The sequence below is a fragment of the Chiroxiphia lanceolata genome, chromosome 25, assembly GCF_009829145.1.
Source record: "Chiroxiphia lanceolata isolate bChiLan1 chromosome 25, bChiLan1.pri, whole genome shotgun sequence".
In the NCBI taxonomy this organism is placed as follows: domain Eukaryota; kingdom Metazoa; phylum Chordata; class Aves; order Passeriformes; family Pipridae; genus Chiroxiphia; species Chiroxiphia lanceolata.
Genome location: NC_045661.1, coordinates 6,502,211 through 6,619,572, shown reverse-complemented (window position 1 = coordinate 6,619,572; position 117,362 = coordinate 6,502,211). Strand labels below are relative to the sequence as shown.

The following is a 117,362-nucleotide window of genomic DNA, read 5'->3' as shown; positions in this document are numbered from 1 at the left end:
CCCGTGGCCCTGGAGCAGCACAAACACCACTTGAAGCGTCTGAGCGCCGGCAAAAACAACCTCGCAGCCGCGATCCCCCGGGAAGGGCCCCTCCGGGACGGGGACAAGGGACACGGGACACGGGACATGGGACATTTCCGCATTGCTCGGAGCAACGCCGGCGGTGACATTCCCACAGCTGGCTCCTTCCTCGGGAGACGCGGGGACTCGAGTCCCCAGCCACGAGCTCGGAGCGTGGGCACGGGAACCTCCTGCTGCCTTCCCAGCCCCTGCTCCCGTGGGCTGGGGGAGACCGGGGGGCAGGACCCGGGGTGGGGCTCATCCACCCCCGGTTTGGGGCTCCTCCAGCCCCTCAGGACGCATTTGTGCCTCCGGGGGTGACTCGGTGCAGCGATGCCACAGCGGTGCCCACCTGGCCCTGGGACTCGGAGGGGATGGAGAAGTGGGGACCCCCCCTGTGGAGGTCGGGCGGCTGCGGGTTTTTTGGGGCGCTGAGAGCCCCCAGATGCTCTCCTGGCTCTGGGGGGAGCAGAGCAGGGGTGAGGGGGGACGGAGGCAGCGCCCTGATGGGAAAGGCTGGGAGAGGGATGGGCTGGGGAAGCACCGGGCTGAGGGGCAGAGACTCCCGACAGGTGTTGTGGGGTCCCAGATTTCCCCTTCTCACCCCCAGGATCAGCCCTTTCCCATGGAAAAACCCTGGACGAAGCAAGGACTGCCATCCCTGTCTCCTCCATCCGGGTGAGCAGGGAAGGAGCGTCCCCGCCGTGCCCCCTTCCCTGTGTTTTCCTGTGGGGCTGAAGGAGGGTGAGTCCACAGCTCACACTTCCCAAAACACCACGAGGAGGCAGGAGCTGGGATGTTGTACCTCCACTGATTCTCTTGGATTAAAAGGGAGTTGGGAACCAGGGAACTGGGAAAGAAAAGTCCAGGAACATCCCAGGTGCGCTCCAGTGTCCCCTCCAAGGGACCAGGGACCTACCCAGCCTGGGGGGCAACTGGAGCTCCCAGTTTCACCTCCCTAAATAAAAGATCTTGGAAAATCAGAGAATTCCAGGGGTTCAGCTTCCCCCTCTCCCAGACATTTCACTCCCCAAAAGCTGTGAAATCCATGGGGCCAGAGGGGCCAGATGGGACACAGGCAAGAGCAGCCTGTGAGGGACAGAGGAGAAAAAGAGTAAATAGAAATACTCTTAACAATAATATATTTGTCCTGCAGGAGGAATAGGGAGGAGAACCCCTCAAATCACACTCCTGCCCCTCTCAATGGGGTGTAAAGCCGGGCTGAGCCCCAAAACAAATTCCAGGGCGAGTGTGACTCTAAGAGCTGAGGCCAAACATTCCTTCTCCGGGACAATTTCGACTCCAGATGAGCACGAAAAACGCAAAGGAAAGCGTTTCCCCCCACTTCCCCAGAGCCTCCCCTCCCCGGATTGGGATGTTTTGGCTCAAAAGATGAGCGAGGGAACCGGAACTGGGGCAGGGGCCGCAGGAAGCCAAGCCCCGGGAGCTATTTTGGGCCGCCGGGCAGGAAAAGCACCTGCTGGGGTCGTTACGCCGCGGGAAAAAAACAAACCCCGGCATGTTCTCCCTTGGGGGGGATCGGAAATAAAGAACCGGACTCATCCCTGCTGGAGAACTGGAGTCCGGGGGGACACCCCGCGGGCTTCCAGGCGCTGCTCCCGCTCTCCGCCCTCCGGGAAGGGCCGGGGCCGCACCCCGGGCCCTGCGGAGGGAGCTAGAGGGGGGTCCTTCCCCCCCCCCCCCGAAAAAGAAAAGGGGGTTCGAAGGGGTCTGAGGTGATTTCTGGGCTCTGACTCGCGCTGTGCATCCCGAAACCCGGGCTCGGCCGTGGATAACCGGGCTGCTGGTGCCCTCTCCCGTCCAGCCGCGGAGGCGGAGGGTTTCTGCATCCCTCCTGGATCACTCCTGGATCCCTCCTGGATCACTCCCGGATCCCTCCTGCCTCCCTCCTGATCCCTCCTGTATCTCTCCTGCCATCCGTCTTGTATTCTTCCTGCCACCTCTGCTGCCATCCCTCCTGCATTCCTTCTGTATCCCTTCTGCCTCCCTCTTGCCTCCCTCCTGTGCCCCTCTGCCATCCCTCCTGTATCCCTCCTGTATCCCTCCTGCATCCCTCCCGTGTCCCTGTGCCATCCCTCCTGCCCAGAGCAGGGCATCCCGACCCTCTCTGGTCCCGTGGGCCCCTGGGGTGACCCGGTCAAGGAAGGGAGGGTTTAGCCTTGGTCACAACCTCATGGCTCCAAAAATTTGCCTTTCCAGGCATTTTTTCCTCGCAGGGAGCCAGGGATTGCACCTGCTCAGTGGCTGAGATGGGCTGGAAGGAGGTCGGGACCCCCCAAAACAGGCCGTGGGGAGCACCCCAAAAACACCTCCCCCGTTTCTGTTCCCTACATCAAAACCCATCAGCCTTCCTCAGCCCTCCCAGCCCAAACCTCACCCAAATTCACCAAGACTCACCCAAAATTGCACCAAACCTCACCCAGAAATCCACCAGACCTCATCCAAATTCACCAAACCTCACCCAGCTTTCACCAAACCTCACCTAAAATTGCACCAATCCTCACCTAAATTCACCAAACCTCACTCAAAATTCACCAACCATCACCCCAAAATGCCCCAATCTTCGCCTGAATTCACCAATCCTCACCTAAATTCACCAAACCTCCCCCGGGGGGAGCAGCTGGGAGCGCGAGTGGGAGTCGGGGGGGTTCTGAGACTCGACCGCCCTTCGGGGGGCTGAACAAACCGGGAAGGGGAGAAATGCAGCCGGGGGGAGGGGCGCGGAGCCCTGAGGGAGTTCCCGAAGGGAATTTGTAGGGTGAGGCCCCTCCGGAAGGACCGGAGCCCCTCCCTGGGGCGCGGCTCGTGTGGCATCGCCGCTGGGACGGCCGGGGAGGGGCGGCTGCCCCTTCTCCCCTCGGGAATCCCGCCCTGAAGCCACAAAATCCCCACAACCCCCCGTGCCCTGCTCACCGGGTCACCCCCTGTGTGTGAGGGGGTCACCCCTCCCTGTGCCAGCACTGGCTGTCACTTGGGGTGGGGGCGGAAAATCGGGGCAGTCACCGGTTTGTGCCCTCAAAGTCCCCGAGCAGCAGCAGCAGCCCCCGGTCAGAGCGTGGGGGGTGGAACGTGCCCCCCGTGGGGACAGGATGATGGTCACCCTCGGTGGGGACAGGATGATGGTCACCCTCCCGGGGACAGGGTGATGGTCATCCCCGGTGGGGACAGGGTGATGGTCACCGCCCCGGGGACAGCGTGATGGTCACCCCCCCTAAGGAAAAGCTGATGGTCACCCACCCAGAGATCCGGGCTGGCAGCCCCCCCCAGCCCCCTCCCCGCGCTGTCCCAGCCGTCCCATCCCAGGGCTGTGTCCCCTGCCGAGGGGACACTGCTGTCCCCAGGTCCCGTCCCCGGGCGCTGTGCCATCCCCCTGCCAGGACAGCTGTCCCTCGGGGGGGTCAAATGGCCGCCACATGTCGCCGCTGAATCCCTCACATTCATGGAGCTTCCTCCCAACACCCACCTGTCCCCCAGCTCCCTCCAGCCCAGACTCCCCAACCCCGCCGAAAACGGCCCCTTGTTGACAAAGCCGAGTCCTCCCTCTCCCTGTGACACGCGCGGGGACAGCCCGGCCGGTGCCACCGCGCGGGGGGGGCGAGGGGAAGTCAGGGATGCCCCTGGCATGGGGCGACTGCAGAAGGGAAATCCTCTGGGGGGTCCTTTAGTGGGGTCCTGCGGGGGGGATCCCTCCTCCAGCTGCAGTTCGGGGCTGGGAAGGGGAAGGGAAGGGAAAGTGGAAAGGGGAAAGGGGAAAGGGGAAAGGGGAAAGGGGAAGGGAAAGGGAAAGGGAAAGGGAAAGGGAAAGGGAAAGGGAAAGGGAAAGGGAAAGGGAAAGGGAAAGGGAAAGGGAAAGGGAAAAGGAAAGGGAAAGGGAAAGGGAAAGGGAAAGGGAAAGGGAAAGGGAAAGGGAAAGGGAAAGGGAAAGGGAAAGGGAAAGGGAAAGGGAAAGGGAAAGGGAAAGGGTCATGTCCAGGCCATGGAGTCGTGGAGGGAGGGAGGCCATGGCAGGGCAGAAACACAGGAGATTTGGTGCTGGAAGAGGGGCAAGGAGAGAGGTCAGGGCACCCAGTATGGTCCCTGAACTGGGACAGACTGGTGTGTCAGGGCACCCAGCAGGGTCCTTGGACTGGGAGCCAGCTGGGGCACCTGGTTTGGTCTCCAAACTGGGATCCTGGCAACTGGTGGGGTCGGGGCACCACAGGAGAGTTCCTGGAATGGAACAGGAGGGAGGGTCGGGGCACACAGGGGGGAGTCAGCAGAGCACCCACTAAAACCCCCGGACTGGGTCCAGTGGGTTGCTGTGCTGGGACACCCAGGATTGTCCCCAGACTGGGATCCAGTGGGCCTGGGGGCTGCTCAGGCCCCCAGTTGATCTCTCTGTTGATCTCTCACCCCCCTCCCAGGTCAAACAGTTGAAAACCAAAATAAAACTGTTCTCCAGCCAGATTTTACGGCTCCATCGTGATCCCTGATGGGAAAAGTGAGTCCCAGAGGCTGGACCCGGCTGGGAGGGGGGTGGGGACCGAGCGTGCTGAGCCCCGCGGGGACACGGAGCTGCAGGAGCAGGAGCAGCCCCATCCCACCCCCCTCCCAGCCCACCAGCGACCCAAACTGGGCGAGTTAGCATGTCCGGGCGAGGAAGGGGCTGTTGGCCGGTCCTGCCACCACTGACAGACAGCAGGACACCGTCCCCCATCACAGGACATCACTCCTCATCTCTCCCCACGGGCGGGACCCCAACCAACCCGGAATTCCCAAGGGGATGAAACGAGGCTGGGGCTGAAGGGGGAGGCTCTGCCCTGGCCCCGGCCCGGCCGAGCAGCTGTCGCCGTCCCAAATCTCGGGCGAGCAGGCACGTCGGAAATCCCGGGTGTCGGAGGAGGGCTCTGCTCCGCATTCCTCGGCCGGGAGCGGGGACGAGGCCAAGCATCTCCCGCCGCCTGCAGCTGCTCCCAAATATGTTACGACTTGTCACGGCGGCAGGAAGGGATGTCGGGTGAGCCTGGAAAGCCAGAGGGGACACGGGACGAGGGGGTGCCCTGCCCAGTGGGGGTGGAGGATGGGTCCGACTGGAAGTGTCATTTTGGTAGGACCCCTTTCCTGCGCTGAAATCCCGGTGGGATGATCCCTGGCCAGCCCCAACCTTTCTCCCCATCGGTGCCCGCACCCTGCGGGTGTAGATGCTGCTTTGGGCACCCGATTTGCTTCACCAGCCCCTAAAGGCGGCTCTTTCTGCCCTTTCCATGGAAGGAGCTCAGCCAGATCCATCCCCACCTCCAGGGCAGGGACTGCTCCGTGCAGGGATGTGCTCCCGGGCACGGAACAGGGAGAACACACTGAGCACTGGCAGGGACATCCACCGGGCTACAGCACCTTCACGTGCATCCCCAAACCCGGCAAATCCGCACCATCAGCGGTGCTGGGAGAGCAGAACAAAGGGAGCGGTCCCGGGGTGCCTCTGGGTGACTCTGCTCCCGGACCCGGCCTGGCTCGGGAAGCTGCCCCGAAGGAGCCAGGACAAACCCTCCCGGCCGGGATTTTCTCAATGGACGGGTATTTTTGGCAGGGCCCGGCGGCCGCGTCGGGGTGAGCCGTCCCCGGGAGGCCTCCGGAGCCGGGGGGGAAGGTCACCCCGTGACGGATCGCAGCACGTTCTGCCCGGGGCTCGCACAGCGTCGCCTTTGTGCTGCCTCGCAGCCGCCGCCATCGATCACGGGCTAACCTGACAGCCGGCAGCGCTGCCCTAATCCCCCGCCCGCTCCCGCGCACCCGGGCACCGCCGGCAGCTGCCCTGGGCACCCCAAACACCGGGAAAGGCCGCCTTGTCCCCCCAGCAGGAGCCTTTGGGGTGCCCAGGGTGGTGTGGGCCGCGATGGGAGACCCCCCAGCAGCCCAGAAGTCCCTTGGTGGTGGCTCCTTGCCCGGCGATTATCCCTGATTTGATACCAACCGGGATGATCCTGCCGGACCCACAGACCCCGCTGTGTCCCCGCCATACCCAGGCTCGGGGTCATCCTTGGCACAGAGGGGCTGATGGAGCTGCTGGGCTGCAGCTGGGCAGGCACAGTGTTATCCCAGCACAGAGTTATCCCAGAACAGGGTTATCCCAGCACAGTGTTATCCCAGCACAGTGTTATCCCAGCACAGTGTTATCCCAGCACATGGTTATCCCAGCACATGGTTATCCCAGCACAGGGTTATCCCAGCTCCCACAGCGTGGGATGAGACCCCCAGGAGGAGCTGGAGCAAGTTCAGGTGCTGGGGCTGCCACCCCAGCGCGATCCCTGTTCCCCCAGTGCCCATCACACGCTCACTCTGGGTGTCCTGTTGCCCTTGAGCTGTCCCCTGCCTCCTCTGCCTGCTCAGCTGTAGGGACATTGGTGGCCTTTGGGGGCTGGTTTGACCCACAGCTCCTGGCCAGGGACTGGTGACATCCAGCCCCTGTCCCCTGGTGCTGCCCCTGTTTATGAAGTGCCAAATGCTTGGCCTTCCCTTGTCTGGGTCCAACACACCCTGTTATGTCACCCCCGTGTCCCTCAGGCTCCAAAGATGTCCCTGCAGTTCAAAAAGCCCATTTATGAGGTGGGGTCGGGGTGGTCCTGCAGGCTCCCCTCACCCAGGGGCTTACCAGGGTCGTGCCCACCAGTAAGTGCCACCAATAAAGGTCCCCATGAACGAGTTAAGTTGCCTCACATGACAATGACGAGCTGATGTGAAGGTCTTGGGCCCAGGTTATCCCCTCTTAACATTTTCACACCTTCCATGGGCTCCTCTGCTCACTCTCAGGGATGAATCCTGACTCTTCCCAACCATTTCAGTGCTTTTCCCTCAGGCAGGGCCCAAGCTGATGCTCCGATTTCTTTCCTTCTGGAGGATTTTGGGGTTTGATTGACCCCGAGGAGCCCAGAGGCTGTGCCAAGGGTGAACCTTGAGGCTGTGGGTCCTGCTTTCCTTGGTGCAGACTTTCACAGATGTTAAAGCCACAGGGACAGCAAAACTCCAGGGCTGGGACCCCAGGAGAGCTGGAATCAGGGTGAGGGAGTGTCGTAAACCTCCTAGACCCAAAAAAGTCACTTCAGAGGGAGAAAAGTATCGTGGTGGGTTCCAAAAAGTCCAGAAGTCAACCCAAAGTGAGCAAGGGTGCTGGTGGCAGGCACAGGGAATGTGCTGTGGCACAGCCTCTCCAGGGAGGGGGGATTTGGGGAAGGAAAATCCCGGCAGGGTTGGCCCTGCACTTTGCTGACATTCTTTCCACTGACCGATCCCTCAGCTGGAATCTGGCCTGGAGCAGGAATAGGAGGAGATGGGAGACGGTTTCTGACGTTCCTGATGGAAAAAAAAAATCCCCTCTGAATTAAAGATAAAGCTGGAGATGTGGTCAAGTGGTTGGAATTGGCTGGGAAGGGTTGGGGGTGGGTTGAAATCCCACCCACGCTGCCACTGCCACCGGTTGTGCCTCAGTTTCCCCATCGGGAATGTGGGAGCAATGTGTCTTTTCTGGGAAAGGGCTGTGTCAGGAGGGCATTGTGGCTTTGGTTATCCACAGGGACAGAGGCTGGGGCAGGAGAGCAGGCAGGATGGAGGAGGTCCAGCCCAGCCAGGCTCTGCTGGAGACACGTGGGAGAAGGTGTCCTTTGACTTTGGTTCATGGGAGAAACCACAAGTGTGGATTTGGTGACAAAAATGGGATGAAGGGACTCAGCCGGGTACCTTCAGGGAGCCCATGGTGGAGGAAAGGTTGGGCCTGGCACCTCCTGCCTGCTCCTGCCTGCCCCATTCCTGCAGGACAGGCAGCAGGGACAGCAGCTGGCACAGGGACAGCCCTGGGGATTGGGCTGGACCCCAGGGTGCTCCCTGTGCTGGGATATCCCTCTCGGGGCTGGATTCCTGCTCTTCCCCATGGCTGCAGCAGCAGTGGGGTCAGGGCTACGTGCACCAGCGGGATGGGGCCACGGGGAACATGGGGCAGAGCGGGATCGGGAGGTGGGAATGTGGAGCAGTGGGAATACTGTGCCAGTGTCAGATGTGACCGCAGGGAAAGCACAGACCCAGGGTGCCCTGGGGTTGAGGGGCACACGGAGGGATGAGGGGGATGAAGGGGTGAAGGTGCCCGGCCCCCGTGGGCTCCCCCAGTCCGACCATAACTGAAGGGACCAGATGGGGCAGGAATTCCAGGGGGGAGCTGGCATTCCTTGCAGCCGCCGGCCCCGCTGGCACCCGGGGCTCACACAAAGCCTTCATTCAGGGGGTGGCCGAGTTGCCCCCCCGCCATGCCAGCCCCCCCGCAGCCCCCCCAGCGCCGGGCACTGTAATCCCCGTGGGGAGAGCACATGAAATCAGATGGACAAGTTTTGATGTGAGGCAGCAGCTTAGGCCGGGCTCAGGTTTCCTTTAGGTTTTCTATATTTATCTCCGTGATTTAATGCCAGCGCCGGGGTTTAAATGGCACCGAGCAGTTGGCGTGGGGAGAGGGAACAGCCGTCCCCGAGCCGCACACACGTCCCGGAGACCCCCGAGCGCCCATGGAGCTCTTTGAGACCAACCCTTACTTCTTCCCAGAGCAGAGGTTCTACGACGGGGAGAATTTCCTGGGCTCCCGCTATGAGCCGGCGGCATTCCCCGAGCGCGCCGAGGCCTCCCTGTGCCCCGAGGGCAGGGCGGCTCTGGAGGAGAAGGACTCGGTGGGCGAGCACTGCCCCGGGCAGTGCCTGCCCTGGGCCTGCAAGGTGTGCAAGAGGAAGACGGTGTCCATGGACCGGCGCAGAGCGGCCACGCTGCGGGAGAAGCGGCGGCTCAAGAAGGTGAACGAGGCGTTCGAGGCGCTGAAGCGCAGCACCCTCCTGAACCCCAACCAGCGGCTGCCCAAGGTGGAGATCCTGCGCAGCGCCATCCAGTACATCGAGCGGCTGCAGAGCCTGCTCAGCTCCCTCAACCAGCAGGAGCGGGAGCAGCGAGAGCTGCGCTTCCACCCCCAGCCCGCGGTGAGCGGCACCCGGGGCCGGGGGGGTCACACAGGGGGCGATGCCCAACGGGGTGGGAAGGGAGGGGGGGATGCCCGGGGGGATGCCCCATTGATGGGGTGGTGCTCTATAGGGGTACTGCCCAATGGGGTGATGGTCTATGGGGTGATGGTCTATAGGGGTACTGCCCAATGGCAGTGATGCCTCATCAGCTTTTGTTGGATAAGGTGATACCCTGTGGGGTGATGGTCTATAGGGGTACTGCCTAATGGGAGTGATGATCTGTGGGGTGATGATCTATGGGGTGATGGTCTATAGTGGCACTGCTCAGTGGGGGTGATGATCTATGGGGTGATGCCCTGTGGGGTGATGGTCTATAAGGGTGTTGCCCAGTGGGGGTGATGCCTCATGGGGTTTTGCTGGATGAAGTGATGCCCCACGGGGTGGTGATGGATGGGGGTGATGATCTATGGGGGTACTTCCCAATGGGGTGATGCCTCATGGGGCTTTGCTGGATGGGGGTGATGCCTCATGGATGGGGGTGATGCTCTGTGTGGGTACTGCCCTGTGGGGGTGATGCCCTATGGGATGATGCCCCATGGGGTGATGCTCTATGAGAGTGATGCTCTATGGGGGATATAGGTTGTACCCTATGGGGGTGACACTGTGGGGGTGACAATGCTCTGTGGGGTGATGCTCTATGCGGGATCTACCCAAAGGGGGTGATGCCTGATGGGGGTGATACTGTTTGGGGGTGACACTCTACATGGGTGATGCCATATGGGATTGATACTCTATGGGGACAATGCCCTTGGGAAGTTATGCCCTGTGGGGATTACACTATGGGGGTGACAATGCTCTGGAGGTGATGCCCTATGGGGGTGGCTCTCTCTGGGGAGTAGTGCTCTGTGGGATGATGCTCTATGGGGTGACGTCATTTAGGGGTGACCCTCTATGGGGGTGATGCCTGATGTGGGGGATGCCATTCAGGGTGACAGTGCTCTGTGGGGGTGATGCCATTCGGGGTGACACTGTGTGGGGGTGATGCTGTAGGGGAATGATGCTCTATGGGGACATTGCTCTATGGGGCTGATGTTCTGTGGGGGTGACTCTCTGTGAGGATGATGCCTTATGGGGACGATGCCCTGTGGGGGTGACACTGTGGGGTTGATGCTCTATGGGATGGTGCTTTATGGGGGTGATGCCATTTCAGGGTGACACTGCTATAGGGGAGTGATGCTCTGTGGGGACATTTGCTCTATGGGGGTGATGTTCTATGGGGATGACCCTCTGTGAGGGTTATGCTCTATGGGGACAATGCCCTGTGAGGGTGATGCCATAGGGGAGTGATTCTCTATGGGGACACTGCTCTGTGGGGACATTGCTCTGTGGGGTTGTTCTCTGTGGGGTTGTTCTCTATAGGAACAATGCCCTATGGGGGCAATACCATAGGGGAGTGATTCTCTCTGGGGGCATTGCTCTGGGGGGACACTGCTCTCTATGGGGTTGTTCTCTATGGGATTGTTCTCTATGGGCTTGTTCTCTATAGGGACAATGCCCTCTGGGGTGATACCATAGGGGACTGATTGTCTATGGGGACATTGCTCTGTGGGGACATTGCTCTATGGGGTTGTTCTCTATGGGGTTATTCTCTATAGGGACAATGCCCTATGGGGGCAATGCCATAGGGGAGTGATTCTCTATGGGGTTGTTCTCTATAGGGACAATGCCCTATGGGGTGATGCCATAGGGGACTGATTGTCTATGGGGACATTGCTCTATGGGGTTGTTCTCTGTGAGGTTGTTCTCTATAGGGACAATGGGGCCACTGCTTTGTGAGTGACACGTGCCTGGGCCTGGGAGGAATCACACAGGCAAAAATGAAACGAGTAACACTAAAGTAAACTAAATCAAACTAAATTAAAATAGCACAGAGTGAAATAGTTAAATCCATAACATGAAAAATAAATATAGAAATAAAAATTAAGTAAAAACATAAACCGCAAAAATTGAAGCATAAAATGTAAATAAAATAAAATAACGCTTTGAGGGATATTTTCAGCTGCCCTCTGGTTCCTGGGGGAGGGCTGGGTGTGCACTCTGAGCCTTTGGAAATGGGAAGGTATGGAGGGCTATAGGCACAGATGACACAGGTAGAGATCAGAGATACAGATCTGTAGACAGATGATATAAATACATGTATATGATATATATAGGTGACATAAATATTGGTATAGATTACATAGATATATAACAGATACATATAAATGTTATGGATATATATGGATATATAGAGAGATAAATATAGAGATAAATTATGTATAGATATAGATAATTTGTATATAGATAATGTAGATATGGATATAAGTGTCATAGATAAAATAGAGATATATAGATGTATATGTAGATACAGACAGATACAGAGATGGATGATACAGAGACAGAGGGACTTTATAAGACAGGGATTCCCAGAGATTCACCTGCTTCAGACTCAGGGATTTAAGGGCCAAAGCAGCAGGAACCAGTAACCCAACATTTAATGCTGAATAAAGGACTGGAAAAGCTTTTAGGTCCCATCCTCTTCCACATTCTCAGGACTTCTCAGTATCCACTTGGATGCCAGAATCCAATTTCCACTTCCCAAGGTCCACTTGGGTTTGGGGGGGTTTGGTGGCTGTCCCTGCAAAGGTGTCCAAAACTGTGTCACTTCTGTCCTGAGCTGCCCCTTCTCCCAGAGGATGCAAAACCCAATATTTTTTTTGGGAAAAAATCATATATGTAAGAATTTTCTGCTTGAGTGGGAAATAAAGGCAAGTGCTAATTAATTGTCCTGTGCTGCCATGAGCTCGTGGACCCCAAGTGCCATTTCTGGGGCTGCTACAAAGAGCTGGGCCCTTGGGGTTGCTCCCAGAAGTCCCATTTTGGGTTTTACCCGAGCTGGCATCCACTCCTGGATAAAGACACACTTCAAAACAAGTTCATTCTGAGCTCCCATTTCTCAGGCTGTCAGCTCTTTTCTGGGAAACAACCACCAAGTCCCAAGCCCACAAATCAAACTGCCAAAAGCTCTTTTCCAGGGACCCCCGTGGGGTGGCCCGAGGACGTCCCTTTTTGTGGGCCTGACAAGGCAATTTTCAGCAAAAAGCTGTTTTGCCCAAGGCCATTTGTGCATCTCCAGTCCTTTCTCTGGGTAAAGAGGCACCTTTTGACCCGCAGTGAGCAGGTGGCCCCGTTTCTCTGTGCCCAGGGCCCAAAAAGGAGGTTTTCCAGCCCCGATGGATCCCGGGGGTCACGAGCACTGTTGGCTCCTCCGGCTGCTCTGCAGGTGTGGAGGGATGTTCTCACCTCCACAGGGGTGTGTTGTTGAGCTGGCTGGGCAGCCTGGGGTGGTTTTGGGGTGGCTGCTGGGGCTGGAGGAGGTGACACCCATGGTTGGCATCTCAACCCCTCGCAGGCGACCAGCGAGTGCGGATCCGGCCGCTCGTCCTGCAGCCCCGAGTGGAGCACCCAGCTGGAGTTTGGCACCAACCCTGCAGGTAAAGAAGGTCCTCCTCACCTGGCTGTGCCACCCCACAGCCTCCCTGGGCTCTGGAGGGAGTGGGGACAGTGGGGGACACCCCAACACAACACTGAGCCAACCCCCCCCAGACAGAGGAGCAAAGGAGGGAAGGAGCCTTACCCTTCTCTCCCACCCCACTGCTGCAGAAGGGGGAGCTCAGAAATCCTCCAGCACCTCCTTGGCTCAATTCTCAGCAAATTCAGGCTTCTCCAATCCCTGATTTCACTGAGACACCAAATTCTGGGAGCCAAGAAGCTGCACTGCAGCAGCCCGGGGTCCTGGTGGCTTCACCCCCAGCAAGGCTCATCCCTGGGCATCCCTCGATCCCTCCCTTAAAGAGCTGGGGAAACAGAGGGGAATGAGGATCCTCAGAGTCTCCTCCATCCCAGAAAGGGCGGGCGGGGGGGAAAGGGAGAGGGATGAAGACAATCATAGATGGATCCCTCCCAAAAAAAGGGCTGGGGAAAAGGATGAGAGTGAGCAGAGGCAGCTCCATCCCAGAAAGGGCTGTGGTGCTGAGCATCCCTGAGGATCTCGGAGCATTCCTGAGGATCTCGGAGCATTCCTGGGGATCTCGGAGCATTCCCAAGGATCTCGGAGCATTCCCAAGGATCTCGGAGCATTCCTGGGGATCTCAGAGCCTTGCTGAGGATCTCTGAATGTTGCTGAGGATCTCAGAGCATTCCTCGGGATCTCTGAGCACTGCTGAGGATCTCTGAGTGTTGCTGAGGGTCTGTGACTGTTGCTGAGGATCTCTGAGCATCTCTGCCCCAGGCTCCCCTTCCCTCCCCACTCCCCTTCTGCAGCTGCTGATCATTTTTCCATGATTACAGTTATTTCCACACACACCTTCCCCCCCCTCCCCGCCAACCAAATCCACCTGTTATTTTCCCCAGAAGGTAGAAACTTAAATCTGGTTTTCCAGCAGAGGATAAAACCTAAAAACTGTCCAAAAATGTCACCCCTTGTTGCTATCTCATCCTTCCCCAGGGTGGGAGCTGGGAGCAGGTCCCACTCCGGCCACGGGAGGGACCACAAGGTCATAGAATTGTGGAACAGAAGCAGCAAATTCAGGTCGGAGAAGACCTTTAGGATCATCAACCTGCACCACCACTAAACCCCGTCCCCCGCGGAGCCGGGAGCTGTCCCCCAGCTCGGGGTGCCTGTCCCCAGCGGTGTCACCCCCCCCGTTGCTCCCACAGATCCCCTCCTGGCCGAGGAGGCGGCGGAGGAGCGCGATCTGCCCTCGCTGTCCTCGCTCGTGGAGAGCATCGCCGGGGACGGCGCGGCCGCGACCTTCCGGGAGGAGCGGGGCCAGAACTGAGCCGGCACGGACTCCCGGGGCCGGGAGAGAGGCGCTGGAAGGGGCCGGCCGCCGGGAATCACAGTCACCCCTCCGGCAGCGCTGGAACCGCTCGCCTCCTCCCCGCTCCCCTCGGAACGCTCCCGCCCGATCCGGCCGGGAACGAGACCGGGGAGAGGTGGGATGTTGGCAGTGCCCAGTCCTCGGCGTCGGGCTCTGCTCTGCTCCCCAGTTTGGGGGTTTTGGGGGCCAATGTGTGTGCTGGGTTCGCTTTGCTGGTGTTTTTTCCCAGATGCTCCTTGACCAAGGGCTCTCTCCGACCCGGAGCCTGCCCTGCCTTTTCTACTCAGCGCTGTGTGCAGTTGCCATTTAGGGGTTTGGTTTTTTTAATTATTATTTTTGCTAACTTATTTGGAATTTTTTTTTTTAATAAAGGCATTCTTGTTTGGACTGCTTGGGGTTTTCCTTTAGTGCTGTTCCCCTTTGTGCAGGCTGCCCCAATTCCCAGGTTGGAGTTTTTCCATATCAGAAAATCCAGCTGGACCTTGGTGCAGTCACTCAGGTGGGAACTGGTTGTGCCACTTTTAAATCAGTGGTTTGAGACCCCCAGCAACTGGGGCTCAGCCCTGTACCCCAAGGCTCCTGAGGGGGCTAAAGATTCATGGTATTTTTAATTTGGCCTCTAGAAAGAAGGCTCGAGCCCAGTACTGTTTTAAAATCCTGTTTATTGGAACACACATACATCCTTTCCTGACCCGATCCAGGGTTTGGAGTCCATGCAGTACCAATAATAAGACAAAAGAAATAGGGCATCGATATAAAGGGCTCACTGACTCTTCAAATTAAAAAAATATTTAATACTGTATTAGGCAAATAATACACCGAAAAGACGCCGTGACTGTAGAGCCTCTCAGATATTGCACTTCCAGACAGCACATGATAAGTATAAGGTCATTCCAGCCATCAATAAATATCACATCAGAAATAGGGGCCACACAAGGCAAACGTGGCATGAGGAGACGAAGAGATCCTACCCTACAGGGGGGAGAAATGGGAAGAGTTAAGAGTCTCCTGGATTGATCCCCGCCTGTAGCCTGGAGGCAGGAGGGGAGAGCATCTCCTCTGCACCCGGAGGGGAATGGGTGAGCACGTCTCCGGGGGGGGCTCTGGGTGCTCCCGTGCGTCCCCCCGGGCCCCCAAGGAGGGTCCCCCTCTCCCGTGGGTGCCGGCACCGTCCCGGCACGGAGCCAGAGTGGGCAGTGCCAGCCCTTCCCACGCAGCCCTGTCAGGCAGGCACGGCCCCCCCGCTCCGGGGGCACCCCACAGCACCAAAATGAGCACCTGGGCAGTCACCGCCCTCCTCACCCCCCACGGCCCCACCCCACACAGAGCACCGGCCCTGGCACTGCCCCCGGGGCAGCCCCTGCCCGGCACGAGCCTGAGTCTGCCTTGGCTCCGAGTCCTGTGGGCAGCAGCATCCCCACGCCCGGGGCTCGGGCGGGTCGGCCCAGGGGGATTGGCACCATGACCCGGGCGGGAGAAAGGGTCCCAAAGGTCACAGCCCGCTCTTTGGGGCGTCTCTGTGGCCCCACGGGGTGGCCCCGCGCTGGGATGGCCCCTGGAGCACATCCCCAGCCCAAGCAGCGAGGGCAGGGGCGGGTGGGCAGGCTGGGGGTGGGAGCCACGGGGGGAGCGGCAGGTTCACAAACAGGAGGGACAGGTCCTGGTCGGTCCAGAGCAGTGAAACTGCAGCTTCTGGAGGGTCGGGCCGAGGGACAGGCACGGGCTGGGCTCTTGTCCTGAAAGGCAGCCAGCACGGGGCCACTCAAGAGCAGGGATGTGCTGAGGAACAGAGCGGGAGAGGCCCTGTGAGAGGGGTGGCTCGACCCCAACAAACCCAGTGGGAGCGGGCAATGATCCTCCTGGCACAGGAGAACCACGAACCCACGGGTACAGTGGGATCCCAGGAGCCTCTCAAAGTGCTTGACCACCCTTCCCTCACCTCCCACCTAGAATTGCACCCTGGGGGTACCCAGCAGAGTCGGACAAGCCAGGGATGGACAGAGCGCCCGGGGTTGGGATGCAGAGAATCCCTCCCACACCCCCTTGGGGTCCCGAGAGCCTCAGGCAGCAGCTCCCCCACCACTGAGCTCTCCACAGTCCCCCATGGCCAGGTAGACCTTGGAGCAGGCAGCCAGCCTGCCTGGCTGGGGCTGGGCCTCCTGCTCTGCTCTGTGCCCACCCAGCTGCGAGGCCTCGCTCCCCTCACACTCACCCGGGCCAAGGCTCCCATCTCGCTGACCCTCAGCACGAGTACGTCCGCACTGTGGAGGTCTCCAGCCTCGGTGACCCAGAGGCACCAACTGGGAGGGAGCCAAAGAGCAAAGCAATGGGTGACTGCTCCAGCCAGCCCTCAGCTCCCCCAAAAATCGCCCTGTTCACTCAGCAGTCTGTGCCCTGCAGCCACATGTCGAGGGCCAAAGGAAGGGGAGTGTTCGGCCAGCCCTGGTGCTCCCAAAGCTCCAGGGTATTTGGGAAGTGACCTCTTGCCATCCCTATTTCTGGGCAGCTCCCCGTATCTGGGTGGGATTCTGTCCCAGGCTTCACTGCCCTCAGCCAGGTGGGAATTGCAGCTTCCAGGGATGGAGTGGGAAAGGTTGAAGAGAAGTTTGACCCAAACTGCTGGATGGGAAACTGTGACATTTGAGGCAACCTGGAGGCAGGAGGAGAGCTGAGCCTGGGGTTTAGAGCTGGGAGGTGAAGGCACAACTGTCCAGTTTTCATTCCCCCCTGCATCTCCAAGCCTGCTGACACCAGCTCTGCTCCACTAGGGATGTGACACGTGGTTTGGGACAGGGGGACGAGGGTGCCTGGCCCAAGGGACAGAGGCTGGAGCTCCTGCCTCCCTACAGCTCTGGAAGGGACCAGGATACATGGAAGGAAGGAGCTGTGTGGCGGTGGAGCAGAGCCTGGGACATGTGTGCTCAGGAACAACACCCAACTCCAGCAGCAGAGCAGCCAGAGGGTCCCTGCAGGCCCTGCCAGCCTCGGGCAAATGGAGTTGGTTTATCCAGGCCCTTTGGGGAGGGTTCCAAAGGGCAGGAGGGACAAGGCTGGGCTGCTGCATCCTGACAGTCTCAGGGCTACTCCACCAGGCTCAGGCCTGGACGCCAAACCCAGGGTGACACGGCCCCATTTCACCCCCCAGTCCAGCCCCTCCCTTGTCCATGTGGTTTGAAACCAAGAAATAACACAGGAATGAAAGAACCTCCTGGAAAAACCATTTACAGCAGCCAGGGGCTCAGAGATCACCTGGACTGAGCATCTTGGGGGAGCAGGAAGCCTTTCTCCTCTCCCGCTGCCTTTCCCTTTCCCTTTTCCTTCTCCCTATTGTCTTGTCTCTTCTCCTGTCCTTTCCTTCTCCCTTTCCCTTTCCTTTTCCTTTTCCCTTTCCCTTTCTCCTTTCCCTCTCCCTTGTCTTGTCTCTTCTCCTGTCCTTTCCTTCTCCCTTTCCCTTCCCTTTCCCTTTCCCTTTCCCTTTCCCTTTCCCTTTCCCTTTCCCTTTCCCTTTCCCTTTCCCTTTCCCTTTCCCTTTCCCTTTCCCTTTCCTTTTCCCTTTCCCTTTCCCTTTCTCCTTTCCCTCTCCCTTGTCTTGTCTCTTCTCCTGTCCTTTCCTTCTCCCTTTCCCTTTCCCTTTCCCTTTCCCTTTCCCTTTCCCTTTCCCTTTCCCTTTCCCTTTCCCTTTCCCTTTCCCTTTCCCTTTCCCTTTCCCTTTCCCTTTCCCTTTCCCTTTCCCTTTCCTTTTCCCTTTCTCCTTTCCCTCTCCCTTGTCTTGTCTCTTCTCCTGTCCTTTCCTTCTCCCTTTCCCTTTCCTTTTCCCTTTCCCTTTCCCCTTTCCCTCCCCTTCCCCACCCCTCCCCATTCCCCCCGTTCCCCACAAGCCCCTGGGGACTCAGAGCACCCTGTGGGGTTGTCGCACCTTCCGGGGGCATTTTCTTGGGTGGGGCAGCGGGGGGTGGCAGTGGCACGAGGCTGGTGACGCGGAAGCCGGCGGGGAGGGTCTCTGCGGAGCCGCTCAGCAGGTTGATGCTGTGCACGTCCCGCGGGCGGAAGCGCTTCCGCCACGACGGCGTCCGGCGGAACGTCTTGTCATCGCCCTGAGGGACAGCAGAGCACACCGTGGGCACGGGACCTCGACCCCACGGGGGTGTGCCCGGCCTGGGTGACTCCCGACCCGTAGAACAATCATGGAATATCCCGAGCTGGAAGGACCCACAGGGACCATCGAATCCAACCCTTCAGTGAACGACCCGAACCCACGAGCTCGGTGTTGTGGGCACCACGCTCAACCCACCCAGCTAATCCCAGCTGTGGATGTTGGTCTCAATGCCTGTGTCCAACTCCCTTGGGATGGAGGAACTTCCCAACCCCAGGACACTGATCCTGCAGCTGGTGAAGCTTTGGGGGTGAAGGACTCAACGGGCAGAACTCCACGGACACCACGCCCCAACCAGCTGAGCTCAGCCCAGGGTCACGTGTGGTCAAGCTGTGGGCCAAGGGCAAGGAGACTTCCCCGGGGTCCCAGGGATTTATCCCAAGGCTTTGTCCTTTCCAGCTTGCCTGTCCCTTCTCCCCAGTCTGCCTGCAAAGGTGCCTTGGAGACATCAACACACAGGTCCCACTAAAGACCCCAGGGGATGGTGGGGTCATGGAGGAGACGCTCCAGCCCTCGGAGCATCCCTGTGGCCTCCTCTGGACTCTCTCCAGCAGCTCCCCCTCCTCCTGCTGCTGTTCCCAGGGTTGGAGGCAGCTCTGCAGGGGGGTCTCACCCGAGGGGGCAGAGGGGCAGATCCCCCCTTCCCTGCTGCCCACGATCCCTGTGGGACCAGCCCAGGGCAGGGGGGGTTTGGGGTCCCAGCACATGTGGCCAGGGCATGTTGAGCTTCTCATCCCTCCACAGCCCCAGGTCCTTCCCCCAAGAACACGAGACAAGGGGCAGGTTTGGCACTCACATCATCCAGCCTCCGGTCCGTGCCCAGGGCCAGCAGGTTGTTGAACTCCCTCTCCAGCACCTGCCGAGCCTGAAAGGAACCAAAAAATGAGCATTGCCCATCAAGGGGAATGTGTTTCCAGCCAAAAATCCCAGCCCAGGAGAGCCTGAGAGTGACAGAAAAAGCCCAAGGATGCCAGAAAAGCCCTTGTGCCAGCAGAGAGCTCTGCTCTGAAGGGCAGAGTGGAGTTGGTGGGACTGGGGGGGTCACCCTACAGCCGTGTCCCGCACTGGCCACCCTCCACCAAAACCCCCAAGGATGCTGATCCTACCTGTGTGTTCTGGGTGGGGATTTGCAACACCAGGGCCAGGCTGTTGTGGTCAAAGTTCTCGTCCAGGGCCAGCAGGGCCCCGTGCACCCCGCTCTCCACCAGGTTGTTGGCGTACTCGCGCAGCCCGATGGACTGGATCCAGTGGATCACCTGGTCATTGGTCCACACCAGCACATCTGCAAAGGAGCCAGGGCACGTCTCAGGGCCACCCCAGACTGTGCTCTCATGGTTGTGAGGGGACCTGAGGGTGTCCTGAGGGCTTTTCCCTGTGCCCCAGGCTGACCCTGGGACTCTCCTTCCCGAGCCGGCAGCGCCGGGAGCTTGAGTGCCAGGAGCAGCTCACTTCAACTTCCCAAACCAAAGGCTGGAATAACAGGCAGAAAACAACTGTGCAAATTAATCCTAAGAACCCCCAGCTTCTGGTGTAATTAGGGGCATTATCAGTAACGAGATGTAATCCAAGCAGCAGCCAGATGTGCAGGGAACCTCAGGACAGCCGGGAAGGGGAGGCCGAGCGAGCTGGGGGCATGTGTTGAGCATCTGGAATGGGCAGGAGGAGATCTGATGCTCAGGTTGGGTCTTTGCTGCCCTCACACCCTTCCCCCCTCCTTGTGCCTGATTGGGGTCAGCTGTGCTGGGGACATGCTGAAGGGAGTTCTCCCCTGGAGAACTCAGAAATAATGGGTTAAAAACAGGAGATAGGAGAGGGACCGTGGCTGGAGATCTCCCGGAAGGTTTCCCTCCTCCTTTTCCTGGACAGGGTGTGCAGGTGCTGACCTTTGATTTCGTGCTGGGTCTCCTCTCGCCTCCTCTCGAGCTCCTTGCGGTCGTAGTTGAGCCTCTTGAGGCACATGATGCCGTACTGGAGGCTGGTGCTGCAGGGACACGAGGTGTCACCCCCTCCCCGGGGGCTCAGGGCCACCACAAGGACCCAAGTAGGGCCCCCCCCTCTCCGCCTGCCCTCGGATGGCTTGGGACAGGCACAACCCGGAGCTGGAACATGGGGAATGTCCCTCCCTTCCACGGCAATTCCCCACTCCATCGGTTCCACCCTGTCCCAGCTGCCTGGGAGCCCCTGGATCCAAACAATGACAGTGCTGGGTGGGGGAGAGGGAGGAGAGAACCAGCCTGGGGGGCTGCTCCAGGCTCCAGGGGCAGGGGGGGACATGGCAGGGCCATGGACATGTCCCTGTGGGGCACGGGGGGTGGGGGAACCCCAGGACAGGGTGTTGGAGCAGTGGTTGGGATGTGGAGGCCCATGAACACATCCCTGTGGGTCAGGGGGGTTTGGGACCCCCAGGACAGGGCTGGGTGTGGGAGCAGTGGCTGGGATGGCATGAGCCAGAGGGGCTTCAGGTGGGATGAGCCCCAATTCCTGCCCCTGGTTTGCTCCACAGCCAGGAGAAGGCTCAGTCCCTCTGCAGTTGTGCAGCAGGGAGTGTGAGGAAGGAGAGCAACTCCCATCAGAGCCGTCCTAACCCAGGAGGGTGAGTCCAGCCCAGAGGAGCCACCCAGGGCTGGCCAAGGCAGGGGAGGATCCCTCAGATCCCCCCTGCTCTGTTCTATGGGCACCCCAGGGCCCTCCCAGAGCGGAGCACCCACCGGTGGAAGCTGTCCACCATCTTCAGGTGCACCCTGAGGTCCTTCTTGGTGAGGTGGTCGAGCATCCGGGCGTCCACCAGACACTCCATGAAGTAGCTGCGGTACTGGGGGAGCCCCAGGCTGGGCAGCCACTCGTTCCCAATCCACTCGTGGTTCATGTCCCCATAGGCCAGGGTCTGTGGAGAAGCAAATGGAGAAGCCTGGGAGAACCCTGGGTCTGGTGGAGCTGGAAAATCCCAGGAGAAGGGAGGTGGCTCAGCTCAGGTCACTGTCCCGAGGCCCAACCTCAGGCCAGAGGGGTTTAACCCAGAGGGAACAGTCCTGTGGGCCATGGCTTGTGTCTGCTGATGTCCCATGAGGAGACACGGCAGCAGCCCAAGGAATAGTTGGACTTTTGTGAGCAGCTGCTTCTGGAAAATCCACATTCATTGAAAGCTGAACCAACTGAGAAATAGGTTCCAGTGCATTCCCAACTGATGTTTAGGAACCTCTGTTTTAAGAATCTTTATTTCATGGCTTTAAAACAACAAAAAAAAAGGTCAGTTTTGGGCAGAACCCCCCCCCATTCACTTTCATTGCAAACTGGTTCTGGGTCCAAAAATGAAATAAAATCCACCAGAATAACAGCAAAAATTTGAGAGGGACAAAACCAAAAAGGATGGATCCCAGCTGGGCTCTTTCCTCCCACCTTTTTGGGTCATTAAAATGGTCTATATGGACTTGGGGGCTACAAAACAGATGAAAAGTAAATGTAAAATAGGTGAAAAGTAAATGTAAAATAGGTGAAAAGAAAAGCTGCTCCCAGTGGGGGGTTCTTAACAGAGGGTCCGGATCTTACAGAGCAAGTCCCAGGAAAAGTCACTGCCAGGAGCAGAAGAGGACCCTGCAAGGTCCCAGGAGCACACCCTGCCCCTGAAAGGTGGCTCTGGAGCAGCCCCAGAGTGCAGGTTCAGGCTCTGACAGGCACTGAGGGAACATCAGAGCCCCACATTCCCCCCCAGGAATGTCCAGCTCCCCCTCCCACCACCACCCCATGCACCGCCCCAGGAGGGGTGACACGGGGACCTCACCTGTGCCCAGCTGCCCTCCTCTGTGTCCTAGGGGTGACACATGCAGCATGTCAACAGAAAGGACAGGACAGGTCAGTGCCTGGGCCCACGCCAGGATCTGCCCCGTGCTGAGCGGGGACCCCCCGGCACAGCGGCACCAGGAGGGGACAGGGGTGGCTCCAGGGGCCACCTCGGCCTTGTCACCAACTCCACCAGGCCCGGGTGTCACCCCCTCTCTAACCAGGGAAGGAGGACACAGGAGGAGGTTTGGGCTGGAGGCAGCACCGACCCCGGGGCTCCTGTGCCTTCCCTGGGAAATTGGGGAGTTCTCGTGTCCCCCCAGGTGAGATGGATGCAGAGAGAAACTTCAGCTTCAGTTCCTGGGTCACCACCCCCCAGAGGGGCTGCCCAACCCAACTGAATGATTTTGTAGCTTTCTTATCAAGCTGGGCTGGTTTTCCACACAAAACCTGCCAGGGGAGTGTCACCTCCCTGTCACACCTCAGAGCCCTCCCACCCAAAAAGCATCTGCCAGTCACAGGTCTGTGCTGTTCAAACAGCAGAAAAAAGCTTCAATAAAATGCCAAAATCACAGAATCCCAGAGTGGTTTGGGTTGGAAGGACCTCAAAGCCCATCTCGTTCCACACCCTGTCCTGGGAGGGACAACTTCCACCAGACCAGGTTGCTCCAACCCAGGGAGCAACAAACAACATTCACACAACAAATCCAAAATGCTGCCCCTGTTCTGAGCCACGGGGTCATTAAGTTGCAGACAGGGGAGCGTGGCTATGTCTCTAAAGGAGCCAGAGCTTTTGGGGACGTGGCCACATCCTTTTGGGGGACCCCGAGCCGTCAGCCAGCAGCAGGGACAGGCAGCAGGGACAATATTTGGTTGTGCTGAGGTCACCGGGGCGTGAGGCAGCGGCTTCTCTGGGTGCAGAACTCAATCTCAATGCAGGCACTCAATCTCATGTGTGTGTCTTGAGATCTCTCTTGCTTTTTGCCTTTAAGTCCCAGCTGACAGACAGGATGCCCCACAAACCCACGGGGGCTCGACAAACGAAAATGCGTCTGATGGTTTTTAAGCCAGTTCTAGAAATTGTTGGGATATCAAAGGTTCAAAGGTGGTTTCTAAGCAGGTGCAGGGTGCTGGCCAAGAGCTGGCACACGAGAGGCAGCAGAGATCCCTTTCCCTCCTGGGGTTTGGGGCATGAACACACGCCCAGAGCTCGGTGAGCTCGGGGCTGCTCAGCCTCACCGTCTTGGTGGAGGTTGCCATGTTCTCCATCTCCTCGTGGGTGACCCAGACGTTTCCAGAGGACTGCAGGGAAAACAGCAGAGGGGTCAGAGGGGACCACCACAGAGCTGTGGCCTCAGGATTCACAACTGTCATCAAATCGTGGAATTACAGAATTATTAACGTTGGGAGAGACCTTTAATATCACTGAGTCCCAACCATCAGCCCAGCACCATCACCACGTTCATATGTCTTCAGGTGACACATCTGCTTGCTTTTTGAATGCTTCCAGGGGTGGGGACTCCAAACTTCCCTGGGCAGCACCTTCTCATGCCTGAGCATCCTTTCTGGGAAGCAATTTTCCCCAATATCCAAGTTAAACCTCCCCCTGGCACAACTTGAGGCCATTCCCTCTCCTCCTGTCCCTTGTTCCCTGGGAGCAGAGCCCGACCCCCCCAGGCTCCCCCCTCCTGTCAGGGAGTTGCAGAGCCAGAAGGTCCCCCCTGAGTCTCCTTTTCTCCAGGATGAGCTCCCCCAGCTCCCTGAGTTCTCCTGCTGCTCCAGCCCCTTCCCCAGCTCCGTTTCCTTCCCTGGACATGCTCCAGCCCCTCTGTGTCTTTCTTGTCAGGAGGGGCCCAGAGCTGCCCCCAGGATTCCAGGGGTGGTCTCAGCAGGGCCAGCACAGGGGACATCACTAGTCCTGTTGGTCACACCATTGCTGGCACAGCCCTGGTGCCACTGTGGCCTTCTTGGCCACCCGGGCTCGTGTCCAGCCCCTGCCACCAGCACCACCAACGGCACTGCAAACAGAAGCCCTTCATCTCTCTTTCATCTCCCTTCCTCTCCCTCTGCATGTTGGGGGGATGCTCCTGGAGCCCCTGGGCCTGTCCCTGGCAGCCGTGACCCGACAGAGCCATCTGAGGGGGCACAGCAGCCCAGGTCCTCTCCTCCTGCCAGCTGCTGTTCCACAGACGTGTCCTGGCATCACTGGGGCACCGCCAACCCCTCGAGGGGTTTGGGACCAGCACGAGACACGACCCCTCCATCCCACCTGGGGTCTGCAGCTGCTCCGGCTGCCCCAGGAACTTCACGTGGTCCCAGGAAAAGGCTCGTGTTGAAATGACTGAAAAACCTGCGTGTGTGACCCCTAAATGGTGAAGGTTTGGACTGGGGCTGTTTGAACAGGGTTTTATCCCTCCAGGGCACCCAGTCCCTGAGCTCTGCTCCTCGCAGGAGGGCTCAGCTCCTGCTGACAACCCAAGTGAGGAGAGGAGCATCGGGGCAGGAAAGGGCTTCCCACTGGACAGCCAGAAATGATCTTTGTGCCAGAGATTGGGCTGATGGTCCAGGAGGGAACATCTCCCCCTCTGTGGCCACGCTTGCCTGGAACTCCAGGACTGTGGATGGACACCGTGGTTCCCAGGGGAAGGAGGGGCAGGGGATGCTGTGGGGGTCTAGGAGGGTCTATGAGGGGCAGGGGGTGTTGTGGGGCCTGTGGGGGTCTGTGAGGGCAGGGGGTCACTCACCGTGCGGGAGGTGGGCGGTGCCGAGGGGCTGGTCAGGGACACCATCTCCTGGATGGCGAGGCGGAGCTTGAGGCGGTGCAGGGCGTTGCTGATGCCGATCTCCCGCTGGATCTCGGTGTCCGACAGCGCCGACATGATCGCCCCGCTCTTCACGTTGGCGCGACACGCGGCCACGTACCAGGCTGGCATCCCCACCCAGAGCTGCCGGGACAGGTCACAGTGGTGACTGCCCACTGAGCCACCCCACTGCACACTGAGCCACCTCACTGCCCACTGAGCCACCCCACTGCCTGGTTGATCCACCCCACTGCCCACTTAGCCACCCCACTGTCCACTGAGCCACCCCATTGCCCACTGACCCCCCCACTGCCCACTGAGCCAACCCACTGCCTGGCTGAGCTACCCCACTGCCCAATGCCCCACCCCATTGTACGCTGCCCCACCTCACTGCCCACTGAGCCATCCCACTGCCCAGCTGAGCCAACCTACTGCCCACTGAGCCACCCCATTGCCTGGCTGAGCTACCCCACTGCCCAGTGACCCATCCTACTGCCCAGTGACCCATCCTACTGCCCACTGACCCACCCCATTGCCCACTGATCCCCCCACTGCCCCCTGAGCCACCCCAGTTGAAGCTCAATATCAAGTTGATGTCCCACATGGGCTCTTTATGGTTGGACCTTGTGCAGGTGGCCCGTGGGCAGCCCTGTGTGTGCTGGACACAGCTCAGCCTTCCATGGGATCATGGAATCACTCAGGTTGGAAAAGGCCTCTGAGATCACCAAGTCCCACTGTTCCCCCAGCACTGCTGTGTCACCACTAACCCACGGCCCCAAGTGCCACATCCGTGGGTTTTTTGAGCACTTTCAGGGGTGGGGACTCCATCACTGCCCCGGGCAGCCCCTGCCAATGCCTGACCACCCTTTCCAGGAGGGAATTTTCCCCAACATCCAACCTGACCCTCCCCTGGCACAGCTTGAGGCCGTTCCCTCTCCTCCTGTCCCTTGTTCCCTGGGAGCAGAGCCCGACCCCCCCCAGCTCCCCCCTCCTGTCAGGGGGTTGCAGAGCCAGAAGGTCCCCCCTGAGCCTCCTTTTCTCAGGTTGAGCCCCCCCCAGCTCCCTGAGTTCTCCTGCTGCTCCAGACCCTTCCCAGCTCCCTCAGCTGCTCCTCACCAGACCTGGGCTCTAACCCACAGCTCTGCAGACCCTGTGAGGGATCTGGGGGATCTCCTCTGCTCCCCCAGGATTTGCAGCCACCAGTGCCTGGACCAAGCCTGGTGAGACTGGGGGTGCTGGGGGAGCGATCCCAGCCCAGTGGTGACAGTGTGGGGACAATGACAGGCTCTGCCTCACCTCCAGCCAGGACACGACAGTGGGGCCATCCCAGTGAGCAAAGGGCAACCCTTTCCTCCGGGCCTCTTCCAGGAGCTCATGCCTGGGAGGAAAAGAAGCAGAGGAGCGATTTACTGGGGGTTTTGGGGGGAAAGGAGCAGCTCCTGAAAGGGAACAGACCACGGACAGCGAGAACCAGCTGGAGGCAAAGCAATGAAGGAGGTAACAGGACTCGAGGGAGGGCAAAGATGAGAGGACTTCCCAGCAACTCCCAGATCCACACTAAGGCTTCCCAGCCATCCTTTTCCTGCCAGGGTAGGGAAGGAAGTTCACTCACTTCTTCCGCAGGCGCCGATCCTTCTCGGCCTGAGCTCCCAGCTTGCCCAGGCCCAGGGGGTCCTGGATGCTCCCCTCCGCATCAGTCAGCACCACTGCGGGGGGAACGAAGACACCCCCAGGTCAGTGTGACGTCCCAGGGTCAGTGTGACATCCCCCAGGGCCAGTGTGGGCACTGCCACTGTCCCCACAGTCACAGCACAGGAGGGACAGTCTCCACGTCCAACCCACCACAAGGCTCCCCTGCCTCCCTGGGAAGTCCGAGGGAATTCCCACCTGCCATCCCTCCCATTTCAAAATGCTCAGCGTGGGAGCAAGGGAGGATTTGGGAGTGGAAAAGCAGCTCCTATCAAAGGGCTCTGCCAACCCCACGAGGTCCCTTGGGGAGGGGAGCAGGTTTGGGGACATCACAGATACAGGGATGGAGGGTCACCACCCACCCCCCAGCTCTGGCAGAGCACCAGAGGTGACACCAATGCTCCAGCCAGGGGGGAGAAGGCACCAGGCTCCAACCCCCCAACATTCCCAAAGCAGCAGGGGTGTCCCTGCCCCTCCACCCATCCTCCAGGAGCACCCCAAGGCCAGGCAGGCCAGGAGGGTGCAGGGCCTGGCCCCATATGCAGGGATGGGGCTGTCACAGACCCTGCCCCGTGGCCCCTTCTCTGCTCAGCTGGATCAAGCGACCCTTCTCCTTTTTCCCAAACAAGCGTCCGATGGAGGATTTGATCCCCTTCCTCTTGGAGCCCTTGTGCAGGGAGTCCTGGCTGCTGCTGGGGTTGCTGGCCTGATCCTCCAGTGAGCTGGGGACAGAGGAGGGAGAGGAACAGCAAAGTCTGGAGGTTATTCCCGAGCAGGGCACAAACCCCAGCCCGGCTCACAATCCCACCCGTACCCTGTGTCCGTCCCCAAACCAAGGGAGCAGGCGCTGGGGTGACCTCCCAGGGGTGCCCCACTTACCCCTTCCCGTCCTCCTGGCTCAGAGCAGGGTGGCCCAGCTTCTCCAGCCTCAACGCCCTGGGCGAGGAAGGTGGGGACGTCTCGCACTTGATGGTGGTTTTGTCCTCCCGGCTCTCGTCCCGAGCTGCGGGCGACTGAACAAGTGGAGAGGCCATGAGGGGGGGCAGCCAGAGCCCAGCTCCATCCTTGCCCTGCTGCCTGCCTCTCTCTTGCTCCATGGAGGCATGGCCAAAAGAGCCAACAGAGACCTGAGGCTTCGCCACGCTCCGGGATTGGCCTGAATTAAGAGCCCTGGCAATGGTTCCAGAGGCCCAAGAGCTCTGGCAATGATTCCAGCATGGGGAGGACGTGGCCATGCGGCCGAGATCCTGGGAATAGGGAGGTGAGAGGATGCAGCCCCATGGTCCAGGTCAGGGTGTGGAGACAGAAGCTGCTGGCCCTGAGCAGAGGGCTCTGAGGAGCACAGATGGGAACATCCCAAATGCCAGAGGGGACACAATGTTTGAGGACCCAGTGGCTTTCCGAACCTCCCCACGTCCTGCCAGACCCCCCAGGCTGCCGGCGGGAACGTGTCCAAGCATCTTTGGGGATCCCCATGATCCTCCTGCCAAATCCCTGGGGTCCCCCAGCTCCATCCCGCGCCTGCTGCCCCCTGACCCGGCGTGGGCAGAGCCAGGAGCAGGCTGGAAAAAGGGCTTGGACAAAAACCAACGGGATGGGAGCCACTCACTAGCAGTTTCCTCCGGTGCTTCCTCAAGTCGCTGGGCTGATTGCAAGGGGGAAAGCGAGAGAGACACAGAAAGGGGGGCAGTTAATGGAGAACCCCCCCAGCAGAGCAGGCCCGGGGCCAGGCGTGCCAGGCTAGAGACACAACCACGGGCACCCCCGCTCCACCCCCCCCCAACAGCCCTGAGGGTGCCAGGGCATCACTCCCACCCCAGACAGTCACACCCCCCCGCCCAGCCCCCGGGAGCCCCCCGGGCCCTCACCAGCGTCATGATGCCCATGCGGTCCAGGTCCTGCGCCGCGCTGCGCGAGCTCAGCTTGGGCGTGGAGCGGCCACTCAGCGGGGGGGACGAGCTGGCCAGGGACAGGGCGGTCAGGGAGGTGGGGATGGAGGCCCTCTTGCAGAGCTGGGTGAGGTTGAGGCCCTCCATGCTGCCGCTCGTGACGCGCGTCTCCAGCTCCTCCGCACGCAGCTCGGTGGATTCCTTCTCCTCCTGGATCATCCTGAGGGAACGGGAGGGGGCTCAGGGGGTCATCTCACCCCTTCTGGCCACAGGACATCCCTTCCCCGGGGGAAATGCACCCTGGTGCTGTGATTCAAGCCCCCCCAGTCTCCAGGAATGGCAGCGAGATCCACCGGGATTCGCAGAAACCAGAGGTGACACACACCGTGGCTTCTTTTAATGCTCATGGGGGGCTTTTTTTAAAATAACGACCCTGTGATCAAACAGTGGTGCAGCTGAGGGACAAGGAGCCACGGGTAGGAAGGACCAAGTCCTGTGGCTGGATGTTCTGGAGCCATTTCCCTGGCTGAAGATGCACCAAAACCTCAATTTTAGGGCATCAGAGACTCCTCCCACCTTCTGGCAGCTCGTTGACTCCCCCCCAAGAGCCACTCCAGCATAAGGCAGGGGTGGGGTTTGGCCATGGTCACTACCTGATCTCCTCATTGATGGCATCCAGCTGCTCCTGGAGCATCATGGCCAAGGTCTGGGCATCCGAGTGCCCCCCAGGGGAGAGCACGTCCATGGAGCTGAAGAGCGTCTCGTGGTCGTCCTCGTCCACGTCCGAGATGTCGGGGTCGCTGTCGAAGCTGTGGGGCCCCGTGGCCAGGACAGTGCCTGCCTGGGCCTGCTCCCAGTCCTGGGGGGGACAAGGGCCACTGGTCCTACACAGCACCCCTGAAAAGCCAGACTGGAGCCCTCTCCACACAGGAGTTACAGCTCAGTGTGACCCCAGGGGAAACCCTTCTGAACCAGTCACAGGGACCGGTTTATCGCCCTGTGGATAACCAAACCTGTGTGTGCTACACCCTCTGTGCCATTGCTGAGGGACTGGTAACAAAGGGATAACCAAACCTGTGTGTGCTACACCCTCAGTGCCATTGCTGAGGGACTGGTAACAAAGGGATTGTTTGCAGCAGCTGCCCAGGGCACACCTGACACCTCAGGCTCTCAGAACCCTGCAGGCAGGGCAGCATTTCTTTGTCTTCACACCAATGGCTCAGCCCTGGGAACTCCCCTCCAGGGAGGCATCAGCACCTTCACCCCCAGCCCGAGGGGTCGTCTCTGCTCATGGGCCACCTTGGACTGGCACAAGGGGCAGTTGCAGCCACCCAGAGCATCGAAGGTTCCAAAAACATCCCAGGGCTCACAGAGTTCAATCCCCCCTCGGGACAGTCCTGCCCTGGGGGAGGCACTGGGCATCCCCACCTCAACCTGAGCACAGACACTCTGCGGGTCTGGGCGCTGCTGGCACCACTGGTGGATCCAGAGGAGGACCAGAAGCTCAACAGAACTGTGACCACCATCCTGACCAACAGCTTTCCTTTCCTTTTCCTTTGCCCCCGGGGGGGACACGTGGAGCTCAGCACAGGGGCCCACGAACACTGCTCTGTTCTTGCCCCAGGGTGCTGGGTTATACATCTGTCTTTGGGGGTTAAAACCAGTTTTCTCCGTATCATTGCACTTATTGCAATCATTTTAGTGAGTTGTAACTCTGACTTGGGATCTCTCTCAAGTTGGGTTTGATTCTCTCACTGGTTTCCTTTTAAACCAGCACTCCCTCCTTACCCCACCCACGCACCAGGCAGAGGGAACTGCCCCACATCCCCAAATCAGGACGAACGAGAGCAGGATGCCAGGCAGGAGCAGATCCCAGCCACCCCCCCCCCCCCCCCCCCGCCCCAGCCGGGTTACCTTGGCTGGCTCCTCCCTCCTGGCAGCGAACCGACCCTTCTGTGCCCGGGGCAGCCCCGGGGCGGCTCCGAAGGACTCGGCGGGTGCGTGGACCAGCGGGAAGCGCAGGTCTGTGGCACTGCCCATGTGGGACCTGGGGACAGAGAGCCCTGTGGTGGGCACTGCTCCGCTGTGCCAGGGTGCCCAGGCTGCCCCCCCGGTAGCCCAGGGACAGAGCAGGAGGATGAGGCCACTCCGGGATGCCCATCCCAGCACTGTTGGAAAGGAGGAAAAACCCGGTTCTGGGAAAAGTGTCCCATTCCCACTCCATTGGCCCCGGAGATGTGCTCAGAGACTCACAGAGTCATAAAACATCCTGAGCTGGAAGGGCCCCCCAAGGATCATCAATCCAACCCCTGGCCCTGCACAGCACCCCAACAATCCCACCCTGCCCCTGAGAGCATTGTGCAAACATTCCTGGAGCTCTGGCAGCCTTGGGGCTGTGCCCACTGCCCTGGGGAGCCTGGGCAGTGCCCAACCAGCCTCTGGGGGAAGAACCTTTTCCTGAGATCCAACCTGACCCTGCCCTGGCACAGCTCCAGCCATTCCCTGGGTGCTGTCCCTGCTCACCCAGAGCAGAGATCGGAGCTGCCCCTTGGGAGGAAGCTGCAGATCCCGATGATTCTCCCCTCAGGAGACTCCATCTTTCCCACAGGCTGTAGGAAGCTGTGCCCTGGGCCCTCCCAGGCTGCTCCCTCCCCATCCTGTGCACCCCAGGGGGGAATCCAGCCAGTTGTCCCCAAAACCCCCCAGTGCAGGGGGGGCTGAACAGGCTCCTCCTGCCTTTCCCCCTCCAGAACAGCTCAAACCTCCCAACACCCACAGCACAACCTGTGTCTTCCCCATCCCCACGTGCACCACAGGGGCCAGCCAGGGAGCTGCTCTCCTTTCTCTGTTTCCTTCAACATTTTCATGAAAAAACACCCCGATGGTGGAACAAGTGACAGGACAGGGGGAAACGGCCTCAAGTCGCACCAGGGGAGGTTCAGGTTGGTATCAGGAAAATCTTCACTGACAGAGTGGTCAAGCACTGGTACAGGCTGCCAGGGCAGTGGTGGAGTTGCCACCCCTGGAAGTGTTCAAAAAACGAGTGGACATGGCACTTGGAGAGAGGATTTAGTGGGAATGAGACTTGAACAAAGGTTGGACTTGACTTTGGAGGCCTTTTCCAAACTTAATGATTCCATAACTGTGAATAAAATGCCACTTGAAGCACCTTCCAGGTGTGAGGACACGAGCACTGTCTGGGATCTCTCAGCAGGAACCAGCTGGAACTTCTTTCTCCTCCTCCTCCTCCTCCTCTGTGCTGGGGAGCAGCTCCTGTGCCAGGCAGAGCACGGTAGTGGCTGCTGGACACAAGGACATTTCCTGCCACTCCTGGCACTCCATCCATGTCTCCACATTTCCTGGCTGCTCCTCCTTGCCCTGAGCACCCACCCAGAGGCCCGGGGCCATTCCTCCCTGCACACACTCCCACAGGAGCCACGAGCTTTATTGAATTTAAGCTGCATTTCAGGTGACAAAAGCAGGTGTCCGAGGTAGGTCGTGTTTGCCCACCACGGTGGGCCCGGTTTGCAGGGCAGACCCAGGGGCTGGGCTCCCCAGTGAGCCCAGACAAAACCACCCCCAGGAGCAGCTGGGCTGTGCCAGCCTGGGCTGTGCAAGCAAAGGCACAGCCCGAGTTCCAGGGGGGATTTGAACTGCTGACAAAGCTGCTCCCCAGCTAAGACCAGACAAAGGCACCTCAGGCAAAAGCTGACATTTCAGCTGGGGGATTACTCTGCAGCTCCAGATTTCTGTTGATTTTTCCTCCAAGAAATATTAAAAAAGCCCCATCCTGCTCTCACAGACCCAAAGGGGTCCCGCACGTGCTCCAGACTCTCCTCCAGCACTCAGCCACCCTTGATCCTCACAGGCTCTTCCTCACTCTCCCCTTTTCTTCTCTCCATGACAGACCTGAGGCCTCCAGACCTTGCACTCTCTGCTGGCAGGTTTGAGGTTGGTCACAGTGGCTCCTTCCCAGCTTTTCCAGCCTTCCTGAGAGGGGAATTTTGCTCCCATTGACCCCTCAGTGTCTTGAACCCACATTGAGAGTGCTCAGGAGAGGGCGTCTGTCCCAGGCGGCTGCAGCAGCACCCTGGGGTGCACGTTGAGCTGTCACCTCCTTTTCCACCCCCTGTTTTCCTGCTGGGCATCCCAGTCAGTGCTGGAGGCTGAGACTCCACGGACTCACCTCTGCTCCAGCAGCTCTGGGCTGGGACGTCCCCATCTCCCAGAGACTTTAAATGAAAGGGTGTGGGAGGACCATGGTAGAAAGGAGGGGGAAAAATGGAGTTCATTCTGTTTGACCTGCAACACCTCAAAACTGATTCCTTTCTCCCCCTTCACACCACAGGGGGAAAGGCCTTTGGTGAACACCCAGCTTTCGTGGAAAATTAACCCCCAAGCCCTTTGTGCAGAAAAAGAAACAAATCCCAGTGGTTTTTCACCCTTAGAAGAGCAAATTTTGGGCCATTCACTGGGCTGGGCTGATCTAAACAGTCTGTGTTTAGATCCAGGGCAGATCCATGGAGGGACAGCACTGCAGGGCTGGAGCTGAGCCTGCCCTGAGAGCCACCAGCAATGCCTGATGCCAACAACACCTTGGGGTCCCCTAAAGCAAGACGCCCCCAGAGCTGGGGTGCAGGGGCTTGGCTCTTACCTGGAGTGAACACTCTCCATGAAGGTCCCACTCCTGGTCTTGAGCTGATCCACCTCCAGCCTGAGCTTGTCGATCTCGTCAGACAGTCGCCGCTGTTCGGGGCGAGATGGGACAGGCAGGAGTTGGGTTTGGCTCTGAGGAGCTGCCAGGACTGAGGGAACCCACATCCCGGGCCATTGCCAGGGATATATTCCCTTCAAAAATCCCCACCCCAGGTTTAAAGCATCTTGGACAGTAAAGAAACAGCTCATGCAGGCACAGAGGAGGAGGATACTGGGGAGGGGTCACAGGACAGACAGACAGACAGACAGACAGATGTGTGTGTGCTCAAGCCATGCTGGTTTGGGAGATGAAGGAGAATTGGTCCCAGTTGGATGCTCTGGTTTTCTCCACAGTGCACTTTGTCCCTTGGCAAAGGACCAGCAGGGAGGGAGGACCCACCAGCCAAACTTGCTGCTGGTCCTGCCCCTCCTGCTGCCAGCCCCATTCCCAGGGGGAAGCTGTGCCTGCACTGGGAGATGGGAGAGGGGAGGCTGCAGGCAGGGAAGGAGAGAGGGGAGAGGGGGTTCTCCTGCACAGCAGGATCCAGTCAGGGGGGCAAACAGGCTGAGCCAGGGCGGGTGACATCCCGACAGTGTCACACGAGTCCTTGGAGCATCTAGGACAGCGAGGCCTTGGCCAAGGAGGAGAGCAGACCCCCAGCCCCCCCAGCCATGCACGAGACATGAGGCACATCCCAAAAGCTTCCCGTTGCTGCCAAAAGCTGCAACAACCCTCCAGGGTTCCAGCACGGGCCAAGGGGGGTTCATGCAGGTCATACTCAGATGCTTTAGCTCAGAGTGTGAGACCTCCAGAGCTCCTGCAGGCTGGGCGTGGAGCTGATCCCCCCTAAGTCTGAGAAAGCCTCGAGGGGAAGGGGGTGTTGCTGCCTGATCCCTCCTCTATCCATGGGCAAAGCCCCCCAGGCCTTGGGGATGGACGAGTGTGACAGAAACAGGGAGACAGGACCAAACATGCCCGGCAGGGACCCGCCCCGGGGGTCTCCAGGGACGTGAGTGGCAGCTTCCATCCAGCCACTGCCATGGGTTAGTTTGTGCCCTCCTGCTGCTGGGCATTCCAGGATCCCAGCTCCTCCAAAACTAGGGCACTTCGGGAGGAGCCACCACCCCTATCCTGGGGTTTGGAGTGAGGAAGGGCAGCCACTGGGGCAGGCTCCCTGCAGCCTCATTTACCTTGTCGTGCTGGTGTTCCTCTATCTGCTTTTGGGTGTTTTCCAGCTCTTGTAACAATGTGTTCTTTTTAAAAAAAAACAAACAAAACACCAAAGAAAATAAAAAGGAATAAAAAGAGGAAAGAAAAAGAGAGACCGTTTAGGAAACGGCCCAGGAATGGTCAGAGTGGGATCTCCGTGGGGTGGGCACTGGGCACAGGGGTGGCAAAGGCTCCCTGAGCTGCAGAAACACCCACCTGCCCCTGGACAGGTCCCCTCTGCAGATCCTGCCCCTCAGGCAGGGTGGCCATGGACCATCTCCTGCCCCAAACCCGGGCAGGGAGGGCAAACAGGGATGAGGGGTTGGATGGGCAGGGCTCAAGGGTTAGAACTGTGTGTGAGAGGAACTCAACTCCTCCTGGGGCAGCTGGATCGAGGGAAAAAGTGTCCAAGCCAGGGGAGAGAGCAGGTGTGTTCACAGAACCACAGAACTGTTGGGAAAAGGTTGGAAAAGCCCTCTGGGATCCGAGTCCAACCATTCCTGCAGCGCTGCCCTGTTCAGCCCCAAACCCTGTCCCCAGGTGCCACATCCCTGCGTTTGCTGATCCCTCCCAGGGATGGTGACCCCATCCCTGCCCTGGGCAGCCTGTGCCAACGCTATAAAACTTCCTGTGAATTGGGTTTTTTTATCCTAATATCTCTTCTAAACCTCCCCTCTGGAGTTTGCAGCTGGCTGCCCTAGTGCTCTTTTTGGGGGGGAGGAAAGCTGGAAGTCAAACAGGATCGCTTTTTTTCCATGAAATACCTGGAGAAGCTCTCTGGGTGGCATCAGGCTGGGGAGCAGGTGCCACCACTCTGGTCCCTGTGACTTGCTGGGGTGGGGTTTGGGCTCATCCCTGTGGTCCTGCTCTTTATCCAGAGCCCCTGGACACACTGCTGAAGGACTGGACACACTGGCAGAGCCACACGTGGGTGGGACAGGAGGGGACAGCAGCAGGGACACAGAGCCAGGCCTGGGGGTATCGGGGGGGATGGAGCCCTGATTGCCCTGGCTGGCTTAGGGGAGTCTGGGCCCTGCAGGAACCCAAAGGGAGCAGAGTTACCAAGGCCTGACCTCCCACTGGCACTGGGAGGTGAATCCCTGCCCGGAGCCAGCTGATCTCCAGCTGACTGAACTCACACTGGGGCAACAGCAGCTCCAGCTGCTTTGCTCCAAGGAAAACCCCATTCCCCAGAGTGGGATGGGAGCTGGGAGACTGCTCAGGGGCACTGCTCTGGCTTGGAGAGGACACATCAGCCCGGGTTTGGGGGACAGGAGGGTTTGAAGGGGTGGGCAGTGGGACAGGATGAATGCTGCATTTTTTTCCTGCAAAATGCAGTTGGGATTTGCTCCAACAGCCGGGCATGGGTGGCACTGAGGCCGTGCCACCAGAGTCCCAGGGGATGGAGGGAATGGAGCAGGACAAGTCCTGCTGCTGAGGGAGGTGGAGGGCAGTGGAAAGTGGGTCTCACCAGGCTGGGGTGAGCCGTGGAGCAGCTCCCTGTGCTCCCACAGGGCCGGAGTCCTGCATGTGCTCATTTCTCCATCCCTGCACAGGCACTTCCAACCCTGTGCCGTGGGCAGGCAAAGCTCCACACCAGAGGGGCTGCAGACCCCCCTCACAGCCTCCCAGAGGCCCTCCTGCCCCCCAGGCAGTACCTTCTCCTCCAGGGCTGCCATCCTCTCCTTGAGGTGCAGCTGCAGCCGCTCGTTGGACTCGCTCAGCAGCCGGTCCACGGTGTCCGAGAGCCGCTTGTTGTGCTCCTCATTCATCTTCTCCCTCTGCCGGGCCTGGGGCAGCAAGCGGTGACCAGAGGGGCTGATCCTCCTGCCCTGAGGGCCTCAGTGCCCCCCTGCCATCCCCTGCCTGCTGTGGGGTCAGAGCTGCCCCACCAGGCCCAGCTTTTGGGGACAAATCCACCCCTTCCAGCCCTGTTGTGGTTTTCTGACACTCAGCCAGGGATGAACGGGAGAGAGGACAGAAGTCAAGGAGATCGTGCCTGCCTGACCCCCAAGAAAGACCCAGCTGTGTATCTGCCAGGAACAGCCACACTGGGGCATATCCCAAACCCCAAGGGATGCTGAACTTCTGGATTTGCAAACGTCTCTCCTGGGACAACACCAGCAGGGGCTTCGCCAGGGACACATCCATAATGCCCAAGAAAAGGGCATCCCAGCTCCTGCAGGGACAGCCCAGGCACTGGCACAGCAGCCCAGCCTCCCTGCCCTTTGGATCCTGCTGATACTGCTCCTGAGGTGGAGCCTCTCCTTCCCCCTGTGTTTGGGGTCCCAGCCTGCCCCAGGGGGAGCTGCTGGGAGAGGAGTGGGTGTGGAATGTCGGCAGAAAGACCTGGATGCCTGGGAGAGGGGGAAACCACAGCAGAGTGTCATGAGCTCCTGTGTTGCTCCAGTTTGAGAGGTCCTGGATGGGAAAGGCTCACCCAGACTGCTCTCCCCACCCTGCTCTGGAGGCACAGGGTGTGCCCGGGTGTCCGGGCACCAAGGGAAGGGCAGCCAAGGCTGGATCAGGACTGCAGGGGCAGCACTTACCCTGGCCAGCTCCTGGTTCTTCTCCTCCAGCTGGGTCTCCAGCTGCCGGAGATGCTCCTCGATGCTCCCGTGCCTCTCTTCTGCCTGGGAAAAGCAGAGCAGCCCTCTCGGATGATGCTCTCCAGAACCACGAGGGCCCTCCCACATCCCTCCATCCATCCATGCATCCACATCCTTCCTGGGATGCAGCACCTTTCTCCAACTCACTGGGAGCCCAAACCAGCTCTGCCAGCACGGTGACAGGAGCTGGAGGTGCCCTGAGAGGGACTGAGCACCATTCCAGCACCCAGGAAGGGCAGGGATGGCCATGTCCACCCCCCTCCAGGCCTGCACCCTCCCACACCCAGCCTGGTCCTTCCTCTTCCTCCTCTTCCCAGAGTGGTCCCAGTGGTCTCAGCAGGGCCATCTCTGAGCAAACCCCACACGTGGAGGGTTTCAAAGCGGTGCCTTGTCCCTGCAGCCCCAGGGCCGGCAGGGGACAGAGGAGCCCCAGCTGGGAATGAGTACGGGGTGCCCTGGGCTGCCAGGGCTCCATCCCTGCAGGTTCTTGCCCTCCCCCCTGTCTGTGCCCCGCGGTGCCCCCTCCCCTTGCCTTGGTGAGGGCGGCGATGCGCTGGGCCAGCTCCGCCTCCACCTCGGGCAGCGTCTCCGCCTTGCGCATCGTCTGCTGCAGCTTCTGCTCCGCCAGCTCCAGCAGCTCCTGCAGGTGCCGGGCCTTCTCCTCGCACTGGGGGACAGCCAGGGTGAGTGCCTGCCCACCTGAGCCACCCCCAGGGCCCCAGGGTGACGGGGAGCCCACGGGCACGGCCCCGGTACCTGGCGGTGCAGCGACTCCTTGTTGGCCAGCTCGTTCTCCAGCTTGTCGTTGAGGTCGTGGATGGAGGTGGCCTCTCTCTGGGCTGCCAGGTAGCGCTTCTCCAGCGTGGTGATCCTTTCCTCCATGTCCTCTTTCTGTGCCAGGGCCTGGGGAATGTCACATCCTGATTTGTGACCACCAGTATGGGAATAACTGGGCCACCCAGTGAGCCTGGGACACTCCGAGCCCAAGAACACGGGGAAAAGCCTGCCTTGGACAGGGGTGAGGGGCAGGAGAGTGGGACAGAGATAAAGGGGGAGTCAAGCAATCCCAGGAAAACCTTCTAGCAGGGACACAGCTCACTGCCCCAGGTCTGCCTGTCACCTCAGGGAAGTCCTGCTGGTGGACCTGGGGACAGTGTCCCAGAGGCCACGGGCTCTTTCGGGGGATGCCCCACAGGCAGCAGGACTTCCAGGGCCTTCCCAGCCTGGATGCTGCTGATCCCAGGCCTGGCAGAGTGGGAGGCAGTGGCTCACCTCTCGCAGGTCCCTCTGGTACTTGCTGCTCATCTCCTCGGATTTGATGAGGTCCTTCCTGGCAGTGCCCAGGTCCTCCTCCAGCTCGGCCACGCTGGCAGCCAGAGCAGAGATGCGCTCCTTGGCCTGCACCACCTCGAAGTTCTGCTTCTCCAGGAGCTCCTGCAGCTCCACCACCCGCCCGGCCTCGTCCTCCGGGTGCACGGAGCCGTTGGAGAGTCGCTGCAGGGCGGCACAGAGGGAGGGGGATGCCAGGCTGCCCCACAGCTCCCGGGCTCTGGCACTGCCTGCAGCCACACAACGGGGCAGTGTGGTCCTGCAGGGACCTGGGGGAGGGGTGGGAGTGGAGACACAGGGCTCTGGGACCCCCTGGGAACAGCCTCCTCTGGCCAGGGATGGGGCTTCCACAGGCACGGTGGAACAGGGATGGTTGAGGGCTTCCCAGGGCAGCTGGTGGAAGGTGTCCCTGCCCACGGCAGGGGGTTGGAAAGGGATGGTCTTCAAGGTCCCCTCCCACCCAAACCATTCTGGGATTCTGTGGGTTCTGGGAAGCAGAGCCCCTGGGAGCATCCTGACACCACTCTGGAATGGGCTGGATCCAGCAGGAAGGGCATTTCCCAGGGGGTCGGACCCAAGGGAGAGGGAAAATGGGTTCTCAGCACCCCCCTGGTGCCGTAACAGGGGGGGTTGGAGGAACTATGTCCTCCCTGAGTATGGTCAGAGCAGGGGTTCCTGGGGTCTCACCTTCCAGGGAAGCTTTGGGGCTGGTTCCTTGGGCTCATCCCGCTCTCCTGCCGGGGCCTCCCGCACAGCTCCTTGCTGGAGAGCTGCCACCTGCCCGGGAACAGGGATCAACCCATGGATCTGGGCAGCAGAGACGGGGCACTGGTGGGGTCACACCTCCAGTCCTGGGGGCAGCTCTGGGCCCCTCACAATAAGAGAGACATGGAGGGGCTGGAGCGTGTCCAGGGAAGGGAATGGAGCTGGGAAGGGGTTGGAGCAGCAGGAGCTGCTCGGGGAGCTGGGGGGGCTCAGCCTGGAGAAAAGGAGGCTCAGGGAGACCTTCTGGCTCTGCAACCCCCTGACAGGAGGGGGGAGCTGGGGGGGGGGGGGGTCGGGCTCTGCTCCCAGGGAACAAGGGACAGGAGGAGAGAGAATGGCCCCAAGCTGTGCCAGGGGAGAGTCAGGTTGGATATTGGGGAAAATTTCTTCCTGGAAAAGGTGGTCAGGCCCTGGCACAGCTGCCCAGGGCAGTGGTGGAGTCCCCACCCCTGGAAGTGTCCAAAAAACACATGGAAGTGGCACTTCCTGACATGGTTCTGTGTCATGGGGGTGTTTGGTCAAAGGTTGGACTCGATGGCCTTGGAGGTCTTCTCCAACCTTAACGATTCCATGATTCCAAAAGAGAGGGAAGCAGAGGGGCTGTGAAGGTGAGCACTGAGGAATGTTTTCCTGGGGAGTCCTCAGGGATCTGAGCCCTGTATCCCAGGGCTCCCAGCTCATTTTATGGGTTGGCAGCCAGACAGATTTGAAACCTGGTCTGACAGGAGCAGGGGACAAACACTGCCATCATGTCCTGCTCTGGGGGGAGAGGATGGGGAATGGTCCCTCGAGGTGAGGGACCTGGGAGCCTGAGGAAGCACCACCAGACTTATCCTGAGAACTGGAAAGAGGAGAAGAACTTGGCCAAGCTGAGAGATGGCTCTTCCCTTTGGGCAGCAGTGGCCAGGCACAAACTTCAGGAAGGAAAACAGGGTTAATGCCTCTCCAAGAACAGCCCATCCCTGGAAGTGTTCACAGCCAGGCTGGATGAGGTTTGGAGCAACCTGGGACAGTGGAAGGTGTCCCTGCCCACAGCAGGGGGTGGAATGAGATGGGCTTTAAGGTCCTTCCCACCCAAACCCTTCTGGGATTCCAGGATGAAAAGGATTGGAGGTTGGGGACAGCAAGGTCCCCATTCCAGGGCTTCAGCAAGGAAAAAGGTGGGGAATGCAAGGTGAGGGGCTTGGAGAAGCAAGGTTTGGGTCTCTGCTGAAGCAGGGAGATCCCAAGTCACCCTCAGTCCCCTGAAACACTTCAGACTCGGGTTGGTTTGTGTCAGTGAAATGAACTCCAAACAGCAAAAAGAACAGGGGGAACCTCGCCTGGGAGACAAAGGCTCCCAGAACCTTTGCAATGTTCCCTCAAACACAGACAATCCTTCATGGAAGCAGTGAGTTCAGCCCCCAGAAAGGCCCAAACACCATCTCTCTGATCTGCACAACAAACTGAGGGTGGTGTTTGAGCAACTTCAACCACAAATGTCCCGGGGAGCAGCTCCAGTGCCCCGGGAAGGGCCCGGGGTGGGTGCCCAGGTGCCCCTCACCTGCCGATGGGCGTCCACCAGCTGCTCCTCCAGGGTGGCCACTCGCTCCAGGGCTGCTCTCAGGCGTTCCCGGACCTGCAGGGGTGGGAAACAACAGGAGAGGCTGTTACTGATCCATGAGGAGGGTGCCCAGGATCCAGGTCAGCTCCCAGCCCTGCCAGGCTCGGGGGAAATCCCGGGCTCAGTATCATCCAGCCCATTCCGTGGTGGGGGAGGAAGGGAGAGCCTGGGCCAGCTCTGGGAGATCCGTGGCCAGGATGGCCTGGAGACATCCCCTGGCAGAGGGAGGAGATGCTTGAGGCAAAGGAACCAGGAGGAACAAGAGCCACAGTGCAGAGGCTGACCCAGAGTGCTCAGTCCAGCCCCCAGGAGGGGCTCAGGGGAGCTCCCCGTCCCCAACAGCCCCAAACCCCCTTGGCAGCCCCCCCCAGCTCCCAGGGGCATCTTTGGGGTATCCAAGGCCTTCCTCCTGAAGGGCTCCACGTGAAACAAGGACTCGAGGCTCCAGGTCTACAGCACTCAGCTGCCCTTAGCACGAGTATAAATTTGTAAAATGTAACCACAAGTTTGGTTTGAATAAATACCAGATTGTAACTGCTTGTAAACAGAAACCTCCCCCAGTGACCAGGTAAGAGAAGAGCTCAAGAGAGGCCAGTAAGGATCTGCCCTCCCAACAAAATGAGGTGTAAGCTCAAGAAAAGAGCTTCAGCAAACAGTAATTGATATTTTAACACAAGAGTAGTCACCTATTGATCTTAAAATATATGTGTAATTATAATGACTATTTAATAGTAAGTATAAAACTTTGCAAGTTGTCGTGTACTGACTCTGTAGGGATGCACTTTTAAAATAAAACCCTTTTAAGCTGTTTGTGCACTAACTCTGTATGAATGCATCTTTAAAATAAAACTTTGTAAGTTGTTTGGTCAAGGGTATAAATACCCTGCGAAAACTGTCACTCAGTGGACGCATACACGGAATTCTGACCTTCCTTTCCTCTTTCTCTTTCTCCCTTTCTTCTCTCTTTCTTTACCCTTTTAATCTGTTTTCTTCTTTTAATCTTTCCTTTCCCTTGTGGGCAACTTAAAACCCATGAACTGTGTTTTGCTAAAGCTGGTGTATCGATCCTGTGGAACGGGTCTTTGCGCTGGGTGTCTTAGCAAAACATTTTTCCTTGGTTGTATTTTAACTCCTGTAAAACCTTTTGCCAAAACACCTTCTTTTCCTCACTAAATTAAAAGAACTTCTCTTAGAGGAGAGCGTGTGACTCTTCCTCTGGACACGAATTCGAGGCTTTTAAAAAGTCTTAAATAAAACGTAAGCGCTCTGGGCAGAGCTTACAGCTCAGACTCCGGAGTGTAACATGGAGTGTAACACTGCCTCACCTTCTCATCCAACGCCTTGTGATGCTCAAAGAGCGACTTGAGAGCCTTGAGCACCTCGACCTCGCTGGAGACGCCGGACGGGGACTGGGCCTGGCGTTTGACCACGGTCATGCGGAGGGAGCGCTCGTGCCGGGACACCAGGCACTCCAGGTGCTCCAGCAGGAGCTGCGGGGGGCAGAGCGAGGGGGGGTCACCGCCGGGCCGGGGGGGTGTCCCACATCCCCGGGACAGCGACGGCCCCGCCCTTACCCGGGTGTTGTTGCGCTCGGCCTTCAGCTCCGAGATCTCCTCCTCGCGCTCCAGGAGCTGCTCCCGGCAGGCGCTGAGCTCCCGTGTCAGCGTCGCAAACTCCTGCGGGAACGGGGCCGTCAGGGGGCACAGGGATGGGCATGGGGGCAGAGGGGTGGGGATGGGGACACAGGGATGGGCATGGGGGCAGCCTTCCAGCCGTGAGGGGGCACAGGGATGGGGGCAGAGGGGTGGGGATGGAGCCAGAGTTCCAGCCCCGCTGCTGGGACCTCCGGCACGGGGCACTTCCCACCCAAACCCGACCAGGGAGAGGGCAGTGTCAGGAAGTCGGTGGGGAAGCACATCCCAGGCCACGTTCCCGGCCTCTCCAAGTGCTTCGCATGAGGAAAAACACAGCATCCTGATATTTACCCGTTTGGTTTGATGTCCAGTGACAGGAGATGCTGCTCTGCAGCTCCAGAGGTGCTTGATGGAATTTAGAGCTTCCCAGCCAAGGCCACCAGCAAGTTCATATTCCCACTGTCCCCTCGATGCAGAGCACCCACTCTGGAGCCTCCCAGGAGGCCCAACCTCCCCACAAAGCCAGCCAGGATGAATCCCCTGGCTGTCAGCCAGCCAGGATGAATCCCCTGGCCATCAGCCAGCCTCAATCCCCTGGCCCTCAGCCACCCTCTGCCATGGCCTCAGGACCTGGAATCATCCAAAAAACCTCCTTCCAAAGGAAAGAGCAAGACCTGCCCCAGTCCAGCGTGTGGAGCCACACTGAGCTTCCTACGGGGCAGCCCCGGGCCCCAAATCCCAGAGGAGAGGGATGGGACACAGCAGGAAACGTGCCAGGTGTCACCGGTTCTTGCTCCTGTCACTGGGAGGTGACAGCCAGGAAGAGCCATGCCCAGGGCACTGCCAAAGGAGAGCTGCCCAGCCAGCACATCCCTGGGGATGGGCTCCTGGGAAACACCAATCCCACTCATGGCTGTGTCAGAAGGGAAAGGAAACTCCCCCTGAAGTTCCTGGGATGTGGGAGGGTTGGTTTTCCCTTAAAAACTGAACCCCCAGCAGCTGGGTGAGCTCAGGAGCACCTCCCACTGCTCCAGGAGCACCTCCCACTGCTCCCAGGTGCTCCTTCAGTCCTAGAGCAGTGCCAGGACCAGGAGACGTTTCGCAGCTGGGGTTTTTCAGGGTGAAAAATGCAAATGTGGGAACGAGTTGTGAATTTACACCACTTTCACAGTGCTGCTGAGAAGAATTTTAAAAGGCAAAGGGTTTCAGAAGAAGCTGAGAAGGATTTGATGGAGCATTAACAAACCAAATTTCCACTGGGGGCTGAGAGCGGTTTTACAGCATGAGATTCTCTATCACTTCAATTTTCAGGTTAAACAAATAAAACCCCTTCAAACCGAAGCAAAACGTTGGTTTAGGCTGAACCAAATGCTCTGTTCAGCTCCAAGTGAGACCTCCTGCAGCAGCTGAAGCTCCAAGAAATCCAGAGCTTTTTCATCCCGGAGGTTTTCCCTCTCCCTTCCCACCCCAACCCTCCCCTGCTGGAGGGGTTTTTGCAGCCTGGGGCTGCTGGGGGTGGTGGTGGCACTGGGGAAGCTGCAGCCCCACAGGGGGACAGGACCCGAGCAGGTCCCAGTGTGGGGAAGGGAAGAGTCCTTGTCCCTGTAAACAGCTGCTCTCCTGCCCCTCACCTGCCCCAGGGGCTGCCCCCTCACATCCTCACCCCGGCATCACTCCAGGGCCCGAGTTCCTCGGCTCCTTCTCAGACCCACTCCTGCCCCATCCCTTCCCCAGGGACCCCTCCAGCCCCGGGGCCATCACTGTCCCCATCCCTTCCACAGAGACCACTCCAGCCCTGGACTCATCCCTTTCTCCATCCTGCCCCAAGGATCACTCCAGTCCTGGGATCACCCAAGTCCTGGGCTCATCCCTGTTCCCAACCCTTCCCCAGGGACCACTCCAGACTTGCTGTCACCCCTGTCCTGGGATCACTCCAGTCTCGGCATCATCCCTGTCCTCATCTCTTCCCCAGAGACCCCTCCAGCCCTGGGCTCACCCCTGTCCCCATCAGTTCTCCCCCAAACTTGTCACAACACCCCAAACCCCCATCACCTGGGCCATGCCCAGGCCCCCTCCCACACTCACTCCCAGCCCATCCCACAGTCCCCCCCGTGCAGTGACTCCACTACAGACCCAGCTGCCCCAGGAACTTGCAGTGCCAGCCCAGCCCTTCCTAGAGCCCAGTTCTCCCAGATGAGGGGATCCTGGCCCGGTGGGATCCCAGCTCTCCCAGCTCGGTGGGATCCCAGCTCTCCCAGTCAGGGGGATCCCAGCCCTGCCCAGCCCAGCCTCACCCCCCGTGTGTGTTCCGTGGGTTATGCAATCGCTGCAAGCAGCTCCTGAGCATCCCTGCGGATTAAATCCGGGCTAGGAATGCCGGCGAGCAGGAAGCAGCAGCGTGAGGGGCCCGTGCATCGCCGGGCTGCTTCAGATTCAGGGATGTGTCACTCCCCCGGCCCCTCAGCGTGCCCAGACACGGGTAGCGAGGCTTAAGGAGCTCGGGAAGAGCATCCTGGCAGCCGTGGTGGCCCTGGGAATGTTGTTCAGCGAGAAGGAAAACACTGCGGGCTCTTCCAGCACCGGGGCAGGAGCCCCGCGGATTCAAAGCCCCCGGATCCGCTCTGCCTCGTGGCCGGCAGGGAAAACAGAGACTGTGGCCATGGATACTCTTCCCACTGGAGTGAACGAGGCAGCGCGGGACGGATGGGAGGCAGTGGGGGAAGGGGACCGGGATCTCCGGGACCCAGCTCTCCTCGCCCCCCGCTGGGGTGGGTAGGCTGCACAGATTGTGCCCACAATCAGCATTTCATCCCGAAAGAGGAGATTAAAAGGGAGAAAATCCTCCGGAGAGAGACGGGCAGCCCCCCCTGTGGCCGGCCTGGCAATACCCGGTCAGCGGGTCAGACACGGAGTGGCTCCGCTCCCATCCCATCCCCTCGGGCCGCTCCTCCCCGAGCCCTCCATCCCGCCGGGAACGGCCGCCTGCATCCCGCGCTCTGCGCCCCGGCACCCCACGGCAAATAAAGGAGCCGGCGACGAGCGTCGTCCCCCGGGGAAAGGCCGCAAAAAGGAACGTTTACACCAAAAATAGCAACGGCCCCGAGGCGAGCCAGGCCAGCAGGGAGGGTGAGCCGAGTACACGGGGCCTTGTTTGGATGCCTTGGGAAGGAAAAATAGGGATAAATCACTCCAGCACCCGCGTGTAGCCACCTCCCCCAGCCCGGGCTGTGCCAGATGCCGGCACTGCCACCTCACTCCGGGCCACCGGGCCAGTTTGGGGACCGTGAGCAGCTGTCCCCAGCTCCTGGCAGCAGTGTCACACTGTGGAGAGCAGCCTGCACCCCCATCCATGGCGTGCCAGTGTCCTACATCCCAGCAAAGTGTGGATAAAGAAGATCCAGATGATTTCCCTCAGCCCTGACCACAGCCAGGAGCCTCCCAGGCCTGCCCCTGGCTCAGATCAGCTCTTGGACTAAGCAGGGACACCTATAACCAGATTAGAAAGTGAAGGAGAGGTGCCTGATCTTCGGGCAGAGGAGGGATGATGAGACACAGCCCTGGGAGCCCTCGGGAGCCCGCTGGGAAACCTGGCGGCCCAGGAAGCAGCTAATTGGGATTAAAACCAAAGCACCCTCAGCACAAAGGGCTGGGCTTGGCCCCAAGGCCCAGGGGGAGGGGGAGCAGGGTGGAGACCTCAGAGCAGGGAGGGAGACACAGAGGGATGTTGTGGATGGGGCTGGGATCTCCAGTGAGCACCAGGAATGTTGGGGGGGTTGGGGTTGCACCAGTGGGGAAGGCACAGGGAAGAGCTGGAAGGCAGCCAGGAACCAACCCCATGGAGATGGCTGGGAAAGGAAGGAGGGGTTTGAGAAGCTCAGGAGGACAAGAGAAATGCAAAAGCCCCCCAGCCTAGGGCCACCTCCTGTCTCTCCCACCGCTGTGGGCAGCACAGCCAGGGATGCACCACCACAAGAGGAACTCTCCCGGAATTTGTGGCAGGAGCATGGCTGCTGCTGCTCCAACACACCCAGCCCGGGGACACACCGGCTCCAGCTGCAGGATTAATGGCATTTTAAAGCCCCTAATTGGAGTGATTGCTCCTGAGGGGCCCTGGTGTGGATGTGTGGGAAGGGTGTGCCAGGAATCCAGTGCTGCTGACTCGGCACAACGCAGGGATGGAGCCCCAGCCATGGCCTGTCCCAGCTGGGGGCTGGCACCCCCATGGCCCCTGTGCCCCAGGAGGGGTGCAGGGTGATGAGAAAGCCCCAAACCAGAGCCCAGAGGACGAACACAACTCCAGGATGTGTAGCAGGGGACTACAGAGATTAAATCCCACCGGGTAAATCCAGGGCTCCCACCATCACCCACCCCCAGCACTGAGCACGTCCTGCACCTCTTGGCTACAGCTCTGGGGCTCTGAGGGACCATCCCTGGGGAACTGGTGTCCTCCCTTCTCAGCACATGGTCAGGAGGAGTATTTCCACCCTCATGGAGCAAGCAGGAATCCTACACCTCAGGGGGCTGGTATTGTGGGAGCATGACCGGCTCCAACGATCCAACACAGCTGCCAGACCCCTCCATATCTCCCCAAAATCTAGAGACACTTTAAGGGGCTTACCCCATGGGTGTTTTCCCCCTGCCCAGTGCTGCTGAGGTTCCTGGTTTTGTGCTGTTCTTCACAAGTTAACCCTAAATATCTTTTTAAGTTAAAGGGAAGCATTTGGGGTGGTTGTTTGGTGCCAGGACCCTCCCCAGCTCCTAAGGGACCTCTGTGGAGCTCAGGGAGTCTTATGGAATCTGTCCAAAAAGGTCAGTTCTCAGCTCCCCGGGCAGCTCTGGATAGATGAACTGTGGGAAGTTTCCATGGCCATCAGGACCCTCAGCACAGCAGCCCTGTGGAATTTGGGAGCCTCTTCTCCCCCTGACACCGCTGGGGACAGGGGCTCCTGCCAAACCCCCCAGACACCCCAGGGCAGGGAGGAGTCCCATCCCACACGGGACCCCGCCCTGGGAACACACCTGGATACACCTGCATGTCACATCCCTGGGTGCCACCCACACCCAGGAGCTGGGTGGCCAGGCAGAAGGGAGCTGGCACCCCTGCCAGGGCTCTGGAGGGGCTGCTGAGAGCACCCAGACCCCACTCAGGGCTCAGTCGGTGGCCACACACTCCCTGAAAACCAGGGAGGGCGGCGGGATTGGAGCCGGGAGCTTCCAGGGTGATTAAGGCACGTTCAGCACTCCCACATGAATAAATAAACCATGTAAGAAGCATTAAGGCAGCTTAGGCTCCCCGGGAAATCGCCCTGGAGTTCTGCCTTTTGGGGGCTGAGGGATCCCCCATGGGCTGGGGGTGGGGATGACTTTGGCTACGTGGCTCAGGAAAGGGGGAATGGGAGCCACAGGCAGGAGCATCCCTGGAGCATCCCTGGAGCATCCCCTGCCTGCCCACGGACAGACACATCCCTGCCTGCCCCTGGATGAGCAAATCCCTGCCTGTCCCATGGATAGACACATCCCTGCCTGCCCCCGGATGAGCACATCCCTGCCTGTCCCATGGATGAGCAAATCCCTGCCTGCCCATGGACAGACACATCCCTGCCTGTTCCATGGATGAGCAAATCCCTGCCTGCCCATGGACAGACACATCCCTGCCTGTCCCATGGATGAGCAAATCCCTGCCTGCCCATGGACAGACACATCCCTGCCTGTCCCATGGATGAGCAAATCCCTGCCTGTCCCATGGATGAGCACATCCCTGCCTGCCCATGGACAGACACATCCCTGTCTGCCTCTGGACGAGCACATCCCTGCCTGTCCATGGACAAACACATCCCTGCCTGCCTCTGGATGAGCACATCCCTGCCTGCCCCATGGATGAGCAAATCCCTGCCTGCCCATGGACAGACACATCCCTGTCTGCCCCATGGATGAGCAAATCCCTGCCTGCCCATGGACAGACAAATCCCTGCCTGCCCCTGGATGAGCACACCCTGCCTGCCCCAAGCATGGATCTGCCCCAGACACCCATTCCCTGCCCATCCCTTTGGATTCCGTGCCGACACAGCAGACTCCAGCTGCCCCTCTTCCCTGAGAGGATGCCGAGTGCCACATCCCGAGCCTCCCTCCCTGGCAGCCTCCCGGGCAGTGCATCCTGTGAGCAGCTCCAATCCGGCTCTTTGTGGCTGCCAGCCCCGTGGGAGGCCACCGATAAACCCGGGTGCCCAACCCTGACCCCAAAAGAAGGTTTCTCCCAGCAATCCCGCTTGGATCCCCTCTCAGCGGGGTCTGACACGTCGCAGGAAGCTCCCGGGCAAAAGGGCTCACAAAGGAGGAAGAGGATGGGGCAGACCCAGGGAATGGCCCCACACGGTGCCCGGGGGAAGGGACCCGCCGTGCCCCCCTTACCTGGTACATGCTGGGTTTAATCCCATTGGGCGGGTGGGCGCCTTTGGCTTTGCTTCCCAAGTCCATGGTGAGCCCTCATGTCCCGCGGGGGCAGGCCCGGGGCCGGGGGGCACAGGGGGCACCGGGGACCCCCCGCCCGCGCGGGGACAGGCAGGGCGGCGGCAGGCAGCGGCAGCCGGGGGGAATTCCCCATGGAATGCCCCCCTGGTCACATCCCGGGGCGGGGGGAGCGGGACGTGGCCCCGATGGAGCGGGGGGCACCCAGTGGGGCCGCGGGTGCGGCGCTGCCAGCGGGTCCCTGTGCCCTGACCCAGTTTGCTCCGTGCACACCCCACCCGTGCCAAGGCTCCGAGGGCCCGCTCCCGGAGCGGGAGAGGAGGATAAATCCGCATCCCTTAATCCCGGGCGGCTGTGGCGGGGCGGGCAGTGGTAGCGTCAGGGTGACCTGGCGTGCTCCCTCTGGAATGCTGCCACAGGAGCAGGGAGCAGTGGGGACCGACCCCCACCGGCACACGGGGGTGGTGCTGGATGCACCCAGCACTTGGGAATGTCGTGGTGCTGGCCCTGGATGCACCCGGCACTCGGGAATGTCGCAGCACATCGCTGAGGACAGGGAGCAGCTCGTCCCCAGGAGCCTCCGGGAAGCACCGCTGGGATTTTTGCAGAGCCAGGACCAGCCCAGCTCCATGCTTGGAGACGTGCTTTGCCTTCCTCCCCAGCTGCTTTTCCCCATCCAGAGAGGAGCAGGGATGCAGAGAGCTGGGCAGCCACCAGCTCCAGCTCCGTCCTGCTTGTGCCACCAGCTTTGATCCATGAGGAATTTCCCATCTCCCCAGGGTGCCCAAACTCCGGTGCCCAGGCAAGGAGGATCCCAGCTCTCAGCACTGGCACAGTCAGGATGGGTATAAACATTGGAAAGGTCCTGCCTCCCCTGGCTGTTGGGCTCCTCACCACATCACACCCACAGTGGAGCAGTGCAAAAGCCCCCCCAGAATCCCTGTTCCCCCAAATCTGGGCCCTGGGACACTGTGCCCTGTCCCACAGGGCCCCATAGGGACAGTGGGCAGCTCGGATCCCCCCTACACAGCCCTGTGATGCTGATCCACCTCACCCTCTCCTGACGTGAGCATTTTTGTGGAGGCTGAGCCCAAGTCCAGGTCTCTGGAGCACCTGGAGGGGGTCCTGCAGGTGAGGAACCAGGAGCAGAGCAACCCCAGACAGCTCAGGAGAGCCAAGGCGAGCCCTGACTCCTCACACTCTGGGTTGTTGCTGAGCATTCCCCGTGCCCTGGGTTGTTGCTGAGCATTCCCCATGCCCTGGGTTGTTGCTGAGCATTCCCTGTGCCCTGGGTTGTTGCTGAGCACAGCCCCCTGGCAGCTTGGCTGCCTCTCTGCTCCCTGGGCTCCCTGTAGTGTCCCATTCCCACCCTGCTCCCAGCTCTGCCTCCAGGGTCCCCTCTCAGGACCTCGAGGCAAAGGAGTCCCAGTGGGTGATGGGGCTGAAGGGAAGGGGCCTTCCTGGCGTGGGAGAGGCCGAGGTGGGGCTGCCCTCCAGCAGTGGGGAAGGTGAGGGGTTAATGTCCCCACCTGGGGACTCAGTGCCCCCTCAGGACCTCCTGCCATTCCAGGGAGTTGGCTGGAGGCAGCAGGCCGGATCCATTCCCTGGAATGTGCCACCTGCTCCCCAGGAGCTGCTTCCCAAGGGACTGTCCCCTGGGGCGAGCACAGGCTCTGGGGCTGCAGAGGACACCCTGGGCTGTCTCAGAAAGGTTTTCTCCCTTCTCCAAGGCCATTCCCCTGTGCACAGGGGGGATTGAACTCCCATACCTGCCCACTTGGACTCACAGCGAGGGCCCCAAAGGAAGGAGGTGTCTGAGCTGGCTGTGGCTCAGGAGAACCTCCAGGTTTTCCCACCGACACGAGGTGCAACAAATCCGCTCAGAGCAGCTCCAGGCGCCCAAAGGTACAAGTTAAACCCCACATCCCGCAGCCCGAGGCCTCAGCGGAGGCTCCTGCCCGTCCCAGGGCCGGCTCCTTACCTGCGGGAGGGCGGAGTTGAGCTGCCTCTGGAGCTGGTCCCGCTCCCGGAGTGTCTCCTGCAGGCGGCTCTGGGTCACCGACAGCGTCTCGCGCGTCTCCCGCAACGTGTCCAGCAGCTTGTCCCTCTCGTCCAGCATGTTCACCATCAGCTGCTCGAAGTCGGCGTCGGCTTCCGAGCCCTGGGGGGGCCCCAGGGGGTCCCCCTCGCTGATGGTGGGCATCACCTCGCACATCATGGCGGGGGGGCCGGTGGTGCCTGGGGGGATGGGCGCTGGGGGCCGGGGGGTTCGGGGCCCTGCTCACATCACCACGGGCCCCCACGGGCCGGGGGAGCCGGGGCAGGAGGGGGTAGTGGGGTGCTGGAGGTGGGGGTATCCCCCATCCCTTCGCCCGGGGGCTAGGCGGGGGTTGGCATCGCCCCGGCCGGGATGGGGGGATGGCCTCGGCACCAACGAGGTCCTCGGGGTCTCAGATCCCCCCGCTCGTCACTGCGGGGTCCTGGGTCACCTCTGGGCTGCCTCCTGGAGGGGCTGCAGCATCAGGGGCTGCTCAGAGGGGGGCGGGCAAAGTGACCCTTGAGGACTCGTCCCAGTGGGGAGCCTGAGCCAGCAGCAGCACAGGGAGGGTCCGAGGGGTCTTGGGGCTGCCCGGGCATGTCTGGGGACGATGGGCTGCTCTCCCTAAGGCCGGGCCAGGTGTCACTGCCCTCGTGGGAACGTGTCTCCGTTGGGCATCACAGCTCCTCAAACACCTACAGGAGAAGGGACAGAGATCAGACCCCTCCTGCTGCCCCCAAAATCCCTGGGGGGCACCTGCCCAGCCCCCTTTGCCCTCCCATCAAACCCTCAAGGTTCAGGACCCACAGCAATGGGGCTGTGCTGGGTTGTGTCTCCCTGCACCCACCACACTGCACCCAGGATGGTACCGAGCTGCAGGGAACAGCACCCCCAGCACCCAAAAATCCTGTAACCACCTCTGGCATCCACATATCCTGGGCCAGTACCCTGTTCCCTCCCTGGAGCCCCCGGGCTGCCCAGGGACCCCACGGCCCGAGTGTTCTCCAGCCCCAGGGAATTCACATTCACAGAAAATCAGGCTTAAACCTGAGTCTGGCCCAAACCTGGCAAGGAAACACGGCTACAGATGAGTTGAATGATTGGATTAATGTTCCCCCCCTCCGTGTCCCCCTCCCTTGGCAGCAGCAGGACAGATGTGCTGGGCCCAGCTGCTCAGGAACAACTGAACTCCAGCACAGCCTCCCTGCTCAAACCGTTCCCAGGGCACGGAGGTATCCCCGAATTCCTGCCCAGCACCATTCCCTGGCTGGTGCCAGGGAGGAGAGGCTGGAGGGAAGAGGCAGAGCCACCAACCTAGGCCTGTGCACGGCTGGGCCTGTGGGCTCAGCACTTCTGCAGCCCAAAACCATCACAGACAAGGTGTCAGGTGGGGATTTCTCCTGACACGGAGGCTTCAGCCCCTAGAAGTGAGGGTCCATGTGCCACTGCCACCCCCAGCCCCCCTGGGGACCTGCCCACCCCTCATCACCATCTGTGCCAGGGGACAAACCACGGGCAGGGCAGCAAAATACGATGTGGAAAGTGCAGGGTGAGGGTTGTTGCAGGGTGAGGGTTGTTACAGGGTGAGGGTTGTTGCAGGGTGAGGGTTGCTGCAGGGTGAGGGTTGCTGCAGGGTGAGGGTTGCTGCAGGGTGAGGGTTGCTGCAGGGTGAGGGTTGTTGCAGGGTGAAGGTTGCTGGTCTAACGCTGCTTTTGTGGAAGTGCCCTCTGAAGTTCTCAAAACTTTACAGCAGATGTAACACTCAAGGACAGGGATGAATGTTCTGAGGCTGTGGATGCACCTCAGGCTGTGGCTGCCCCATCCCTGGAAGTGTCCCAGGCCAGGCTGGAGCAATCTGGGCTAGTGGGAGGTGGCCCTGCCCGTGGCAGGGGTGGGGTGGGTGGGATGAGCTTTGAGGTTCCTTCCTCCCCTAGGCATTCTAGGATTTGATAGTTCTGTGAACATCCCTATTTCACTTCCCTTTCAAACCAACACACACACATGGACATAAAGGCCCTGCACACAGCCCTGGGCTGGGTCAGCCTGTCCTGGCCTTTGGACTGGGATCAAAGCTCGTGTGTCCAACAGCTCCTGGCACAGCAGGGCACTGCCCCCCATCAAAGGTGCCTTTGTGCCCACCCAGGCCAAGGGAACTGGAGCTCTGCTCCTGGGCTGACATTGGCTCATCAGCAGATGGAGAGTTTGACACAAAAAACCCCTCTAAAAATAGAGGAGCTCTGGCAGAAGCAGCAGTCCCTTGGTGTGCACCCAGCGTGCTGCCCTGACAGCTCTGGGACACCAGGGAGGGGGGACAGGGCTGTCCTGCAGGTGGGTGTCCTCATCTCCCTTTATAGACTTGATCCTTGAGTGGGATAAAACTGTCCTGGAGCTCTGAGGGTTGTTTCTGCTCCTTCCTGGCTGCTGGGACACGGATGACCAGGAGAACTGAGCACCAAGGGCATCCCATCCTCGCAACATCCCACAAAAACAGGGGCTGGCAGAGGAAAAGCACAGAGGGAGGGACCATTCCAGCCCCTGCTGTCCTTGGGTTGGGTTGGACATGAGCCTCAGCCCTGGAATTAAGCAGGTAAACTGCTCCCCAGCTCTCTTGGCCCAGATTAGCAGGGATAACCCCCCTCACACACGTGGCACAGCAGCAGCTCTCCTGGAGGGCAGATGTCCCGGGCTCCAGGGAGACCTGGGGCCGAGCAAAGCAGGAATCAGCCTCTCCCCAGGGCTCAGCCCTCTTAGTTTGGGGGCAAAACCCAAATGGGGTGACTTTTCTGCCCCATTTCACCACTGTGCCTGTGCCTGTGGGGTGAGTGTGGAGAAAGAACACCCAGGCTGGGGAGAGCAGACAGTGCCCAGGCACAGCATGAACGGCCAAACCAGCCAGGAACTGAGAGAATCAGCAGGTGAATTAAGAGACAATAATCAAGGCAGGAAGGAAAAGCCCTGCAAGCACTCAGGGAGGGGGAAATTCTGCGGGGAATGACCAAGCCACAAATCTGACCAGAGCAATGATGGGATGGAAATGAATCCCAGCTGCAAGGGAGAGACTCCCTCCCCATGAGGAGACCCTGCAGGTGCCAGTCCCAGGGGGCTGTGGTGGCTCCCCCACATCCCACGGGGGTGATCCAAGGGGCTGGACCCACGTGGTGCAGGAGGAGGGACAGGTTTACATCCAAGACCAGTTTTCTTTTTGCTCCCCCCACAGTGGAGCTCGGGCACTTTGGGGGTGGCTTTGGGGGTTTTTTATCCTGTGTTTCACATAGGGATGCCCCGTTATCCTTGCTGTGCTTGGGGAGGGAGACACTTCAGCCTGGAGAGGGTGAGCACAGGATAGTGGGGACCTGATCCAGGATGGACTCATCCCATCCCCCAGCTCCCCAAAAGCCTCTGTGCTCTGTTCTCCTGAGGATGCTCAGCAAAGGTGAGAAATAGCACAAAACTGCCCAATTAGTGTCCAGTCTGTGGCAAAATTAGCGACCCAAAGCTCCTCCGTGCCCAGGGTTTTTGGGGTGCCTTCCCTGGAGGGGGGTCACATTCCCCCCCTGACTTTGTGGATTTGGAAGTGATTATTCCTGGATTCAACCACTGCAGCTTTCACTGCAAAAACCACAAATCCCAGGAGCAGCTCAGACACCAGGAAGGTTCATCTCCAGAGTCAGGGCAGCTGCAAAGGTTTTATTCTTCAATTCTTTGCAGCTCTTCCTTTTTCACCGAACGAGGCTTAAAAATTCCAGGAGATATTCCATTTATTCCTTAATGTGTTCTGGCTTTTTTGTTAGTTAGGTTTTATACAAAATAGGAGTTTAAATTCTGGCATTCTTAGGTGAAAGGATGAGAGGAAAATGACCTTAAGATGAACTGGGAGAGGTTCAGATTAGATATTAAAGAAAAGAAAATGTTCCCTGAAAGAGTGGTCAGGCATTGGAGTGAGTTCCCAGGGAGGTGGCGGAGTCCCCACCAGTCCATTCCCAGTCTCTGGAGGTGTTCCAGAGGCATCTGGATGTGCCCTGGGGATGTGGTTTAAGGGGGATTATGGTGATGCTGGGTTGATGCTGGAGGTCTCTTCCAGGCTGGATGAGTCTGGGATTCTGGGATTTGTTGTGGAAGCCAAGCCCAGGCTGGGGCTGATCCCTGCTGCCTTCCAGCCTTTGGGAGTGGGAATTGTGTTCAGTGAGCACAGGGATGTGCACACAGGGGCACAGACACAGCAACATCCATGCACAGGGAGCTCCTGCCTGGGGTCCCTGCCCTCCAAACGAGCATTCCCTGCTCTCTGTACCCCCTAAACCTCGGGATTTTCTCCCTTCTCCAAAAGCAGCAGCGAATCCCCCATTCCCAGGAGCCTTCTCCCGCGGGTGGGTGACACCAGATGCTGTCCCTGCACAGCTCAACAGTGCTCAGGCAGAGCTGCAGGTCCAACCAGTCCCTTTTGAGGACCTTGAGGGACATCAGGGTGGGTGACAGCCCAAACACACCCCAGCAGGGCAGAGCTGGAGCAGCCCAGGGCGTCAGAGGGCTCAGAGCTCATCACCACCACCAGCAAAACCTCTCAGCTGCCTCTGGTAAAACCACCTAAAAATGCTGCTGCCTGGGCTTAGAGGCCTTAAGTGATGGGATAATCACGGGGTAGAGGCGTGAGGACGCAAGGAGACAGCTGGTGAGCTGAGAAAACAGACACAGCCCGAGCCCTTGGCTGGGTATTTTTAGCCCCGCGGGGCTGCCAGGCACAGACTTGCTGAGAGCGGGTTTCTTGCCAGCGAAAACGTGCTTGTTCACCAGCCCTGCCCCCCTCCGCCCCGAAAATGATGCTTTTCCTCCACTTTTTGGGCAGGAAAGCAGCGGTCACACGTGGAGAGGCTGGTTCCCAACACAGGGGATGGAGAGCACAGGGGAGGGGGTTTGTCCTCGAGCCGATGGTTTGCTGGGCACAGACCTGCCAGGAATCACAGGGGAGGGGTTTCTGCCCTCGAGCTGCTCGGCACAGACCTGCCGGAATCAGGCTGTCCGTGGGATGCTGGGTGCCAGGGAGCACCCTGGCTTTCCCTTCCCAACGAGGGCGAGAAGCACACCCAGCACTCACCCACCCCCCAGGGAGGACAGAGCCAGTGTTTTCCCTCTGAACAACTTCACCCTCAGCTCAGCCCCGACAGGAGAAAGACAAAACCCCCATGGCTCTGTCGGCAGGATCATCGCCCCAGCAGGCAGCTGGCAAAGAGGGTTTCAGGTACACCTTGGAGGCAGAGGGATTGATCAGCCCCCAAAAAGTCACTTTGATCTTTTCCACTCCTGGAAAATCCCCATCAGCTACCCAACCAGCTCCTGGAAGAGCAGCACAGTTAGGGAGGCAGAGGCCACTCCAGCATCCCTTGCTTCCACATTCCCCTGCACCCAACCAGCCCCAGACAGGGTCCAGCACCCACACTGAGCCCTTCCCAGCACCCACACCAACCCCTTCCCAGCACCCACACTGACCCTTCCCAGCACCCACACTGAGCCCTTCCCAGCACCCACACTGACCCCTTCCCAGCACCCACACTGACCCTTCCCAGCACCCACACTGACCCCTTCCCAGCACCCACACTGACCCCTTCCCAGCACCCACACTGACCCTTTCCCAGCACCCACACTGAGCCCTTCCCAGCACCCACACTGACCCTTCCCAGCACCCACACTGACCCCTTCCCAGCACCCACACTGACCCTTCCCAGCACCCACACTGAGCCCTTCCCAGCACCCACACTGAGCCCTTCCCAGCACCCACACTGACCCTTCCCAGCACCCACACTGAGCCCTTCCCAGCACCCACACTGACCCCTTCCCAGCACCCACACTGAGCCCTTTCCAGCACCCACACTGAGCCCTTCCCAGCACCCACACTGACCCTTCCCAGCACCCACACTGACCCTTCCCAGCACCCACACTGACCCCTTCCCAGCCAGATCCAGGAGGGAGAAGGTAGGTGATGCCCTTCTGCTGTTGGTTTTTCCTTGTAGGACTCCTTCCTGCACCTCTCCCCTGTGACACTGCATTAGAGGGGATCAGGGATGGGCTGCAGAAGTGTCACATCCTGATATTCCCAGTGAGCTCATCCCAACCCCTGCTCCTGCAGGCAGAGCCATGTCCCAGCATAACTCCTCCCCACGATCACTGAAGCCAGACACTACTTTGGAGCACCGTATTGAGACCTTGATCCCCCCAGTGTGCCCAGGGAAGGTCAGTCCTGCCCCACGGAGCAGTTCCACAGCTCGTGGGTGGCACAGCAGGAACATCCCCAGCTCCTGCACCCACCCACAGAGCCCACGCCCCATTTCACCCTCAGTGGGAGACGACACAATCAGAGGCTGGGAACAGGGCTGTTGTTCCTGCACACGAGACAAGAGGATGCTGAAGGGCCCTGGCTCCACAGTGGGAATTGCTGGTTTAAGTGCAGGATGGAGAAATGGAAATGGTCCCCCCCAGCAAGTCTTGGAGATGCTTTTGCCAAGTGCTCATGTGGGTCACGGCCTGGGATTTCATCTCCCAAGGCATTTCTGCACCACTGAGACCTCAGGAAAGGAGCTGCTCGTACCACAGTGTCCAAATGTCTGCACTGGGGGCACTCCATGTGTGCCAGGAGCTCCTGGGATCACCCTCCACAGCCCCAGGGGCCCTCTCCATCCTTCCTCTGCTCCCTCCATCCCTATGCTCTGGCACACACACCTATCCATGCACTCCACAGGTTTCTCACAGCTCCACAAGCCTGGCCCTGAGTAGGATGAAGCCTCCTGGCTCCTCCATCCCGGGTGATTGACCGAGGGGAAAAAGCTGCTTTTCAAGAAAAAACCCAATATGCAGATACAGCTTTTCTCCCCAAGTCCCCACATCTATCCCTGGGGATACACTGTGGCCTCTGGGGTCCTCCAGTGCCCTGAGAAGGACAAGGAAGATCCAATATTCCATGGGGCCCATCTGGTGACGGTGCTCCCACGTTCCCCACCGGCAGGGAGGGCACAGATGGCACCTGGCTGCTGCCAGGGGCAGCCCGTGGCCAGGACACCCAGGGATAATAAGGGAAATGAGGCATTCTGGCAAGAAAGAAGGTGCCAGTTTTCAGCAGCAAAGGATGAGATTCCCACAGCAAAGGGGGAGAGGGATCCGCTGAGGGATCCGCGCTGGGGACCCAGGAGAAGGTGCAGCGGTTCCTCCTCCCCCATCCAGGTCTGGGAAGCCTCCTGGGAGGTCCCCACACCCACAGCAACGTGTCCTTTGGCCCCAAGGGATCAACTTGTCCCTTGCTGGAGATGCCACTGTGGCAAAGGAGGATATTTGGGCAGCACCTGCAGGGTCTGGACCCGTCCCAGAGGAGTCGGGAAGCCGTGGGTGCCCCTAAAGCAGGGACACAGAGGACACTGCAAGGAATAGAAGGCAGCTACTCCCCCTTTCTTCCCTCCAAGGACACACTTCTGCCCCAAAGGTTTGCTCCAACCCCAAAAAGCAGTTCCCATCTCAGCCTTTGCTCCCTCCAAGCTGCTGAACCAGAGGAGAAACCGTGAGGAAAAATGTCCAGCTCCGGCTGTTTCTGTGCAGGGAGAAGTGAGCGTTGGTATTGCACTGATATTTATACTTCCCAGTGGGAGGGGAGGCATTACATACCACTTCCAGAGGGTATTTTCAGACAGCCACCTGCTCCTTGCCATTGTGCAGGAGCACAATTGTTCTGCACCAAAACGCTCCTCAGACGAAGAGCAGAAACCTCTGCAGGGTCCTCCCGCCCGGGGGGTCAGTGCAGGGGTGGGGACACCCTGACAGGGGCTGGCACCTCAAATCAGCCACATGTGACAGTTCACAGGACTGTGTCACCCTTGAAGGGTGTTGTAGGGGCCGTGTTGTGGGTCCTGCCTCAGTTTCCCTGTTCCCCAAATGGGCCCCGTGTCCCCCCCTGACCCCGGAGAGAGGAGTGATCCCAGTTTATTGCCAGGAGGAACTGTCAGGGTAAAGCCACACCAACACACAAACCTCCTGCCTTTGCACTCTGGGGGAGATGACAGACAGGAACGAGCCTTGGAAGGGCTCCAAAGGGATGATCCCTCTGACAAGTGGGATCCCAAAGCCTGGCCAAGGGATTCAGCGAGTCCGGGCTCACCCTCAGGCTGCAGCTCCGGGATTGCAACAGCCAAAAACACGGCTGGGAGGAGGGAGGATGGGTCTGAGGGTGCTGCTAAACTCATGGGGATCCCTGGAGCCCACGTGGGAGCAGGTAAAGCCCAGGAATACGGAATATGGTCATGGGAATATGGAACACTGTCACCATCACAAGCTGGATTTCACCCTGGGGGACACCTGCCCCAGCTGGCAGAAGGGGTTCCCCCAAACCACTGGAAACACAAACCAAATCCCCCAAATCCCCCACAACCCCACTGGTAGCACCACTGTAACAGTGGGACTGTGGCAGTGCTGGAGGAATCCTGATTCCACCATCGGGAGAGAGGTGAGACAGCCCTGTGTGCCCTGAGCCTGGAAGGGAGGAGGGGGATGCACCTGATGCACACACTGAGCTCATCCCTCCGCACCCAGACCCACCCACAGGGACAAGGAGGGGAATTAAGGGCAGCCAACCCAACCCAAAAGAGTCACAACACTGGGTACAACCATCTCCTCTCCAGGAGCTGCTCTGCTCCCCAGCCCTGGGGGGCACGAGGCCCGTTCAGCCTTCTGTTCCCATAACTCTGCAACCAAACCTCACATTCTCTGCTCTCTTAGGCCAAAGTCACAGAATCCCAGAACCACGGTGGGGTTGGAAGGGACCCCTGGAGATCACCCAGTCCAACCTGGAGAGCTAAATCAATCAAAGATTAAGTAGAGGTTTAAGTTATCTTCAACTAAAAATTGATGTTGATGTCTTGTAGCAATAAAATACGAAACTATTTCAAAGATTGTTTAAGTAAAAGAAGTCTAGGTTACCTTTAACTAAAGATTAATGTTGTAAGAATAAAATGATTGACTGTCAAGGAGGAGCTTGAGATGTTAAAGGGACTAAAAGCTCACGAAATCCTTGTTTCAGTGGAGTGTTTCTGGAGCAGGTGACACAGGAACTCATCCAGGTGGGTTTGGGATGTCTCCAGAGAGGGAGACTCCACACCCTCCCTGGGCAACTGTTCCAGGGCTCTGCTCTCCCTCCATGGAAAGCAGTTCTTCCCCACACTGGGAGTCTTTGACTTCTGCTTCATTCCAGGTTGTTTTGAACCAGCAGCAGAAGGAAAGGCAACTGCAACCTTCTCTTCCAGGAGCAGCACATGGAGGTGAACCAGCCCCTGGATGAATCTGCTAAGGAAGGGGAGCTCTGGGAACCCAGAGAAGGGGCTGGTTTGCAGCCCAAGGGGGATGCAGACACTTCTGGGAGGGAACAAGGCTCAGGGAAACAGGCTCCAACCACGGGGAGAAAACCCTGTGCTGGTCACAGACGTGGAATCGCTGCAGAACCCCCTCCCCTCTGGGACAGGGAGGTTTGTGCCTCATCTCCCTCACGAGCAGAGCACAACTCCAACCCCTGCCGAGGCTCCGAGGGGTGCCTGGTGATTTTCCATGATTTCACTGCAGGTTTTGCCACAGGTACATCCCCCCATTCCCCCCCCCCCGCCCCCGTGACACTTGTGATGAGGAGTTCTCTCATCTGGGAGCCTGTCAGGCCCAGAGCCGGGGCCTCCTCCTCGCTGCCAAAGCAGCCCCTGCCCTGCTTTAGTCACACACTGGGAGCACTCGCTGGTGCTAATTTATTCAGTGATGGGGAAAGAGTCATCAGCTCGAAGGGGGATGAGGAAATCTGTGCCATGGGTGCCCCTGAGCCCTGAGGAATGGTGCAGAGGTGCCTCCTCACTCTCCCCCCAAACCCTGGTACCCACACACAGCTCATTCCCAGCCCAGGGGACACGGGAGGTGCTGGTTGTGAAGCCCCCCTGTGCAAACACTGTGTACATCCCACCCTGAGCAGCTCCCATGTGAAGCTTCCCTCTGCAAACAACGTGTGCATCCCACCCTGAGCAGCTCCCACGCCTTGGCTGCCCCAGATCCGGGGTTCCCGCCGCATCCCCCATCCCACCGGAATCCCTTCCACATCCCAAGCACAGCCCTCCCTGCCATGAGCCTGTGCAGTAACAATCACTCCCACAGAGCTCCTGCACATCCACCCACTCCCCAGGATAAATTCTGGCCACCGACCCCAGGAAGGGTGGAAAGGGGAAGTGGCTCAGGGAGCTCCCCCCGGGGCTGGAGGGAAATCCTGCTCCCTGCCCCTCTCAGGCAGGTTGTCAATGTTTTCCCACCACAGAATCCCAGAATGGTTTTGGAAGGGACCTTAAAGCTCATCTCATTCCATCCCCCTGCCACAGGCAGGGACACCTTCCACCAGCCCAGTTTGCTCCAGGCCTTGGCCAACCACCCTTCCCCAGACCCCAGATGATGAGTGGTGATGAGGAAGAGCCCAGAGAGATAATTTGGAGTCAGAGAAGAGGCAGACTGGGCTTTCAGTGTGAAATTTGGGAAGTGTCAGAGGGTATCCAGAGCCTCAGTGCTGCTGGCTCCAGGCTGGACCATGGCAGGCTCAGGAACATGTCCCTGCACCACACTCAGGGGGGTCTCACAGCCAACACAACCTGAGAGGGGACAGCAACGGTCCTGGAGCACAACCACCACCCAGGGGAGGCCCCCAGAGCTCAGCAGGTCACCATCAACCACCAAGGCAGCGAGATCTGTGCTCCAACCTCCCTTCTGCTCCCTATCCCACGTGCTCCCCACCCAGGGCTCCCCAGATCCACTGGGACATCACTTCCCTCCACTCTCCCAAAACACAGGTTTTAGTCCCTCCAGTTCCAGAAGAGTGGTGACATCATGGCTTGCGCATTGGGTGACCCCAACCAGAGGCAGCTTAGACAATTTTGGTAACTCAAGAGAGGGGGGGTTCCCCTTGTGTTCATCCCTCCTGCTCCCCCTTCCCTGTGCTGAGGAACCTCAGGAAGTTCCTCAGTCCCTCTGCTGATGGTGCAGCCGATTCCTGAAGAGCCTCCCCCCACCTGCAGATGTGCTGTGGTGGGGAGTGGGATCCCAGGGAGATTCTCTGCTCCCAGGATGACCAGGCCAGACCCAGACCCAGCACAGCCCTGCAACACTGTGGTAGTTTGGTCTGGGCCTTCCTTGGTGACCAGTTTGTAACCAAGGAAGGGTCCAGATTTACCCAGTATTCCCTACGATTTTTACGTAAGCCAGACTATAAGAAGAAAGGAGGAGAGGCCTTCGCTCTCTGTCCTTCCGGCGGCTTGGAGGTGCAGGTTCCCTGCTGTTGAGTCTGCCGTGCTGGGGAGTGAGGCCTGGTAAGGCCTTGTCGACCTTGGGAGGTGGAGGTTGCCGGTGATGGTTCCAGCATGACTTTCCGTTGTCCCAAGGAGAGTAGTAAGATAGTTCTTTTGCTAATTTCTTTTAGTTGCTAGATATTGCGCTACTAATCGATATATATATATATATATATTTTATTTTGGTTTTGTTCCTTTTCCCTTCCCCCTTCCCTTTCCCTTGTGAAATTGTATATATATTTCAATTGTATATAACTGTAATATAAGTATAAATATATTTATATATATTGTTTTAGCTGTCTCTCTCTCGTTTCGGTTTTCTTGGTTGTTTTGTTTTTTCCCTCTTCTCCCTGAAGTTTGGGGGGGGGGGTGCTTCTTGTGGTAAGGTTTGGAGACTTGGCAGGGAGCCAGCTTCAAACCATATCAAACACCCACAGGGAAAAGCCCCAGGACACCCCCTGAGCACCTGCACTGGGATACGTGGGGGGACAGGATCCCAGAGCTGGGGTCATTCAGCTCCAGGCAGGACAAGGATCACGGGGTTCATTCCCTGCTGGTCAAAACCTGTTCTTCCTTCCAGGCATCCTCATGCCAGGAATAACCACAGGCCTCCTTCCCCACAGGGCTTGGAAGGGGTGGCTGAAACTGGCAGAGGAGCACAGGAGGCAGGACTGGTCCCAGTAAGGAGCAGGAGGAGATGGGGACACCCCCAATCCAGGCTGGAATTACCCTGCTGCTGTTCCCACGAGGGCAGTGCCAGTGTCAGCTCCCGACATCTCATCACCACAAGTGACAGGGACAACTGGGGACAGGGACATTACAGGGTGGCTGGGGGCAAGGCAGGGACACTGCAGCTTTGCTCTGTGTCACCCACAGAGAGTGAGTTCAAGGCTTCAACCCACACCCTTCGTGTGCAAAACCAGCCCTGGGACAGAGCCCCCCAAGACAGAGGCCCCCAAGACAGAGCCCCCCGGGACAGAGCCCCCCAGGACAGAGGCCCCCAAGACAGAGCCCCCCGGGACAGAGCCCCCCGGGCACACCCCGGGACAGAGCCCCTCGGGTACTCCCGGCTCCAGGTACTCCCAGCTCTGTCCCGAGTGCTGGAGGAGCTGGACAGCTCCTCGGGAAGGGCTGCAGGAAGGACTCATCCTATAGCTGCCCTGCATTTTAAGCCTCGTTTCTTGCCAGGAGCACTTTTTGGTGGAGGCTCTGCCCCTGCACAGCCCCGGAGGTCGTGCCAGCCTTTGGTCCTGGAGATGCTGTGCTTTGAGAACTGAGGGGAGAAGGAAGGATCCGAGTTGTTTCTCTTTAGGAGAATGGTGGAATTAGCTCAGGCCTTACCAGGCACCAGAGGAACCACAGAAAGCACCTCAACAATAGCCTGCCATGGCAAAAGCTCCATCTGGAGCTCCCTCCTCCTACATAGAGTTCACAAGGAAGATGTAAAGGTAAGTGAGTGCAGTTCCCTCCAGAGACCCCAAGTACTGCAGAAGCTCAGGAAGGATAAATCAAGCTTTTTGTGAATAAAAAAGCTGTGTTAGACCCAGCAGGGAGCTCTGAGGGCTTCACCCAGCTCCATCAGCCCCTCCTTCCCCACTCTCTGCACTACCTGGCAGCCCCCTACCCCAGGGGTGGCTCAGGGGGCAGAGAGGTCACCGAGGTGGAGCAGGACTGGATGGTCTCAAGGGTAGAGCAGCCCTGGACACCAGTCAGCTCCTCACCCAGGGTGGTCCCACCGTGCCTGAGCCACCAGGGACGAGGTTCCCACCCCATCTGGAGCTCTCACCACACCTGGCTGGTGATCCTGGCACCCATCCTGCTGCCACAGAGCCAGCACTGCCTTCCCTGCTCCTCTGCACCAGCCCCTGGCCGAGGGATGCTCAGCACCACGGTGGATGAGAGGGACAGGCCAGAGGAAATAGGGAATGCAGGGCTCCAGCTCTGCTCCCCTGGCTTAGGGGGTTGGAAGAAACACCAAGAGCTTCAAACCAAGGGAACCAACACACAACTGCTCCAGCAAGTGTGGGGAGGGTGGTTGGTGGTTTGCAAAGGGTGGCAGCTCTGTTCTGGGCCAGCAGAGCTCTGCTCTGAGCAGGGACCAGCACAAAAAACAGGCTGGGCATTAGTTCAGCTCAGTTTCCAGCTCCTTCCCTCTTCCAATGTCAGCCCTGCAGGGAGCTGGGCATCACCCTGGGCACAGCCCCTGCCTGGCACCCAGAGCCCCGGGAGCTCCTGCCCTCGTCCCCACTGTACCTCCCACAAGGTCCCAGGGCCATGCCCAGCTCACCCAAAAAGGGGGCCCCAGCCATGCCATGTTTGCACCCATCACCCCCAAAGGGTGTCCAAAACACACCCACCCCTGTTGTGTCCCTCAGCACAAAGCCCCATGACACCCAGCACTGTGCCACCCCCCAGCACTCCCACAGAGTCACAGAAAATCCCAGGATATGCTGAGCTGGGAGGGACTCACAAGGACCATCCAGTCCAACCCTCAGCCCTGCACAGGCCCAGCCCCAGAGTCCCACCCTGTGCCCCAGAGGATCAGCCAAACCCTCCTGGAGCTCTGGCAGCCTTGGGGCTGTGCCCACTGCCCTGGGGAGCCTGGGCAGTGCCCAACCAGCCTCTGGGGGAAGAACCTTTGCCTGAGATCCAACCTGAGCCTGCCCTGACACAGCTCCAGCCATTCCCTGGCTGCTGTCCCTGCTCACACAGAGAACTTTGGGGAGCTCCCGCACACACTGAGTTCACAGAATCCCAGATTGGTTTGGGTGGGAAGGGACCTTAAAGCCCATCCAGTCCCACCCCCTGCCCTGGGCAGGGACACCTCCCACCAGCCCAGGTTGCTCCAAGCCCCGTCCAACCTGGCCTGGGATACTTCCAGGGCTGGGACAGCCACAGCTGCTCCGGGCAACCTGAGCTGCAGCAAGTGGTCCTGTGGCCAAGCACTGGGACAATCCCCCAGACCACCCCAGGGGGAAGTGAGAGCAGGATCTGGCTGATGCATGTGAGGCATCACCAGGAGGGGAGGGACGCATGTTTGCAGCTCAGCAGGCTTTTAAAGGAATTAAAAGCAGGTAAATACGTTTAATGTGGGTAAATACAGCACGACTGGCTGGCAGTGGGGGTTTCCACCCTGGTCCCTCGGTTTGGAGCAGTGGTCCCACGGGCACTCGAACACGGGGGGGCCAGGACACCTTAAAATCCCTGGAGGGGGGATGGAGAGGAGGGGATGACCCAGTGCACTGGAAAACATCTCCTGCCAGAGCTGAGATGTCCTGCACTCTCTCTATTGAGAGCCAACAGCACATCAAAGCTCATGAGGCGAAAGGACACACGGGGTGGGGAGTCCCTGTGCACACACAGCCCAGCACAGCAGCCGAGCCAACGCCTTCTGAGGGTTCAGGGACCATTTCTGCAGACAGATTTAAATTTCTGGCTTCTTTACAGCACAGTTTTGGACCCTGGACACCCCACCACTGGCAAATGTTGGGCCAGGCAGAACCTGGCACTGGCTGGGGATGGATCAGCTCGTCCCAGAGCACGTCAGCAGTGCCAGTGCTGCTGCAGCCCCTCCAGGGCAGCACAGCGAGAAAAACCAGCATGTGTCAGGGCTGGGTGGGCTACTCACCCGAGCAGAAGCGGTTCCCTGCCCAGTCCCCCATGCTGTGCCCTCCCCTCCTGCCTGCCCACGTTCAGGTGCTGCCTGTGGGCACCAACCCACCCGAGGTGACCTTTCCCTGTCGTGCCGATCCAGGGCACTGCTAAGTGATGCTCAGGATGTGAACGCCCGACAGACAGAGCTCCCTGCCCTTGTCTCCCTGGGTAAATGCACCAACTGATCTTCACCAGCTCTGGAAGGGGCCTGGTTTGCACAGACACCAGCCCTTCCCTGCCTAAACACAGCGATTCCAGGCCAGCTGATCCGAGCAGGGATTGCTGCTGGGATTCACCTCTCACCACCCACATCAGGACCTTCAGCCCACGCAGACAGAGCAGCAGCACCTCCCTCGTGCAGAATCCACCCAGTGTAGGAGCTCAGAAGGGTTGGATTCACCCTGGATCCCACACGCTGGAACTGGAGGGCGGATTTTTGTGCCCTGCCCTTTGCAGAGCGTTCGGTCCTGCTGGAGAACGGGGTGGAGTCTGGGCTGGATGAGCCTCAGGCAAAGCATTCCCAGCAGCTAACACCCACCCTGTATATCTTCCATGGACATGGCACAGCACGAAGGGCTGTCCAAAGACACTTTCACCCCTCCAACATCACAACCACAGCTCAGCAAAGCCACCTCCACCTCCCTGGACCTGCTGGGCTCACATCCAGCACGAGACGCTCCCGCTCCAGATGTGAAGTGAACCTGGACAAGGTTCATCTCTCCCTACACCAAGAGCCACCTTCCTCCCAGGCACTGCACCCCTGTGGCACCTCCATGTGTCCAAATCCTTCTGTGTACCGAGCAGTCATGGATATGAGCCCACCTTGCTCCTCGCTCTCAAGGGGTTTCCAAAGAGCACCAGCCAAGACTGAAGGCTGAAAGAAGATAAGGACCAACCAAATCTTCCAGAGATATGGTGGAATCTAGTTCCTGAGGCCCAGGAACCAAACACCCTCCCAAATCGGGTCTCACCGTCTCCTCTGCCCTTTGCCATCTTCCAGCTATGTCTGGTCTGGGGAACCTGGGACAGGACAAGGGTTTCTGGGTCAGCCCTGATCTCATGAGGGGGAACAGATGGGTTTTCTGGTGGGACTGATGTTCTGAAAAGCAATTACACATGAAGACATCCCCAACAGAGTACGCTGTGCTCTGGCCCAGAGCCCAAGTCATCCTGGGTTTGGATTTTAATTAGCCCCGTTTTGGTATCTGCTCTCTCTTCCCTCCAGATAATGGTTTAATTATTACAGACATGTCTTCGAATTAACAGCTTCCTCAGCGGATTATTCAGCCGGGATCTCCTCAGTCACAGAGCCCAGCTCACCACCAGCACAGGAGAGGCTGGAGAGAGCAAAGGAAAACCCAAACCCTTCCTGGAAAGAGGGACCACACGACCACCCAGGCGAGCAGGGGCCCCTGCCACGCCCTTCTCCTGCATTTAGGGATGACCCACAGCTGGCTGAGACACCTCACCCCAAAGCACACCCCAAATATCAGCACCAGGCAGGGCCATGGTGGCATCAAGGCTGGCCTTGTCTTCCCACCACAAAGCCTTTGCACCCAGCAAAGGCTCCACGAGGAGGAGAAGGGGCCAAGCAGGGTGACAGGGATGCAGGATGAGGGGGGACATGGAGCCACCTCTGTGCCTCCCCCTCTGAGGGGATCCCACGTTTGGGGATCCCCCAGGAGAAGGGAGTTCATGGGGACCCGGTGAGGTCATTGCTGGACCACAAGTGTCCCTGTGCTCTCTGCAGGGTTGGTGTCACCCAGCGAGGCTCCCACGTTGGGAAGGACCCCAGGGGAGGTGGGACAGGCAGGGAACAAGGTGTGGCAGGTCCAGTCTCCTTTCCCAGCAGTGGGACTGGGCAAGGGCCACGCTGAGGTCCAGCAAGGCTCCAGGCCCGGGGGATGAAGGCTGGATAAGAACAGCAGAGCAGGCTGCCTCAAATAAACACCAGAGGTAAACGCAAAGTGAAGGACGTGGTCCAGAGAGGGGGAAACGTCAGAGTGCAGCTCTGCAGCATGACCTGTGCCAACAGCAGTAACTCACCTGCAGGAAGGCCAAGGCCTGGCTGAACTGGCTGATTCCTCACTGCCAGACCCAGGCAGAGCATCCCCACACTGCAGGAATTCAGCCAACCCTCCCCCCAGCCTGGCACGGTCCCTGTCCCCAGGCCAGGCTGGGTCAGGAGGGGACACACTCCCGAGGTGCCCCAGCCCTTGCTGCAAAGGGCATCGAGCTCCAAGGACACACCAGGAAGTGCTTTGGACCTTCTGCACTGAGGCACTCGAGCCACTGACTCCTCATTGTGCTTCTCCCAGGACCCCTGAGATCTCCAGCAGAGCCACAGTCCCCCAGCACTGCCAGGGAACCAGATCTGCAGCAGCCACTGGGAAAGCTCTACCGCCTCTCCCTGCTGTAGCAGCGGAAAATCTCCTCTGGCTGCTCTGCCACTGCAGTTCACACTCCAACAGATCAGCTCAAACCAGCTGCAGCTCCTGCTGCTGCAGGAGAAGCCCTTGAGCACAGCCACGCGTGAGGCTGCAGCGGAACGCGCAGCCCAGGCCTCCCAGAGCCCAGACCAACCCCACGCTGGTGAGGCTGGAGAGACTCGCCTCCTCTGGATCCCCTCCCGAACTCGAGAAAATCAGACAGGCAGCACAAACAGCCCGGTGCTGTGGCCTGTTATCCCAGTTCACTGGGCTGAGGGTGCAGCCCCAGTGCCCCCCGTGTTCCCGGGGGGATCCACAGCCCTGTTCTCTGGGGGATGAGCCCCCAGCCCGCTGCACCACCGACCCCTGCACTGTGTCCCCTGCGGGCACTGCCCGGCTCTGTCCCCTCCACCGGCCCCCACGAGCCCCCCAGCACCCCAAGCATTTCAACCCTGTCAGACCTGCAAAAAGACCAACACGCTCGAGAGCAAGCTGGGGGAGAGAAAGGCCATGATGAAACCAACCCTTTGGTTTAATTTCCTTAAGAAACCAGGCTAAACGAGATGGGAGTGGAAGTGACACACGAGAGGAAGGCAGAAGGATTTTCATTAACCCGATCAAACCTCCTGGAATGTGATAAGAGGCAATAACAGACACCTCCCCTCTGGCCAAGGACAAAGAGAGGCTTCCCAGTTATGAAGAAAAGCAAGAAAATTGGAGTAGAAGAAAGGAAATTACTTGAAAATGGCTGAAATGTCAGATGTTATTAAAAAGCCTTCACCTGGAGAGAAATAATGACCGATGAGAAGAGGGAGATGACAGGGGAAGCTGAACAGATGGGGAACAAGAGGGATGGGGGGAGCAAAGCACCTGGGAGCGGCTCTGAAAGCCACCCTGGTGACTACAGGGGTGGGCTGACTTCTGGAGGTGTGCCCGTGGGGAATTTGGGGTGTTGAGAGGCCGTGCTGCCAGGGAGGTGACAGCACTGCAGGTGACAGCAGCCCCAGGACAACCTCCCCCACCCCGGACCAGCGAGCCTCCCAAATCCCTCCATACTTTGGAACCATCCTTCCAGAGGCCTCATCCCGCTCTCCTGCCGCCCCCTGGTCCGCCCTGGCGCTGTTCGAGCGCCGCGGGGTCCCTGCCCTGCCCGCCCGAGGACGGGAATGCGGGAATGCCACTTTCGCTTCCTCGGGGCACCGGCAGCACAGCCGGGAATCCGGCAGGCAGAACCCCGAGTGGAAAAGCAACCTGAGCAGTGCGAGGGGACACGCACAGCCCCGAGCCCCCCAGGGACCACCCCACCCGCGGAGGAGCAGAGCCGGAGCATCCCCAGCCCGCGGGGCCAGCGCGGGGGAGGAGTGCGGGGCTGTGGCAGTCACGCAGCATTGCGGGACCGCCGAGCGGAGGCAGCTCCATCCCCGCCGGGGCCGAGCTGCAGTCCCGCTGCTCTCGTTCCCCCGCCGCTGACACAGCCCCCCGATCCTGCTCCCGGCGCTCCCTGCTCTCCGCAGCCATCCCCCTCTCCGGCATCTCCCGAGTCCCGCAGGCGGGAGCAGATTCCCCGCACAGCCTCCCCTCCCGCCACCCCTCCACCACCTCCCCTGCCACCCCCGCGCTGGGTTTGCAGACAAAACCCCTCAAAGCCCCTGGAAGAGCCACCCTGCACCCCCCCTGCTCCCCCAGCCCTCCAGGGATGAGGACACGCGTGTGCCGAGCCCTCCAGGGATGAGGACACGCGTGTGCCGAGCCCCACACACGGACATGCACTGCACCAGAGTCACTCTGGACCTCACAACAGTCACTTTTTTGGGAAACGAGGAGAATCAGGAGCCAAATCTCACACATCTCCTACCAGAGCAAGGCTGAGGGTGGTGTGGAGCTGGGAGCTGGGGCTGCACAGGGGTTGGACGCTTTCAAACCCAGACCATCATCTCCAGAGGGAGACATGGAGGCAATAAAGTTGTCACGGGGCCCACCACCACCTCCAGCATCCTCCTCCCAGCAGTGTGCACCAGTTCTCCCCTGCCAGCCTGCTCTGCTTACTGGGATCACCAGCCTGTCCTGGCCCTGTGAGTCCTCCCAGATTTACAGAAGTTTTGGGTGTCGCCAAGTGCACTTGGCAACTGCCTCAGAGCGGATCAGCCTCAATCCAAGCCATGGGAATGGGCAGGGGTAAAAAGGGGACCATGGAGGTCCCAGCTGCCCCAGAGACTGGTTAAACTGGGTGCTCACAAGCAGCTCCCCACCATGGTTTAGTGGGCTTTAGGTTGAAGTTGGACTTGGTGATTTTAAAGGTCTTTTCTAACCTTAATGATTCCGTGATTTGGGGATAAATCCTGTAAATTCTCGTGCTTTTGGGAGAACAGGCTTAAGCAAACATCCAGTTCACGAGTGACTGCACAGGAGCTGACCCATGGTCACCCTCCTGGTGTCCACACCTGCACTGATGGAAAAGGGGGAGAAAAGCCGAGGGTGGAGGCAGCAGCAGGGGAAGATCCCTCTGCTCCCCTCTCCACATCAGGTTTTTGGCAGTTTGAGGCACAGCAGGGCAGCCCACGGGGAGCCAAGAGCCCTTGGAAGGAGAAAGTCCAGGCACTGAGTGATGGAGGACCTGTCACATCTCGGTCTGACAGGGCAGGGTGGCTCTTCCTGGTGGGTCACCACACTTGTCCCACCCCAGGGCAGTGGCAGCCCCTCCCTGGCATCTCCAGGGACGGGATTTCCTGGGAGCTGCAGTGGAGAGAGGAGGAAACCAGAGCAGTGTCTGCCACCAACATGGGGCTGGTGACCGGTTCCCTCACCTTTCCAGTCTCCAAAATGGACATTATTTGCTTTGCAACACAGGGGGATTTATCAACCCTTGTGCCCACGGCCTGACCCCCAGCAGGGTGTGGGACTCCCAGACACCAGCCAGCCCTGTTCCTGTGTGTGCCCTGTTCCTGTGTGTGCCCTGTTCCTGTGTGTGCCCTGTCCTGTGTGTGCCCTGTGCCTGTGTGTGCCCTGTTCCTGTGTGCGCCCTGTGCCTGTGTGTGCCCTGTTCCTGTATGCCCTGTTCCTGGCTCTGCCCTGTGCCTGTGTGTGCCCTGTTTCTGGCTGTGCTCTGTTCCCGTGTGTGCCCTGTTCCTGGCTGTGCCCTGTTCCTGTGTGTGCCCTGTTCCTGGCTGTGCCCTGTTCCCACTGCTACATCCACAGCCCCAAAATGAACTTCCCCAGCAATAAACGGGTTAATCACATGAAGAAAGTCCAAACACCCTCCATCCAAAGTCTCCTAAAGGAACACATCATGTTTCCCAGCTCAGCACCTCCCAGCTGGGCTGAATTCCAGTTTGCTCACCCACAGCCCCAGCTCTGCTCCCAAACCCCCCGACGGTGCCACAGAGCCACTTTGTCACTTCACCCCAAGGTCACAGCACGTGACAACACCCTTGGCTTCACTCACAGTCCAAGCAATGAGCTCTCCCTGCTCTGCCACGAGCCAGGAAGGGGAAGAGGCCCAAAATCCACTGGGGAAAAGAAGCTGCTGGGTGCTGAGCTCGCCAGTGCCCCGTGGGAACTGGGACCATCCACTGAAGGGAGACTCATCTGTACAAACCAAAGCAGTCAGGGCCCTTCCCTGCACCCACAGCTCACAGCCAGACGTGGAAGTGTCAATGGCATCTTCCCGAGGAGGATGGGACAGACACCCAGGGGTCACAGGGATGGTCCCACAGCTCCGAAACCATGCAGGGACTCGGGCACAGGAGCTTCCCCGGGGATGCTGCTGCTGTTCCCTCTGCTCTCCCCACCACAGGGACAGCCAGGGAGGCTCCAGGGATGGGCTGGGAGGGATTTTGGAAGAGCCTTTGCCATGCTCTGAGGTGGAACTGCCCTCGCTGGGCACTGCCAGTACACCCTTCCCCAGGAAGGTCACCAGCAGCAGCGAGGGCACCCCTTTCTTTGGTGGCCACTGAGGGTCCAACTTTTTGGTGAAGAAATTAATTTTGGGGTTTTTTTTTGCTTGATGAGCTTCCCCTCCTGCAGCCCTGGTTATTCACACATCTCCCAGCACTGGGTGTGAAAGTCATAAATGCCCATTTACCCCCAAAATCAACCCAGCTGCTGAGTTACCCAAAGACCAAACCCCGAGGGCAGAATTCCCCCCCTTGGAGCACAACAGACCAAACTGGGAAACTGGGAACCTCCTCCAGGATTCACCCCCAGCACATGGATGTGACACCAGTGCCACTCCAGGGCCTCGATCCCAACCTGATTCTGCGGGAAGAACACAGGAAAAATGGGAAAGTCCATGGGAATGGGGTCAGGGAAAAGGTCAGGAATAGGGGATCCACCCTGATCCCAAAACACGGATAATAGGGAGGGATATGGGTGTTCCCCAAGTGCTGCTTCAGGGACGCAATCCAGTCCTGCTTCTGGGGGAAAAACAGGGAAAAACAGGAATGTGGGAATGGGATGGGGAATGGGAGCAGAGAAGAGAGAGGGTCCCAGGGCAACACCCTGGATAAATGGAAAAAATAAAGGCAAAATTGGGGATAAAACCCACCCTGATCCCTAAAAATAGTTACAGGGAAATAGGGATGTGGATGTGCTGCTTTAGGGCCTTGATCCCAATCTGATTCTGGGGGGAAAACAGGGGAAAATGGGAAAAATGGGACCAGGGGTCCCTGGGAACGAGGCAGGATCCCTGGGAATGGGGGTCATCCATGCCCAGCACACAGATGTGGGATCTGGGGGGATTTCAGGGGGTTTGGGATGATTTGGGGTGATTTAAGTTGGTCCAGAGGAATTTGTGGGTGCCAGGGTTGGTTTTGGGGTGATTTTGGTCACTCCCCCAGCCATGCAGCACCACTCCAATAAGAAATGGTGGCTGTGCAATAGCCAAGTCATTCGAGAATTAAAGCTCTGGTATTTTTAGGCAGCAGGAGGACGTGTGGGAGAGATCTCCAAGTGCTGATGCCATTTGCTGCAGGGCAGTCCCAGGGAGATTTATGGCTGAGGTGTGATTTGAAACCACACCGGTGCCAGGCAGGGCACCAGCAGCGCTGGGGCTCGTGGCAGCTCCGCTTGGAGAGACAAAATTTCCCCTGTATAGGTGTAAACACGAAGGACAAGCAGAATGAAAAGCCATTTCTCGCTTGCAGAGATGTGCTCTGGCTGCCAACTCCAAAAATGGCCACTGTGAGAAGTCTGGTAACCAAACTAACTAGAAGCAGATGATCAAAGTGAGGAAAAAATGCTCTTTTTTTTTTGTTTTAATATGGCAGCCCCAACATGTTGGCAGCAACATTATTATCATCCAGGTTCTGGTGCTGGGGAGGAGGAAGGAGAAGCCTCTCCCTCCATCAGACACTGCTCTCTGGGTGGCACTCGGGAGAGCAGCAAAGCAAACCCTGTCTGGGTGTGGGGTGGAAGGAGAGGCAGCTCAGGGCAGGAGAGAGGAGCCTTCTGGCCCTAATTAAACACTGAGGGGTTAAAATGAGTTAAGCCACGTTATTTTGAGTGGAGAGCCCAAGCCCTGGCAGGGTTCAGGGAGGAGGAGGATCTCTCAGGGATGCTGGCAGGGACCTCAGAGACCCCAACACATCCCAATTCCCACCTCCCCCAGGTGCTGTGGTGCTGGAGAGGAGCATCTTTGCAGCTGGATGGGAATGTCCAGGACTTCCATCCATTCACTCCCGAGCACAGCCAGGCTTTCCAATCAGAGTTGGGAAATCTGGTTTGACCAACACTTCCCCGGATCCTTCAGGGGCTTGGGTTCCTCCTCTGCCCTCACAGGGCCTCCTGCAACCCTTCCCCATCCTGCCCTAGCCCCAAATTCCTGCCTCCTGGCTGCAGGAGATGTGGGGATCGGGCCCACCCAGCAGTGCATCCATGGTCAGACGTTGCCACTGCTGGTGCTCCCAGTGCCACAGGAACTGGGAGGGTGGCACAGGGACAGGGTCTCTGCTGGAACTGGCACCTCTGCATGGGGCCAACAGCGATTCCATCCTCAGCCAGGGTGGGAAACACATCACCAGCATGGTGGGATGGCACAGGCAGTGGCAACACCACGTGCCAGTGATGCCCATCCTGGCAGAGTCCACTGTCCATGACCAGAAACCAGCTGTGGCAACACCGGGATGCTCCGTGGAAACAACCTCCTGTGCAGACACAGGAGAAAAGCAGGATCTGGCTGTGCCACCCTCACACTCCATTCCCACCACCCCTTCTCCAGGGGAAAGCAATCCCAGGGAGGAGACAGCCAGCAGCACCACAGCCACCCCATCCTGCAGGGAAACCACCCCAGGCACCTCGAAAGGAGCCTGGAAACGTCTCCCCACACTCCCCAAATCCAGGTGTCACCCAGGGAGGCCACAATCCAGCTTGGGATGAGCAGGAATTCCGAGGCACAGCAATTCCCACCACCTCAGGGACACAAGGCTCAGCTCTGTCCCCCCCAAGGAGGGGCACAGAGCCCACGTCCCTTGGCTCTGGCCCCATTTGAGGTCCCTAGGTGGGCTCATGGGACATGAGGCCACCAAGGTGCTTCCTGAGAGCTCCATCCCCCAGAGGAGAGTGGCATCCTGCAGCCTCACCCAGAGAAATCACACTCACACGAGGTACTTGTGTGTTATGTGGGACACTGTGGGACCAGAATAACTTCCTCTCCTGGCTGATCAGTGTGTGAATAAATCACACACGGCCAAAAATAACCTCTGGACATTTTTTGACTCCTTCCTGCTACACAGTTTGTGGAGGGGGTGCTTGAAAGAAGCTGAGATCGAGTCAGTGCAGCTGCCAGACACTGAATTACAGGGCAGATTAACTGGATTATGGATTTTGTAGAAGCCCATCTTTTCCTTCCCTGCCTGCAGCCCCTGGCACTGGGACTGTCTGCATGGGGAACAGCCACAGGCAGCACCACCAAGGCTGTTTAACTCATGATAAAGAGCCTGAGATCAGGTTTATGACACCTGTGTTAATGCCACAGCAAGGCTATAAACACCTTCCCAATTCTGGAAGCCAGGAAAGTCAGGCTTTGGCAGGAGAGGATCCATTTGAGGATTCACTGCACTAATGAGATGCTGGAAAGGTGAGAGCTGGGCTGGCAGTGGGGCTGAACATCCCTTTTCCCTGCACTCCAGCCATCCCATGCACAGCCCAGCTCCTACCTCTGGGCTCTGGATCCCCTGGGCACACCAGGGCTGCAGCACATCACCCACCCCAGGAGCGATGCCAGCCAGGGATGGAATCCCACCCGGAATTACAGGGAAAATTCATTTTGGACAGAAAGGGGTGGCAACGAGCTTTAAATCCACGCAGCTGGTGGCCGGGCAGCGGTACAGGAGGGGGTCCCTCGCCCTGCTGTGCCCTCCTGCCCTGGCCAGGGATGCTGTGCCCTCGAGAAGGCTGGAAGGAGAGTCCAGGCAGGCAGAGCCTCCCTCCCTGCCGCACATCCCGGCTCGCTATTTAAAGCGCTCGGCCGCCCCTGGCAGCATCTCACCTCCCCCCGAGGAGCTGTGCCCGCGCCCTGGCATTCCCTGGCATTCCCTGGCACGGCTCTGCCTCCGGGACCCCCGAGGGGCTGGGCACGGCTGGAGGCTGCGGGGGAGAGCGGCTCCATGCAGCAAAAATCCCCGGGAACTGCCCTCTCCTGGAAGGTGCCGGGCACGGACGGGAGGATGGGAAGGGGGGGATGAGCTCTCAGCCGCCACTTGTTTTCCTCTTTTTGTTTTTTTTGGCGGGGGGTGGGATGCAATTAAAGGCAGCCACCCAGCCGGCACCTCCTTCGAGCTGGGAAAAAGAATAATCTGCATTTCAGATCCATTCCAGCCTCGTCAGTCCTGCAGGGTTCCAGAGCTGGAGGCAGCCACGAGCCACGAGCTGCTCTGAAACACCGGGGTGAGGAGGCAGGGAAGGAGGAGAGGACACGAGGTCAGTCCCCTCCTGGCCACTGGATTTTGGGGAAAGTTTGGCACCCAAATGCTCCCGTGGGATGGGAATTGCTGCACGGGGGCTGAGAGGCAGCAGGGCTGCCCCAGGCTGGGCTTTGCACTGAAATGAGAGAGATGAACACCTGCTTCACCCACAGAATCACAGAATCAGACTGGTTTGGGTTGAAAGGGACCTTAAAACTCATCCAGTGACACCCCCTGCCATGGGCAGGTACACCTCCCACTAGCCCAGGTTGCTCCAAGCCCCGTCCAACCTGGCCTTGGACACTTCCAGGGATCCAGGGGCAGCCACAGCTTCTCTGGGCAACCTGTGCCAGGGCCTCCCCACCCTCTGAGAAAACAATTTCTTTCTAACATCTAACCTAAATCTCTTCTCTTTCAGTGTGAACACATTCCCCCTTGTCCTGTCACTCCAGTTCCTGAGGAAGAGCCCCTGTCCAGCTTCCCTGGAGGCCCCCTCAGACCCTGGAAGGGGCTGTGAGGTCTCCACACCACCTTCTCGTCCCCTGGCTGAACAGCCCCAGATTTCTCAGCCTCAGATTCCTCAGGACATCCTCACCCTGCCAATGAGCCAGAGGGTTTCCCCGTGTGCCCACGAGGGTTTTAACCTGCTCGACCACGGCACAAACAGCAGCAAAATCCAATTATATCAGCATCACTTTCTTTAGCAAAGAGCCTTTCAATCATTTCCCACGACTTCTGCTCCAGATGGGCCCAAGCACAGACCTGTCCCCCAACACTGCAGTTGTTTCATGTGATATTTTCCCTCCCTCCCTCCCTCCCAAATGCCAACCCATGTGAACACACCCACACGGGCACCCACCTCCAGCCTCTCGGCACCTCCTGCTCACAGAGGAGGCCTTTAGACACTGAAAACTCCCCCCCAGGTCCCTTGGGAGCCTGGCCAGGGCTTGGGCCCACCCGCAGAGCCCAGGCCAGAGCCCTCAGCCTCAGTCAGTCCCTCACCCCACACCCGGTGCTTGGCTTTCCACAGAAAGCATCTGCAGACTGCAGGGTTGTCCCTCTGGGAGGAAAGCTTGGCAATGGACCCAACATCCTCCTCCACCAGTTAATATTCCAGAGACCTCCCAGCTCACTTTTGGAAGCCATCTGGGAAACCTCTGGCTCACCAAAGCATTCTTTAGGAGGAAATTAATAGTAAATTAAGGTTTCAAGGTTAGATAAAGAATCCAGTATCTTTCTGCTTGGCTGGAAAACCTGAAATGGCACTGCCAGTCACTCCCTGTCCCCAGAGGGGCCCTCCAAGTTATTAACTCAGGGCTATTTTCCCCCCTTACAAGCAGCAAATATAACCCACAGCACACAGGTACCATGAAGTCTGTCCCATAGACCACATCCTGTTCCTTTCTACTATAGCTTTGTTCTCATACAATGTCACCAAGTTCAATGATTTCAAAATGCAAAAAAAATTGCAGAAAAGTGGCACCAGGATGACCAGGGAATTCTGGTCAGTTGGGGTGTTTGGGTTCAGCCCCCTCTGAGGCCCCAGGGCTGCCTCCCCCAGCTCCAGTGTGAACTCCCACCCCCAACACGGGGCCAGGCTCTTCCCCAGCACTGACTCACGGCCACCACGACCCGCCAACTCACCCTGAGCCTCCTCCTCCTCATCCCACCACCCTCACCCCTGGCCTCACCCCCTGCACCCCTGGGGGAGCTGCCTGACAGGACAAGGCTTGCACAAAAGCCCCTCAAAAGACACAAATGAAGGAGGTTTCAGGGTGGGTTTTACCCCCCTGAGACAAGTGAGCCAGGCGGGAACCCAAATCTGCAGCAGGTTCAATCCCTCAGCACCCACTCCTCAGCTGCTGGGGAGCACCAAGGCACGGCTGAGCAGAGCCCCTGGTGCAGAGCAAGACCCATGAAGCCACAAAGCTTCCTGGAGAGGGATGAAATGTTTGATCCCACAGCTGAGCTGATTCTGGCCACGCCAGAAAGCCGGACCTGTCCGTCAGTCCCAGCACTGGTGTCTCAGGAACCTGCCACTTTGGAGGCTCCCCCACTCTCCAGTGGTGACACAGGTCCTGCACAACCTCTGGGGTGTCTCCTGGAAAAGAGGTGCAGGAGGAACAAGCACCAAGGCTGGGAAGGCCCCTGAGCAGTGCCGGGTGCCAGGGAGACGGCGGCAGGGAGCTGTGCTGGTGGCTCCCTGACAAACCTCCAGGGAAGTCCCCAGGGATCAATCCTGCTTCTCCAGCAGCACACACAGGGAGCAGCACCTTGTGCTGTCCCTAAGAACACAGGTACCTGAGAGTCCCAGGCCATCAGAGACACAAAGACACCGACTTTCCCACCTCCTCTGAAGCCCTGGCAGCACCACAACCGAGAGACTCCCAAAGCATACGGGCACATCCAGGCCCCAAACCCCAGCTCCCACCTCGCCTCTGGACCAGCTCCCACTCACAGAGTGGCTTGGTGGTATCAAACCCATCAGGAGAAGCCCATCCCAGCATCCAGCAGATGGTGGCAAATGAGCTTAAAAGGAACACTTTGCCAACCCCGACTCGGCCAAAACCAGGGCATCCCCAGAAGGGTTTGCACAGCTCTAACAAAACCCGGCTCCCTAAGCCAATTGCCGTTATAATGATGCAATTTAGGGGATAAACAAGCCCTTAAAGGCTGGTTATTCAGGAGGAAAGCGTGGTGTCTGGAGGCAGCTTGCCATGGCTGTGATGAGCCGGCCCCAGCTGACAGAGGATGTGGGCACAGCTGGAGCTACCCGGGCTGGTCCAGCCCCAGGCACAGTGGCCAATGTCCACACCAGACCAGCCTGGCAAGCATTTACCCGGTGCCCAGCTCCACGAGCATCTGTGTGGCAGCATCCCAGCCCAGAGCTCAGTGCCAGGCAGATGCTCAGTGGGCTGACACAGCCCAGAGCTGGAGGGCTGGAACAGCACTGAGGAGGGGGGATACTGGGATAAATCAGAGGAGCAGGAGAAGGCCAGGGTAGGAGCAGGCCCACCCCCATCCCTGCCCTCCCCTCAGTGTAAGGTGGCAGCTGGGAAGGAGGGGGGGTGCAAAGGGACAGCTTGGGAGCATGTGGGGGGGCTGCAAAGGGCAGAGAGCAGCTCTAAATCAAGGAGCCCCCTCCTCATTACAGGAATCACTGCCCCCCCTCCCCAGCCATGCAGCCTCGGGGGCTGAATGTGCCCACTCTTCACCCCTGCCTGGCTCTGGGGGGTCACTGTCCCCTCGGCTCTGGTGCCCAGCCTGGGGGTAATGCCAGGGCAGAGCAGGTCCCCCAAAACCCAGCTCAGGGGGATGACGACAACCCTCAGCTCAAATCCAACCCGAGGGAAACGGGGGAACTCAGAACACCCCGAGTCAGCCACCCAGGGGGGGACACGAAGCCCCCTCGGAGGGATCCAGCCCCTCCCGGGGGGGCCAGGGCAGGGCTGAGCACCCCTGGCCCGGCCCCACTCGGGGGCAATGGGGACCGGGTGCTCCTGGGGGGGAGCACGGCACCCCCCGGGGCGCTAAAAGGGTTGAGAGCCCGAGTCCAACACCCCCGCGGGGGGAGCAGAACATCCCTTCGGGGGGGAGCAGAGCATCCCCGGGGGGAGGCTCAAAGGGCAGAGACCCCCCAGTCCAGCACCAGCGGAGGGAGCAGAGCATCCTCTGGGCGGGGGGAGCAGAACATCCCCAGAGGGAGGCAATAAAGGATAAAACCCCCGGCTCCAGTCCCACTGCGGGGGCCGAGCATCCCCACGGGAGGGGCAGAGCGTCTCCAGGGGGAGGCAATAAGGGTAAAGCCCCCTAAATCCAGCCCCACCGCGGGGAGCAGAGCATCCCTCTGGGGGGGGAGCAGAGCATCCTCTCGGGGTGGGGGGAGCACGGCATCCCCAGGGGGAGGCTATAAGGGTAAACCCCTCGACTGCAGACCCACCGGGGGGGCTCAGCATCCCCTCGGGAGGGGCAGAGCATCGCCGGGAGGAGGCTGGAAAGGATCGAATCCTCCGGGTCCGGCCCCAGTGGGGGGGGTTGAGCATCCTCCGCCCGGCCCCAGCGTGGAGGGGGGGGGGCCCAGCACCCCCCGGGCGGCCCCTCACGGGGACCGAGCATCCCCCGCGGGCAGCGAGGGCCGACCCCGCCCGCACTCACCGCCCGCCGAAGTCGCTGGAAGCCGCCGCCGCCGCCGCCGCCACCGCCCCGCCCTGCCCCGCCCACTGCGTCACCGGCCACGCCCAATCGGGACACGCCCTCACGTGGCCACGCCCATGGGATACGCCCCCTCATCTGGACACGCCCCCCCAGGTGAGGGGGGTCGGAGGGCTCGGGGGGCTGGGAGTGCGGGAGGGGCAGGGCAGGGTTTGGGGTCAGGGGTCCTCCTGGGGAAGGAACCTCCTTTGGGGGCAGGAACCCCCCCTGGGGAGGGAGGAGACACCCTGGAAAGGGAGGGAATCCCCTCGGGGGGGACAGAAAAGTCTAAGGGTGGGCAGGAATCTCCCCAGGAGGAACTTTCCTAGGGGGCAGGAGCCTCCTTTGAGGGCAGGATCCCCCGTGGAAAGGGAAGGAATCCTGCTCGGGGTACAGAGAACTCGGGGGGGGGGGGGCAGGAATCCCCCTCGAGGTAACTTTCCTGGGGGGCAGGAACCCCCCTGGGGAGGCAGGATACACCCTGGATAGGGAAGGAACCCCCTGAGGGGGGACAGAAAACTCTGAAGAGGAGCAGGAATCCCCTCAGGGGGAACTTCCCTGGGGGGCAAGTTTCCCCCTGGATAGGGAAGGAATCCTGCTGAGGGTACAGAACACTCTGAGGGGGGTGTGCAGGAATCCCACCGTGGGAGCAGGAAACTCTCGGGGCGGGGGGAAGGTTCCACCCTTGGGGAGAGGGCAGGAATCCCCCTGGGATGGGCAGAGAACTCCCCGGGGGGGCAGGAACCTCCCTGGGGATTAGGAGCCCCCATGGGAACGGGATTCCCCCAAGGGGCTTGTCCAGCCCCAGGGGGAGGGAGGCAGGACCTGGGCTGGGGGGTGTCCCCGGCCCTGGGTGCCCCGTTCCCCCTCATCTGCGGAGACCCCGAAGGTGGGGAGCAGGGATGGGGCCAGGCAGTGAAGCCCCCAACTCTGCCATGGCCCCCTCCTCCCCCTGTGAGCTGTGGGGGACAGGATGTGTCCCCCCCCTCCTGAGTTCAGGGGGTGTGAGGCTGGACCACCAACCTTGGCTCCCGCTGGATCCGTCCACACTCAGGAACAACTGCCTTCACCTCGCTCTTGTCATATCCCCATAAAACTTCATCTGTTTTCCACAGAGTTTTCCAAGCCAGGAGAACCCTTACTTTTTAAAACTAATCTGTGATACAGCTCTCAAATAAGGACGGTGAGCAGCAATAGTCCAAGGAGAATGTTTTTGGGTACCAAAGAGGTGGGTGCAGCCGCCACCACCAGGATCTGGTTTATTCACTGCCATTCCCCTTAATTTTTATCCAGAGCTTTAAGAACAGTAGGAACAGCATTTCTGCCAATGAATGGCCTTTCCTGCCTGGGATGATCAGAAGTTTTCTCAATCAAATGTGTTCCTCGCTGATAAAATGCTCTTTGTGTATTTAAGAAATGCTGAGAGAAAGAAATGTGGTCAGGAAGGGAGGTTATAGACACCATCAGCTCCTGGCCATGCCTGGGAAGCGGAAGAAATGTGGATTTCTCTATATTCCGTGTGTTACCTCTCTCCAGGGAGGCACAAGGCCTGATGCCACAGCCCTGAAAGCATCTCCTGTGGTCCGAATCCTCTCCTGAGGTCTCATAGGGAAGGAGCACAGGTGGGAAACACAGCACAGTGGGGTGTTCACGGAACCACAGAATCCCAGACTCACAGAATCGCAGGATATGCGGAGCTGGAAGGGACTCACAAGGACCATCCAGTCCAACCCTCAGCCCTGCACAGGCCCATCCCCAGAGTCCCACCCTGTGCCCCAGAGGATCATCCAAACCCTCCTGGAGCTCTGGCAGCCTTGGGGCTGTGCCCACTGCCCTGGGGAGCCTGGTCAGTGCCCAGCCACCCTCTGGGGGAAGAACCTTTTCCTGAGATCCAACCTGAGCCTGCCCTGACACAGCTCCAGCCATTCCCTGGCTGCTGTCCCTGGTCCCCACAGGGACAAGCAGGACAGGGCCGTGCTCTTGTGCCCTTATGTAAATCCCAAAGGCAGAGAGCAGGACCCCACCACCCTCCCAGTTTGGACACCCCCAGGACTGGGCAGCACTCCCAACCTGCTCTGGGTGGTGCCCAGATCCCTGGATGAGCAGGGCACAGGCAGGACAATGTGGAGGACGTGGGGTCAGTCCCCTCCTGGCCACTGGATTTTGGCCCTGGCTTTTGGGGAAGGTTGGGCACCCAAATCCTCCTCCTGGGGGTGTGGGTGAGCCAGGGCACCAAGGGTGGTGGCAGAGGGCACGGCCAGAGCTGGGGAGGGGGATCACACAGCCCTTAGGGGCGGCTGTGGGTGCAAGAGAGTCGTTACTGGGAAGGGCAATTGCCTCAGAGCCCCTCTTACTGGGAGTACTGGGAGGGTGGTGTGAGTACCTCAGAGATTCTCTTTACTGGGAGGACTGGGGGGCAGAATCTCCTCATACTCCCTTGTTACTGGGAAGGGGAGAATCCCCTCAGGGACCTGCAGTGCTGGGAGGACTGGGAGACGGGATCCCCTCAGGGCCCCCCTTACTGGGAAGGGGGCAGTTACTTCACAGATCCTATTTACTGGGAGGACTGGGAGGGAGGGATCCCCTCAGGGACCTTCAGTACTGGGAGGGTACAGTAACTTCACAGCTCCTCCTTACTGGGGGGGATCCCCTCAGGGGTCCCTGTTACGGGGAAGACTGTGAGGGAGGGAGGGATCCCCTCAGGGACCCTCGTTACTGGGAGGGGGCAGTTCCTTCCCAGACCCTCAATACTGGGGGGGATTCCCTCAGGGGTCCTCCTGACTGGGAAGACTGGGAGGGGGAGAATCCCCTCAGGGACCTTCAGTACTGGGAGGGCACAGTCACTTCACAGCTCCTCCTTACTGGTGAGGACGCCCGTTACTGGGAGGGGGGACAACCTCTCAGGGATCCTCCTTACTGGGGGGGATCCCCTCAGGGGTCCCCGTTGCTGGGAGCACTGGGAGGGGGGTCCCCTCAGAGGCCTCCATTACTGTGAGGACTGGGAAGGAGGGGACCCCTCAGGGGCCTTCAGCGCTGTGAGGGCGCAGTTACTCCACCGCTCCTCCTCACCGGGGGCTCCCCCCCGACGTCCCCCCTTTACTGGGATCACTGGGATCACTGGGGGGGGGGGGGTGGCCGTGTCCCTTCCTCCCCCCACCCCCCCGCTGTGTGACGTCATCCCCGCGCGCGGTGTCGCGGCGGTGACGCGAGACGGCCGCGGGGCGGGCGCGGTCCCCGCTGTCCCCGCTGTCCCCGCGGGGCCCGGCCGGACATGGCCCCGCGCGGCCGCCCCGCCGCCGCCGCCGCCATGCCCCGCAGGGCCGCCCGAAAGCGCCTCAAGTTCCGCGCCGATGACGTGTGCTCCGAGAGAGGTGAAAGGGGACGGCGCCGGGCCGGGCGGGGCAGCGTAGCCGGGCCTGGAGCGGGTGTGAGGGGAGAGGGGCCTGAGGGCACTGAGGGGAGCCGAGCCCGGCCCGGCCCTACCGGGGGAAGGCGGCCTGTGCTGTCCGGAGAGGAGCGCCTGGGCCTGGGCCTGGGCCTGGGCCTGGGCCTGAGCCTGAGACTGGGCCCGGGCCTGGGCCTGCGTTAAAGCCTGAGGGAGGAGGTGGTTGAAGGGCCTGGGCTTGGCCCGGCTGAGGGGTTTGAGGGGCAGGAGGTCGGGCCAGTGTCATCCGAGCGATTAGCCCGGCCCCCTCGGTCTTGGGGAGGGAGTGTGCCCAGTGGGAAGGAGGGATCTGTACTTGTGGAGGGAGTGTGTCCAGTGGGAAAGGAGAGATTGGATTTGTGGAGGGAGTGTGTCCAGTGGGAAAGGAGTGATTGGGCTTGTGGAGGGAGTGTGCCCAGTGGGAATCTGGCCTGGTATGTGGGAATGAGGACTCTGCCTGTGAAGGAGGAGTCTGGGACTGGGGGATGAGCCAGGCTCTGGTTAGGCTGGGTTTTAGGGGGGTTCTGGGGTTCGGTGTGGGTTGAGGTGGTGGAAGAGGGGGGCCTGGACTGGTCTGGGCAGGGGGTGGGTCCCCTGAGCCTGGGGTAGAGACTTGCTGGGGACCCCTGGTCTGCAACTGCTGTGACTCATTTTCCTGCCTGTGCATCTCTGCTGCTCTGGGGACCGTCCCCTTCAGGTGTGGTGGCTCTTAGCCCTTCTGTGCCCTCCCCTGTAATCCCTAATCCCCCTGACCCGTGTGTCCCACCCTCTGCAGTGACAGTGGCAGATTATGCCAACTCAGACCCGGCTGTGGTGAAGTCTGGACGGGTGAAGAAGGCTGTGGCCAATGCAGTGCAGCAGGAGGGTGAGTCTGCCCTGGGGGCCCTGCCCTCTCCGGGCTGCCTGTGCCTTAACCTGAGAAAATGTGTGTCATTCCATGCTGAAAATGAGCCTGTGCTGCTCTGCAGAATCAGGTGCTGAGGGCTCAGACAGCAGGTTCTGCAGGAAGCCTGCTGCAAGTCCAGTAGGAATTGCTGAGTCTTTGTTAGTGCCTGGAATAGAAGGGCTTGGGTGTCATCTCCTGCTCGAAGCAGAAAATGACATGATAAAAGTATTTTATTACTTTATTAGCTCACATAAAGCTGTAGGCAGTTTTATTAGCAGGTAAAAGTCTTTGCAGTGGCAATAAGGCTGTGACAGTTCTGGCAAACCTGTGCTGCAAGGAGGTCTTGGGGAGGGTGTTGCTGTTTCTTGGGGAACTCTGTAAACAAGGAGTTTCCTGGAAAGGAGTTGCAGTATTTTTTTATCTACTTCCTCCTCTTCTGGGAGCTTTCTGAACCAACACCCCTTGTGTGCTTGAGAAATGTTAAAGTTTGACTCTGAACTGGAGCTCATCACACATGTTGGGGGTGGATGTTGTTTTGTTGGCAGTGATGACTGAACTCTTCATACTGGGAAACTCTCGGCTTGTTGCTGAAATATTTTAAGTTTTTAAAAGAAATCCTTTTAAAAAGAAAATGTACTCTTTCCATGAGCACCTGCCAGGGGCAGTGATCCTGGTGAATATCCTTTTGAGCTGCTGCTTCTCAAGCTTTTAAGATCAGGAATCCTTTTGTTACCTCCCTTGGTATAGGCTTGGGACTTCCCTCTTCCATCCTCTCTCCTGCTCACCCTTCTGTGTTCTCTGTCTTTGAGGAAAAGCTGTGCACTTCAGCATCACACTGGCAAACTGCCTTTGTTTCTCCCCCACCCCTGCATCCAGCAGCACCCGAAAGGACAAACCCTTCCCTAAAATCCTGCTCTGTTCCTGGCTCACCTCCACCCCATCCTGATGGCTCCAGCTCCCAGCAGTTCCCTGCCCAGCCCTTTCTCAGCTCTTTGTGGTGCAGTCTCTGGGGCTTTCCCCTCTGGATCCTGGGATCCTCGGGGTGCCTCCTCCCCAGGGCTGTGCTCCAGCCTTATCGGGTGCAGCCCTGAGCTGCTGCAGCCTTATCTGGCACGGCCTTATCTGTGCCACGTGCCAGCCCAGGAGCCTCTGCCCCCAGGAGCCTCTGCCCCCAGGAGCCTCTGCCCCCAGGAGCCTCTGCCCCCTGGAGCCTCTGCCCCCTGGAGCTGCAGCCTTTGGCCTCACTGCCCTCCTGGATCCTGGCTCAGGGTGAATGTGGAGCTGGGTGTGACTGCCAGGAGCAGGAGCTTCCCACTGGGAGCTTCACCAGGAGGGCTGGGGGAGTTTTCCTGAGCTTTTTTTCCTCCCCATCCTCACCCCCAGGATGGGGAGGGTCACAGCAGTGAGATGGAGAGGGAGCCTCTGCAGGGTTGTAGTGCACCCTAATTCACTGTTGAATGGATTTATGTCTTGTTGACTGAGAGGTTGATCTTTCCTTTGCAGAGTATGGTGGATTTTTCCTCTGAACCCCTCTCTGAGTCCCTGTCACTTTTGTCCTCTCTTGCTTGGCTGTGTTTGATGTCATCCCTCACTCGTGTTGCCATCTGTTTCTCTCTCTTTTTGCCTATAAAAGGTCATGTGGAGAGGGCAGTACCACTGGCAGTGGGGAAACCACTGCCATGGATGCATCCAGATGCCATGGATGCATCCAGCTTCCAGAACAACCTGCAGAGTGAGGCTGAACTGGTTTAGCAAAGCACTGGAAGTGCCTCTAATCTGTGGGCACAGTCAGGCTCTGTCTTAAGACTGTCTTTCCATCTGCTGTCTTGCCATTTTGAAACCTTGTTTGGTGGTTAGAAATGAGAATATCTCTCACCTGAATTTATTTGTGATCTGTTTGTTATTTTTATTTTTGTTGGTTTTTTTTCTGCTACTCTGCCCCTGTGATTCGAGTAGCACAACTTGCTCTCCAGTGGCTCTGGTGGCTGCAGTGGCTGTAACTGGGATGTGTAAAACCTTCCTGGGCTGTAGTTTGTGCTAGGGCAGAAAAGCTTGAGCAGGTTTCTCTTGGTAGCAGTGCTGTTCTTCACCCAACATGTTGAGTTGCAATTCAGCTCTTGAATGAGTTTTATAGACTGTCTGCAGAGTTGGTGCTGCTGTGACAGTGCTGGTCTCTGACAGTGATGGTAGGACCACACCTTTCCTTTTCCAAGACTGTCATTACTGCCTCACGTGTGGATTTTTCTGCCCTACCGAGCCCTGAGTTTACAGATCAAGTTTTTAAAAGAATATTTCCCGACAGGGATATGCCTAATCATGCCCCCAGAGGGAGGAAAAAAAACCCCAAACCCAAAACAAACTCCAGCTGACTCAACCTGCTATTTTCCTCGTTAGGCCAGAGTCTTTCCCTTCACTAAATTCCAGGGTAAGTGGAGCTCCCGTGTGCTTGGCAGTGAGTTATTTCGCTGATGGACTGTGTGTCATCAGCCACAGCATCTGTTTGTCCTGCTGAGAAGGGAGTGTGACTTCTCTGTGGTCCTAAAACAATTCCAGAGTAGGTGCTGGCTCCCGGCTGAACGGTGGCCACAGCTCTGCTGTGCAGGGGAACCACTTACCCCTGCAGAAAGAGCCTGTTGTTTTATTCAGAATTGTAAATAGCTTCAGCTAAACCAGTGGGATCTGCATAATGTGCTGGTAATCGCCCTCATTGTTCATTCTTTAAAACAAGAAGCCGAATAATTATGTTTCCAATTCACTCACCCCTGCTAATCTTTCCCTGACAAGGTAATCCTTGAGCCCAGGATTTCCTTGCTTGTGTCACTCGGCAGAAAGCTTTAAGGCAGTGGTTCCACTGAAGTATCTCCTGAACTCGGATCACCTTTTCCTCTCTGCTGTTGTACTTACTGTGTCGTTTGTCATTCCAGTAAAATCCCTGTGTGGTTTGGAAGCTTCCTGCGTTCCTGCCGAGGAAGTTCTCTCCGTGTCGGGAGAGTCCTGCGACAGCAGTGATGAGATGGACACAAAGGAGAGCATCAACGGGCGGGCTGCCTCGAGGAAAAAGAAGAGCAAAAGGCACAAAGGTGCGGTCCCAGCTGCCCGGGGGCTCTGCGGGCTCCTGCTGCACCTCCTCCTGGTGTCAATGTTCGGGATTTACAGGCTGCTCACGGGCGTTCTGGACGTGCACAAAGAAATGCCGGGGATTCAGTCACTTGTAAATCTCCAGGCACTGGGTCAGGGGTGTTGTGTTTGCACAAAGGCAGAGCCTGGGGCATGAAATCAAAGCCTGAGAGCTCCTTGCTTTTAGTAAATATCTCTCAGCCTTGGAAAAAACCCAGTGCTCTTCCGGAGTTGGGAAACTTTGCCACTGGTGCCACTGGACGTGTTGCTTCACTGAGCTCGTGTTGGTGAAAGCAGGTTTGCTTTGGGGGTGAATTGCTGCTGTCCACGATGCAGTTGTTGGCAAAATACAAGCTCTCTTTTCAAGGCTGTGGTTTGTTACAAATGAGTTCAGAGGGCTGTTTTTCCAGCAAGGAAGTGCATTTGATCCTGTTGGCATCCCAGTAGGTTAATTCCAGGGAGGTGAATCCCTCAGCATTTACACTTTGTGCAACTCTACAGAAAAGCCATTTACAAAGCAACAAACAGCTCTGCTGCACTGTGGAACCCTGCAGAAGTTTCTAGTAACAGGTTGCTTTCAGGTTGAGAAACACATTTTAACTGGTTTTCTTGAGCTTAATACTAATTTATGGAGCACATCACCATCCACCTCAGACTGCACAGCACTCGCAGTTAAAGGACTTTCTCCTCTTTTTTTCCGACATCCTTCAGAATCCTGGCAAAATATAATACCTGAGTGGCTGGAGTTGAGTCTGGGAAGACAATATTCTGTTGTACTACAGCCTTGACTTATTTTTACTACCTGTTAGGGAGGAAAAAATGATGCCAGACCAGTGATGGTTCTGGCTGTGCTCTGAGTTCAGCAGTGTGGAGTTTGAGGGCTCCTTGAGCCAGAGATGAATTAGCAGAGTGGATGTTGTGGGTGTGTCTGCCATAAATCTGAAGTGCTGTGGGGAGTGATCACCTCCAGAGCTTCCTTGGGCAATTATCACACGAGAATAAAGAACTGCCCTTTGTTCCTAACCTGTCTCAGGGTTAGATCTGGCAAACACCACCCCTGTGCCACTTTTTATGCAGCTTTTCCTGTTAGCACCGTGTACAGGTTGTGTTTTCTTTCTCTTCTCTTACCGTTCCTGATGCTCGAGATTGTTTAGCTATTTATACTCTTTAAAGGTATTTTTTTCTCCTAAAGTGGGAGCAGTGGCTGTGGAAAAATGTGTGTTGTAAACCTAAAAACACCCCAGGAGTGAAAGGAGTGTCCAAACCCTCAGTTCTGGCTGAGCAGTTCTGACACCTCTGGGGGAAGAAGAGGCCATTCTGTTTGTCTGAGCTGCAATAACGTTTCCCACCCCAGAAGTTCTAATGGAATTAGAGATTTAAGAAAAGCAGCTGATTGCCAGTTGCAGGAGAGAATTGCTTTCCTTCCCTGACAGAACTCCTGCAAAAGCACTGTGACCACTGGAACAGAGGATTGACAAACTGGACAGTGTCTTAATGCTCAAGGACTTGCAGTTCTGATGACCTGTTAAATCAGCAGCTTTGATTAAATATGCAGGAGCTTATCTCCCCTTTACATAAAGTTGCCTCTTTATTTGCCACCCAGTTTTTCTTTCTTCACTTCAGGGTGGTGTTTCAGCTGTGAAAGGCTCAGGCATCGAAACAGGGGCCAGAAGGGCTTTGGGGTTTCCAGTGACCCTGAAGTTGTTCTTACTTGGGCTTGTTGGGCTGCTACCAGGAGTAAAGCAGATGTAGAAGTGGCTCGGTACAGATGTGGTTTACCCCACTAACACCCCTCTTTTTGCACTTAGAAAGCGCTGATGGGGGAGGTGGAGAGGAGTATCCCATCGACATCTGGCTGCTCTTGGCTTCCTACATTCGCCCTGAGGACATTGTCAGGTTTTCTCTGATTTGCAAGAAAGCCTGGACTGTGACTTGCACTGCTGCCTTTTGGACCAGGCTCTACAGAAGGTGAGACTCTCTGCAGAAATCTGAAACTGTTTGTAGGAGCCTTCAGCAGTGAACAGAGCTGGAAATAAGGGAATAATTCCCTCCAGGCGAGGGCCCTGTGTTTGTGTATTGACACTGTGTTGTGGGCAAGGGGTTGTGGGATATCCCTCTCCTATATGACAATATGAGAGAGCTGGGATTGTTCAACCTGGAGAGAAGTATCCAGGAGCCCTGTGGCCTTCCAGTCCCTTAATGGGGCTTAGATAAAGGAGGGAGAGGGACTTTTTATAGAGTCTTTATATAGTCAATATGTAGTTTTTATATAGGCAGATAGTGACAGGACAAGGGGGAATGGCTTCCCACTGCCAGAGGGCAGGGTTAGATGGGATATTAGGAAGAAATTCTTCCCTGTGAGGGTGGGGAGGGCCTGGCACAGATTGCCCAGAGAAGCTGTGGATGGATCCCTGGAAGTGTCCAAGGCCAGGTTGGATGGGGCTTGGAGCAACCTGATCTGATTTGAGCTCTGGTCATGGCCACCTTCCTGTAATTAGGGTGGCCAAAGAGGAACCAAGGTATTTTGGAACTGTACAGTGGCAGAAGTAAGTTAAAGCAAGAGAAAAAGGCAAAGAGGTGGTCAGAACTTGGAATAAATCCTCCTGTGCTTGTGCATGTTTCCTTCAGAACAAAACATTTCCTTTGCATTGCTCTCATTGCCCCGGAGGCAGCAGGGGCACAGAGCAGAGAGCAGCCATGGTCACCCTCACCCTTGGCTTTTAGTTGCCCAGCAAAGGCTTCTTTGGGATCTGACCAAAGGATGGCCCTGGAGCGCTGGGTTCAGGCTGCCCAGACAGAGCTCAGCTCAACTGAGTCCCTGAGAACCTGCAGCAATCTCAGCCCTTTGTGCTGCCTGCAGCTAAATCCCTGTCTGGTCTCTCTGGGAAAACTGCTAGGAATTATTGGGGAATTGTGGCACGATATCCCAGGATATGCTAAGTTGGAAGGCAGCCACAAGGATCAATGAGTCCAACCCTCAGCCCTGCACAGGCCCATCCCCAGAGTCCCACCCTGTGCCCCAGAGGATCATCCAAACCCTCCTGGAGCTCTGGCAGCCTTGGGGCTGTGCCCACTGCCCTGGGGAGCCTGGTCAGTGCCCAGCCACCCTCTGGGGGAAGAACCTTTCCCTGAGATCCAACCTGAGCCTGCCCTGACACAGCTCCAGCCATTCCCTGGCTGCTGTCCCTGGTCCCCCAGAGCAGAGCTCAGTCCCTGCCCCTCCTCTGCCCCTGCCCAGGAAGGTGGAACTGCACTGAGGTCTCCCCTCAGTCTCCTCCAGCTGAACACACCAAGTGCCCTCAGTGTCCTCACATGGCTTCAAATCAAGGCCCTTCTCCACCTTCATTGCCTCCTTTGGACACTCTCAAAGAGCTGAATATCTTCCTTATGTTGTCCAAAACTGCCCCGATATTCAAACTGAGATCCATGTGCTGGAAACCTTCGTGGTGCAGGTCAGGCCTCTGCGGCTGCCCCTGATCCCGTGCAGAGCAGCACAGCCCCCTCACATCCCTCAGGGTTCTGACCAGAGGTGCTGTCCTCGGTCTGATGTTCAGTGTTCTCCTGCTGTGGCTGTCTCTGCACAGCTCTGGTGCTGTGACCCTGCAGCTGAGGCCGGGTGTGTCCCCGTCCCCTCAGGCACTACAGTCTGGACGCGTACCTGCCGCTGCGCCTGCGCCCCGAGTCCATGGAGAAGCTGCACTGCCTGCGGGCCTGCGTCATCCGCTCGCTCTACCACATGTACGAACCCTTCGCCTCCCGCGTCTCCAGGAACCCTGCCATTCCAGACAGTACTCCCAGCACTTTAAAAAATTCCAGAGTAAGTGACATCGCTGAGGAAGTCTGAGGCGTTGCTGTTCCTGTTTGGTTTGGTTTTTTTCTTTCTAGATGGTGTTCAGATGGTCACCAGCAAAGCTTGGGTGTAGGATGGTCCCTGACTTGGGTGTAGGATGATCCCTGACACGGAGGGGGGGTTTGTAGGAGGATGCTGGTTACTTGTGTCTGTAGTGTTACTCTTTGGAGTAACTTCTGCCCCAGTCCTCCCCACACACCTTTGTAACCAGCAAAAGGGCACTTGCTCCACTGGATGTCAGAACTGCCAGGGATGTTTGCAGCTCTCCCCTCCTCTGGAAGGAGGCTCCATAGGATCAGCCTTTATACTTTGTGCTTTATTCTGACCCTTGTCTGCCAGAGTGCATATTTCCTCTGTAACAGGCATCAGGAGAGCTCAGGAGTGACACTGGTAGCCAGGAGTCGTGTCATGCTGCCTTCCTGTAGGTCATCCATGGTGGGGGGTCTGGGTGAGGGAGGGTGGTGCCAGGATGGTGAGCATGGCAAATGTGCAGAGCCAGTGTCTGCTTTGGGCCTCAGGCTGCACTTGTGTTGTTGGGCTGGAAAGGGTTTGTCTCTGCTGTGGGCAGGTGATTCCCTGTGCTGTCCCAGCTTGGAGCACTCACACCATTTCTGTTTAACTGCTGTTGACCATTAACTCTGAAATGCCTCTATGTCTCTTGTTTGGTTTTGACTTGCAACTGGCTGATACTCTTTGAGCAGCTTAAACAACAATGTGAATTCTTCACCCTCCAAATCCAAGGTCAGAAACCTGTTGAACGAGGTTTTTGGTGCCAAACCGAAGTTGGGTTTGATTCAGGAGTTGTACTTTCTTTTCCGTTCAGAATAGAGCAACCTCGTCTATCCCTGTGTGACATCCTCCCTTTCTTCCTTCCTTCCTCTCCCTGGTGGGGACTGGAAAGGCTGTCCCAGGCTTAGGGAGCATCCAGCAGCACACAGGTAGGTGGTGCTGCAGCCCAGGGAAAAGCACACACACGGATCTGTGTGCAGTCTTAGCTCTGCATCAGAGCTCTTCCTTCTCATCCTCAGTCCCCACTTTGGGGGGCCATCATTTCTTAAAGATTAAAAAAGCAAAACATTTTGAGGGAATTCCAACTTCACTGTAGTCCTGAGAACACCTTCCTCCCACTGCTTGGGTCTGCAGTGGCTGTGAGAGCTGGAAACCCCAGGGTGATGCATTTGGAAAGGCATTTTGGAAGGATTCACCTTGACATCATAACGGCTTTGGTGCCCACTGCTAGTGCTTCTCCTGCACTAATGGTTTGAGGAAGCTCTGTGAAGTGCAGTCTTTTACTGTTCTGCTTTTAAAAAAAGGAAATTAAGTGGTGCCGAGGCTTTGTCAGAGCAGCAGAGGCTCGACCTCCCCCTTGGAGCATGAAAGAGCTGCCCTGAGTCTGGTCTGGCTGTACCACTGCATTGCAGGACTCTGAGCTCCACCTGTGTGACTGTGCACAGAAACTCCTCGGCACAGAGGGTTTGGAGGAGGCTCTGGCACTGCCTCCCCACGCTCTGGCTTTCCTGGGCTTTGGTTGTACCTTTGACGGGTCCTTAAACTAACGGGCGCCGCCTCCCAAAAGTGCATGTGGCAAGAGGAGAGCCCAGAGCCGGGTGTTATCCGATCCAATCCAGCCTTTCCTCTTTAATTTCCTTTTTTCTTTCCCTAGCCTAGCTTGTGTGGGACACTGGAGCCGTTATGGTGTCAGCAGAGGTGTTTGCCCTTTAAAGACACCCCCTAATTTTTGGCGGAGCACGGCGCGTCTGAAGGGCAGGACGGCTGACCCGAGGACATCCTCTGCCCCTTAGGAGGTACTGATGTTTTGTGCTTCACTACTTGCCATGACCAAACGAGCTGCTCTAGACCAGGCTGTCTCTGCAGGTGAACCCCAAAGTGCCACTGGTGGTGGAGTCAAACTCAGCAGCATCCCCTGCCCACCCCAGTTCCAAAAGATCTGGAGAAGGTTTTTATTGGGAAAAAACCCCTGAGGGGGCTGCTCCCTCCCTGGGTGTTTCTGAACTTGACTCCACGTGGCTTTGTTGTTCACCTCCTGAAAGCTGGAGATGAGGGTCCTTTAAGGACTCTTGTTTATGGACATGACTCAGAGTTGAAGGAGAGGGTCTTGTATCAGCTGTAGTTTTAATTTTTGAGCCCCTGTGGAGGGGGCTGGCTCTGGCTTTGTTTCATTGGGGTCACTCTATCCTGGAGTGAAATCAAATGTGTGCTGTGCCCTGCAGCCCAGTCAGGCCTTCTCTCTTCAGGAGAGACTGTGTGTGGATCACAGGGAGTTCTCTTCACCCACATTGTTCCTCCTTTTCTGCTGACACTGGTGAAAGATCAGCCCAGCTGTGCTGGCCTGGCATCTGTCCCGTGGAAACACTTTTAGGGCTGGCTGGACTCACTTGCCAGGTTCTTCCCTTGGCTGTTGAATGCTGGTTGCTCCTACTGACTGCTAGGCAGGGAATGTCCCTCCCTCCCAGCTCCATGCAGGAGTTCTGCTGAGCCCCTGAGTGCTGGGATGGAGCCTGTGTCCCACCCAGGGATAACCAGGTGGCAGTGGAGGGCTCTGGTGTGTGTGGGGGTGGGAGGGCAGTGCTGGTGACCTCTGAGGCTGTTGGAGGCTGTTTTCTCCTTTGCTTTTCCAGCGGGACAGGAGGTTGGTCAGGCTGGGCTGTCCTGGCAGTGGTTCTGTGCTCTGAGCAGTGACAGGCAGTGCCTGGTGATGTCAAGGTTTGACACCACAGTGGCTCAGGAACTTTCTCATCCATCACCTCACAGCTCATGTGCTGAACTTTGCATTTCCCTTTGGATCCTTTCCTTCTTGATCCTTGCTCTGTTTGCAGTTGTTCCTGGCTTTGATCTCATTTGGAGCCCAGTTTGATGGGAGTTCCTGGTGGGTGGAGGGAATGGGTGAATCTGCACCACTCATCCCCTGCCTTAGGAAAGGGATAAATGGCACAACTGGATTTTTCTGTTTGGCACATCAGTTGGCTACGTGTTGTGTTCTCCAGTTGCATGAGGAGTTGGACAACTTGAAACTGGGAGACCTAAACTGCTGAGAGGGTTCTTTGAACATAGTTAATTTGAATAAGTGGCTCCTAATTGCTCTTATATAATTGTGTTTGTAATTGGAAGTCTTTATGCTCTGCTAAAACTTATTTAAAGTGGTGCCTCTAAGGGTTTCATAATTTTGTGTGTTTCTTTTTTTCCACCTCAGTGTCTGCTTTTCTGGTGCAAAAAGATTGTAGGGAACAGACAAGAAGCAATGTGGGAATTCAACTTCAAGTTCAAAAAGCAGGTATGAAAGATCGGCAGTGACTTTTGTTTGAAGCAGAAATTATTTTTCTGAGTGGTAAAAGGGAAGGTGGAAACTTTTTATGCCTTCAGACAATAAATGGGAACTCTGATTCCCATGGTAAACTAAAGCACAGTCTGAAACTACACTCAGTCTTCTGTCTGTGTTACCAAGACATTTGGAATCCCACATTTTCATTTCCTCCTTTGGTATCCCTTCTGACGTGGATCATTTGTTACCCCAAATAATCTCATCTTTGGGTGTGATTACTACTCAAACCCAGCTGTTTGACTATAGTGGTCAAAATGTTGACCAAAAACCTGAAACTTCTTGTTTTACCATTAAGATTTCTCAGAGAATAAAGCAAGGGAAAACCTCCAGGGATGGATCTTGGGAGAAGCCCAAGGTCTCAGGCAACCTTGGGAATTCTGCAGCTTTCCCCTCTAAAGGAATGGTCCTGCCTGTCCTGAGTGAAGGCTTCTGGTTGTTTTGGGAACACTGCCCAAAACACACGGGGAGGTGGTGAGAACCTGCTCAGCTCAATCAGGGCCTCTTTCTTTCCAAGTCCCCCAGATTGAAGAGCAAGTGTTGCAAAGGTCTCCAGCCCCCCATCCAGTACGAGGAGGTGCACACGAACCCGGATCAGGATTGCTGCCTGCTGCAGATCACCACCTTCAACTTCATCTTCGTGCCAATCGTCATGGGCATGACGTTTACCTTGGTGAGTGGGGGAGAAGCTGCCAGGCAAGCTTGGCAGGTTTTTGGCAGGAGGGCACCTAAAATCATGGAACCTCCTGGGTTGGAAGAGACCAACAAGGAGCTTCCAGTCCCAGCTCCTGGCCTTGCACAGGACAACCCCAGGAATCCCACCCAGTGCCTCCCTGGGGCTGTGCAAATCCCACTGCTTTGTCAGCAAACCAGTGTTAGGAATCTTATGAACAGGAAATGCTGAGGGTCTCAGTTTAACTTCTCCATTTCCATCAGCTCTTCCCTGTTTGGTGCAGTAAATACAGAGGATGTAGAGAATCTGCAGTTGTGGTTGTTATGCAGTGTTTGGGGGTGATTAGTTAGTTACCAGAACTGCAGCAGGTACGAGAGGGAGGGAGCAGGAGAAGTGCAGGTCTACCCTCCTCAAGAAAATATTTCCTTATTGGCAATAAATTCCGAGAGGAAAATCCCATCTGAGCAAACTCTTTGAATGTGTGTTTGGTCCTTGATGGGAGGAAGGGCAGCTTTGGAACAAACCCCCAAAGCTGGGCTCCAGAGGGCAGCAGAGCAGGAGTGTTGGGGCAGCTCTGTGGTGAAAAAGGGGCAGCACAAGGGGCTGTGCTGGTGAGTCAGGGCTTCAGAAGTGGCCTGTGCTCAGGAGAGGTTCAGTCTGGCTTCACTTGGGAGTAGGGCAGTGAATTGCAGACTTTCCCCAACAGCTACTTGCTTCCAGGTTCTCTTAAAATCACGGACTCATAAAATTGTTTAGATTGGAAAAGACCTTCCAGACCATGGAGTCCAACCATTGCCCAGCACTGCCACGTTCACCCCTAAACCACATCCCCAGGTGCCACATCCACACCCCTTCCAGGCATGGCAACTCCACCCCTTCTCTGGGCAGCCTGTCCCAGTGTTTTACAACCCTTTTACAACCCTTACAACTCAGAGCATTATTGTTTGGGTGGCCAGGCAGTGCTGTAAACTCAGAGTGTGACTCTGTGCTGGTTTAAAAGGAAACCAGTGAGAGAATCAAACCCAACTTGAGAGAGATCCCAAGTCAGAGTTACAACTCACTAAAATAATTGCAATAAGTGCAATGATACGGAGAAAACTGGTTTTAACCCCCAAAGACAGATGTATAACCCAGCACCCTGGGGCAAGAACAGAGCAGTGTTCGTGGGCCCCTGTGCTGAGCTCCACGTGTCCCCCCCGGGGGCAAAGGAAAAGGAAAGGAAAGCTGTTGGTCAGGATGGTGGTCACAGTTCTGTTGAGCTTCTGGTCCTCCTCTGGATCCACCAGTGGTGCCAGCAGCGCCGAGACCCGCAGAGTGTCTGTGCTCAGGTTGAGGTGGGGATGCCCAGTGCCTCCCCCAGGGCAGGACTGTCCCGAGGGGGGATTGAACTCTGTGAGCCCTGGGATGTTTTTGGAACCTTCGATGCTCTGGGTGGCTGCAACTGCCCCTTGTGCCAGTCCAAGGTGGCCCATGAGCAGAGACGACCCCTCGGGCTGGGGGTGAAGGTGCTGATGCCTCCCTGGAGGGGAGTTCCCAGGGCTGAGCCATTGGTGTGAAGACAAAGAAATGCTGCCCTGCCTGCAGGGTTCTGAGAGCCTGAGGTGTCAGGTGTGCCCTGGGCAGCTGCTGCAAACAATCCCTTTGTTACCAGTCCCTCAGCAATGGCACTGAGGGTGTAGCACACACAGGTTTGGTTATCCCTTTGTTACCAGTCCCTCAGCAATGGCACAGAGGGTGTAGCACACACAGGTTTGGTTATCCACAGGGCGATAAACCGGTCCCTGTGACTGCGACAAACTCTGAAACACTTCAGACTTGCACGGGCCGGGAGAAGTCACAAAAACCTGGAAGTGCTGTGCTCAGAACTCGTGTTGGTTTTCCTGAAGGCCCTCTAGTCTCTCCTGTCTTGCAGTTCACCATCAACGTGAGCACCGACATGCGGCACCACCGCGTGCGCCTCGTGTTCCAGGACACCCCCGTCCGCAACGGGAAGAAGCCCCGCCTGGAGCAGGGGGTGCAGGTGGTGCTGGACCCCGTGCACAGCGTCAGGCTCCTGGATTGGTGGCACCCACAGTACCCCTTCTCCCCAAAAGCTTAGTGCTCTCCCGAGGCTGCAGGAACCGGCAGGTGACTGGGTCTGGCAGGCCGAAGAGAATTTCTAGGAACCAGGAAAATCCTATTTTTATTTCTTAAATAAATTCTGCAGTCCTCCCTTGCAAGTGGTTGAAGCTGCTGAGCTAGTTTGTGTGTATATAACTTCTGGTCAGTAATGGGCAGAGCTGAGTGTAAAGCAGAAACTATTTGTAAACACACTTTTATGTAAAATTGACATTTTATGATTTGAAAGGAGCTCCCTGGAACTATTCATTTAAAATCCTTTTGGTGCTAATCAAAGTGGTCCTGTGTTCTGTTGTTCAGGAAGAAACAGGAGGTTTTGCTTTCCAAGAACTTTCCGATTTGCTTTCCAGAGACAATTTACAAATAAAATCCACCTTTGTTTTGCTGCAGCAGGATGATGCTCACCCACGGTGTGATATTTCAGTGTCTGAGAAGCAGAGAGCAAAGCAGAAGTGATCAACCATAACCTTACCTCCCAGCCCAACAGATCCAAGTTTCAGGAAAGAAAAAGGCATAAATGATCAAACAAAGGAATTATTTCAAAGAGGAATCGTAAGGCAAAAGTCTCTCTTGGATGTAAAGGTACTCCAAGTTCTCACGCTGGTGTTTTGTCTTTGAAAAGAAGAACTAAACTTTTAAAGCCAAAAGGTGCTTTTCAGAGAAGATAAACAGGGAGGGAGAGGAGCTGGAGGGGATAAACTAAAATAACGAAAGCAGTGATGAAGGACTCAACCCAGTGTGGTTTCTGAGAGCAGTGTGGAAATGTTTGCTGTTGGAAGCCCACATGCAGTCACTGCTCTGGCTTTTGGCTAAACTGAGTAATTTCTGTGAGGAAGAAGTGACCCTGAAACTTTCTGTGGCTCTGGGCTGACTGAGAAGGGAGAGGGGCCTGTCAGGAGGATGGGATGGATCCAGGATGGATGTGGCTCCTGGTGCAGGAGTGGTGCAGGCAGAGGAGGGGCTGCAGTGCAGGGGCAGGTGAGGAGGAGTGACTGAGGTGGGGTGAGGAGCAGGGTACTGAGTTCTGCTGCCTGTCCATGATCAGCTCCTCAGTCCTGGTGCACTTCAGACCTTGTCCTAAGCAGGAGTAACAGCACTTTTCCATATGTGATGTTTAGTGAAGCACCTGGAAGGAGAGGGAGTTGTGCCAGCTCGGTTTGGACTCGATGCTGTTGGTCCCTTCCAACTCAGAGTACTCTGTGATTCTGTCACCCCCATGGCCCTGGTGTAGCTGCCAGGGAGGAGTTCCTGCACTCTGTAAATCACCACCAAGGACCTTGCCCCAGACTGGGATCTGCCTTAGAGGTTCTTGCTGTTGACTTCGAACACACACTTTGGGACAGCTCCTGCCTCGCAGTCCCCTCACTGCTGCTGAACACCTGGGGATGCCCAGCAGGTGAGTTTGGGAACTAGATTGGTTGGAGTAGAGGTGCAGGGTAAGAGAACCGTGCTATGCCTGTGATCCTGACCTGCCCTGGCAGCAGAGCAGGGTCTGTGCTGTGGGGCAGGAGGGCAGGACAGCGGGGCAGTGCCCTGGAGCTGTGCAGGGCTCCATCCCTGTGCCAGGAGGGAGCTGCTCCAGGGCAATGGGGGACAACAATCTTCTGTTTTGCCATGGGGTTAAATGCCCCTGAGCTCTGGGACAAGTGTTCAGGGCGTGGAGGTCAGAGAGTGAAATGTGGGGAGGCTGCACAGTTCCCTGTTGTCTTGGAGGGAGCCAAGAGTTCTGGACTGTGCTTCCAGGTGTTTTGTGCTGCATTCCCTGGAAACTCAGTTCTGCAGGGTGATGCCTGATGATTGCTGCTTGTGCAGGGGTCTGGAGGGTGGGAGCAGAGGTGTTTGGTTCCCAGATCAGACTGTGTAAAGCTCTGCCCTCACCCTGGAGAGCTGCCCTGGCTGAGCGGGGATGGGAGCGGCAGCCTGGGCTTCATTCTTGCTTCTGTGCAGAAACACGGAACAGATCCCGGGGCTGGGTGTTCCTGCCGTCTGTGAGAGCAGGGATATGTTCTAACCAGGAGTATGGCATGCCCAGGGTGTGCTCAGTGTGCTGGGGCAGGGCCACCCAGCAGCACCCACCCCAGAGTAAATCCTGGGGCTGATCCCGGGCTGGAACAGCAGGAAGCAGGTGGACGGGATGTTTCCTGCTACCAACAGGCTTGCTGGATCCAAATACAGCTGTTTAAATACAGACAGAGGTGTCTCTCCCACACCAGCCTTTTTCTAGGCTGAAATGTATAAAATGTGGAAGAAAGATTTTCACTCTTTCCCTGTACAAACCTTCCGGTGACTGTGGTGCTGGTCAGCGGGGCTGGCAGGGATCAGGGACCCCTGCTGATCCACGTGGGGAGGCTGTGGAGGTGGCAGGGTGCTGTGGAGGTGGCAGGGTGCTGTGGAGGTGGCAGGGTGCTGTGGAGGTGGCAGGGTGCTGTGGAGGTGGCAGAGGTGCTGTGGAGGTGGCAGAGGTGCTGTGGAGGTGGCAGAGGTGCTGTGGAGGTGGCAGAGGTGCTGTGGAGGTGGCAGAGGTGCTGTGGAGGTGGCAGAGGTGCTGTGGAGGTGGCAGAGGTGCTGTGGAGGTGGCAGAGGTGCTGTGGAGGTGACAGGGGTGCTGTGGAGGTTGGGCTCTGCTCACCTACATGTATTTCTGCAGGCTGTGGCTGTTCCCCTTCCTGCCTTCCTCACAGCAGCGGAACCTGACCCCGGTGCTGAGGTTTGCTCGGTGATGTGAGCACCACTTGGCCAGACCTCAGCCCTGAGCAGGGGCTTTCCACCCCTGTCCCCCAGGCCCAGCCTCTCTCAGAGCCTGCTTGCCATAACCCTCCACTCTGGTGCTCTCCAGGGGTGGGTTTCAGCGAGGCTGTGCTTTGGTGTGACAGCCACCCCTTTCTGCAGGACGTGGCTCAGAGGGGTCCTTGGTGAGGGGCAAATGGAGCCCCACATCAGCACCGTGGGGAGTGGAGCCCCAGTCCTCTCCCTCCCCCGTTGTCCCCCCCCTTTTTCCTGCCTGGGCTCCTGAATAATGGAAGGGCTGTAATGGATCTGGCCTGGCTCTCTGCTGCCCCAGGGGACAGGCTTGGCCTCCCCTCCTGGTCAGGGATCTGGTGTCCAACAGGAGCTGAGCCAGGTGAGCTGAGGGCTGGGTGCCTGGGGGAGGTGGCTGGGCCCTGCCCTGGGTCCCCTCTGGCCTGTCCCACCCCAGTGCTCTGCTCCAGCCCCAACTGGTGGAACTGGGGGAACTGGTCCTCCCTAGCCCCCTGAGCTGGGCCGTGCACAGCCTGCACAGCCACAGCCTCTGCACCTGGGGCTTCTCTTTCATTCTCCAGCTTGTTCCAAAAACAAGCAAAAATGTGCCTTTTAGCCTCATTTCAGCCCCCTCGCTGTTCCCCCAGGGCAAATATTTCAGCGAGCAGAGCAGGTTTGGGTTTTGGGCCAGTGGGAGGTTTGGGAGTGGCTCTGGGTGCTGGGCCCTGTTGTGCCCAGGTGCTGGGGTTGTGCTGTGCCCCTCACAGGACAGATGGGTGGAAGAGCCCTTTTCTAGCACCCCAAACACTGTTTGGGGTTTGTCCCATAGCACAGGGGGTGACTGGCTCAGACTGGGCTTGTGGGACCTTTTGGAGCGCAAGAGGACCCAGGAGCACCCTGCCTGGGCACTGGGGGCTGTGTCCTGGCTGGGCATTCCTCTGCTGCTCCAGGCAGGATGAGTGTGCCCTGGAGAGGGTCAAATCCTGCCCTAGCACTGCACCCTGAGGTGGCACATGGGGACCAAAGGGGGGTTTAGTGGCTCTGCTGCAGAGCTGGGTGTTCCCCATGTTCCTATGGCAGGGGCCTGTGGTACCCACAAGCATTGGGGACCCCAGGGCTGTTTTGGGGATCCCGGGGCTGTTTTGCAGACCCAGGGCTGTGTCAGGGACCCCAGGGCTGTGTCAGGGACTCAGGGCTGTTTTGGGGTCCCCAGGGCTGTGTCAGGGACTCAGGGCTGTTTTGGGGTCCCCAGGGCTGTGCTGGGGATGGGACCCCAGGGCTGTGCTGGCCCCACCACCCTCCCCTTCCTTCCCACAAGGACAGGAAGGACCCAGCCCTGTTGTTTCCTGCAGGGATGGGGGTCACGGGACACCTGTGGTGACAAAAGCCCTCCCCCTCCCGCGGCTGCTGCCCTTGTGACGCCTCCCAGGAGCCACCGAGTCCCACGGCCCTTCCTCCCCAGGGCACTGAACATAAACCTCTGCTGGGGGCACCAAACCGGCTCCCTGGGCCCTCCTGGCATCTCCTGGCCCCTGCCCTGGTGGGAATTCGGGGCTGCCCTTGCTCCAGGGCAGGGGGGGTGTCCCCACCGAGCCCCCCCTGTGGGGACAGAGCCGCTGGCATCCCACGATGGGAGTGTAAGGATTTAAAAACCAACCAGGGGGGAAGCAGATCCGGGAGCCTGCGGATGTTCCTTCGTTCCTCCCTCTCCTTCCCGGTGCCATCACTCGCTTCCTGCCCTGCAACATCTCCCTGTGGCCACCTCTGTCCTGGCAGACGAGCCCCAGGCACCGTTCCCGTGTGAGGATCCGGGACTGGAAGTTACCACGGGGGATCTGTAGAAGACGGAGCCTTGGAAGAGACGTGGGGCCTCCCTGGATGTAGGAGAGGTCCAGGACAGCAAGGAGAGCAGGGAGGTGGGATCCAGGTCTCTGTGGGAATAAATGGGGAGGGTAGGACTGGGGTGAGGGAAGGGTCTTCCTCTGGGTTTGGGTGCTGTGGGTGAGTGGCTGTGTTGGAAGGAGCTGGGCTGGTTCTGACCCGGGGAAAAGTGATGCCATCGGGCTCCAGAGCTGTGTTCCTGCTGTGGATCCAAAGGAGGGAAACAGTGAGAGACAAAGCTTGGAGAGTGGAGAAGCTGGGAACAAACTGGGCCGTGGAAGGGCCCACACCTTGGCTCCTGGGGGTTACAAGGGGTTCAGTCCCAGCCCAGCCATGATGCCCAGTGCTCCAGGGGCACCCGGGCTGGGTGGGGAAGCCGTGGTGTCCCTGGGCTGGGTGGGGGACCCGTGGTGTCCCTGGGCTGTGTAGGAAAGCGGTGGTGTCCCTGGGCTGCATCCTGGCTGGGATCCAGGCAGCCAGCTCTGCCTTGCGGTGCCAGGGGTTCAGTTCTGGCTCAGCAGCCTCTGAGGTTTTTGCCACCTCAGCCCAAGAGCTGGAACACAAACAGGCAGAGAGCCGTGCCAGCTCCGTGTGCAGGCCTCTGCTCGATGTACGTCGTGCTTTCCCCTCAGTGCCACCAAAGTGGCAGGTTGGAGGTGGAGTTTGGGATGCTGAGGCTTGGCAAGAGCCCTCGAGGGGGGTTGATGCTGCCAGCGGAGATGGGGGTGGTGAGATACAGCCGGTGCCATGGTGGGATGCCCGTCCTGAGGCTGCTGCCATTCCTGGGGTCCCCCCCCGGGGTCCTCCCCGGCCCGGCCGGTTCCTGAGGCTCCCGGGGCAGAGGCTCCAGCCGACGCTCCTCCTCTGCGGGAGGCAGGCGAGGGCTCGGGGTGGGGCTTTGCCGAGCGAGGATCCAGAGTCTGGCCAGCCCGGGGAAGTTGCCAGGGCCGAGCACCCCCGAGCCGGCGAGACCGCCGCCCCTCCGTGAGTCTCTGCTGCTCGGGGGGCTCGTCCGGAGCGCTCCTGGGCAGGAGCCAGCTCTGGGGGCACGGGAAGGGCTGCCGGGGGGGTGAGGGCAGGGTGGTGGGCTTGGGGTCCTTGTGCTGTCAGAGAGGAGCCAGGTGACTCCTCACCTGTGCTGGGGGGCTGTGGGACACCTGTGCTGACCAAAGGCTTTGGCTCCCGGAGTCGTGTGCTACCGACACACGGCATTTCCCCTCCTTCCTCCCCGTGGGACCACCCTTGGAGCAGAGACACCCCACAGCCTGTGGGGCTGGACCCCGGGCTGGCTCCCAGGAGCCCCAAATGGCGATTTGCCCATCGGGGATGTTGTGCTGCTCCAATTTGCCATGTCCCCCCACACCACTCAACTTCTGGCTCTGGGTTCCCCCCTGTCCCTCTCCATCCCGGGGACCCTCCCAGGGGGGTGGGGAGGGGCACTGACCTGTGCCGCAGGAGACCTGGCGTTCATCCCCCTGGGTGATGCAGCCTTTATCCTTTTTGCTTTCTCTGTGCCTCAGTTTCCCCCGGCGTGGAAAGGCGCTGCTGGCAGAGGGACAGGGAGCCCTGGCTGTTCCCTCCTCCCTGTGCAACCAGCCCTGCTCTCCCAGTGCCAGGGGAAGCAGCTGGAGCCGCCTGCCCACGGGATCATCCGGCCCTTCCTCACAGCCTCGTGTGCCCTCAGTCCCTTCCCCTCTCCCTGGACCGACTCACGGCTGCTTCGGCACACGGCCCGTTTGGCTCCGGAGTCTCCCGGCAGAGTGGAGGAGTTTGGCTCCAGGCAAGCGGCTCTCAGCAGCCAGCTCCTCCTGGCCGGTGTCCCCAAAGCGGGGTGGCTTCTAGGGATGTCCCCAGTGGGGTGCTGAGCTGTGGGGAAGGTACCTGAGGTGCTGGAACAGGAGCAGGGACAGGGATGCTCCCTGGAGTCCCCCCAGCCCAGTGGGTGTGTCCTGACTGTCTCATCCAGGCGGGCTGCTTTGTGTCTCCATGGGGGCAAAAATCCAAAGCCCAATTAGGGGGCTAATTATGGGGTAGGGCTCGTTACCTTTTGCTCTGTTAAACCTGCCCTGCCGGAGCTGCCTGTGACCCCTGTTCCCCATGGGCTCCCTTGGAGGGAGCTGCTGCCTGGGGGAGCTGGAGGTGTTTTCCATCCAGGATGGGCTGTTGGCAGCCAGACACTCCCCAGCAGCCAGAAGAACCTTTGGCCACCCAGAGTAACTGAGCACCCAGCCTGTGCTGCCCACCAAGCCTCGCCCTTCCCAGCTCAGATCCCAGGGGTCCAGGCTTGGAAATCTACGTCCAGCGTGGCTGCAGGGAGTGATGTCCCCCACAGCTCAGCTGGGTCCCTAAGGCTGCTCCCCCATAAACTGGTGAGCTCCCCATGGCCCAGAGCTGGGGGGGAAGGAGAGGCTTTGCTCCCCTGCTCTCTGGACAGAGATTTTTAAGCAGCTCCAGGAGCTCGTTGTTCCTCCGAGTGCTCCCAAAAGCTCACCCACGGCCGGGTTCCAGCCCAGGGGAGGAGGCTCCTCTGCTCTCCCGGCTGGGATGGGCTGTGCTGCTCCCTGGGGGAGCGGCTCCCTGGCTCCAAGGGTTTGTCTCCGTGTTCCCAGGCGGATGAGGGCAGTGGCACAAGGACAGGCTGCCCGTGGCATTGGGGGCACCTGCTTGGCACCAGCCTGGCGAGGTGCTGACAACCCCCCAACGGACTCCTGAGCAGGAAAACTGGGGGGGTTCTCCTTAAAATAAGCCCAGCACATGCTGGGGCCAGAGAGGTGCTGCGTTTCCACCTGGGGCCTGTGGGTGGGCTGGGAGCATCCCAGTGGATGGAGGGAGGTGTTTAGGGAGAAGTCCTGGGAAGCTCGGCCTTGGTTTGGGAAGGTTTAGGAGGGTTTTTCCTCCATGTTTGCACTCAAAGATGCTTTTGACCAAGACAAACTGAGGTGCTGTGAGCGGTTTGGATGGGGCTGAGCGTGTCTGCCCTGCCAGGATGGGCAGTGAGTTGGTCTCCAGCTTCTCCTGTTCCAGGGCAGCCCCAGTCATATTTAAACTGGAAAATCGCCAGGCAAACACAGGAGTCTTTTAGGCTCCTGCCACGCCTCTGCCACAGCGTAAAATATCTCAAGGGCACCATGACTTCCTCGAAGGTGACACTGTGCCCTCAGGGACACCTTGTTCTTCCAAGCAGGGGATGTGGCTGGGATGGGACCTGCCTGGAGGCAGGAGGGGAGCAGGGCGGGCAGGAGGGGCTGGGGGGGCTGCTTCACCCTCGTGGTGCTGGAAGGGCAGCCCGGGCTCATTTGGGACCCGAGTGTTTCCCAGGGCACGGTGCCAGGTCCCGAGGTGTCGGTGGCTGCTCCACGGGTGTCCCCGTGACCCAAAAGCTCTCCCCAGGGCACGTGGCACCTGCATTTCTTCCGCCTCCAGCTCTGGGGGTGCTTGGGGGGTGTCTGAGGGCAGCCTGGGTGTTGTGGGGCTGGGCTGGGGGCGGATTTTGTACCTGGCTGATTGTTTTCCTGGCTGAGTTGGGGTATCCTGCCCCACCTGCCCAAAGGGGATCGTGCACAAGTGCCCCCTGATGCCCTGTGGCTGCCCTGGGTGTGCACCCCTGGGTGCTCTGGCCAGAGGGCTCAGTCCCAGGGGTTCATCCAGGTGCTGCCCCAGGGTCCCATCCAGGGGATGGGGGTTTTCCTTGGCTATTCCCCGACATGGCCCTTCCTCCACAGCCCTCAGCAGCACCAGCCCGGTGCGATGCGATGCTCCCTGAAGCGCTGCCTCACCGCCATGCTCGCAGCCTCCTTCCTTCTCCTCCTCCTCCTCCTCCATGGGGGCAGCCAGCAGGAACAGGATCCCCTGGAGGTGAGTTCCCAACCACTGATGTCCCTCTGGAGTGGCCACTGGAGCATCCTCCATCCTTTCCTGCCCCACATGGACCCCAACCCCAGCTCTGCTCCCTTCCCCGCACTGTGTCACCCCCAACCCCAGCTCTGCCTTCTCCTCTCCCTGGAGTTGCCCTGGGCAGTGAGGCCTCCCTGGATCCAGGAGCTTGGAGGGCAGGACAGGGGTTCCCCCTCACTTCTGGGACCCCTGCTGTCGTTCCCCCTTGCTCCCGTGTGTCCGTGGTGCTCCGGGCTCTAACCTGGCTCCCTGTGGCTCCCACCCAGGTGGATCTGAGGGGCCTGAGCCCCGACACGATCCTGCAGCTGCTGCGGCCAGGAGGAGCTCAGCGCATCCTCAGGGACATGGATGAGCTCTCCCCACTCCACAACATCTCCTACCATGTCCTGGCTGGTTCCCTGGCACCCCAAAAAAGTGAGTAGTTGGGAGCCCAGCCTGAGCAGGGCTCTGGGTCTGCACGTCTGTCCCAGCACAGCTGTCCCAGCACAGACCCATCGCTGCTGCTGCCGGGGCAGAGAGGGGCCATGTCCACCCTGTCGGGGTGGGAGATCTGCCAACACCCCAGGGGGGCTCTGGGGACCTGCCAACACTGCTCTGGGGGCTGCAGGCGTGGGGGAAGCTCCACATGCTCCAAGTGTGGTCCATGTTTCTACACCTTGGCACTGGGGTGACCGCAGGCGTTTTGGGTTTCCCAGACCTCTGTGGGAAGGGTGGCTGGGATCCCACCTCCCTGGGGTTGAGGTTCTTGTGGAAGTGGTGGAGCTGGACCATGGGGACACCCACACAGGGTGGGAGATGTGGGCCAGGCTCTTGGGCGGGGCACTGAAAGCAGCTCCCACACAAACCCCGGGGGAAGGAGCTCAGGGCAGCCCCACGCGAGGCTGTGCTGGAACCAGCCCGTGGATGGTGCTGCACGGAGCAGCAGCAGGAGAGGCTGAACCCCTGCTGGGCCGTGGGGAGGGCAGGACTGATGTCTCATCCAGTGTGGGGCATCTCCACGAGGTTCAGGGCAGGGCACACTTCCAGGATGTGCAGCCAAGCCAACGAGCCATTCCTGCCCTGTAGACTCTGTGCTGTTACTTCTCCGGGTTTGGCTTTTTAAAGGTGTTTTTCCCAAGTATTTCTCCTTCAGAGGAGCTCCTGCTGCCTCATCCCGTCCTCTCCCTGACCTTTGGGCCCCTTCTGGGACACTGGGGGGGCTTCAGCTCAGAGAGGACCCTCCACCTTGGACACGGGGTTATAAACAGCATTAACGGTGTGGGGTGGCCACGGGAAGAGCTTTTTGGAGCCCCCTCCTCGTGGCCTGCGGGGAAGAACCTCCCCACGGTGCATCCCAGGTCACGCCTTTCCTTTGCCGTGCAGAATTCCTGGCAGTGGGATTGGCGTCGGTGCGGCGGCCGCGCGGCTTCTACCTGCCGGCCACGCTGCAGTCCCTGTTCAGCCAGTCCACGGAGGAGGAGCTGCGGGAGATGGTGGTGGTGGTGCACCTGGCCGATGCGGATCCCGGCTGGAACGCGCGCGTTGCCCTCAGCATCGCCCAGAAGTTCGCTCGCCACATCCTCCTGGGCCGGCTGCTGCTCATCCACGCCCCCCACGAGCTCTACCCCACCCTGGAAGGGCTCAAGAGGAACTTCAACGACCCCGAGGAGCGGGTGAGGTTCCGCTCCAAGCAGAACGTGGACTACGCCTTCCTGCTCGCCTTCACCGCCAACCTCTCCTCCTACTACCTGATGATCGAGGACGACGTGTGGTGCGCCCGCTCCTTCCTGACGGCCATCCGCAAGGCTCTGGCCTCCCAGGAGGGCTCCAACTGGGCCACCCTGGAGTTCTCCAAGCTGGGCTACATTGGGAAGCTCTACCGCTCCAGCGACCTCCCTCGCCTGGCTCGCTTCCTCCTCCTCTTCTACCAGGAGATGCCCTGTGACTGGCTGCTCGTGCACTTCCGCCACCTGCTCACCCAGAAGGACGTCATCCGCTTCAAGCCGTCCCTCTTCCAGCACATGGGCCTCTACTCCTCCTTCCAGGGCACCGTCAACCGGCTGGAGGACGACGATTTCCAGGCCGATGCCTTGGACGTTCCGGACAACCCTCCGGCATCCTTGTACACCAGCATGGCCGTCTTCGAGCACTACGAGCCCCTCAAGGCCTACAGCTCGGCAGAGGGCTATTTCTGGGGGAAGGACCCAGCAGCCGGCAGCGTCTTCTCCGTGGTGTTCCGGCAGCCGGCCCTGGTCAGCCGCGTGCGGGTGCTGACGGGCTCCCAGGAGCGCCGCAGCGACTTCCTGCGCGCGGGGGTGCTGGAGCTGGGCCGGTGGCGCCGCCGCGACGGCCGCGACTGCTCCACCTACATCCCGGTGGGAACCTTTGAGAAGGGCACCGTGGACCGGCGGGGGCTGGAGAGGGGTGTCCTCGGCCCCGTGGAGTGTGTGAGGATCCGGGTAACCCGGGCCCAGAGCGAGTGGCTCATCATCCAGAGCATTGATGTCTGGACCGCGGCGGGCACCTGAGCATGGCTGTCAGGGCACAGCTGGGTTTTGTTCTGAGAGGTCCTTTATTTTTCTCATTCCCGTTTTTTGATAAGGAATTAAATTACTGACTCCTGCTGGCATCTGCCAAGGGATGGGAAGCACTGCTGTGGGATGTGGACGGGGCCAGGAGCAGGGCCAGGAGCAGGGCCCACCAGGATGTGCCCATGCGGGGGATGCCCCAGTGAGCAATGGAGCGGGTACAGGGAGGGGAGGAGGCTGGGCAGTAGAAAACATTTCCTCCCAGGAAGGATGATGTACAGGACGAAGCTGATCAATTAATTAACAAATCAAGTTATTAATCAGGCATTGGCAGTTTTTGCAGCCTCTCCACGTTGTCCCTTTCCTAAGTTTTCTAACTCACCCAAACTGATTGCTAACTGAATTCTTTTCCTCCCCTCCTATCCCATTTCCAAGCTGTTCCTGGGAGGGATCAGGGGAAGGTCTGGGGCTGGTGCTCCCCAAACCCCCCGACTGGTGACCAGCCAGGTCCCGGTGCTGACCGAGGTGGGCGGTGGCCACCAGATGGACCCATCGTGCCGGCTCAGCTCTCACCGGCTGCTTGTTCCCCCCTCGAGGGAGGAAAGAAATCAGTTCCCAGGGACCACACCCTGTGTCCATGCAGGATTCCCACCTGGAGGAAAGGACAGGCAAGATGGGGTTTCTACAAGGGGGAGAAAGGTCCAGAACTGAGCTCTAGGGAACAAGGACGGGTCAAGGAAAATGTGACCTCAGGATAACGTGGAGCTCAGGGTCCTTTTCAGCCCAGTGAGGGGCTGGAGGGGAACTGGGGAACACACAGGCCCCCAGAAGCTTCTGTTTGGGTTTGTCTGGCAGGGTCATAATCATGGTCCCAGACTCGACTGGATGATCTCAGAGGGTCTTTTCCAACCCAGGGACACACCTGCAGTGCCCAAACACCCGAGTGCCATAACCACAGCTCTGGCTTGAGTGGCATCAACTCACCTGCCGGGCACTGGAAGGCATTGGAGAGCCCCAGACCTGGCATGAGGGGACTTTTTCCCCGAAAAAAAGCCACCCAGGTAGTGGATCTTTGTCTGCATTTAATAGAGAGATGCTACACGATGAACTCCAGCACCTCCTGACGTTCCAAATGTTCTCAGTGTGCACATCACAGAATCACTCTGGTTTCCTGCACACAAGCCCAAGTCCGGCCAGAGCTCTCAGAGTGCTTTGAGTAGCACAAGTGTCCCCTCCCCAGGGCCCCAAGGCCCAGACAAGTGTTTCCAGTGCTCCAGGAGAGCCTTTGCCCTGGTTCTCTTGGACACAAATGCTCTGCCCTCACTGAGAGAGCACCAAGGGTCACCAGCACGGGTACAAACAGAAAGGTTTCTCCCCAGGAGGTTTTTACCCACTGCTAAAGAATGAAAAGATATAAATGTAAATCAGCTGGTTTTACCTGCTGGACTCTTCCTGGTGCAGGTACTAATTGGGTTGGTGATGTTCACCTGCACAGAAACAAGCTGCAGCCTCGGCTGTGCTGGTGTAAACCTGGACAGACTTCACTGGGGTGTGGAATCTCTCCATGTACACCAGGATAAGTGGAAGCAGCAGCTGGCAGGAACCCCCTCCTCTTCCTCCCAGTGCTGCACACGTGCACCACAATGCCCAGTTAACATCAGTGCACGCCGGAGGAAGAGGAGGAGGAAGTGGCTGCTTCATCCTGGAGCAGCATCACACAATTTATCCCACATCAAAATTACCCCACTGTTTTTATCCATGGAAGACTCAGCCAGCTCCCAGCGCTCCGTGCTGAGGTCCCTATCTGATCTGGGGTGGGCTGATGGAGCCCCAGGAGTCCAGGGCTTCCACACACAGCCCCAGGATCAGCCGGGCAGGGGAAGGAGCCTCTGGGCTCTGAGAGGGGAAGGGCAGGGGGCAGAACCAGGGGAGGCATTTGGGGCTGATGGAGACGGTGAATCAGGGAAGGGTTCGAGCTTTCGGTCCAACACTGCGGTGTCCTGACAGTGATCCCTGTGCGGCTGCTCCAGGAGCTGCCCCGTGTCCTGGGAAGCGCTGCCGAGGGCCCACAGGGATCTAACTCAGCATCTTGTGCCGGTCAAACACCGTCTTCCTCTGCTCCTGCACCTGCCTCTTCCAGCGCTGCTGGGCCCCCTCCACGCGCTCCAGCACCGTGTTGGCTCTGGCTCCGGCCGGGGTGGGCACTGCGGCCAAGGAGCGAGTGTCCTGCAAGGGAAGGGAGCAGTGGGGAATCTGGGAGTGCCCAGCCCGGGAGAAACCACAACTGACTCCGGGAGAAACCACAACTGAAGGAGCAACTCAAGGCTTGAGTTGTCCTGAGGAAGAACCACCTTTCCAGAGCTCCTCAACACCAGCCCCCCAAATCCTCTCTTGTGGGGACCACCCAAATAAAAGCCCCCAGGACAGGAACTGCACCAAGTCTAAAGCTCTGCTGGAAACCCACTGCTTGGAGTCTGCAAGGAGCCACAGTGAACCACCCCCTGAAACACAGTCAGAGACTGCTGCTGTGGATGGGCATCTGTTGTGGCACACGAGCACCACGGCCTGTCCCAGCACCTAGCACTAAGATAAACCTCACCTAACACCAGGCATTTACAGAGTGCACCTGGATGAATCCAGCACGCTGGACTAAGATAAACCTCGCTTAACACCAGGCATTTACAGAGTGCACCCGGATCTAACTCTGGATCATTGCTGTGGTGCAGGGAGCGAACCCACAATTCTAGGATACAGTTCACCTCCTCCTGCAGGACCTCCTTTTTCAGCAGAGGGTGGTAATGGAGGGACTGGGCATACTGGAGCAGCTACTCCTCACTTATATCACAGTATGAAAGAATTGAGCCAAATAGTTTATACTTAAAATACAAACAGGACAGTCTGATCCAGTGCTAAAATTGCAGGAATTTCATGCAGCAAGAAATTTGTCCTCCCCCAAAATGTGTGTATGTGTGTGAGAGACAGAGAGACTCTCTCTTTGCTGCTAGGTCCTGATCTTTCTGACCAAGCTTTGTATGCCAGTGTCCCCCAGAAAGATGGGATTTGAATGAAATTCTGCTCTGGGGAGAAACACAAGGACCAACAGCCTGGCTACAACAGGGCCCAGCCCCAGAGCAGAGTCAAACAGCCCCTCGAGGCTGCTCTTTGAGTGTCTGTAAGATGTTCCAGCAAATACTTAAGCCCATCCTTCCCTGGAAGCTCAGCACCAAGTGACTCCACCTGGGACACTGCACAAATAGGATCCGTTTGAGTTTTGGTTCCATCTGGACACAGACCAAATTCAGGCCACTTGGGACAACGTCACCCCCTGCCACAGAGGACAGGGTCAGGGTTAGGGGTAGAACTTTGAGACCTTTTAAGGTTAGAACTTTGATTACTCCCTGTGCTTCCGCAGGACTTGCACAGATCTGATCGAAGTGTTCCCCTGTGTGGGTGCCCCCAAAGCAGCAGTGCTGGTCCCTCCCTGGCTCAGAGGAGACAGGAGGTCACTGTTTCCCTGTCACCCACCATTCTGTCACCCTGTCTGCCCCACGAGCAGAGCCCCCCCGGTGCCCCCGCAGCCTCACCTCGCTCTCCTCCTCGTTGTGCAGGGGGTGGGTGTAGGGGTCGGGCTTGCGGATCAGGGGGTCCACGAGCACCAGGAAGGCCATGTACAGCAGCAGGGCCCCCACCACCGACAGGTAGATGATGATGATCACCTGGAGAGGAGCACGTGGGAAAGGATCAGCACCATGGGGAAGAAGCACCACAGAGGTCACAAGGTCCTTTGCAGCTGCCTCTGGTGTTTGATCTCTTCTCTCATTCTCGTTTTGCTCACAAGGTCTCCTGCCCTTGCCAGGGGCTGACGATGTGCTGTCACTGCACAGGCTGTGCTGACCCTCCTCACTGTGCCAGCTCAGGCCACGTGCTGCACGTGAGAGGACACCAAGAGATGGCTTCCTGCTCAGAGGTGCTTGGCACTGTCACACATCCCCAGCAAGAAAACTCTTCTTGCAGCTCCTCACAGCCAAGAGCATTCCTGACTCAGACACAGAAATCACATTATCAGTCAGGTGAGAAAAGACCTCTGAGATCATCGAGTCCAACCTGTGACCGATCCCCACCTTGTCACCCAGCCCAGAGCACCAAGTGCCACGTCCAGTCATTCCCTGGACACCTCCAAGGACAGTGACTCCACTGCCTCCCTGGGCAGCCCCTTCCAATATGTAATCACCCTTTCTGTGAAGAATTTCTTCCTAAGGTCCAACCTAAACCTCCCCGGTGCAGCTTAAGACTATGTCCTCTCGTCCTGTCACTGGCTGTCTGGGAGCAGAGCCCAGTGCCCACCTGGCTCCAGCCTCCTTCCAGGGAGTTGTAGAGAGTGAGCTCCTGGCACTGCCACAGTGTACCCACTGTGACAGTTGGATTTTCTCTTTCTGGGCTCTTCTGCAGGAGCCCAGAGTGCAGCAGTGCCTGGGCTGGCATGGCCTGGCCAGGAGAAGGAGCCAGGCCCGGGGCAGAGCTGCCCTTACCTTGATGGTGGTGGTGCTGCGCTCCTCGTACTTGCACTCGCAGAGCAGGCAATAGGCCTCCACATCGTTCCCGGGCACTGGCATGGGCTCCACCACGTGCAGGCAGTTGCTGCAGCACAAACAAAGGTCAGCAGCAGGACAAGGTGAAGGTGAAACCAGTGCTCTGTGGAAGGACATTGGGGTGACACTTTTGTGTGTCCCAGCTTTCCCTGCAGGCTGATAACGCCGATGCGGTTTTAGGAGCTCCCCTCACAGCTCAGCTAGTCCTGGGACAGACTGTCCAAGTGCCTTTTGCAGGGATCCAGTCCAGGGGAGGGGGACTGGAGGCTCTTGACACGTGCCAAGAGCCGTGGGTTAAGAAATCATCCCAGATTCCTCAATTTCTGTTTAAAAACCGCCCCTGGCATGGGTTGCACATCACCTACCACAGCTCCCTCTGCAAACACACAGGCAGGGCTGGCACCAGCTGCCAACTCGGGAGCGTCGGTGGCTCTCATGGACTGAGCCCTCAGGCTTCCAGCCCAACTCACCAGTCCTTCTGGGACACATTCTTGTTGTAGATGTGCCCGCTGATGTTCCGGTACGGGGGGCAGATGCACTTGCAGCGAATGTCCTCGGAGCTCTGCAGGGGCAGAGGAGCCAGTGAGGGAGGGAACCCCCAGTTCTGCCACCCTCACCACCCCGGGCTGGGGACAGGTTGAACATCCTCTGGGACAGAGAACACTCCACCCCAGAGAACAGTTCCCCCCACTTCCCTTCTTCCTGCACTTTGACATCAGCACCTTCCCAGGTTTAACATGTCCCAGAGCACCTCGGCCACTTCCAGCACCTCCAGCCAGGTGCTTTTCGAACACATTTTAAAATGCAAACTCCAAAGCCCAGCAGAAGGCAGGGCAGGGGCCACTGTCACACACAGTCCCAGCCCTACACAGTAAACACACCACAAATCCATTCCTTATCTTTGCAAACATCCCCAGCTGCTCCTCTGCCATTCTGGCTCTGCTGTGCCCCTCCCGCGGTGCCCAACGCTGTCACCCACCTTGCTGGCCTGTGCTGGGGGGCACAGGAGGCAGCCCAGCAGCACCAGCAGCACCACGGGGCTCACGGAATTCCGGGAGCACTGGGCAAACATCATGGGAGCCTGAGGGAACAAAAACTCACATCCAGGATGGAGGATCTCATCTGAACGCAGCCACAACGAGGGAGTCAGAGCTCTTTTTTTGGCCCACTCGCCTCAGTGTTGCCCAGGAAGGGGGATTTTATCCCTGAATCACAGCTGATGCCAGCCAGAAACTCCTGGGAGCACTTTACACAGATCCCCAAAAACACTCCTATCTGAAGAGCTTCCACACCCCCTACAAACACACATCCAAACTACCCCAGCCTTGCAAAAACATCCCTGATTTCCTCACAATTTGACTTGCACAAAACCTCCTGTTCCTCTCTTACTGCTGTGGAGCCCTGCAACAGGTATTTTGCTGCTGACAGTTGTGCTCAGTAAAAAATACAGAACCACGAAAACCACAGAGCAAGAGTGACCCAAAGATACAGAACCAGGAAAACCACAGAGCAAGAGTGACCTTGCAGCACACTGGGGCCTCACTGCTGTCATAAAGTTAAATAAACTTTTGTGTCATAAAAGTTAAATCACTCATCTTCTGATACTCAAAGGCTGCTGAAGGAACCAGTGTATTTGCCTGTCATGAGCCACAAGCCATGGGAAAGGAGTGGAATATTCCTAAGTATTCCAAACTGATTCTTAAACCTCCTTTAGCCCAAGATACCTGTTCAGTAAAATCCCGATTTTACAATTATTCCAAGCTGGCAGCTTGATAAATTCATTAATCACAGAACCCAGAATCGTTTGGGTTGGAAGGGTCCTTAAGGATCATCTCATTCCAGCCCCCCATGTGCAAGGATAAAGCTGTTCCAGAGATGTGTGTTTGTACAAGTCCATAAGAATATTAATTTCTCTGCACAAGGCCAAGCTGGCCTTGCTCAGGCTGGTGTTCAACCTCAGGGGCAGAAAAGGAGGAGCAGGTCTTGGGGACCTTGGGACAGCTCAGAAAAGCCACTTCAGCAGAGCTTTACTCAGGGAAGGGAATTTACACCTTCAGTAATCAGCTCCATGTTAATCCCACAGCTCACTCCAGGTACTTCTACTCCATCACCTGATGTTGATTCCATTGGGATTTACATCACTGCAATATTCTTTGCTTTATCTTTAACAACACTATAAACTCACATAATGGAATACCAACACCAAGTTCCTTTCTTCTTTATCTAAACAAAACACCAGCCACTTCTAACAAGCTGGCCTGCCAAAACCCACCAAAATGCATTCCAGTCCTATCTCCTCAGCCCAGGATTTATTAACCCTTTGCACCAAAGTTTCAACAATCTCCTCACACAGTGGTCCTTTCCTGGCAGACTCCCCTGCACGTCAGGGTTTCAGGTCCTCATCACAAATCTGGGGAACAGGACTGAGCTGAGCTGCACGTCCCCCATTGTGGGTTTGCACTTTGGTTTGAATTTTTAACTCAACAGTGGGGCGGGTGCCTGGAATTGAGTTTTAGCCTCTCAATTGAATTCAGAACATCTGGTTAACTCATAAATGCCATTTTAACAAAAGCAGGGGAAAACACGTGATCTGTTCTACCCTAAATAAAAACTCAGAATGGCACCTGGACAGAGTCCACCCACCATGTAAAACACCCGCAGCCACACAAAGGATAATTTATCTGTGGTTCTTTCTGACTCTGACAGCAAAGGGGCACGTGCACACGTGCCTTAGAGCTACTGTGTTCCAGACGATCAACCCAGCCCACAGCAGCCGTCTGTCCAAAAGGATCTGCCCAAAAGAAGATGGGTGGTTAAGGTGAAGGTGAAGGTCCTGGGGCCGTAACTGAGCATAGCAGCCCCCAGGAATGAACCCCTAGAAAGATGCTCGCACACACCCACCCCGTGCTCCTTCTCCCAGTAACCTCCTCACCCTGAACATCCCCATCCCTGGGAGTGTCCAGGGCCAGGTTGGACGGGGCTTGGAGCAACTTGGTCAGTGGAAGGTGTCCCTGCCCAGGGCAGGGGGTGGCACTGAATGAGCTTTAGGGTCCCTCCCAACCCGAACCACTCTGGGATGATTCTGTGAAAATCACCCGGAGCCCTTCTAAGACTGCGATGGATCCGACCCCCTTTTGCACCATCTGTGCTCGAACCACCCCCGACACCGACCGGGGTCCCCTCAGTTCCCGTCGAAGGCCCGCGGATGCTCAGCCCTCCAGGGGCTCCCACAGCCCGGCCTCCCGGGATGCCTGCGGTGATCCAGGCCGCCCCCCCTGACCGAGCTGCCCCGCAGCCCCGGGGGGGTGAAGCGGAGCGGGGCCGTGAGGGGCCGGTGCCCCCTCAGCCCGCCCGAGCGCGGCCCCGCGGCCCCCCCACCCTACCTGCCCCTCACACGGGCCCGCGCCGCCGCCACAGCCCCCGGCCCCGCCCTGAGAGCCCCGCCCCCCCTCCGCTCCCTGAGAGCCCGTTGGCTGCCGCGCGTGACGATCAGTGACAGGCAGTACCCTTGGCCAATAGGAAGGCAGAGGACCGGGCCGGGTGCTGAGGGAGGGTGTGCGTCTCCTTCGCGCCCCGCAGAGCTGAGGGGACGGGGGAGCGGGAGGGTGCGGGATGGTCTCGCTCAGGGGGTTGCCCGGGCGGCATTGCCGTGGTCGGGCGGTGTTCTGCGGACGTGGCGCGGGCAGCTCCCGCTGGGCTCCCGTCGTGGGACTGGGCCGCCCCGTCCTGGGATTGAGCCGCGGGACAGCCCCGCTCTGCCCTCAAAGCCCCATTTTCCTTCACAGCGTCGGGCTCTCTCCTCACACCACGTTCCCTCTCACAGCCCTGCTCTCCCCTCAGCCACTGCTCTCCCCTCACACCCCTATTTCCCCCTCCCACCCCTATTTCCCCCTCACACCCCTGTTTCCCTCTCACAGCCCCGTTCCCCTCTCACAGCTTCGGGCTCTCCCCTCACACCCGCTCTCACCTCACAGCCCCCTTTCCAGTCACAGCCCCATTTCCCCTCGCAGCCCCATTTTCCCTCACATGCTCGGGCTCTCCCATCACAGCTCCATTCCCCCTTCACAGCCCCATTCCCCACCACATCCCGTTCTCCCCTTTCAGCTCCGTTCCCCCCTCACAGCCTCGTCCTCTCCCCTCACACCCTGCTCTCACAGCCCCATTTTCCCCTCACAGCCCCATTTCCCCTTGCAGCCCCATTTCCAGTCACAGCCCCATT

The 117,362-nt window shown here is 58.5% G+C and overlaps 5 protein-coding genes across 16 annotated transcripts; 3 read left to right on the top strand and 2 right to left on the bottom strand.

The window, feature by feature from the left end:
• The first annotated feature begins 8,603 nt into the window (after positions 1-8,603).
• MYOG (myogenin) lies at positions 8,604-13,924 on the top strand. The gene is made up of 3 exons (XM_032710657.1): positions 8,604-9,062; positions 12,496-12,577; positions 13,803-13,924. The coding sequence occupies exons 1-3, from the start codon at positions 8,604-8,606 to the stop codon at positions 13,922-13,924; spliced, it is 663 nt and encodes a 220-aa protein (XP_032566548.1).
• Positions 13,925-14,608: 684 nt separating this feature from the next.
• PPFIA4 (PTPRF interacting protein alpha 4) lies at positions 14,609-80,141 on the bottom strand. 5 transcript variants are annotated; one of them, XM_032710707.1, is made up of 31 exons: positions 80,093-80,141; positions 50,567-51,318; positions 42,061-42,162; positions 41,812-41,976; positions 40,427-40,501; positions 38,806-38,895; positions 38,062-38,283; positions 37,546-37,692; positions 37,322-37,456; positions 36,730-36,813; positions 35,839-35,970; positions 34,162-34,224; positions 32,930-33,021; positions 30,190-30,322; positions 28,929-29,134; positions 28,255-28,495; positions 27,996-28,031; positions 27,266-27,399; positions 26,951-27,108; positions 26,310-26,403; positions 25,994-26,075; positions 24,641-24,841; positions 23,136-23,198; positions 21,898-21,924; positions 20,821-21,003; positions 20,003-20,096; positions 19,226-19,401; positions 18,916-18,984; positions 17,883-18,060; positions 16,179-16,266; positions 14,609-15,745 (listed from the first exon to the last, which is right to left on the bottom strand). In XM_032710707.1, the coding sequence occupies exons 2-30, from the start codon at positions 50,801-50,803 to the stop codon at positions 16,208-16,210; spliced, it is 3,678 nt and encodes a 1,225-aa protein (XP_032566598.1). In that variant the 5' UTR covers positions 50,804-51,318; positions 80,093-80,141; the 3' UTR covers positions 14,609-15,745; positions 16,179-16,207. The 5 variants fall into 5 exon arrangements, with proteins under 5 accessions (XP_032566598.1, XP_032566599.1, XP_032566601.1 ...); XM_032710708.1 differs by having other exon boundaries at positions 14,609-14,938; XM_032710710.1 differs by having other exon boundaries at positions 20,003-20,100; positions 20,828-21,003.
• A 3,227-nt stretch (positions 80,142-83,368) lies between these two features.
• TMEM183A (transmembrane protein 183A) lies at positions 83,369-97,809 on the top strand. 5 transcript variants are annotated; one of them, XM_032710454.1, is made up of 9 exons: positions 83,392-83,499; positions 84,328-84,417; positions 87,363-87,518; positions 89,364-89,523; positions 91,192-91,372; positions 91,745-91,826; positions 94,617-94,697; positions 95,260-95,415; positions 97,328-97,809. In XM_032710454.1, exons 1-9 carry the CDS (start codon positions 83,400-83,402, stop codon positions 97,606-97,608), a joined length of 1,287 nt encoding a protein of 428 aa, XP_032566345.1. In that variant the 5' UTR covers positions 83,392-83,399; the 3' UTR covers positions 97,609-97,809. The 5 variants fall into 5 exon arrangements, with proteins under 5 accessions (XP_032566349.1, XP_032566347.1, XP_032566345.1 ...); XM_032710457.1 differs by lacking the exon at positions 83,392-83,499 and adding an exon at positions 83,941-84,052; XM_032710458.1 differs by lacking the exon at positions 91,745-91,826 and having other exon boundaries at positions 83,369-83,499; positions 95,268-95,415.
• A 108-nt stretch (positions 97,810-97,917) lies between these two features.
• On the top strand, positions 97,918-108,649 carry LOC116798240 (alpha-1,6-mannosyl-glycoprotein 4-beta-N-acetylglucosaminyltransferase-like). Of its 3 annotated transcripts, XM_032710452.1 has the most exons (5): positions 97,918-98,929; positions 102,049-102,188; positions 105,876-106,008; positions 106,314-106,461; positions 107,410-108,649. In XM_032710452.1, exons 3-5 carry the CDS (start codon positions 105,901-105,903, stop codon positions 108,552-108,554), a joined length of 1,401 nt encoding a protein of 466 aa, XP_032566343.1. In that variant the 5' UTR covers positions 97,918-98,929; positions 102,049-102,188; positions 105,876-105,900; the 3' UTR covers positions 108,555-108,649. The 3 variants fall into 3 exon arrangements, with proteins under 3 accessions (XP_032566343.1, XP_032566342.1, XP_032566344.1); XM_032710451.1 differs by lacking the exon at positions 102,049-102,188; XM_032710453.1 differs by lacking the exon at positions 97,918-98,929 and having other exon boundaries at positions 101,757-102,199.
• Positions 108,650-109,616: 967 nt separating this feature from the next.
• On the bottom strand, positions 109,617-116,579 carry TMEM9 (transmembrane protein 9). 2 transcript variants are annotated; one of them, XM_032710459.1, is made up of 6 exons: positions 116,527-116,579; positions 114,123-114,224; positions 113,614-113,705; positions 113,084-113,192; positions 112,139-112,270; positions 109,617-110,780 (listed from the first exon to the last, which is right to left on the bottom strand). In XM_032710459.1, exons 2-6 carry the CDS (start codon positions 114,216-114,218, stop codon positions 110,631-110,633), a joined length of 579 nt encoding a protein of 192 aa, XP_032566350.1. In that variant the 5' UTR covers positions 114,219-114,224; positions 116,527-116,579; the 3' UTR covers positions 109,617-110,630. The 2 variants fall into 2 exon arrangements, with proteins under 2 accessions (XP_032566350.1, XP_032566351.1); XM_032710460.1 differs by lacking the exon at positions 116,527-116,579 and adding an exon at positions 116,315-116,439.
• Between the last annotated feature and the right edge of the window lie 783 nt (positions 116,580-117,362).

Excerpts from the sequence above, each read along its gene's own strand:
- TMEM9 (XM_032710459.1), bottom strand. The coding sequence starts at position 114,218 with ATGATGTTTGCCCAGTGCTCCCGGAATTCCGTGAGCCCCGTGGTGCTG. Across the intron at positions 113,193-113,613 it reads AATGTGTCCCAGAAGGACTG|CAACTGCCTGCACGTGGTGG; the intron begins GTGAGTTGGGCT and ends TTTGTGCTGCAG. Across the intron at positions 110,781-112,138 it reads ACAACGAGGAGGAGAGCGAG|GACACTCGCTCCTTGGCCGC; the intron begins GTGAGGCTGCGG and ends CTTCCCTTGCAG.
- MYOG (XM_032710657.1), top strand. The coding sequence starts at position 8,604 with ATGGAGCTCTTTGAGACCAACCCTTACTTCTTCCCAGAGCAGAGGTTC. Across the intron at positions 9,063-12,495 it reads GCTTCCACCCCCAGCCCGCG|GCGACCAGCGAGTGCGGATC; the intron begins GTGAGCGGCACC and ends AACCCCTCGCAG. Across the intron at positions 12,578-13,802 it reads GTTTGGCACCAACCCTGCAG|ATCCCCTCCTGGCCGAGGAG; the intron begins GTAAAGAAGGTC and ends TTGCTCCCACAG.
- LOC116798240 (XM_032710451.1), top strand. Across the intron at positions 106,009-106,313 it reads AGGAACAGGATCCCCTGGAG|GTGGATCTGAGGGGCCTGAG; the intron begins GTGAGTTCCCAA and ends GCTCCCACCCAG. Across the intron at positions 106,462-107,409 it reads TTCCCTGGCACCCCAAAAAA|AATTCCTGGCAGTGGGATTG; the intron begins GTGAGTAGTTGG and ends TTTGCCGTGCAG.
- TMEM183A (XM_032710454.1), top strand. The coding sequence starts at position 83,400 with ATGGCCCCGCGCGGCCGCCCCGCCGCCGCCGCCGCCATGCCCCGCAGG. Across the intron at positions 83,500-84,327 it reads TGACGTGTGCTCCGAGAGAG|TGACAGTGGCAGATTATGCC; the intron begins GTGAAAGGGGAC and ends CACCCTCTGCAG. Across the intron at positions 91,373-91,744 it reads GCACTTTAAAAAATTCCAGA|AGTGCATATTTCCTCTGTAA; the intron begins GTAAGTGACATC and ends CTTGTCTGCCAG.
- PPFIA4 (XM_032710707.1), bottom strand. The coding sequence starts at position 50,803 with ATGATGTGCGAGGTGATGCCCACCATCAGCGAGGGGGACCCCCTGGGG. Across the intron at positions 37,457-37,545 it reads AGGAGTCGCTGCACCGCCAG|TGCGAGGAGAAGGCCCGGCA; the intron begins GTACCGGGGCCG and ends GCTGTCCCCCAG. Across the intron at positions 16,267-17,882 it reads CAAGAAAATGCCCCCGGAAG|TTGGTGCCTCTGGGTCACCG; the intron begins GTGCGACAACCC and ends GCTCCCTCCCAG.